The sequence below is a fragment of the Scyliorhinus canicula genome, chromosome 11, assembly GCF_902713615.1.
Source record: "Scyliorhinus canicula chromosome 11, sScyCan1.1, whole genome shotgun sequence".
NCBI classification, from domain to species: Eukaryota; Metazoa; Chordata; class Chondrichthyes; order Carcharhiniformes; family Scyliorhinidae; genus Scyliorhinus; species Scyliorhinus canicula.
In genome coordinates, this window is record NC_052156.1 from 42,847,396 (window position 1) to 42,991,574 (window position 144,179).

Sequence of the window (144,179 nt, forward strand, 5' to 3'; positions counted from 1 at the left end):
AGCCCTGAGTGTAGAGACCTGGGTTAGTGACATGGCTGGGTTTCTCAGTCTCGAGAAAATAAAGTTTGCCTTGAGAGGGTCCATGGCGGGGTTCTCTCGGAGGTGGCAGCCGTTCCTCGACTTTCTAGGAAAGCAGTAAGGGTCAGCAGCAGCAGCAATCCGGGGGGGGGGGGGGGGGGGGGGGGGGGGGGGGGGAGGATTGTTACATAGTATTGTTCCTTTTTCTGTATATATGGTTAACATTTATTTTGTTATGTTAAATGTTGTTAATGGTTATGCAGAAAATTATGTTTTGATAAAAATTTGAATAAAAAATAATTTTTTTTAAAAATGCATGGTTTATTGAACCATAAGGTGTCATCCTAAGTTCAAACCATTGAACTCAATACTGTTAACTATTCTTTCAAGTGCAGCACGGCAGCGCAGTGGTTGGCACTATTGCCTCACGACACCGAGGACCTGAGTTTGATCCCATCCTGGGCCACTGAAGAGTTTGCACATTCTCCCCGTGTTGCATGAGTCTCATCCCCACACCCCAAAGATGTGCAGGGTAGGTGGATTGGCCATGCTAAATTGCCCCTTAATTAGAAAAATGTTTTTAAAAACAATTATTTCAAAGCGGAAAACTCTTTAAATTCAGACTTAGCAGCACCATTGAGGTCATAAATATATCAAGTATTGTTTCTCACAAGCAACTGCCCTCCTGTTCCCCAATTACCTTGATTGTTAAAGGTCTAATGGAAATTCAAACTAACCTATTTTAAAAGTGACTAACTTAAACGTTCGGAAACATTAGTTGATCCGAGACAAAAACCTCTAGAAATAAAATACTATTATCAAAATCTTACAGGAGGCACATTCAATCCAGGCATTCAATGGAATTAGACATCTGAAATATAAGAATGCATAGGATTATGCAGAGAAGGCTATGGAAGGGCACTAAGTGAATTGCTCATTCAGAGAGCCAGTGCAAATGTGATGGGCCAAATGGTCTCCTTCTGAAGAACAAAAAAACAGTACAGCACAGGAACAGGCCCTACGTCGATCATGATGCCTGTCTGAACTAAAACCTTCTGCGCTTCCGGAGTCCCTATTCCTCTATTCCCATCCTATTCATGTATTCGTCAAGACGGCTCTTAAACGTCGCTATTGTCTCTGCTTCAACCACCTGACCCGGCAGTGCATTCCAGACACTCACCACCCTCTGTGTAAAAAAAACTTGCCTCGCACATTTCTAAACCTTCCCCCTTGCACCTTAAACCTGTGTTGTAACAATTGTTCTTCTGTAAAAAAGTGAAAACAGTTCAAAAGAAGTGTAAAATGACTTACAGTTTTAGTTGCAGGAAGAAGCAAAGTAATGTTCAGGTGTTTTATTGATTTGAAGCTATTGAACATATATATCTTAATTGAGACATTCATTTTTGCATACGATTATATTACACAGGATATATGGTGTTGAAATGGACCAATCAGCCCCGACCAATCCACTCTGGTGTTTTTGCTTCAATCGTTTCCTCCCATTTTTCCTCAACTAAATCTATCACTGTAATCATCCAGTCCCTTCTCCCTTAAATGCTCGTCTAGCTTCCTCTTAAATGCATCTATATCATTTGCTTTAACAGCTCCCGCAGGAGCAGGTTCTGCATTCTCATCACTGTTTGGGTAAAAAAGTTTCTTCTGAATTCCTTATTGGATTTCTTAGTGACTATCTTATATTGAGGGCCCCTCGTTGTGCTCTTTGCCATCAAGAGGAAATATTTTCTTTATATCCACTCACTCAAAACATCAGAATTTTAAAGTCCTCTTAATAGGTTACCCCCTCAGCCTTCTTTTTTTGAGAGAAAAGTGACCTGGCCTATGAACCCTGACATGTATGCTCACGCATTTCTGATATCATCCTTGCAAATCTTCACTGCCCCCTCATCAGTGCTTTTTATAATATGGTGACCCAGAAATGCTGCAATACTCCAAGTCTGTTTATCATAACTTCCCCACTTTTCAATCCTATCCCCTTAGATATCAAGTCTAGTTCTTGGTTTGCCTTTTTATCGTCTTGTTAACCTATGGTACAACTTTTAGTGACTGATAAGTAAATATGGCAGATTTTGTTCCCAAAGGAGATTTGTGAATTATGTGTTTTTTTACAAGTCATGTTAGTCTCATGGTCACTATTACTGAAACTAGCTTTCGATTCAAGATTTTTATTTTATACCCATGTCCCTAGAGCTTATGGGTTATTAGTTTAGTGACATTACCATTACACCGTTGTAACCCCCAGCTTGCTACAGTCCTCCTAAAGATTGAGTATTCCGTCCTACAATTTGAGGCTATTTGCAAATTTAGAAATTGTGTTTTTGGTTCCAAATCATTGACATAAATTGTGAACAGCAGTGGTCCCAGTTCTAATCCTTGTGAAATACCACTTCCCATCTTCTGCCTCTCTAAATAATTACCCTTTACTTCCACCCTCTTCTTTCTGTCTTGAATCCATTTTGCTGCTTGCCCGGAATGCCACATTCTCTAACTTTATTCATTAGTCTATATGGCGTACCTTATCAAAGGCCTTTTGAAAATCTAGCTAAAGCAATCCTACAGCATTACCATCAACTACGCTCTCTGTTACCTCTTCAAAGTATTCAATAAAGTTGGTCAAGCAAGGTTTTCCTACTCTAAATCCATGCTGACTATTCATTATTATACTTCTAATTTCTAGAATATTCTGCTCTCCTACAGTAAGGATTCCATTATTTTTGTAATTGTTCTCCGCCTTAAATACAGAAATTACATTAGCTACCGTTCGGTCCTCTGGCACTAAACCTTATTCCAGCAAATTTTAACATGAATAATAATGCCTCTGCTTTCTCTCATCATAGAATCCCTATAGTGCAGAAGGAGGCCATTTGGCACATCAAGTCTGCACTGGCCGCTTAAAGTGCACCCTACCTAAGTCCACTCCCCCACAAACCCAAACCCCCACCTAATCTTTGGACACTAAGGGGCAAGTTAGCATGGCCAGTCCACCTAACTGGCACATATTTGGACTGTGGAAGGAAACAAGAGCACCTGGAGGAAACTCATGCAGACACAGGGAGAATGTGCAAACTCCACACAGTCATCCATATAGTCATCCAAGGCCGGATTTGAACCAGGATCCCTGGCAGTGTGAGGCAGCAGTGCGAACCTCCACCGTGCTGCCCCTCTAAATTATTTCAAAATATGTTACTCAATCCATCTGGATCAGGGGATTTCATCCTCTGAGTTTTATTTTATTCACTACATCCCCATTTGAATACACTGAACTCATTGCTCATCTCATCAGTCAATGTCATTTGAACCTGTTCTATTTCCCTGGTAAATACCAAAATGAAATAATTATTTTAATAATTCTGCCATCGCTCTGTTGTTACCTGTGGTATTATCCAGTCTACCCCTTAATGGTCGCATTCCATCACAGCCTTCCTTTTGTATTGATGTGTTTGCAAAATATTTTACTATTTTGTTTTATGTTCCTAGATAACTAATTTCGTGCTTCCTCTTTGCCTTTCTAATTCTTTCTTTTTTGCTTCTCTTCGACTGGTTTGGCATTCTCTCTTGTCATGCTCTCCACTGTTGTCTGTGTACTATACGTAAGCCTCTTTCTTCACCTTCAATTGTTCCCTTATGCTTTCATTCATCCATGGAGTCTCACTAGTGTATTTGTCATTTCATTTTGTTGCATTAGAATGCCTATTATGTCATCAGAATGAGTTACATTAAACATTGAAAAGATTAAAAGATTCCACATTCTACTGTTCTTAAACATGCTGTGCTTAATATGCATGAATGATGGTTCGATGTGTGGGAACAGCTTTCTTTGGTCCTGATCGTTCAGGTGATTTCTGCTTGTTTAGATTTTTTTTATTACTGTACGCTATTAAAATTAGCAGTACGCTGACAGTACATTGACAGTTCAGCAAGATGACACACGATCTTGGCGTAATTTCGGGTGTAACTTCCCAAGTACTTTCAAACACGTATTTTAATGATCTACGCAGAATTCTCCCTGGGTCATTGCGGCAACTCTGCAGCGTGACTTGGCAACTTTCCATTGTGTATCTGTCTGTTTCACAAGGCAACAGAGGTGCCCCGGCGGCTGGAAGGTGCCAGCAGCGCTAACCCGGCGGCTGGTAGGTGCCAGCAGCGCTACCCCGGCGGCTCGAAGGTGCCAGCAGCGGTGCCCCGGCGGCTGGAAGGTGCCAGCAGCGCTACCCCGGCGGCTGGAAGGTGCCAGCAGCGCTACCCCGGCGGCTGGAAGGTGCCAGCAGCGGTGCCCCGGCGGCTGGAAGGTGCCAGCAGCGCTACCCCGGCGGCTGGAAGGTGTCAGCAGCGGCGGCTGGAAGGTGTCAGCAGCGGCGGCTGGAAGGTGCCGGCAGCTGTCTCAGGGTTGCGAGTGGGTGGAGTGTAGGACCCCGCGGACTCTGCGCGCCGTGCCGGCTGGAGGCTCCGGTGAAGCAGCTCCCAGGCGGCGGTCGCTCTTCCCTCACATGCCCGCCGAGCACCCAGCCTCCCTGCCCCTGCAATGGCGTTCATGGAGAAGAAGAGCCCGGGCAAAGTGCTGCTGGACGACTCGGTGCCGCTGTCGTGTGTGATCGAAGCCAGTCAAAACCTGCAGTCGCACACGGTGAGTGGGGAGAGCCGGCCCGGCCCCGGCTCCGGGGGAGGTGGTTAGGCCGCGGCGCCGGGCTGGCAGCCTGGAGGTGATTGAGAAGGCAGTGGCGCAGGGACGGGGATTGTCCCCCTGGGCGGTTACCGGGCCCGCTTTCCCCCGGGTGAGCAGCCTGAGCCTGGGTTAATGGGCAATTCCTCTCAGTGGTCAGTAAGTGCTGTCTCACCGCGTTGCACAATCCCTGGACTGACACTGCCAAAGGGTTACAACATCCACTGGTACAATTTAACACACTCCGTTCATTATTATAGTCACGCCAATCGCGATGTGTTTATTCAGTGTTTATTTGTAGTTTTGCCATCGGTTTCTTACTGGCTAAAAACAGACATCGCAAAAGCTGTGGAGTAGTCATAGTAACTTCGGTTGTATAAGGAGTGTATAATTTCACATGCACAGGACTAAAAACACCACTGCTGAAGTATGGCATTGCTTGGGTATATATGTTTTTAAATCTCGACTCCACCAGGTTTCTGCCCTAATCAAAGTTAAAATGACATCTGATGTGGCTGTGTTGCACTATTGCTCTTCATTCTCTTTGCAATCTTTGATATAGTTGATCACACCATACTCCCCAAAACACTTCTCCTTCGTTGTCCAGTTCATCCAGTTTGACCTCTTCTGGTTCCAGTCCTGCCTATCCAAATCGTTTTGCTTTACCTGCTCTAGAATCATTACCTTTGGAGCCCGGAAATATCTTTTCACAGCCCCTTTCTTCTCTACGTTTTTCCTGACAACACTTCCAGAGATACGGGATCAGATTTCATGTGTGTGCTGACAAGAGGAGGAAGAGGAGGAGGAGGGGGGAGGAGGGAGGAGGGGGGGGAGGGGGGGTTGGTGTTATGTGTTTTGGAGGCTTGGCAAAATTAGCTTTACATCAATGCTTGGGTGCTGGAGTACTGAAATACCTTAAAAATAACTAAAAGGTTTATATACGGAATTAACAACCAGGTTGCATTACTTTGCAGTGAAAATTCAGTTTATCATGCCTTTCTTAAACCACAAAAATGGAATATTAAGCACTGCATCGCATGTATCGTGATATAGTTGCCCAATGCATTTCCTTTCTGTTCTGTTTCGATGTGAACTGCGGTGTTGCAGAATTGAAAGTGAAACAGGCATTTACCAATAAGACAGAATGAAAAACATAAAATAAGTGGTCAGAATGATTCTAACCAGTTAGTTCCATATAAGTACAGAGAATTCTTCTGAAATTTGAACTTCATTAACCTGAATGCTAAACTGCCTTTTCAAAACATTGTTTCTGTTTATCAATAAATTTGTATTTGGTGTACTTGTCTAAGGAAACAAAAATGATGTCAAGTATTTAATTTCTTCCTCCACCCTTTTCTTAACTATGAGTTAACCATGCTACCACACTGGTGGTAGTCAGTGTTTTCGTTAAGGTGATCTCTAGGAAACTTGTAAGAATGGCCTGGGTGACTTGGCAACTGTGTAGATAGTGACCTGTCCCAACTCTGAGACTGTTCGCTCACTGAAGTAAATTGCAAACATGAACCTGTGCCTACAATTAGCAAAGTGTTTTGGTGCTGAAATGCCATTAACTATTATTCCTATCTGAACAAGTGTGGATTATTCAAGGAAAACCATCACCGATTTGTTACGGGTAAAGTGCATTTATAGAGTCAGCACAGACACATGATTCTATGAAATATAGTCCATCTAAAGAGGGTTGAAGTTTGATGCCAAAAAATGGGTTTAAGTGAGACTAGGAACAGTATTTGACACTGAATCTGTGCTTGAACGATAAGGGCAAAGAATTAAGGTGAACAACCAACTTTAGCTTTTCTTACAGCAAACAAAGTTCCATTTTGGATGTGACTTAAGATTCTTCTATTACCATATTTGTTGGCTGGACTACTGGAATTCATGTGAATGATTCTCAGTTTCATGACACTCATGGCCACATTCTTTCCCTTGAGAAACATCCTGACTGCTTTTAATTATGCTACTGCAGAGCATGCTACGGTTGCCACCGAATATTTTTAACCTTGCTAGATATTAATCGCCACGTGGTTATTTTGGTTTCTAGATTATTCTGCCGATAAAGTTTTAAAAATGAACTTCCTCCTTTAAGATGTTATTTATAGTATGAAAAGGAGGCAGAATCGCAGAATGGTTACAGCATAGAAGGAGACCATTGTGTCCTGTTCTTCAACTGACTCGAGTCACTTTCAGTTTCCTATCTATTGTTGGATATGGACTAGAGGTTTCTGACTATGAAAGTGCCTGTTTTTCTCTAAAATTAAACTGGTTGGGCACACAGTCTGCACATTTCCTTTAGTGACCTCTTGACATGTGACTTGTCTTGTGTTCCTTTATCCCATGCCAGGTTGCAATTTTGCACCATCTAGGTGTTTTCGGAAATATTGGTCTCTGGAGCCAAAAGTTACTGAAGTAATAGAAAACATTACAAAAAGTTTCTTTGTGGGAATGTAATTTGAAATTTTTAATAAAAATCAATCAAGTTGTTCTATATGCACTATATCTTTGCCAAAAGAATCCCCAGGAACTCAGGGCAAGATTTATAAGTTCCTGTTTGAAAGTAGCCTTCAAAACCTGAAACATGCATAGGAGTATTTTGCTTCTACGTTCCACGTGAACACTCTTGCACCCTTTTTAAAATTTGTTTTGTATTTTTCAGTACATGTGTTTTGTCTTATTTTCTTGTGTCCAAATCTGTTAGGTCATAAGTTCTGAATTCCCTCCCTTAACCACTCTATCTCTTTCCCTCTTGTAGAATCCCAACAGTGCAGAAGGAGGCCATTCGGCCCATAAGGTCTGCACCGATCCTCCGAAAGAGCACACTACCCAGGTCCACCTCCCTTCCCTATCCCCGTAACCTAACCTGCACATCCCTGGACATCTAAGGGGCAACTTAGCGTGGCCAATTCTGCACATCCTTGGATTGTAGGAGGAAACCAGAGTGCCCAAAGAAAGCCCCGTAGACATGGGGAGAACGTGCAAACTCCACACAGTCACCCAAGACTGGAATTGAACCCGGGTCCCTGGAGCTGTGAGACAGCAGTGCTAACCACTATTCCACCGTGCTATCCCTCCTTGAAGACAGCCTTCCTAAAACCTACCCTGTCCTATTATTTCCTTATGTGGTTTGATGTCATATTTTGTTGATAGTGCATCCTGTGATGCACCCTAAAGTATTTGTTTAATGTAGACCAATTTTACCTCCCAGTCATCAGAGGAATATTCCATGTGATTTTGTTGTTGGGCATTATCATCTGTCAAGCTGCCAGTTGAATTTTGTTTCCTGTTTACCAACTTTCTATATTCATTGTGTTTTTCTTTTCTATTTCTCCTGCGTTGTTTACTCTCATTCGATATCTTTGTGTTTATGCTAAACTCAAAAAGAAAATTGGGAGAAAATGCCAAATGCGAGAGTAAAAAAGCCTTCTATTGAAATGTTTCCAGGATAACATTTTCATTTCAGGGGTTATCGTGTAAAATGTAACATGCCCTGTTTTTATCTTTAGTGAATTTCACTACCAAACTTAGCACCTGCTTTTAGCCGGTTATTAACTCATTAACACAAAAATATTTTAAAGCTGAGAAATTGCACAAATACATCAGAGGTAAAATAGAGTAATTGTAGATTGAATCTTGTACATTGTAAATATCATTCCCTTGTCCATGGGGTCATTCTCGTAAACCATTTCTGCACCCTCTCTATTGCCTTCACTTCCTCCTTAAAGTGTGGGGCCCAGAATTGGGTCCAGTGCTCCAGTTGAAACCAAGCCAAAGCTTTATAAAGGTTCAAAATAAGTTCCATGCATTTGTATCCTTTACCAATGTACAGCCCAGCGTCCAGTATGCTTTTTCAACCACTTCCTCAACCTACCCTGACATCTTCAATGATTTATATACCCCCAGATCTCTCTGTACCTACATCCACTTGAGAATTGTACCCTTTATATCTTGTCTTTTCTTCCTTTGTCCTTCCTGCAAGAATGTATCACTTAACACCTCTCTGATTAAATTTTTCGCTTGCCACGTGTCTGTCCATTCCGTCAGCATATCTAGGCCCTTTTGAAGTCTATGACTATTCTCCTCACCGCTCACAGTACTTCCAATTTTATGTTATTTACAAATTTTGAGATTGTACCTTGCTTACCCAAGTCTCAATCATTAAAAAAAAATATATAAATATATATCAAGAATATAATCTCTTTTTTACCTCCCTGATTTCCTTTTCGTTTTCCTTCTGAACTTTCTATATTCAATATTTTTGTTATCAACCTGAATTCTGTTTTTTTTTCTGCTTCATCTCACTCTCTAACTCCCTAGTGAACATCAAACGAGGACAAGACAAGTTGAAAGCGTAAATTGGCAAAAAGACAAAATAAAGCAGTGGTATACAGATGAACTACACTAAAATTGAATATTCTTAACTACTATATGTGGAGGAGGGACACATTTTCTCTGGCATATCCTGAAAGTAGAGTACCGCTGTTATGATTTTGGCATATTCATCCAGATTGCATTCCTACCATTTAGCGTATGGAACTGAAATATAGGAGATACATTTCACATGGAAGTCTAATTTTTAAATCTTACAATTTTCAGTGTATTTTGCAATCTCAGCAATTTTTGTAGCCCCATGCCTCATTGTGGGCTTAATTATTGTTTGGGAGTTTTCAAGATAGAGTTGTGTGGCAACACATCTAAGACTAGTTCATTGACATCGAGGAAGTTTAAAAGTTCCCTCCAAGTTCACAAGAATCTCCTTCATGCACAAAATAACCAAACTCTCCTATTGAATGCTTCATATTAACATCACCCACTCCACCGGATTATTCAACCTTTTCGTTTATTATTTTATCATCCTTCACCAGCGGTATTCTTTTTAGACTTATGGAACAGAATTATTTTATTTGAGATAAATTGATTCCTGAAGCATTGTATTTTAACACCTTTTTGACAATATATTTTCATAGGGAGTATTGACCTATTAAGTTCAATTTACTGTCTTAATTTTCTATGAATGCATTATATTTCTCTCCTTTGTCTCAGTCTTTGACAAAATGAACTTAGCTGTTGGATTACAGGGCAACATTGCACTATGCTTGATTGTTAACTATGCAGTAGGAAAAACGTTCTTCAGTGAGCTTGAAAAACAGTTACATTGGGGCCTGATGAAGGCCAGAGTGATGGGATGAGAGTCACAAATTTCTGCTGTTTGCAAGGATAATCTCCACCTGCTTCTTAAGAGATACATGTCCACAGTGCAGATCTCTTTTTACGATGTGGCTATGATCGCTGGTATGGAAAAATCATAGTGGGGCACAGAAGAATAATTTTAAACTTCATGTTGAATCAGTGTTGAGATATAACTAGACTTTATATCTGCTGTGAAATCAACTAAATTAGGATGCCCAATGCTGACAAACAACATAGTATTTAGACTTTTCAAAATTGAATGGCCTTGATTTTGCGGTCAGCAGCTAAGGACTGGTACCTTTTACTATGTTTTGAGCTTCACACAGACCTTTGTGGATTTTTGAATGGTAAGTTATGGTCCTACAGGTAGTCTAGAATCTGTTTGAACAGGGCATACAGCAGTGTGTCTGTTCCACCAGCTAGACTGAAGAATCCTCTGAGACATTTAGTCTAAATGAGGTATGGATTTGAATATTTAAATTTGAAAATAGAGAGGAAAAGAAAGCCAGGATCGAAAGAGACCGAAGAGACAAATAAAAAGTTAAAACGTTTTTAGGTGTCTAGAAATAATTAAATTCTGAAGGAATAAATCTCCACATATGCAAAATAATTTCAGGGCCAGAAAGATAGCAATAATTAAGATACATTACGCTGGTAAAAAATCACTTTTTCCCTAAATGTATCAGCCTCAAAGTCTTCTACCATACTGAGTAAGTACTACAACCTTGCATCCTTCATGGTTTTTAACACTGAACGTATCGGTGAGATACCTCTGTGATGAAGCTTGAGTAGGGAAAACTGTGCAGCAGCATCTTAATTTCTTTGATTGACTGTGCATGTGCAGATGCTGGAAGCTGATTTACACCATAATGTTGATGATGCAGTTGACCTTTGTTGTTATTCCTTCAGGAAAAATCCAGTCAAGTATCTTGCCTTGATAGTAATCAGAAGTTAAAAGCCTGGCTGATTTTTATTCTCTCCTTTTTCCGAGGTATAAAAGCCAGTTGTAGTGACCCAACTGCCAAAGCAAAGACTGGAATTGGAATTTGAACTTGTAACCTTCTTGTCAATATGGCTTAAATACTACACCAAACAGTGCCTTTAATCACCAGACCGATTTTGAAATAAATCTGCAGTTCTAACTGAAATTCTAATTGTTTCAGGCTATTGTGCTGAGTTGGTTAAAGGTATGAGGTATTCTGTTCCGATGTTGCTCTAATTCAAGTGTCTTTACTTTTATAGGAATATATTATTCGTGTACAACGTGGAGTTTCAGCAGAAAACAGTTGGCAGGTATACCATTTCAGTGTAATTGTTTTCTAACCTATTATGTTTTATCAGTTAACTCTGTGCAGGACTTAAAAGGCAACTAATTGGGCGGCATGGTGGCACAGTGGTTAGCACTGCTATCTCAAGGAGTCGAAGACACGGATTTGATCGCGGCCCCGGGTCAGTGTCTGTGTGGAGTTTGCACATTCTCCCCGTGTCTGCTAAATTACCCCTTAATTGGTAAAATTAAATAAAAAGGCAACTAATCATCTGTTGTCTCCTTGTGAAGAACAGTCACCCAAGAACAATAATTGCTCTTTATTTATGTCAGCCGTACAAGATGAATACAAGGACAGTACTGAGTTGATATATTAATATATGTGTACTTGGCAACAAGAGGATAAATGATCTAATGTGCTAATTGTTGTAAAAAAAAATTGCACTGATGGAATGTTTGTTGGGTTTTTCTATACAGCAGGTATTGAAATGCAGCTGAATTCTGAACTGATTTATTTTCTCTGATCCCAAGTGGGTTGCTTCACATAGAGGAACAAAAAAAACAAGTAAAGACAGTCTTGTCACTTATGAATGATAAAGCCCATAGAATCCCTATAGTGCAGAAGGAGACCATTCGGCTCATCAGGTCTGCACCAACCCTCCTAAGCAGCACTCTGTCTAGGCCCACTCCCCTGCTCTATCCCCGTAACCCCCGGCATAGATTATGGCCAATCCACCTAACCTACACATCTTTGGACTATGGGAGGAAACCTTAGACCTGAGGAAACTCATGCAGACATGGGAAGAATGTGCTTACTCCACACCTGTCACCCAAGGATGGAATTGAACCTGGGTTCCTGGCAATGTTGAGGAAGCCGTGCCGCCCTTTAAATGACAATCTAGTCAACCATAAATCTAGATTCGATTTAACTAATTTAATTTAAATGACTCAATTACCATAGTGGGATTTGAACTCATGCCCTTAATCATTGGTCTAGGTCTCTGCACTGCTAATCCAGTAATATAAGCACTGTACTACCATGCCTCATTAGCCACCTTGCTTCTAGAAATTAAGTTAAAATCATGTGAAGGATTTTATGAATGAAATTTTCTTTCAATAGAAACATTCTATGTGAAGTTTTCTTTTTGCCCAGGGTTGAATTATATCTGCATTTTTGCTATTGGCACTGCAAAGCATTTGGCAAACATTTATTTTACATTAAAGGTGTTTCATGTGCTGCATTCTGAGGATGCCTTTTCTGCACAGTGGGGGTGGTAGCAGAGTATTATTGTCACTGGATTAGTAGACCAGAGACCTAGACTAATTGTCATTTAAAAACCCATTTGGTTTAACCAATGTTTTTCAGGGAGAAAATCTGCCATTCTTGTCTGGTCTGGATTACATGTGCCTCCACACCGCCAGCAATGCGGTTGACCCTTGACAGTCCTCTGAAGTAGCCAGTTGTATCAACCCACTACAGAAAGACACACTGTAGGGTACCTATACCATGTGGATTGCAGTGCTCAAGAAGGTGGCTCACCACAACTTTCTCAAGGGCAATTGAGCCAGCAGCGCTCACATCCCACAAACATATTTAAAAATATTAACCATTGTAATTTTGATGTGGGCATTTGAGAATTTATGGTCTTGATATATGTGCAAAATTGAGCAGCTTACATAAATTGATCAATTTATGATCAATTTTATCGTGGCATTGGAGGTGGCTCAGTGTAGCACATCCATCTCTCGATGCAGAAGGTAATGGATCCGAATCTGAGCCTCTTGAGACTTGAGTTCAAAATCTAGGCTGACGTTTTAGTGCAGTACTGAGGCAGTGATGTACAGATCGGCCCCTCCACCCTCAGGTGGATGTAGAAGATGCTATATCTGTAGGTCAGATCGGCCCCACGGTCGGCTATTGCAGAAAATACGGAGGCTGGGGATTGAGGGTGATTTAGAGATGTGGATCAGAAATTGGCTAGTTGAAAGAAGACAGAGGGTGGTGGTTGACGGCAAATGTTCAGAATGGAGTTCAGTTACGAGTGGCGTACCACAAGGATCTGTTCTGGGGCCGTTGCTGTTTGTCATTTTTATAAATGACCTAGAGGAGGGCACAGAAGGTTGGGTGAGTAAATTTGCAGACGACACTAAAGTCGGTGGAGTTGTAGACAGTGTGGAAGGATGTTGCAGGTTACAGAGGGACATAGATAAGCTGCAGAGCTGGACTGACAGGTGGCAAATGGAGTTCAATGTAGAGAAGTGTGAGGTGATTCACTTTGGAAAGAAAAACAGGAATGCGGAATATTTGGCTAATGGTAAAATTCTTGGCAGTGTGGATGAGCAGAGGGATCTCTGTGTCCATGTACATAGATCCCTGAAAGTTGCCACCCAGGTTGATAGGGTTGTGAAGAAGGCCCATGGTGTGTTGGCCTTTATTGGTAGAGGGATTGAGTTCCGGAGCCATGAGGTCATGTTGCAGCTGTACAAAACTCTGGTACGGCCGCATTTGGAGTATTGCGTACAGTTCTGGTCGCCTCATTATAGGAAGGACGTGGAAGCTTTGGAACGGGTGCAGAGGAGATTTACAAGAATGTTGCCTGGTATGGAGGGAAAATCTTATGAGGAAAGGCTGATGGACTTGAGGCTGTTTTCGTTAGAGAGAAGAAGGTTAAGAGGTGACTTAATAGAGGCATACAAAATGATCAGAGGGTTAGATAGGGTGGACAGTGAGAGCCTTCTCCCGCGGATGGAGGTGGCTAGCACGAGGGGACATAGCCTTAAATTGAGGGGTAATAGATATAGGACAGACGTCAGAGGTAGGTTTTTTACGCAAAGAGTGGTGAGGCCGTGGAATGCCCTACCTGCAACAGTAGTGAACTCGCCAACATTGAGGGCATTTAAAAGTTTATTGGATAAGCATATGGATGATAATGGCATAGTGTAGGTTAGATGGCCTTTAGTTTTTGACTTCCCATGTCGGTGCAACATCGTGGGCCGAAGGGCCTGTACTGCGCTGTATCGTTCTATGTTCTATAACAGGGAGTTATCCTTGATATCCTGACTGATATTTATCCCTCAATAAATGTCACTAGAATCAGATTCTGGTTATGTTATTGCTGTTTTGGGGATTTTATTGAGCTAATTGGCTGCATTTCAACAGTGATTGTACTTAATTGGCTATAAAGCCCTTTCTTCCTTTATTCTATTGAGGGGCTGGGTTAGCACAGTGGGCTAAACAGCTGGCTTATAATGCAGAACAAGACCAGCAGCGCGGTTTCCATTCCCGTATCGGCCTCCCCGTACAGGCGCCGGAATGTGGCGACTAGGGGCTTTTCACAGTAACCTCATTGAAGCCTACTTGTGACAATAAATTATTATTATGATATATACCTTTTAGCCCCTTGAACAATAATTAATTAAAGAATAACATAGCTTGGTCTAATAACACTCTAAGCCATTTTCATCCATCCCTTTCTAGCTGCTGCTCTAAAAATCCCTTAAAGAGAAATGAGTAAAAGAGGTTGGAATTTTTGTTCATTCATGGGGTATTGTTGGAAAGACCAGCATTTATTGCAACTCCTTGAGACAGCTGTGAGCTGCCATCCTGAACTGCTGCAGATCTTGTGATCATACTGTATCATAACAGTTTGGTACAACTGAGTTGGAAATTTCTGAAGGCACTTGAGAGTTAAGAGAGGTATGTGGACCTGGAGCCACATGTGGACCAGGCAGGGTAAAGATGGCAGATTTCCTTCTCTCAATCACATTGATGATGCAAATGGGTTTTTATGACACTCTTGTAGTTACATGGTCACCAATGTTCGCACTATGAGGCTTTTACAGACGCGCGCAGTTTGAAAAAACAAATGATTGTGTTTCTGCATGTGAGAATAATGTTTCTTTACAGGCTCAAATAATTTTATTGACTTTGCTGGTAGTTTATATCTTTGTCCATGGAATGTAGGCATCACTGGCAAGGCCAGCATTTGTTGCCCATCCTTAATTCCTTGAACTGAGTGGTTTGCTGGGCAGATAAGAGTGCTGTAGATCTGGAGTCATATGTAGGCCGAACTAGGGAAGGACGGCAGATTTCCTTCCCTAAAGGACATGAGTGAACTAGATGGGTATTTATTTTATTATTTTTTTTAATTTAGAGTGCCCAATTCATTTTTCCAATTAAGGGGCAATTTAGTGTGGCCAATCCACCTAGCCTGCACATCTTTGGGATGTGGGGGCGAAACCCACGCAAACGCGGGGAGAATGTGCAAACTCCACACGGACAGTGACCTAGAGCCGGGATCGAACCTGGGACCTCTGCGCCATGAGGCAGCAGGGCTAACCCACTGCACCATCGTACTGCCCTTGATGGGTATTTATGACAATGTTAATAGTTTTATAGTCACCAGCTTTCATTTCGAAATTTAAAAAACAATTGTGCCGGGCAGCACGGTAGCATGGTGGTTAGCATAAATGCTTCACAGCTCCAGGGTCCCAGGTTCGATTCCCGGCTGGGTCACTGTCTGTGCGGAGTCTGCACGTCCTCCCCGTGTGTGCGTGGGTTTCCTCCGGGTGCTCCGGTTTCCTCCCACAGTCCAAAGATGTGCGGGTTAGGTGGATTGGCCATGCTAAATTGCCCGTAGTGTCCTAAAAAGGTACGGTTAAAGGTGGGGGGGAGGTTGTTGGGTTACGGGTATAGGGTGGATATGTGGGTTTGAGTAGGGTGATCATTGCTCGGCACAACATCGAGGGCCGAATGGCCTGTTCTGTGCTGTACTGTTCTATGTTCTATTTAAATTTCACGAGCTAGAGTGGTGTCCCCAGAGCAATAGTCTGGGCCTCTGGATTGCTAGCCCGGTGACACCACTACACCACCACCTCCACTAAATATAAAATGCATATAATGAAATTAGACTTATTTGGTCCATAGTTAATAATCAATTGGTCTGTGTTTTAATTAAAGTTATTCAATTTTGTCCGTGAACAAAGCAACCCACTGCACATATATTCACAAAAATAATTTCGACAGACTCTTGTAGAGCTCTGCTAGTTTTCATAGCTCTGCCATTTGTGGATATCTGTTAGTTGTCGTACACTATCAGCTTTACTTATTACAAGTGGAAAGTGACTAAAAAATAGTACCTTTTCAGTAACCATTTTTACTTCCTGCCCCACTATAAATTTGAAGTGTAAGAGATTTTACACATTACTGTTACTATCATTTTGAGTTGTGCAGGAAATAGTTTTGGGAATTTCAGACATGCTGCCAGAGACAGATGTAACTGTCTCGATACATGTATACGTTCGTTTATATAACCCAGAATGTTTTGCATTATAAAACTAGCACTGTTAACTAACCATTGATGATTAATTTTTTTTAAATTGTGATCAAAATGAGGGATGTTAATGCTGGGAATGGAACACTTTCCATTTAAGACAATCATTTTCAGAATCAAACACTGCTCATACTCTTCTGTAACAATATGCCTTTGTCCCATAAACACCTCCTGTTGTGTCAGTGTGCTGTAGTATTTGAATATCAATTAGTGCCAAATTGAGGGCAGTTTGGTCCTGGCATGTCTACTGGGCAGAGATAGATTTTTGCCCCATCAGCCCACTGCACCACCCATTTCCTCGGCAGATATTACATTTGGTGATATTTTCACCCCTGGGAATATCATCACCAGCATAGTAGTTTATCATTGAGGTAAAATATAGATTTTCCTTTCAAAAAAGCAGAAAAACAATCATTTATTGAACCTAACAATTTTTATCTTAATTATGATGGGCGACATGGTAGCACAGTGGTTAGCACTGTTGCTTCACAGCTCCAGGGACCCAGGTTCGATTCCTGGCTTGGGTCACTGTCTGTGCAGAGTCTGCACGTTTTCCCTGTGTCTGTGTGGGTTTCCTCCGGGTGTTCCCACAAGTCCCGAAAGATGTGCTATTAGGTGAATTGGACATTCTGATTTCTCCCTCAGTGCACAGGTGCCAGAATGTGACAGCAAGGGGATTTTCACAGTAACTTCATTGCAGTGTTAATGTCAGGCTCGTTGTGATAATAATAAAGATTATTATTAAATATCTCTGCAATCTAGTTGTAGAACTTTAGAAGCTACAAATTACTGACGTATAGTGAAGAACATTGTTTTATATTTTGTGATTACTTGCAGATTATCAGAAGATACAGTGACTTTGATGTCCTGAATGCTAGTTTACAGGTATCTCAAGTATTGCTTTTGCCTCTCTTTCCAATGTGTTGTAGGAGCAAAACTGTTTGATGGAATTTGAAAAAATGGAGACCTGTTCAGAAAAGACATTGAAATGAAATCTTAATACTCCCGAGATTATGGAAATAAAATGCTTGTAAAATTTCAAATGTGACTCCCAAAAGGAGTTATTGCAGTTTATTGGACAGAGATCCAAATTGTCATAAGTTTTACACTAATTTCATATCTTGAAACTGCAGAATAAATATTGTTACAAAGGTGCATATTTGAAGTCATATTTTGTCAAAAGGATTTAATTGCTTACAAATATTTTGAATTCTGATTCCGTACAAGCTTAAAGGGTGTCATTATAATATGGCAAGTCAAATAAATCTATCTGCTACTGTGTAAGGTCAGCCTTTTGGTGTTCCAGCCATATTTGAAATGTTTAGTTTTCAAATAAATAAGTTGCTAGCTTGCTGCAATGGATTTAAAAACAATCTTTTTTACTTTCGGTGGCAGCCATGATCTGATTGGTCGCACACAGGGTGGCTCTTGCTTGGAGGTGTTAGCTTTGGACCTTTCTGCCCATTTAATGGGTGACTGTTGTGGATAAAGTGTGAAATGAGAGGAGGGGTGTCCCCCCCCCCGGGGAGTGGAAAGTCGGCAGGGTTCCAGATCTGGCAAAAGTCGGTGAGAGCCTTAGTTCAGGAGTTGGAGGACGATGGTGGTGCAGGACCTGAGGGAAAAATGGCGGAGGGGGAGGGTCGTTGTTGTCTGCCACGTTGCTAGTGGAGCAGTTGGTGGACTTTATTAAGGGGGAATTTTGTTAACCGCGTAAGGAGATGCTGGTCTAGTGCGATTGAAGGAGCAGTAGCCCCTCTTCGCAGGACTTTGGATCGTGGAGAGAAGCGTTTGGAAACATCGGGTGCGATGATCCAATGGTGGAAAGGGCAGTGTCAGATCATAGTGATCAAATTGTTTTGTTGGAGGCGGAGATAGCGATGCTGGGGGAGACCTGCAAGGTGCTGCGTGTGAGGGTGTACAACCAGGAGAATCGGTCCAGGCAGCAGAACTCGCAAATTGTGGGTTTGACGGAGGGCATGGAGGGGACAAGTGTCACAGGCTATGACTTGAGGATGTTTGAGAAGTTGGTGAAGGAGAGAAGTTCTTCGAAAGGCCTCGAGGTGGAGCGTGCCATCGGTCCTTGAGGCTGTGGAGCTGTCTCGGGCGACGATTGTGCATATGCACAAATTCTAGGACAAAGAAAAGATTCTGAGCTGTGCCAAAGTGACTTAAGATTGTAGCTGGGAGGGGAATCGGATCCGTATTTACCAAGACATTGGGGCTGACCTGGGCAAGCGACGGGCTTTCGGAGCAAGGTTTGGTTTGGGGTGCTGTACCCGGCCAAACTTTGGGTGACTTTCCATGGCAGGGAACATTAATTTTTGACACCGGAGGCCTTTTACTGTTGTTTTGTTATTATTGGTACTTTTAAAAGATTTGCTATGTACGTGTCATATTTGGTTTGCGGTCGGTAAACAGAGTGGTGGGGGGGAGGGGGGGGCGGGGGAGGTGCAGTAGGTTTGTGATGGTGCATGGGGTTTTAGTGGGGACATCAGAGGTTCTAGTGAATATATACGCAATCAACTGGGACAACACGGACTTTATTTTAAGAAGTCGTTTGTGTCCATCCCGTGACTTGGATTCCCGTCAGTTGATTATGGGGAGCAATTTTGATAGTGTATTAGACCCTAGGGTGGATCAAGTCCCAGGTCAATGGCTAAATCGGGGATGGCGAGAGTATTGGGAGTAATCAGGGGGTAGAGGTGGGGGGGGGGGGGGGGGGTGTTACTTGAACCTTTTGGAGGTTTAGGCACTCGAGGGAGAGGGAATGCTCCTTGCAATTGCGTCGGGTATACTCCCACATCGATTTGTTTGTGGTGAGAAAGGTGACCATGAGCCGAATTGGGTGGACGTAAGGTTTGAGATGGGCCGGGCGCAGAGATCAGGGTAGAATTTTGATTCAATGCTTTTGGAAGATAAAAAGTTTTGTCATAAGGTGGCATTGGCGATAAAGTATTACGTGGAGGTTTCTGTGGCCTCGGAGGGCCTGAAGACAGTGGTTCGGGGGAGGTTATTTCTTATAAGGCCTACAGAGATAAAGTTGAAAGGGAGGAGAGACAGAGGTTGTTGGAAGTTACATGGATGTGGATCTTGGGTATATGGTGCCCCTAACTAGGGAGTTGTTGGTGGAAAGAAAGAAATTGCAGGGACAGTTTGATTGATTGACAAATGGGAAGGCGGTGGGTCAGCTTTTCTGGTTAAGTGGGGTTCAGTATGAGTATGCGGAAAAGGCTAGTCGCCTGCTCGCCCACCAGCTGAGGCAGCAGGCAGTAGTACAGGAAATTGTGCAAGTGAGGGCGGTGGGAGGGCAGGGAGGGAGGTTGGTAACAGCACCAGAGAAAATCAATGAGGCGTTTGAGGCCGTTTACCAGGGGCTGTATAGATCTGAACCCAGGAGGGAGGGCGCGAATATGGAGCACTTCCAGTGATGAAGGAGGAGAAGCATCAGGCATTGGAGGCGCCATTGGGACTGCAGGGCAGAATGGAATGTGTGGGCCTGGTGCAATCGGGGAAGGCGCCGGGACCGATGGCTTCTCGGTTGAATTTTATAAGCAGTTTTTAGTCCAGTTGGCACCTCATCTTTGACTGTGTTTAATGAATCACAGACATAGGCTTCTATCTCTTTCATCCTCAAGAAGGATGAGGACCCGACTGCGTGTGGGTCCTACGTTTTTCTTTCATAAATTTAGAGTACCCAATTATCTTTTTTCCAATTAAGAGGCAATTTAGTGTGGCCAATCCACCTAACCTACACATCTTTGGGTTGTGGGGGTGCAGACATGGGGACAATGTGCAAATTCCACACGGACAGTGACCCAGGGCCAGGATTCGAACCTGGGTCCTCAGCGTCGCAGTCTCAGTGCTATCCACTGCGCCACATGCCGCCCTGTGTGTGGGTCCTACATGCCCGTTTGTTATTGAAGACGAACACTAAGGTTCTGGCCATGCTGTTGGCGAGGCAGTTGGAGGGATGTGTGTTGGATGTGGTCCTAGAAATCAGACAGGGTTTGTAAAGGGCCGGCAGTTGGTCCAGTAATATCAGGAGACTATTGAATATGGTTATGATCCTGTCGCGGAGTAAAATACCGGAGGTGATCGTTTCAATGGATGGGGAGAAAGGTCTTTGATCGAGTTGAATGGTGGTACTTTTTTGAGATTCTTAGGATGTTTGGGTTTGGGTTGACATTCATTGAATGGATAAGGTTATTATATGTATCCCCCATGGCAAGTGTGAAGACAAATGCAATAAATTTTGGGGTAATTTAGGGTGCATAGGGGGACAAGGCAGGATGCCCGTTGTCTCTGTTGTTTGTGTTAGCTGTTGAGCTTTTGGTGATTGCACTCGGAGCCTCGAATGAGTGGCAGGGGATTGTGAGGGGGGACCGAGAGCATGGGGTCTCGTTGTACGCTGATGATTTAATGTTGTATGTTGCGAATCAACTGGAGAGTATGAGAGAATTCTGGACTTGCTGGAAATTTGGAACATTTTCTGGGTAAAAATTAAATGTGGGAAAAAGCGAGGTCTTTCCATGAATGCCCAGTGGAGAAGTGTGAATCTTTTATCTTTCAATCTCTTCCAATTTTCCTTCCCAAGGCGTTTTTCCGGAGGGTGAATAAATTGATCTCTGAATTTGTTTGGGCTGGCAAGACGCCGAGGATTCATAGAATCATAGAATTTACAGTGCAGAAGGAGGGCATTCGGTCCATTGAGTCTGCACCGATCAGTAGGGCTTTTTTGTAGAGGGAGGGCAGGTGGCCGGGGGTGGGGGGGGGGGGGGGGAGAGAGGAGGCTGGCACTCCTAAACCTGTTGCATTATTATTGGATGGCAAGCACCGAGAAGGTGAGTCGGAATGGATGCAGATGGCGGGTGCTTTGTGCAGAGGGATGGGTTTGAGGGTCCTGGCAATGCCTTCGCTCCCGTTTTCTCTGAGGAAATGTACTAGTAATCCCGTGGTGGTGTCATTGATCAAAATTTAGAAACAGTTGAGGAGGCATTTTAAGCGAAGATATATGTCAGTATTGGCCCCACCTATGCGGGAACCGCAGATTTATACCTGGAAGGATAGATGCGCAGTATGGGAGATGGCATGGTGAAGATATAGAGTGGGTAAGGGACCTGCTTGTAGAGGGTACGTTTGTATGGTTGGATACACTGCGGGAGAGGTTTGAGTTGCCGAGGGGGAGCAGTTTAGATATTTGCAGGTATGGGACTTTGCATGGAAGGAGTTACCTTTGTTTCCGCAGTTACTGGAGTATAAGTTGTTGGAGAAGTTGTTGGCTTCGGATGAGTGGGCGGAACGGATGATCGGGAATATCTCTGGGTGGTTGGGGGGAAGGAGAAGATACTAGTTGAAGGGATTAAGCGGAAGTGGGAGGATGAGCTTCGGGGCCTTGTGTGAAATAATGCATCGGGTCAACTCGGCCTCCTCCTCTTGTGCGAGGATGAGCTTTCTACAATGCAAGGTGGTGCACAGAGTCCATATAACACTAACCTGGATGAATAGGTTTTTTCCTGGGAGTGGAGGATGCCTGAGAGAGGTGGGAGGGGGCCGGCGAACCATGCCCATATGTTCTGGGGGTGTGGAAAGCTGTAAATGTTCTGGGAGGCAATATTTTAGACTATGTCGAAAATAGAGGTTAAGATGATGCCGGGGCAGCACGGTGGCACAGTGGTTAGCATTGCTGCCTACGGCGCTGAGGACCCGGGTTCGAATCCCGGCCCTGGGTCACTGTCTGTGTGGAGTTTGCACATTCTCCCCGTGTCTGCGTGGGTTTCGCCCCCACAACCCAAAAGATGTGCAGGTTAGGTGAATTGGCCATGCTAAAATTGCCCCTTAATTGGAAAAAATAATTGGGTACTCTAAAATTTAAAAAAAAAAAGAAAAAGATGATGCCGTGCCCTTTTGGTGGGGATTTTTGGGGTGTTGAAATTGCCAGGGCTGCTGGAGAGGAAAGGGACCGATGTTGTGGCCATCGCCTCTCTGATTGCCCGGCGACAGGTATTACTGAGTTGGAGGTCGGCAGTGCCGCCAAAGGTCGTGGCGAGGTTGGGGGATCTGTATGAATTCTTGAGGTTGGAAAAGTTTGCCTTTCGGGGGTTGGAAGAGGGGTTTTACGCACAGTGGAGACCATTTCTGTCCGTGTTTGAAGATCTGTTCATCAGCTGGGGGGTATTTGGCAAACTGTGACATGTTTATTTTGATGTGTTATTTGTTGTCTGTATTTGACTGTGTTTGGAATAAAATATATTTTAAAAACTTTTTAAGAGCTCACAATTGTCCTGGTCTTTGACCCATGCTGCAGTTCTCTAATGTTGCTACATTTCAGGGTTTTGTTTCAAGTCATTGATCAGATGTTTGTCATTTGCTTTGGTAGACATAAAGCACTTTAATAAAATATAAAGTTGAGAATGTTGTTCATTTACAGCCGTGACAATGGTTAGAAATTAACAAGGAGTTCAATCAAAATGTAAATGATATGACAAGGTGAACATTTGATGATTCCGATGTATAAAACCCTTCTAATTAAAACTCCAAGGTGCGAATTTGTAATTTCTAGTGCTAGGGTTCTCAGCTGTGCTTGACCTAACAAGGTATGGACAACTAGTATTTGAGTTAAGCAGAATTTATTAAATAACATATAAATATACTTAACAAGAAGCAGTGAAGACGGCCTGTAAATACCTTACCTGACAGCACAGCCAAGGTCTGTTTTCTTCTATCTCAGAGGTAATGATGATCTATGCGGCACGGTAGTACAGTTGCTTCACAGCGCCAGGGTCCCAGGTTCGATTCCCGCTTGGGTCACTGTCTGTGTGGAGTCTGCATGTTCTCCACGTGTCTGCGTGAAATTCCTCAGGGTGCTCCAGTTTCCTCCCACAAGTCCTGAAAGAAGTACTGATGGGTAATTTGGACATTCTGAATTCTCCCTCAGTACCCGAACAGGTGCTGGAGTTTGGCGAATAGGGGATTTTCATGTTACTTCACTGCAGTGTTAATGTAAGCCTACTTGCGATAATAATAAAGATTATTATTATGTCTCGGAATAAATATACCATTGAAGTGATGGTATAAACTATGCCAACAAGGACAGTAATTCTCCAACTTTTATCCCCACAACTCATTATTCTGGGATTTAGTTTAGAAATAGTCTAGTTCACTTCTATTGGCCATTGGGTTCAAGACATTTTGTGATACCCTACCTTTGCAACCCCTGCTTTGTGAGTCATAAACTGAGGCACAGCTGTATCTCTTCCTTAGACCCCAGAAGTTTACATTCATTGCAAATAAATGATGCATTTCCTTTAGACACACAGCAGTCATAAATAAAGTCATTTTGTCTTGTCAACATATCTTAACCTAAACCCAACTGATACTAAAGGCATTAAGATCAAAAGTTAAGAACACTTCCTACCATAATACCAGAAAATAAAGGCCTGCTTCTGGTACAGGTCAGTTAAAATAATGCATGGTTTGTTTAAACATAAGGTGTCATCCTAAGTTCAAACCATAAACTCAATACTGTTGACTTTTCTTTCAAAGCAGGAAACTACTTGAATTCAGACTTAGCGGCACCATTGAGGTCATAAATTCATTAAGTATAGTCTCTCACAAGCAGCTGCTTTCCTATTCCCCAATTATCTTGTTTGTTAATTGTCTAAAGGAAATTAAAATTAACTTATTTTAAAAGTGGCTAACTCAAGTTCATAACTATTAGTCCCCCGATACAAAACCTCATGAAATATATTCAAATTTCAAAATCTCACAACGGTGAGTTTTTAAAGACTATTGAGTTATGAGCTGTTGAAAAGCATACAACAAAGTCAAATTTGTTTCAAACTTGTTTTTAAAAATCATAAATATAGAATAAAGTAAGTATGCCAAGTGATCAATATGCTTACAGTTACACTAAATTTGAGTTTATTACAGATCTCAGGTCTGGCCCTACCTCTACCTCCCAAAAAACTAATTGGAAATATGGATCGTGAGTTCATAGCAGAAAGACAACGAGGACTTCAGAATTACCTGAATTTCATCACAACACAGCATATGCTATCCAACTGTGAACTGGTTAAAAAATTTCTTGATCCCATCAACTACTCATCTAACTATACTGGTCAGTACCATAGAAACATACTTTTGTGCTTTACAAATATATGGTTTAATAAGTTTGTTTACTGCAAATTGCATCTTCTACAAAATAGTATGTACTCTAGTTTCTTGTTGTAGCAAAGCTCTCAAAATGTAAGTACGGTTCAAAAATATTAGTAACTAATTAACCTGCACACAGCAACATCACCGTCTGTCATGTTTAAAATTAAGGTGAAAACAGTAAAAGGTTTCATTTTTTAGTTCTTTTTTCCTTCTTTCAATTTAAGTTTCTCTGTTCAAAGGTTCCTCTGGTAACGACGATGATTCATTCCGGACTTTGATCTTGCAAATGGCAACAGCCATCCAGTACAAGTTACAGTTATTTGTATTTGAACTGGAGAACTTTAATGTCTGTGAAGCAGTCACCACTGACTGAGCTTTGGGCAATGCTGTCATATCGTCTGTTCACATCTGCCACCAACAGATTTCTAGAGGGCAATCAGAAGCTCAAAAACTTTGGCTCGTAACTAGATTGGGAACCCAAGTCCAATTGTAGCCCCGTGCCTCCTCTGTTATCCTAGCTGAGATTGGTCAATCCAGTACACACAAGGATCAAATTTGAAATTATTAAATATGTTCTATCTGAGCAGTACAGGTTCCAAAAGTTATTTTCGTTGATCCGATCAAAATTTCCCTTTCCAAGGGGTGCTCTTTCCAAGGGTGGGTGCAGACTTGATGGGCCAAATGGCCACCTCCTGTACTGTAAATTCTATGATTCTATTGTTGGGCAACCACTGCTTACAATTGAGTGGAATTAAGAGAAAGTATTTTAGGCTCTTGCAGCTGAATCAACGATCATAAGACCATAAGACATAGGAGTGGAAGTAAGGCCATTCGGCCCATCGAGTCCACTCCGCCATTCAATCATGGCTGATGGGCATTTCAACTCCACCTCCCAGCATTCTCCCCATAGCCCTTAATTCCTCGCGACATCAAGAATTTATCTATCTCTGCCTTGAAGCCATTTAGCGTCCCGGCCTCCACTGCACTCTGCGGCAATGAATTCCACAGGCCCACCACTCTCTGGCTGAAGAAATGTCTCCGCATTTCTGTTTTGAATTTACCCCCTCTAATTCTAAGGCTGTGCCCACGGGTCCTCGACTCCTCGCCTAACGGAAACAGTTTCTTTGCGTCCATCCTTTCTAAGCCATGTATTATCTTGTAAGTCAAAACAAGAAGTTTGCAAAAATGTTTCCATAAATAGTAACCATGACATCAAAGTTATTCATTACTACATGTCCCAAATTCCTGTCCAGTATGGCAGACTAATTACTGGAAGACATTAAAAAAAGTTATTGTTTGTTAATTTATCTGTTTTATATGAATTTCTTATTTTTCAATGTTCCGAATTGAACATTTATATGCAATAGTTTACAGTCCATTTTTCCCTCTCTTTAACTTACTAAACAGAAATAGCCTTACAGCAGGTGTCGATGTTCTTCCGTTCGGAACCTAACTGGGAGGTGGTAGAACCACTAAAGGAAATAGGTGAGTAAAATCTGCAGTGTAGTCTATGCATCTATTTTGTGAATAGTTCTGCTTGTTGAGGAGAGATGTGTCACAGTTAAGTTTCTCTTGTCTCTAGTATATCCAGATAGCTCTGCAGATTTAGTGTCAGCATCTCTGTTCTTTCCTGGCAATATTCTTATCCCCAGCTGCAATTACATTTTTATTTTACTTGTAGCCTTTCTGATTAGTACGAAATTGAAAGTAGTTTTTTTAATTATAGGTGTAGGCCGAGACTTCCCCAATTTGTTTACATAGGGCCTTAACAGCTGCAAAAATAAAACTTTTATCTCATCACTCAGGCAGATGAGCCCTGGTGGTGGTAAATATCCCCATTTATAATTTTTTAAATCGTGTTTTGTGCGTATCGTATCCCGTGCATCAGCTTAATGTTAATTGTGAATTTCGTCAGTTGTTTATTTTTAAAAATAAATTTAGAGTACCCAATTTTTTTTTTCCAATTAAGGGGCAATTTAGCGTGGCCAACTCGCCTATCCTGCACATCTTTGGGTTGTGGGGGTAAGACTCACACAAGCAGCAATGCTAACACTGCGCCACCGTGCTGCCCTCATTAAATGCACAATCTGAGGTGAATGGATTTATATGCACTTTGGTATAAACTAGAAAAAAACACAACCTGAAAAGACCTGCAAATCTTCGCAAACACACTGTGTACATTTGCTTGGGCTTCTTCTACATGTATTGGAATTGACTAGAGTCCACACTCATACCCTTCTCTGCTGTGTTCCATTCTCAAATTTAATGTTATTGAATTAAGTTTACTTGTAGCAACTTTGCCCATAAAACCTGGCCCCATTACTCATAGAGTGCAAATCTCTGCATCTTCTATTTTTACTCTTAACTTTCATTCTGCTAGCTGCATAAGACATGTGGGCCAACTTGATTTTCAGCTTGTGGAAATGCAGCAGAACCAATATTAATATTTAGAGGGTTTTTGAATTACCACCTGAGCTCAATAATTAGGGATGTCGTTTAAGAATGTATTTAAGATTAATAGGAGTTCTATTTTCTTATTGTAAATATCCTAAGAGAATTTTAACAAGATTTCAAAAAATTCCCTGGTTCAGAGAAGTGCTTCGTCCTATCTTTACTGTATGACATGTACTGATGATTGCTAGAAATAAATTTTTGACTGGTGTTGACCAATTTTTGAGTGAATATATAAAGAGTTATGCTTGGATTTGAAACTCGGGGTTTGCAGATAATCTCTCCATCATTTTATATCAAAGAGCACACATTGATCTTTGTGAAAACATATTTAATTAAGGGCACTCGGTTTGAACCTTATAATAATCATCTTTATTGTCACAAGTAGGCTTACATTAACACTGCAATGAAGTTATTGTGAAAATCCCCTAGTTGCCACATTCCAGCACCTGTTTGTATAAACAGGAAGAATTCAGAATGTCCAATTCACCTAACAGCACGTCTTTCGGGACTTATGGGGGGGAAACCCACCTGGAGGAAACCCACGCAAACACTGGGAGAAAGTGCAGACAGACTCTGCATAGAGAGTGACCCAAGCCGGGAATCGAACCTGGGTCCCTGGCATTGTAAAGCAACAGTGCTAATCATCGTGCTACCATGCCAAATGTTTTGTTAGATATACTTTTCCATTTTTGTCCATAATGTGATTGAATGGAATTAATTTCGGTGGAATGTAATTCTGGAAAATACTGTAGTTCTGAAGAAAGGTTTAAAATGTGATACTTTCCCATTATGACTGCAGTTTTAAAAAATGTATTGTACTGTAAACAAGATGATAACACCAACCTTTTGTAGCTGATTTATTGCAAATCTAGAGCATTAATTGTTTTTTCCCTCCAAGGTTGGAGATTAAGAAAACGGCATCTTTTAATTAAAAGTAAGGATCAGCCCAAAGAGCGTCAAGTATTAAGTTGGGTAAGTCTGATTTAAAATTACTGAGATATCTAACTCATATTAACTTTATTAATTTCACTCCATTTTGGCCTATTTGGGATAATGGAACACAACATGCAAATGGAGTTTAAGCAGAATGCTCATATAGGATTCATCAGCAAAATTCCTCTGTTTGAGACCGCTAAAGTGTTGCAAGTTGTGGATTGATATTCCCTGGCTTTTTCACCTTTAAAGTCTTTCGTTGAATAATTAGCCAATAATTAAAAAAGCCTCTTCATGCTGTACAATACCTGGTATTGTACAACGGGATGGGAGTAATTAATGATCACTCATAGTGAAGGCACTCCTTGGTAGCAGTGACCGTAATGTAATTGGATTTTCTATTTAGTTTGAGGGAGAGAGGAGTCGATCTGAGACTATGTTTTTAGACTTAAATAAGGGCAGTTATGAGGACATATAGCTGAACTGGCTAAAGTGAATTGGCAAATTAAGTTAAGGGGCGGGGCAATAAGGATACAGTGGCAAATGTTTAAGGAGGTATTTCAGAAAGCATGGAATTGATGCTTTCCAATGAGTAAGAAATAGTCCCAAGGGATGGATCCACCATCCATGGTTAACTAGTAAGGTTAAAGATGGTATCAAAGTTAGAGAAAAAGCATATAACTGTGCAAAGATAGGTGATGGGTCAGAAGGTTGGACCGAGTCTAAGGAAGAGCAAATGATGACTAAAACATTAATAATGAGAGAACAATTAAAGCCCGAGAGAAAGCTAGTCAGAAATATAAAACAGCAAGTAGGAGTTTTTATCAATATTTTTAGAAAAGAGTCAACAAAGTGAGCATTGGCCCTATGCAAAATGAGTCTGGAGATTTGATAATGGAAGGAACAAGGTGATGGCAGATGAATTGAACGGGGATTTTGCATCTGTATACAGTATAGAGTATACAAGTAGCATTCCAGAAGCAGCTAAAAAGGAAGGTAGGAAGAAACTCAGGAAACTTATAATCACCAGAGATGTAGTACTGCGTAAATTGTTGGATCTGCGGACTGATAAGAGCCTGGGTCCTGATGGACTTCATCCTAGGACCTTAATCAAAATGTTTTGTGAGATATTTGATGCATTGGTTTTAATTTTCCAAAATTCCCTAGATTTGGGGAAATTCCCGTTAGATTGGAAAATAGCAAATGTAACTCCATTATTCAAAAAGGGAAGGAGACAGAAAGCGGGAAACTATAGACCAGTTGCTTTAACATTTGTCATAGGGAAAATGTTAGAAGCTATAATAAGTTCTGGCAGGGCATTTGGATAAAGCAAAGATAATCAGGCGAGTAAACATGGTTTTCTGAAAGAGAAATCATGTTGTACAACTTATTGGAGTTCTTTGAGAAAGTAACCTGAACTATGGATAAAGGGGAACCAGTGAATTTTCAGAAGGCATTGGATAAAGTGCAACGTCAAAGGATATTGTGAAAAATAAAAGCTCATATTACAGGTGGTAAGATATTGGCATGGATAGAAGATTAGTTGGCTGACAGGAAACAAAGAGTTGGATAAATGGGTCTTTTTCAGGTTGGTGAAATGTAATGAGTGGTGTGCCACAGGGATCAGTCCTGGAATGTCAGGTTTTTACAATTTATATAAATGACTTGGATGAAGGGATTGATGAGATGGTTGCCAAATTTGCTGATGACACAAAGATAGGTAAGAAAGGAAGTTGTGAAGAGGACATTGGAGGCTTCAAAAATATACAGTTGGTAAGTGAATGGGCAAAGACCTAGCAGATGGAGTATAATGTCGGAAAATGTGTGATTGTCCATTTTGGAGGAAGAATTTTTAAAAAGCATTATCTAAATGGTGAGAGATTGCAAAGCTTGGAGGTGCAGAGGAATCTACGTCTCCTTGTGCGTGAATCACAAAAAGCTAGTATACATGTAAAGCAAGTAATTAAGAAAGTTAATAGAATTATATCATTTATTGTGAGGGGAATTGAATACAAGAGTAGGGAAGTTGTGCTTCAATTGTACAGGGCACTCGTGAGACCGCATTTGGAGCACTGTGTCCAGTATTTATCACCTTATTTAAGGAAAGACATAAATGCATTGGAAGCAATTCACGGAAGCATTAGCAGACTAATATCTGGAATGGATTGTTTGTCTTATTAGGGAAAGTTGGACAGGCCAGGCTTGTATCCGCTGGAGTTTAGAAGAGTAAGAGGCGACTTGATTGTAACATATAAGATCCCCAGGGGTCTTGACAGGGTGGATGTGGAGAGAATGTTTCCTCTTGTGGGAGAATCTAGAGTTAGGGGTCACTGTTCATAAATAAGCTATTGCCCAATTGAAACTGAGATGAGGTGAATTTCTTTCATGGAGAAGATCGTGAGTCTTTGCCACTCTCTTGCTGTAAAGATTGTGGAAGTGGAGTCTTTGAATATAATTAAGACAGAGGTAGATCGATTCTTGGAAAGAAAGTGGGTGATAGGGTATCGGGAGTAAATGGATTTCAGAATTGAGGCTGCTATCAGATAAGTCATGATCTTATTGAATGGCGAAGCAGGGTCGAAGACTGAATGGTCTACTGCTCTTTATTTGTATGTAAGTTCACCCTGATTTAAACATAAGGTATAAAGGGCTTACAGTGTGAAAATTGCACTGCTGAGCTTAACTTTCTGTTGTCTGGTCAAGTAAAGGCTTTTAGAAAATAATTGTAATAATTCCAGGAGGCGCAGGTTAACAGGCAAAGCAGGTTTATTCTCGAATACACACAAATCTGAAGCATGCAGTCCTAGTGCGGAACTAATGCGCACTGTTAGTCTGGGAATGGGGGGGTCAATATTTAAGGCCCCATTGGTGAGCCCCCATTGGACAGGCCTTGGCCCACTCAACATATGAACTCATATTCTTTGAAGCCCATGGGGAGATCAATCAGTGATTTCCCCTGTGGTTTTTGTGAGGGTTATATCATCCCTCTCTCCTCAAATTCTTTTCACCCCCATCACTCCCATGGCGATGGGGCCTCTTCTGCCTTTTGGCACTAAGCCTAGAGTGTGAGCAGGTGGACACGGATCAGAGGGGTGAAGTGGACTGGGGATCTCCGCTTCCTCAATGGGCACCTAGGGGTTACAGAAGGGGGCTCATCCTTAGTGTTTGCCTCCGGAGGCAAAACAGTCTCCTCAGCCTTCATCTCGGATCCCGTGTCTTCACTGTCCGGGTGACCGACTCTAGAGTCGCCCATGGACTGAAACCTTGTGCCGGAGGTGGCTACGACTGGTGTTGGGGGCGTCGTTTCCACTAGAGAGGGCTCCCTACTCCTCGGGTGGTCCATGTGTTTTTTCATGGCCTTTCCTAGAACCTTGACTTTATAGAAGACCGGCCCCATCTTCTACAACCCGACTCCAGGGATCCACCAAGAGCCATCCCCAACCATCGTAGGTATATATCATCTCCTGTTCTCTCGGGCCTCCTGGTGTCATAATTCCTCTGTTGGCTCTGCTGCTTGGATTCCATCTTCCATACCAAATTTGAAAATAGCAGGCTCAGCCTGGTGTGCAGTTGCCATACCATCAGTAATTCGCTGGAGTGACTGCCATAGTGATGTGACATGTGATTCAGTGGTCAAACAGGAATCGAGCCAATCTTGGTCCACAGAACCCACTGGCTGTTTCTTCATTCCATTCTTGAATGTCTACCATCCGCTCTGCCAGACCATTGGACGAGGGGTGGTGCATCGCTATCCGGTTGTGCTTGAGCCTTTCGACTTCAAGAATGCCTGGAACTCCCCACTGGTAAAGGTAGTACAATTATTGGATACAAGGACTCCTGGCATGCCTTGGGCACAAAAGCCTTGAGTTTTTCTGTTGTGGTATGAGAAGTCATGAAGGCCATGTGATGCACTTCCAGCCATTTAGAATGGGTGTTGACCATAATGAGAAGCATTGACCTTAAAAACGTACCAGGGAAGTCTACGTGCACCCGTACCCGTGGTCTTCCTGGCCATTCACATGGGTGTAAGGAGGCTGAAGGTTGGAGGCTCTGGTTCTTATGGCACAAGGAACATTGCTTCATCAGGCCCTCTATCTACATGGGCCTGGGCCACCAAACGTAGCTCCTCATGAGCATCTTCATCTTGGATACCCCGGGGTGACTGTTCTGTAATTCCATCAGAATTAGACGCTGACCTAGGCAGGGGCAAGCCATCCACCCAGGATCCCCACAGGATAATATCATCTTCAACACATAGTTCTTGTCTTTTCAGGCAGAAAGGCTTAATGCGGTCCATGGAGTGTCCTCTGGTTCCATCACTGAGGATCATGTGCCATAACTTGGTCAAGGTGGGTCCTTCTGGGTTCAAGCTCTGATCTGTTTCATAGATACTAGCAAGGTATCTAAAATGTTTAAAGACATAACAAACTCTTCCAGCTCTGGCTCAGGGGCAGCAGGAGGTGACTCGGGAGCAATATTGTTGGCAATACGTGCTCCAGGGCAGTGCTTGAGGGAGTATTCATAGGTCACCAGTAACAAGGCTCAATATTGGATCCGAACCGACGGGGGGGAATTGCTTTAACTTCATTGAAAAGGCCCAGCAAAGGCTTATGGTCTGCTATGATTACAAAACGTTGGCATGAGACATACAGGTGGACCTTTTTCACACCAAAATTAACAGTTATATCTTCCTTGTCAATCTGTGAATAATACTGCTCAGCTCTCACCAGGGTCTTGGACATGTATGCAATGGGCTTCTTCCTGCCATCGCCCTATCGCTGTGAGAGGACTGAACCCACTCCAAATGGAGAGACATCAGAAAATCAGTATTAGTTATTTTCTGGGGTCATAATGGGCCAGTACATTCAAGGACCGCGTTGCTGTTTTACATTCGCGAAAGCTTCATCCTGTGCTACCTGCCATGACCACCTTTGATGTTTTTTCAGTAACATGGACCAGGGTGACGACAAAGTGGCCAAATTTTGGATGAACTTCCCATAGTAATTTATCAGGCCTAAAAAAGATTTCAACCCTGTATTTCATGGGGTCGAAGCCTCCTTGGTGGCCTTGACTTTATCCTCCACTGGGTGTATCTTATCTGCCCGGTGCCCGAGGTAGATCACTTTGCCTGTCTGGAATACCCAGTTCAGTCACCTCAAGTCCTCCTCCAAGTTTGCTGGGTGCTCTTGTTCAGTGACCCTTGTGATTAATACGTTATCGAGATACACTGCCACACTCGACAGTCCTTGGAGAATATTTTCCTGACATGCTGAAAGATGAAACACGCTGATGAGACTCCGAAGAGCAGGCATATTTATATAGGCCTTTATGAGTGTTGTGACATACTTTCTGGATGTTTCATCTAGTTCGAGCTGGGTGTAGGCATGGCTCATATCCAATTTTATGAAGGTTTGACCACCTGCCAATTTGGCTACAAATCCTCTATCCGTGGCATGGTGCACTGATCCAGTTTGAGGCTTTGCTGACTTTAAGTTTGTAATCTCCACAAAGGTGGACTGACTTGTTAGGCTTGAGGACGGGGACCACTAGCACTGCCCACTCTGTGAACTGTACTGGCTGTGTTATCCCGCGGCGCTCCAACCACTCGATTTTTCACCTCTACCGTTGCAAGCAATGGGTATGTGACTGAATGGGCCCTGAAATATTTTGGTAAGGCATTGGCATTTACATACGTCTTGGCCTTCGCTTCTTTTATTCTACCGAGTCCCTTTTGGAATACCTTGGGGTTTTTGTTAACCTCATACAATCCACCAATCCCTAATTAAAAAATTTCCAGCCAGTCCAGTCAGATCTTCTGGAGCCATTCTCTGCCCATGAAGCTAGGTCCTGATCCTCGTATAACTATAAGTGGGAGTCGTGCTGACTGCTGTCCATAAGCTCCCAGGGTCGTAGTGGTCCCCATAATCTTCAAAGGTGCTCCCGTGTATGTGGCTAGTCTGGCCTGGTGTCCCTTTAGTTTAAGGGTAGAGTACCTGTTTGACGATGCTGGAATGTATGTTCCCCAGTGATGAAGAAGATAGCTCCCGTATCCACCTCCGTCTCGAAGGAATGACCGTTGACAAGCAGCCTTATCCTTATCAGGGTACCTTGGTCGTGACGAAGCAGTTTAACTTCATAGTTTTGTCCTCTGAGGGTTGGCATACTTGCAAAGCATGGGCCTCAGGTGGCTTTGGCTTCTGCCTGGGCGGCACGCACACCGCTGATTCTGGCCATTTGCCTGCCCTTTGACGGCACCTATAGCAGCCCTGTGGTTGACACTTGTGATCCCCCCGGGAGGTACCTCAGGTACTTCTGGGATTACCTGGCCGTTTTTTTTAAAGGACCAGAATGCCCTTTCGGAATGTTGGGTTGATGGTGGGGGAGGCATGTAGCTGCCTTCACTGGATACGCTGGCTTCTCTATGCAAGGACCCTCCGTCCAATCTGAGGAAACTACAATCCGTCATCCCTTGACATTCACGTGTCCCTTTTCCAGGGACAAAGATATTTCTTAGCCTTTTTGCGGTCTAGATTGGGTTCCGCTAGTAATTTTTTCTGGGTTGTAACGTTGTTAATCCCACACACTAGCCTATCGCATAGCATCTCCGATAGGGACGGACCAAAATCGCAATACGCTGCCAACTTCTGCAATTTAGCAAGATTGCAACTGGTTCCCCAGGGTCCTCCCAGCTGTGTTAAACCGTTAGCTTTGGAGGATTATGGACTGCTTTGGTTCGCACCGGGTCCACAAGCTCATTGAATGTTTTTGGGGCCATGGATATGTTAAGCTTCTGATCATACTAAATGTCGGGGCCCTGCATGCTGTTTGGAATATTACCTTTTGTCTCTCACCTCCTTCAATGCCGTTGGCATAAAAAAAGCACATGCGCTCAGGGGCTGGTTTAGCTCACCGAGCTAAATCGCTGGCTTTTAAAGCAGACCAAGCAGGCCAGCAGCACGGTTCGATTCCCGTACCAGCCTCCCCGGACAGGCGCCGGAATGTGGCGACTAGGGGCTTTTCACAGTAACTTAATTGAAGCCTACTCGTGACAATAAGCGATTTTCATTTTCATTTTCATTTTCATACTGACCCCAGTCCTCTACGTTTGCATCATATGGTTCAAGTCTTCCAAAGAAAGGCATTTTGGGTTGTTTTTTTTATATTGGAGTTGTCTTCTGAAGTTATAAAAAGCTGCTCAGAATCCCCTGCTTGTTCCTCATCGACAATATAATAATTCTAGGAGGCACGAGCTTAACGACAAAGCGTGTTTATTCTCCAACACAAAGTTGCAGCTACGGCATACAAAACATATGTCCCAGCCCAGGACTATCGGGAACTGCCAGTCCAGGTCACTCTTTAAGGCCCTGCTGGTGAGCCCCTACTGGGCAGGTCGCTCGCTCAACGTGGGAACATATTCTACGAAGCTCACAGGGAGATCAATCCGCGATCCCCTGTGGTTTGTGTGAGGGTTATAACAATAATTTAAAATTGCTCAGACATTTTGCTATTTTCTTGGCAATCTCTGCACTGTCTTTAAAAGATTTCAAAACAACAATTAAAATTCATTTTTTAATTATAAATTTAGAGTACCCAATTATTTATTTTTCCAATTAAGGGGCAATTTAGCATGGCCCATCCGCCCTACCTGCACATCTTTGGGTTGTGGGGGTGAAACCCATGCAGACATGGGGAGAATGTGCAAACTCCAATTGGACAGTGACCCAGGGCCGGGATTCGAACCTGGGTCCTCGGCGTCACAGACCCAATGCTAACCACTGCGTCACATGCTGCTCTTTCAAATTCATTTTTGACACTTTAATTAAAGCATGGCAAGTTGGCATAGTCCATTTCTAGTGACAATGTGGACATCACTGTCCATGTGGAGTTTGCACATTCTCCCCATGTCTCACCCCCAAAACCCAAAAAGATGTGCAAGGTAGGTGAATTGGCCACGCCAAATTGCCCCTTAATTGGGGAAAAATAAATTGGATACACTAATTTTATTTTTTTTAAAGAGTGTATTTTAGAAATGTTGACGTTAAAGTGCACTCCAGACTTATGGGGCGGGATTCTCCGTGGCCTAATGCCAAAATCGTGATCGCTGATCGGGCAGAGAATAGATTCCGATGCCAGAATCTGGGCCCGTGCCGGTTTGACACCAGTCCGCCCCCCTCCAAACTGGCATAATCGTGCCACGTGCCATTTCAACGCTGTTGCCGTGTCATCGGCCGGCCCACCCGCGACGCTGGTCATCAGCCGTGCACATGCGTGGCCCGGGATCCAGCCATTCTCCAGATATTTTTGTTGCGATCCGCGGATGTTCCACTCGTTGCTGGTGCTAGCCCCTCACCGGTACTGGAATCGGTGAGGGGTTCGTGCCGATTTTCCTGTCGCAAGCCTCCTGCGGATTGTCCGTTCGCACCGGCACTTAGCCTCAGAAACGGAGAATCCAGCCCATGGTTTGCAATGCTAATACATATTAAAATATTGACATACTTATGGGTCTATTCAGTATGTTGATTTTTATATTGGAATTTAATGTAGAGTATTCAAGTGTGAACTTATTGGTTACAATTGGAGGAATAATGGAAACATTTGAGAGCTAGTCGAATGTCATGGCTAATGACTAGGGACCCGTTGGGTCTTTCTAGGTGGATGAGCTAACATAGATTCAATGGTCTTTACTTTTATTTGTTTTATGATCTGTTTTACAGGCTGACCTTGGCCCTGATATGTTTCTCTCTGATAAAGATCTTCAATCAGCGATGAAGCTTCTACCTTCTTGGTCTGTAAGTAATCATTTAGAATGAATTCAATGCAAAACAGAGTCCGCAAGGTTTAGGGATTTACTGAACATTTGCAGTTAATGTATGATAGTGTAACTAGTGTTGTACCTAACCAGCAAACATTAAAATCAAAATGTCATACATGCATCTCCTCAGTGAGGAGATTTTATTACTGCATTCAGTGGTTCAAATTCTACCATAACTTGGCTGCAGTGCTAAATGGAAAACGTGTGAATTTTAAATGAAATACTTGTTAACAAACTGGGTACATGGGGAAAAAGGAAAACTATGAGGCTTGAGAACAAATTTCACTTGAAGATTGGGCTAATTCAAACAAAATCTCCCTGTTCCTTCCGAGAAATTGATGGAGAAGTAAAGGAAAGAGCAAAGTTCTTCCAGCTAAAGGAAATCAGTCCGGCAGAAGAGAATTCCCTATGGTTTATAAGATTTTTAAAAGAGTGTGACCATTGATTTATAAATGTGTTTTACTGAATAATTTGATCAATTAATACCAAAGCCTACAAGTTGCAATGTTTAATATTGTGCAATTCCTTTTGGCAAGCAAGGTATGGATAAAGTAAAGATACACATTTACAAAATTAATGCTGTTCCCAGTGGCCCCACCATATCATGTTTTTTTTGATGAAAATTTACTTGTCTGAAGGAGAAAGATATATTATTTAAGCTATTAGTTAAATTCGATCCTGATTTCAATTTCTCCCGATCTTGGCTACCCATTTTATTACCAAATTAAAATAATGCAGTTCTGAGGCCATCTTTCCTGACATTTTAAGGGAATACTGCTTCTTCTACGCTGAAGAGCCTGGGCGTGAATGGTCATCATCTTTATCCTCACAACCACCAACACTTTCCAGACAGTCTTTTTTGTTTTGTATACACACAGATGTGAATTTGATCAGTGCCTCGTTTAATATTGCCCTTTTGGAAATTCTTTGGATGAACTATTTGAGACAAAAAGGTTTCACTTCTTCAAAACCAAAAAGTGAAGCTCTGGTTTAAATTTCTAAATTCTCCCAGGTGATGTTCTCCTCATCAGGCGTGAATCTAGTTGAATACCCATTGAAACATTGAAAAACTTGGAGCAGGAGGAGACCATTCATTCTGATCATGGCTGATCATCCAACTCAATAGCCTAATCCCGCTTTTCCCTATATCCTTTAATCCCCTTTGCCCTAAATGCTATATCTAACTGCTTCTTGAAATCTTACAATGTTTTGGGCTCAACTACTTCCTGTACTAACTCATTCCACAGGCTCACCACTCTGGGTGAAGACATTTCTTCTCATCTCTGTCCTAAATGGTCTACCCTGTATCGTCATTGGTAGAATATTCAATTTTGAGGAAAGTGAAGGCTAATTCTCATCTGGCATCCATGAATAGGGCTTCCAAGGTTGCTAGATCAGAGGTGAAAACTCTGATGATTTCCACTAAACCTCACCCTTCCACCAAAGGACAATTTTGTGCCTCTTGCTCGCCCTATTCCCACTTCTCACCATTTTTCTGGCTAAGGTAATTGTAGGATAAAGTAGCATCAGATTGGTGATATTTATTCTGTATAGTCCAGCACGGATTTGACCCTTAAACCATTGTGGGCAGGCGTCAGTAGTGGATATTTTTATTACTACACAGCTGCTGGTGAACTTTAAGTGTAAGTTGAATTCTTGACTGAGAAAGACTGTTTTGTTTTAACCTCTAGCATCCATACATCTATCCTGTCACCTTTGCCACAGCTAGTGAATCTTCAGGACTTGTAATTCGAATGTATAATGAAAAAGGAACACTAAGAGATTATATCTGCAAGGTACACCCTATCAAATACAAATATTAAATTAGACAAGCTGTTTTGCAGTTTCTAAAATCTTTTCTGGTAGAATTTTCAAACAGGATTTGATCTTGTCTCAATGTTGATAGTTCTAACTTGTCTCTGCCAGGCTACGGATATCAAATATTGCAGGGTATTGGCATATAAATTGCTTTCAGTCTGTTTTGTTTCTTCAGAAAACTATGATCAAGCTCACATTTGAAGTTCTGCTCAACTGTAAAGGCAATCAATAACTGAGCTGGTGTGTCAACCAGATATTTTCATATTAATCAACTATGGGGGCGATTCTCCGATATGGAGCCCAAGTGTTTGCGCCGTCATGAACGCCGTCGTGTTTCACGACATCGCGAACCGAGCCCTGGTATGACCGATTCTGGCCCCCACAGGGGCAGTGCTGGCTGTGGGTGGGAGCACTGGTAGTGCTGGCTGTAGGTGGGAGCACTGGTAGTGCTGGCTGTGGGTGGGAGCACTGGCAGTGCTGGCCGCGCCAACCCGCGCATGCGCAGTTGGGCCGCGCCAACCTGCGCATGCACGGGGGACTTCTTCTGCGCGCCGGCCCCGACTCAACATGGAGTCGGTGTTCAGGGGCCAGCCGCGCCAGAAAGTAGGCCCGGGGGGCAGAGGCCGGCCCGCCGATTGGTGGGTAGCAGCAATTCTCCGGTCCGGCGCGGGGCTCGGAAAATCACCCCCTATATGTAGTTGAAAGTAAAGCCACATTAATCCGTTAACCACTGGAGAGCCAGAAGATTGATGAGGACATTTTTAGAAACAAGAAATGTCATGCTGAAAATAATGTACATAATTATGTAAATAATTTACCATTCTAAGTTGAGGACCTCACTATCAGATTAGTGCAAGCTAAAATCCATGAATCATATAGTTCTTCAAATGTTACCCATTGGTTGGTTTATAGGTATTTGAATGTTCTGAAGTACGCATATTGCATACTCTTATAAATTAATAGCTTAACAAATTTATTTGGAAATGTATTCACACAAAAAATTTAGTTGGGATTTTAGATAATTGTGAATGTAGACTGAAGCTTTTTTTTTTGCATCTTCCGTCTTGCTAGACCAAACCTTTTGAAGTAGTTGCAATCTAATTCAATTTATATATGGTTACAAAGAATATCCAATATTAACTGTTTTGACCCTTGTGGCAAGTCTGTCCTTAACCGCTACCTTGCTAAGACTGCTGCCAAATACAAACTAGTAATGTGTCTGTTCTGTGGATCACTTACAGAACATTCCAAAATGTGATAATTAATCACCAAGAAATAGTAATTTTGCTAAAATTGGTGATTTATTTTGCATAAAGGCTAAACCAAAAGATCCTTTTATGAAGAAATACTGCAGCCCAAAGAAAATTCAAGGGCTTGACCTTCAACAGATAAAAACCTTTGGAAGACAAATACTTGAGGTAAATTGCCTTTGCTCTTGCTCTCCAAAACTTGTTTTCTTTTTTAAAATATTCTAGTTGACTTTTGTGTACATATTTTGTTCTGTTTTGGTAAGTGCACACCATAATGATCAGTTTGATTTTAATTCCAGGTATTGAAGTTTCTTCACGAGAAAAGAATTCCATATGGCCATCTTCACCCTTCAAATGTGATGCTTGATGGAGATACATGTAAATTACTGGATTTAGAAAATGCATTGCTAGGATTGCCCAGCTATTATAGATCTTATTATACCCAATCCAGGAAAATCAATGTAAATAATGTTTTGATTCTTTCAAAGTTGTTATCTTTTATTGTTTTTGCTTCATGTCATCTTTCATTAGTTTGTGTTGCATCACTTTTGCTTGCAGTTGAAGAGCTATGATAACCTGCTTCATGCTATTTAGATTATTTAAAGAATGAACTTTTATAGCCTTAGTTATTCCTCTCTTAGGAAAGGAAGTACGTTATCTAGCAGTCCGTAGTTAGAACAGGTGCAATTCACTCAGGCCAGGTTAATTGAATGCCAGTTAAGGCTGAGATTTTGTTTTAACCCTTTGGTTTGTCTACATAGAAATTACTATGTTTGCGGAATAGAAATTAGAATAAATTTAATGTTCAGTGTTCATATGGTAGTTAAACCTACAAATACTACTACTGTTGTGAAGACTGGATTATTTTATGTTCACGCACACAAGTATCCAATCCAAGCTCACAAGCTCAGCTCAGAGAGACACGATAGCACAGTGGTTAGCACAGTTGCTTCACAGCTCCAGGGTCCGTGGTTCAATTCCCGGCTTGGGCCACTGTCTGTGCGGAGTCTGTACGTTTGCCCCGTGTCTGTGTAGGTTTCCTCCGGGTGCACCGGTTTCCTCCCACAGCCCAAAGATGTGCAGGTTAGATAGATTGGCCTTAGATTAGATGGGGTTACGGGGATAGGGAAGTGTGGGCTTAAGTGGGATGCTCTTTCCAAGAGCCAGTGCAGACTTGATGGGCGGAGTGGCCTCCTTCTGCCCTGTAAATTCTATGATTCTATGAAGTGCAATACAGTTAACTATTCTGAGACTCATTAAGATGGTTTCCCAAGTAATTTGTTGAAACATTATTACTTCTGGAGGATATGGGGTAAAATGTAACTTCAGGAGGTGCGTAAATTGGGCAGTAACAAGTTAGCTACACATCCCATCATTCCATTAACAAATAGGAGAACTGGGTGGGTGTGTAATGGGTGGCTGATTTGCCACTACCCATTTTCATCAAGGTGGAATTTTGCCTCTGTAATTTGTCATATTGAATAACAATTGCAAATTATTTAGTTGGTTTCACAGTTGATGTTTGAAAAAGCGAAGTAATCACTTAGGGCGCGATTCTCCGCTCCCCACGCCGGGTGGGAGAATCGCGGGAGGGCCCCCCGACTAATTTCACGACCCCCTGGCGCCCCCCGCAATTCTCCCACCCCCCGCTCGGAAGACCCGGATGGGCCGAGCGGCCTGCCGTTCGCGACCGTTTCACGACGGCGGCAACCACACCTGGTCGCTGCCGTCGTGAAATTGCCGTGAGATGCCCGTTTTGGGGCTTGTAGGGGGCCTGGTGGGGAATGAGCACCACGACTGTGCTTGGGAGGGGACAGGCCCGCGATCGGTGCCCACCGATCGTCGGGCCGGCGTCTCAATCGGACGCACTATTTCCCCTCTGCCGCCCCGCAATATCAAGCCGCCACGTCTTGCGGGGCGGCTGAGGGGAAAGATGGGCACCGCGCATGCGCGGGTTCGAGCTGTCAGCCGTCGTGATGTCAGCTGCGCATGTGCGGGTTGGAGCCGGCAAACATGCGCATGCGCGGCTTACATCACGTAGGCGCCGCCGTCGCGTCACTCTCGGCGCGCCACCCGGCGGCCCGAGAGTTACGGAGCGCCGCTCCTAGCCCCGCCGGGAGGGGAGAATAGGGGGTGAGGAGCGGCCTCCAAGGTCGTCCTGAAACTCAGCCGAGTTCACGACGGCCCTCCCGATTTTTCCCAGGAGCGGAGAATTCCGCCCTTAATCTTTCATATTTGTGGAAATAATTCTCAAACACATCTAAGAATTCCTGTGTGTAGGTGGGATGGTGGTTGATTCCCATAGAGCAGCAGGATTTGCTTTCAGGTTTTAGTGTTCTACATCTGAAGCTCTTGTTTTCTGGTGAAGATGTTGGTCCATGGAACAGTGGTGGGTAGGGTTTTGGGAAAGAAAGAGAGGTGAAGTTGTTTCCCGAGAAATAAGGAAAAAGGGGAAACAGAAGGGGCCAATCGACTGATGCATCTTTGTTCCGTCCTTGGCACAAAACTTTCAGAAAGTAGAAAAACGTTTAGTTTTCATATTGCAATATTGTATTATGTATAATAAATTTGTTTTGTATTGTTTAATTTATAGACTACAGAAGCTATTGATGTATATTCCTTTGGCCATTTACTCTATGAAATTACATATGGGAGGCCTCCAGATTCTGTGCCAGTGGACAGCTTTCCATCTGCTCCCTCGTCAGATATAGGTTAGAATTTTAAAATATCTCACCGTTATTTATTGACTATTACTGGCATGTTTACAAACCTGGTTAATATGGTTATGTTGATGTGCCTGTGCATATTCCTCTCTTACAATCTTGAATTTTGATTCTTTCCGAGTTCAATTATACCATGAGCGTTTGTGATTTTATTGACCTTGTCACTGTTCTCGGGCATATGCATGTGGAGAAGAAAGGCTGCTGCTCAAGGTTCTGCATCCATTTGTCTTGCTTCCATTATCCTAGTACAAGGAGTCTTTTGACCATGACAGGATACAGATCGCTTGTTTGAATTATCAAAGAACTTGAATATTGCTTTTTGCTGATGACCGTGGGATTAATTAATTAAATTCAGTTCTTAACTTGCAAAACTTACAAGCTGATGAGGTTGTAACATGAGTAGTTCAAGATTTGTATATATCTCATAAGACTACTGCCGCCAGGCAACCTGACTCTAGTGCAATACCATTTGACAAATCAGGTAGTATTATTGCCCCAGAGGAATCTAAATCCTCCTAAAATGAATTTTCCACTTTTGCTAGTGGCAGTCCAGCCTGAGGAGCAATGCAAACTGCATACAGGCTATTTTTACATATTTATGTAATAATCATTTTCCGTAAGTTTGGCACGAAGGAGACCCAGTGAAACTGAAGTCAGTAGATAGTGGGGATGGTGAGGGTGTGATTTGCAAACTCTTTCCAGTTATAAATTCCGCCCCTTTAACCATTAATACATCATGACTGTCGTGTGTACTATCTACAAGATGCACTGTGGTAACTTGCTAATGCTTCTTTGACTACTTTTCCCAATCCTGCAGCTGCCATTGCCCTGAAAGATCAGGGCAGACGATGCATGGGAGTTCCGCTCCAAGTAAAGACCTTCATGACTTAGGCATATATTGCCATTATAGAATTTACATAGAATTTACAGTGCAGAAGGAGGCCATTCGGCCCATCGAGTCTGCACTGGCCCCTACAAAGAGCAACCCACTCAAGCCCACGTATCTACCCTATCCCCGCAACCCAGCAGCCCCCAGTTAACCTTTTTGGACACTAAGGGCAATTTATCATGGCCAATCCACCTAACCTGCACATCTTTGGACTGTGGGAGGAAACCGGAGTACCCGGAGGAAACCCACGCTGACACTGGGAGAACGTGCAGACTCCGCACAGACAGTGACCCAGTCGGGAATCGAACCTGGGACCCTGGAGCTGTGAAGCAATTGCGCTAACCACTATGCTACCGTGCTGCCCATTACTTTATAGTTGCCAGGTCAAAATCCAATTTTGCTGTTTCATAGAATTTACAGTGGGGAAGGAGGCCATTTGGCCCATCAAGTCTGCACCGGCTCTTGGAAGAGCACGCTACCTAAGCCCACACCTCCACCTTATAGGGCTGAGTACATTTTGTATTTACATAGGATGCCAGATATCTGCCACCTGGTATTCTGTGTTTATTTGTTGGGGTGTGGCAACTGGGACAATTTCCCATTCTAAATGTTATTAACTAGTTGTAGTCTGAATAATGAACTAAATGAGATTTAATTTTGGAACATTTCATATTTGTTTTCTGCCGGGATAGCTTGATTTCGCAATTTTGCTATTTTAAAGCAGGGTTTTGGGGGGAAGGCAACTACAAATAACACTTATTTTGGATTCACTTCTGCATGTAGGCAGTCATTGTGAACTCAAAGGCCAGGATTCTCTGATCCTCCGCGGCGAAATGGGGCCTCAGACCCGTGATCGGGTCCGACGCCGGGATGCGGTTCTCTGCGTCACGGCTGCGGTGGCCGTCCTGGTGGGGGGCGGGGGATCAGTCTCGCTGAAGGCCAGGCCCCGCAATTGGGGGCCATCGATTGACGGGCACGCGCCATCTGGGGGGGTGAGGGGGCCTTACCTTCTTCAGCTCCGGCCCGCTGTGTGGATGTGCGGCGAACAGTGCAGGGCCGCGTACGGCAGCTGGAGCAGCACGGAGCACTCTGGCGCTGTGCTGGCCCCCTGTGAGCTACAGAATCGCTGGGCCAAGAGGCCCGTTGACGCCGCCGTGAAACACTCCGGTATTTACGCCGGCGTCAACACTTAGCCTCGTTTAGTTTGTAGCTGCAGTCAGATACAGATTTTAATGGCAAGGTTTAAATTTTCTAAAAGCTTTAGAGACACGCTATTACTGTAATTTGGGAGTTTTCATAAATATTTGAATTAAATATTTTTTCCTTGGGGGCAGCATGGTGACGCAGTGGGTTAGCCCTGCAGTCTCACGGCGCCGAGGTCCCAGTTTCGATCCCGGTTCTGGGTCACTGTCTGTGTGGAGTTTGCACGTTCTCCCCGTGTTTGTGTGGGTTTCGCCCCCACAACCCAAAGATGTGCAGGCTAGGTGGAATGGCCACGCTAAATTGCCCCTTCATTGGAAAAAAATAATTGGGTACTCTAAAATTTATATTAAAAAAAAAATATATTTTTTCCTTGTCCTTTTCCCCCATACTGCCACATTCCTCGAGCTTGTGACTTATTCAGGGGCACAGCCTGTGTTCATTTGTGTCATTATACAGTGAATATCAGCAAGTTATTTAACTGTTGATTCTGATCTTGTATTCATCTGATATTCACAGCCAATTTGATCTGGAGAATCCTTTGGTGATCAGCAAAACCAAAGTCACTATCAATTACTTCCTCCTCCCCGGCTTGGGAAAACTGTAGTGTATTGTGCCAGTTTAGCTACTACTCCAGTAGCTATCTAACACAACTCTACTCGGGGATTATTGGCTTTAGGGCCCAGGGCTGTGCAATGCATTTATCCACTGAGCAATTGTTCAAATGTTTGTGTTAGTTCAATACTGGATCAATGTATGTAAGGGTGTTATACATTTGGGTCTGCTGTTGAAACCATATTGCGTACGGTTGTGTCTTTTCATGCATGCCAGAGTAGATTTTTATTGCCCAGTATCTGCTTATACCCCTTGAGCTGGATAATTCTTTTTTTAAATAAATTTAGAGTGTCCAATTCTTTTTTTCCAATTAAGGAGCAATTTAGCGTGGCCAATTCACCTACCCTGCACAAAGCTGGATAATCATACCTTTCCAGCAAGCGCCTCTAATCCTTCTGAAGGCAGGATAAGAAACAGCATTTGATAAGTGAGCTCCAACACAGATGTGATGGGCGAAATGGCTTTTTCTTTCTGTACTGTGATTTCTACAATTCTGTATTAGTTAGATGCAAGTTACTGAATTATCAGCTTTTGCTGATTATTTTTTCAATTTCCTCTTTCTTTTATTGATTTACATGATGTACAGTTTTTCAGTTGCATACTCCAGTTTTGTGGTTGCTTTGACTAAATAAAAAGTATGCCGGAAGTAGGATGATTCTTAACAATGGGACCTGAATTTTCTTTTCTTTTTTTTACAGTATCTGTGTTGCAGTCTATCCTTTCTGCAGATGCCTGGAAAACAAGCATGCCAACAGTTGCCCAGCTGCTGGAGACACCGTAAGTGGAAAACCACTTGATTTAGTCTTCCTGCTTTAGGAGATTTCATAGAAATGCGGCAATTATTTTTATAAGTGCATGATAAAATGAGAGTTGTTAGGGCAAGGATTTGTTTTGTTGGTTAATGTTGTTTTGGAAGATTTAAGCATTGTACTGTTCTGAACTTGGGGATTGTTTTTTTACAGAAGTAGCCATTATGCAGAGATGCCGCGGGGATGAGCACAGTAAGAAGTCTTACAACATCAGGTTAAAGTTCAACAGATTTGTTTCGAGCCACTAGCTTTCGGAGCACTGCTCCTTCCTCAGGCGAATCATTCACCTGAGGAAGGAGCTGTGCTCCGAAAGCTAGTGATTCGAAATAAACCTGTTGGACTTTAACCTGGTGTTATAAAACTTCTTGCTGTATTTACAAAAGAAGCAAATACAAACCATGTGTAGATCAGTATGATGGGCAGCACGGTAGCACAAGTGGCTAATACTGTGGCTTCACAGCGCCAGGGTCCCAGGTTTGATTCCCCACTGAGTCACTGTGCGGAGTCTGCACGTTCTCCCTGTGTCTGCGTGGGTTTCCTCCAGGTGCTCCGGTTTCCCCTCTCAGTCCAAAGATGTGCAGGTCAGGTGGATTGGCCATGCTAAATTGCCCTTAGTGTCCAAAAAGGGTAGGATAGGGTGGAAGTGAGGGCTTATGTGGGTCGGTGCAGACTCGATGGGCCGAATGGCCTCCTTCTGCGCTGTAGGTTCTATGATGATCTCAGCGCAAAATGATAACGGAAATATATGCTGTACTGCTCTTAAACCAAAATGCACACTCTCAAACATACTCAAATGCACATACTCAAATGCACAATCTATTGCATCAATATGCTGTCACACCACTGCCTTTGACAGACACCTGATCAATATGCCCCTGGACCTTAATTCATAGCCTTCCCAGCTGTCAAGTTGAGAGTCAGTATTGCTGTCCAACCGAATTCAAAGGACTGCAGTGAAGTGGTTGCACATGATCAGAGGGGGGAACTCACAATATGATAAATTATGGACATGGTTCTACCCTGTACTCTTGTGTGTTTGGCCCTGGGCCAAACTGCTTGGGATTAATTGCAAGTGTTAATTCATCCATGGGCCCGGCCAGTATTTGTTGCCCATCTCTAATTGCTCTTGAAAAGGTGGTGTGAACTGCCTTCTTGCACTGCTGCAGTCCTCTTGATGAAGGAACACCCACAGTGCTATTGGGAAGTGAGTTCTAGGAGTTTGATCGAAGGACAGTGAAGGAACAATGATGTAATGTGTGGCTTGGAGAGGAACGTGCAGGTGATGGTGTTCCCATACATCTGCTGCCCTTGTCTTTCTAGGTGATGAGGTCGCAGGTTTGCAAGGTGCTGTTGAAGGAGCCTTGGTGAGTTGATGCAGTGCATCTTGTAGATGGTGTACACTGCTGATACTGTACTTTGGTGGAGGGAGTGAAGGTGCCAATCAAGCAGGCTGCTTTGTTCTGGATGGTGCTGAGGCTCTTGAGTGTTGTTGGAGCTGCACTCATCCAGACAAGTGGAGAGTATTCCATCATGCTCCAGACTTTTGCCTTTTAGATGGTGGACAGGATTTGGGGAGTCAGGATGTGTTAGTCTCTGCAGAATTTCTAGCCTCTGACCTGCTCTTATAGTCAAACGCATTTAAACGGCTGGTCTAGTTCAGTTTCTGGTCAATGGTAACCCCCAGGATGTTGTTAGTGAGGACAATTCAGCAATGGTAATGCCATTGAATGTCAAGGAGCATTGCGGTTAGATTCTCTTATGTTGGAGATGGTCATTGCCTGGCACTTGTGTGGTGCAAATGTTTTTTGTCACTAATAAGCCCAAGCCTGGATATTGTCCAGGTCCTGCTGCATATGGTCGTGGACTGCTTTAGTGTCTGAGGAGTTGTGAATGGTGCTGAAACTTTGTGCAGTATATGCGAACATCCCCACTTCTGATGGAAGGAAGGTCATTGATGAGGCAGCTAAAGATGGCTAGGCTTAGTACACAACCCAGAGGGACTCCTGCAGCAATGACCCGGGGCTGAGATGATTGACCTCCAACAGCCGCAATCATCTACCTTTGTGCGAGGTATGTTTTCAACCAGCAGAGAGTTTCTCCCCGAATTCCATTGACTCCAGTTTTGCTCAGGCCCTTGATGCCACACTTAGTCAAATGCTGCCTTCATGTCAAGGGCAGCATTTGACTCTCACTTCTCCTCGAGTTCAGCTCTACAGCCTTGCCAAAACGTGGACAAGTAAAGAGTTATGGAGCTGAGTGGCCCTAGTGGAACCTAAACTAGGTGTCAGAGAGCAGGTTGTTGCTGAATAAGTGCCGCTTGTTAGCAGTGTCGACGACACGTTCCATCACTTACTGATGATCGCGGGTAGACTGATGAGGTGGTAATTGGATGGGTTGGATTGGTCCTGCTTTTTGTGGAGAAGTAATTTTCTATTGTAGCTGTACTGGAAAAGCATGACTAAGGGTGCAGCTAATTGTGGAGTACAAGTTACTGGAATGTTGTCAGGGTCCATAGCCTTTGCAGTAACCAGTGCCTTCAGCTGTTTCCTGATGTTGTGTGAAATGAATCAAATTGGGTGAACACGGGCATCTATGATTCTGAGGACCTTGTGAGGAGGCCGAGATGGATCATCCACGCAACATTCTGGCTGAAGATTGTTGCAAATGCTTCTTCAGCCTCGTGCTGGATTCCTGATGGATATATTTGTAGAGCCTACTCCTCCAGTTGTTTAATTGTCCACCACCATTAATGAGTGGATGTAGCAGGACTGCAGAGCTTAGATCTCTTCTGTTGGTTGTGATCACTTTGCTCTGTCAATCACATGCTGCTTCTGCTACATGGAAGTCGTCCTGTGTTGTGGGTTCACAAGGTTGACACAGCATTTTTAAGTATGTTTCGTGTTGCTCCTGGCATGCCCTCCTGCACTTTTCATTGAACCAGGGTTGATCTCCCAGCTGTAAGGTAATGGTAGAGTGTGCGATACATCTGGCCATGAAGTTACAGGTTGTGGTTGTATGCAATTCTGCTGCTGCTGATGGCCCATGGCACCTCATGGATCACCCGTTTTAGGTTGCTAGATCTATTTGAAACCTTTCTCATTTAACATGATGGTAGTGCTACACAACACGATGGAGAGTATTTTAAGACAGGACTTGGATCTCCACAAGTTCTGTGCGGTTGTACTAAAGATTCAATTTATTTTCATTGACATTTGACATGCGTTTGTTTAAAGAAAAGCAATCAAACAATGTAATTAGAAAAGGCAAACAAATTTGGTATTATCTCTTCAACTTAATATTAAGTTGCACTAATTATGTTGCTTTTTCATATTTCACTCTGTTCTTTTGATTTTAATATTTTTGTGGTGGAGTTGATTTCCAAAAACTATTAGTGTGAGTTACTATTTGTATGCAACCAAGATACTTTTTTAAAAAATAAACATTTTATTAAGGTATTTTTTGGTACAACAACAATACAATAAACAATGTACATGAAACTATAAACATAGTGCAAAGGCCGTCTCCCTCCCCACCTTTGTCAACCCCCTACTCTAAGCTAAACTAATGGCCCCCCCTCCCCCCCCCTTCTGCTGACGATTAATTTTCTGCAAAGAAGTCGACGAACGGCTGCCACCTCTGGGTGAACCCTAACAGTGACCCTCTCAAGGCGAACTTGATTTTCTCCAAACAGAGAAAGCTAACCATGTCCGATAGCCAGGTCTCCCACTCTTTGAGTCTTTGAGGCTTTGAGTCCCTCCAAGCTAATAGTATCCGTCTCCGGGCTACAGGAAAGCAAAGGCCAGAACGTCTGCCTCTCTCCTCCTGGATTCCCGGATCTTCCGACACCCCGAAAATCACCACCTCTGGACTCAGCGCCACTTTGTTTTTAACACCGTGGACATGACATCTGCAAACCCCTGCCAAAATCCCCTAAGTTTCGGACATGCCCAGAACACTTGGACATGGTTCGCTGGTCCCCCCGCACATTTTGCACACCTGTCTTCCACCCCAAAGAATCTGCTCATCCGGGCCACTGTCATGTGAGCCCGGTGAACGACCTTGAATTGTATCGGGCAGAGCCTGGCACATGTTGCAGATGTGTTGACTCTACTCAACGTGTCCGCCCATAGACCAACCTCTATCCTCCCAGCTCCTCCTCCCACTTGTGCTTAAGCTCCTCGGTCTGCGTCTCCTCTGACCCCATAAGTTCCTTGTAAATGGCTGAGACGCTCGCTTCTCCTACCCACCCTCTGGAAACTACCCTGTCCTGAATCCCCCTTAGCGGTAGGAGCGGGAAGGTTGACACCTGTTTACATAGGAAGTCTCGCACCTGCAGATACCTGAATTTGTTTCCCCTTGCCAATCCAAACTTCTCCTCCGGCGCCCTCATACTCGGAAAGCTCCCCTCTATAAATATATCCGCCATCCTCTCAATCCCTGCTCTCCGCCATATCCATACTTCCCAGGGCAAATCGGTGATTATTACAGAGTGGGGACCAGACCAATGCTCCCTCTGCTCCCACATGTCTCCTCCATTGCCCCCAGACGCTCACGGCCGCCACCACCACGGGGCTGGTGGAGTACCGTGACGGCGGGAACGGCAGAGGTGCAGTTACCAACGACCCCAGACTGGTGCCCTTGCATGAAGCCGCCTCCATACGCTCCCATGATCGACCCCTCCTCCACCACCCACTTCCTGATCATGGCTATATTCGCCGCCCAGTAATAGTTACTAAAATTTGACAACGCCAGCCCGCCCTCTCCCTGACTACGCTCAAGCATTACCTTCCTTAACCACGGGGTCTTGCCCGCCCAAAAGAAGCCAGAGAGAGATCATTTTGTTGACCCTTTTAAAAAAGGACCGCAGAATAAAGATGGGGAGACGTTGAAACATGAACAGGAATCTCGGGAGGACTGTCATCTTCACCGTCTGCACCCTCCCAGCTAATGACAACGGGAGCGTGTCCCATCTCCGAAAATCGTCCTTCATTTGGTCTACTAGCCGGGCCAGATTTAATTTATGCAGCCGGTCCCATTCCCGCGCCACTTGAATGCCGAGGTACCTAAAGCTTCCCCCTACTAATCTAAACGGCGGATCCCCCAATCGCCTCTTCAGTCCCCTCGCCTGGACCGCAAACATCTCACTTTTCCCCATATTTAGCTTATACCCCGAAAACCGGAGCCACCCCCCCCTGCCCCCCCCGGAACACAATCGTCCATCCTGGAGGACAAAATTTTGGCCAGCAGTTTGGCGTCCACATTCAACAGGGATATCACCCTGTAGGACCCACATCACTCCGGGTTCTTGTTCCGCTTCAGAATCAGCGAAATCGTGGCCTGTGACATCGTCGGGGGCAGCACCCCTCTCTCCCTTGCCTCATTGAACATCTTCACCAACACCGGCCCCAATATCCCAGAGAAGTTTTTATAAAACTCCACTGGGTACTCGTCAGGCCCCAGGGCTTTACCCGCCTGCATGGCCTTCAGACCCTCCACTATCTCTTCCAACCCCAATCAGGGCCCCAGCCCTTCTCCCAGCTCCCCATCCACCTTTGGGAAATTCAGCCCCCCCAAGAAGTGCCTCATCCCCTCTGGCCCCGTAGGTGGTTCCAACCTGTACAGCCTACTGTAGAAATCCCTAAACGCCTTATTCACCCCTACTGAATCTCGAACCAGGTTCCCATCTCCGTCATTTACTTTCCTGATCTCCCTGGCTGCCTCCCTCTTTCTAAGCTGCTGTGCAAGCATTCTGCTGGCCTTCTGTCCATACTCATAGATTTCCCCCCCCTCGCCTTTCTCAACTGCTCCACCGCCCTCCTTGTGGTTAACAAACCGAACTCTGCCAGTAGCCTCCACTGTTCCCTTAAAAGCCCTGCCTCTGGGGTCTCCGCATACCTCCTATCGATCTGTAGTATCTCCTTAACCAGTCGGTCCGTCTCTGCCCTGTCCACCTTCTCCCTATGGGCCCATATCAAGATCAACTCCCTTCTGACCACAGCCTGCAGTGCTTCTCAGACCATCGCTGCTGAAATTTCCACTGTGTCGTTGACCTGCATGTAGTTCTGAATACATTTCCTCAGCCACTCGCACACCCCTTCGTCAGCGAAAAGTCACCATCTAACCTCCAGTGCGGGCGCTGGTTACTTTCTTTACTAACCTGCAGGTCAACCCAGTGTGGGGCATGGTCTGAGATTGTGATCACCGAGTACCCCGTGTCCACCACCCCTGCCAGTAAGGCCCTGCTCAAAATAAAGAAATTAATCCGGGAGTAAACTTTATGCACATATGTGTAGAAGGAGAACTCCTTCACCCTCAGCAGTCCTGAGTGAAAGACCTGACTGACCCAGCCTTTCCTCAATCTAATCTGGTCAGTCACTCTAAGGTGCGTCTCCTGCAACATTATCACGTCCGCCTTAAGTCCCCTAAGATGTGCAAACACACGTGCCCTCTTGACCGGCCCATTTAAGCCTCGAACATTCCAGGTGATCACCCTAGTTGGAGGGGCTCATTGCCCCCCCCCAATCGCCGATCAGCTATCCCCTTTTTTTGGCTTGCCTCCACTGCCCCTTGGCCTAAGTCCCTCCCTCATCAGCAGAACACTCTGTAACCCAACCCCTGTGATAAACCGAACATATGCACACCCCCCACTGCGCTTCGTGAGCTAGCCCGCCCAGCTAGCTTGGTGACAACCAAGATACTTAACTGTGCAATGAATTTGGCTTTTGGATACTGAGCATAGAAAGCAGTAAAAGAGCAGTTGACTCGACACTGGTTCAGAGAGTGAGAGGACAAAGCAAAACCATACATAGCTGAGAGGGCACCATCCCTGTCCTAGAATTAACTCGTTTTCTGAGAGAGGGAAAACATTTTCATGGTGAATGGAATTTCTGGAATCTGCAGAAAATGACAGCTCTAAAGAGATTGACCAAAGCTTGGCTAAAGGATTGCTATCTATGCTCAGCATTTATCACGAGCATGAGTAAAAGTGATCCAGCCCAGCCTTTTACCGTTTGCTGCTCAGCCATGCAGTAATGTACATTGACTTTAACCATTGCAGTGCTGATATTAACATTGGGACACTGCCGGAATTCCTTGAATGCAGCGAGCAGTGTTTCAGAAAGAAGCAACTTATAAGTACACTTGAAATACTCTATGTAACCAGGCACTTTCCAGTTAGACACTTTATCAAGCATTCGGATCATTCGGGAGGCAGAGGGGGTCATAGATAGAAGCTTCAGGGAGGTAGTTACGCCAAAGAATAAAGATAGATGGGTGACGGTGAGAGGGGCTGGGGGTAAGCAGTCAGTACTGTGGTCGTTCCCCTTAGTAACAGGTATACCGCTTTGGATACTGTGGGGGGACGACGACTTACCAGGGGTCAGCCATGGGGTACAGGTCTCTGGCACAGAGTCTGTCCCTGTTGCTCAGAAGGGAAGGGGGGAAAGGAGTAGAACATTAGTCATTGGAGACTCCATAGATAGGGGGATAGATAGGAGATTCTGTGGGAACGAGAGAGACTTGCGGTTGGTGTGTTGCCTCCCAGCTGCCAGGGTCCGCGATGTCTCAGATCGTGTTTTCCGGATCCTTAAGGGGGAGGGGGAGCAGCCCCAAGTCATGGTCCACATAGGGACCAACGACATAGGTAGGAAAAGGGATAGGGATGTAAGGCAGGAATTCAGGGAGCTAGGGTGGAAACTTAGAGCTAGAACAAACAGAGTTATTATCTCTGGGTTGTTACCCGTGCCACGTGCTAGCGAGTCGAGGAATAGGGAGAGAGAGCAGTTGAACACGTGGCTGCAGGGATGGTGCAGGAGGGAGGGTTTCAGATTCCTGGACAATTGGGGCTCATTCTGGGGTAGGTGGGACCTCTACAAACGGGATGGTCTACACCTGGACCAGAGGGGTACTAATATCCTCGGGGGGAGGTTTGCTAATGCTCTTCGGGAGGGTTTAAACTAGTTCAGCAGGGGATTGGGAACCTGAATTGTAGCTCCAGTACACAAGAAGCTGAGAGTAGTGAGGTCATGAGTAAGGTTTCAAAGTTGCAGGAGTGTACCGGCAGGAAGGAAGGTGGTCTAATGTGCGTCTACTTCAATGCCAGGAGCATCCGGAATAAGGTGGGTGAGCTTACGGCATGGGTTAGTACCTGGGACTTCGATGTTGTGGCCATTTCGGAGACATGGATGGAGCAGGGAAAGGAATGGTTGTTGCAGGTGCCGGGGTTTAGATATTTCATTAAGTTCAGGGAAGGTGGAAAGAGAGGGGGAGGGGTGGCATTGTTAGTCAAGGACAGTATTACGGTGGCTGAGAGGACATTTGATGAGGACTCGAATACTGAGGTAGTATGGGCTGAGTTAAGAAACAGGAAAGGAGAGGTCACCCTGTTAGGGCTTTTCTATAGGCCTCCGAAAAGTTCCAGAGATGTAGAGGAAAGGATTGCAAAGATGATTCTGGATAGGAGCGAAAATAACAGGGTAGTTGTTATGGGGGACTTTAACTTTCCAATTATTGACTGGAAACACTATAGTTCGAGTACTTTAGATGGATCCGTTTTTGTCCAATGTGTGCAGGAGGGTTTCCTGATGCAGTATGTAGATAGGCCAACAAGAGGCGAGGCCGTATTGGATTTGGTACTGGGTAATGAACCAGGACAGGCGTTAGATTTGGAGGTAGGTGAGCATTTTGGTGATAGTGACCACAATTCGATTACGTTTACTTTAGCGATGGAAAGGGATAGGTATAAACCGCAGGGCAAGAGTTATTGCTGGAGGAAAGGCAATTATGATGCGATGAGGCAAGACTTAGGATGCATCGCCTGGAGAGGAAAACTGCAGGGGATGGACACAATGGAAATGTGGAGCATGTTCAAGGAACAGCTACTGTGTCCTTGATAAGTATGTACCTGTTAGGCAGGGAGGAAGTGGTCGAGTGAGGGAACCATGGGTTACTAAAGCAGTTGAAACACTTGTCAAGAGGAAGAAGGAGGCTTATGTGAAGATGAGATGTGATGGTTCAGTTGGGTCGCTTGAGAGTTACAAGTTAGCTAGGAAGGCTCTAAAGAGAGAGCGCTAAGAAGAGCCAAGCGAGGACATGAGAAGTCTTTGGCAGGTAGGATCAAGGATAACCCTAAAGCTTTCTATAGGTATGTCAGGAATAAAAGAATGACTAAGGTAAGAGTAGGGCCAGTCAAGGACCGTAGTGGGAAGGTGTGCGTAGAGTCCGAGGAGATAGGAGAGGTGCTAAATGAGTATTTTTCATCAGTATTCACACAGGAAAAAGACAAAGTTGTCGAGGAGACTACTGAGATACAGGCTACTAGACTAGAAGGGCTTGAGGTTCATAAGGAGGAGGTGTTAGCGATTCTGGAAAGTGTGAAAATAGATAAGTCCCCTGGGCCGGATGGGATTTATCCTAGGATTCTCTGGGAAGCTAGGGAGGAGATTGCTGAGCCTTTGGTTTTGATCTTTAAGTCATCTTTGTCTACAGGAATAGTGCCAGAGGACTGGAGGATAGCAAATGTTGTCCCCTTGTACAAGAAGGGGAGTAGCGTTAACCCCGGTAACTATAGACCAGTGAGCCTTACTTCTGTTGTGGGAAAAGTCTTGGAAAGGTTTATAAGAGATAGGATGTATAATCATCTGGAAAGGAATAATTTGATTAGAGATAGTCAACATGGTTTTGTGAAGGGTAGGTCGTGCCTCACAAACCTCATTGAGTTCTTCGAGAAGGTGACCAAACAGGTGGATGAGGGTAAAGCAGTTGATGTGGTGTATATGGATTTCAATAAAGCGTTTGATAAGGTTCTCCACGGTAGGCTATTGCAGAAAATACAGAGGCATGGGATTCAGGGTGATTTAACAGTTTGGATCAGAAATTGGCTAGCTGATAGAAGACAAAGAGTGGTGGTTGATGGGAAATGCTCTGACTGGTGTCCAGTTACTAGTAGTGTGCCACAAGGATCTGTTTTGGGGCCGTTGCTGTTTGTCATTTTTATAAATGACCTGGAGGAGGGCATAGTAGGATGGGTGAGTAAATTTGCAGATGACACTAAAGTCGGTGGAGTTGTGGACAATGCAGAAGGATGTTACAAGTTACAGAGGGACATAGATAAGCTGCAGAGCTGGGCTGACAGGTGGCAAATGGAGTTTAATGCAGAAAAGTGTGAGGTGATTCATTTTGGAAGGAATAACAGGAAGGCAGAGTACTGGGCTAATGGTAAGATTCTTGGTAGTGTGGACGAGCAGAGAGATCTCGGTGTCCATGTCCATAGATCCCTGAAAGTTGCCACCCAGGTTGAGAGGGTTGTTAAGAAGGCGTACAGTGTGTTGGCTTTTATAGGTAGAGGAATTGAGTTTCGGAGCCATGAGGTCATGTTGCAGTTGTACAAAACTCTGGTGCGGCCGCATTTGGAGTATTGTTGCAGTTCTGGTCGCCACATTATAGGAAGGATGTGGAAGCATTGGAAAGGGTACAGAGGAGATTTACAAGAATGTTGCCTAGTATGGAGGGAAGATCATATGAGGAAAGGCGGAAAGGCTGAAAGACTTGAGGCTGTTTTCGTTAGAGAGAAGAAGGTTAAGAGGGGACTTAATTGAGGCATACAATATGATCAGAGGATTAGATAGGGTGGACATCGAGAGCCTTTTTCCTCGGATGGTGATGTCCAGCACGAGGGGACATAGCTTTAAATTGAGGGGAGATAGATATAGGACAGATGTCAGAGGTAGGTTCTTTACTCAGAGAGTAGTAAGGGCGTGGAATGCCCTGCCTGCAACAGTAGTGGACTCGCCAACACTAAACACATTCAAATGGTCATTGGATAGGCATATGGACGATAAGGGAATAGTGTAGAGGGACTTTAGAAGGGTTTCACAGGACGGTGCAACATCGTGGGCCGAAGGGCCTGTACTGCGCTGTAATGTTCTATGTTCTATTGTATTGGCCATTCAAACACTCAAATAGTGACTGTGGCAGACTATTACCAATACATGAGAGGTCGACTGCTGGTGGCAAAGGAACCATTGCAACTTGCGACAGTTGAAGTCGTTGAATGGATTGTTAACCTTGACTTTGAACTGTAACTGCTTCCCCAGCCATATGAGGGAGTACTACACCAATTATGCACCTTCCTGAAATGATGAATTATTTATGTTCTTTGAACCCTTTCTTGAATGTCATCTTATTAAACATATCGGGACTACATTCAGTAGAGGGAAAGAAACCTTTGCAGGGGGGTGACCAATAGAATATCAACCCCTTAAAGGAGTTCATTTTAAATGAGAATATCTAAGAAATGGTGAAATAGTAGGCGACTGAAGATTTAATGGCTCGGACCTTCATACTTTACATTTAATGTAAGGTATTGTAGCACATCTTGGTGACAGACTAGCCTGTTATATGACAAACACTATGCAGTGACTCCAGCATGCCACCATAATTTTAAGCACTAATACTTTCCTGCACAAATAAAGAAACTGGGTGAAGCCACTGCAATTGCCTCCTAGACTGCCACAGCCCAGAACCAACATGGTGATAGCCAGATATGAACAGCCAAGGTAGTGAATTAGATGAAGAAGTACAGGTGAAAACTATGTGTAAGGGCAAAGACCATAAATTTGTACCAGGCAGAGGTTCAACATAAAACCTGCCCTACAGGACCTGTAGATTCATATTCTGGGGCTTTTCTTATATTACCTCAATAATACATAAAAGAAATCTAAGCTGTGGACAACAGGCTTTTCTGTTGTTGCTATTTATAAAATGGACTTTCTGCTGTACCCAACAAGGTGGCTGCTACAAATCACATGACCACAGGATTTGCCCTTTATTCTGGAAACTATCAACAGGAGTTACTGGAACAAAATAATCCTCCTTTTAAAAAAAATATAGAGCACCCAATTATTTTTTTCCCATTAAGGGGTAATTTAGTGTGGCCAATCCACCTAACCACATCTTTGGGTTCTGGGGGTAAATCGACGCAGACACGGGGAGAATGTGCAAACTCCACATGGACAGTGATCCAGTGCCGGGATCTGAACCCGGGTCCTCAGTGCCGTAGGCAGCAGTGCTAACCACTGCTCCACCGTGCGCCCCTCAAAAGAATCTCATGGAATCTCACACTCTATTTAAGGATATTATAATCATGAAACCAGAGCACTCGGCAGACTGAATCACGTTGTTCCTGCGGTGGCTTTTAACAGACCAATCTAATTATTTGGGACTGTCTGGATCCATTTCAAAAGGGGACAATTGTGGGGGCATTGGATGTCATTTGCATCTTGATAAACGTACCCATCTCGCAGAGGCAGTGGGTCTGCCCAGACATGGCACCCCGACACAAGATCCTCAATATGAATAGTAATTCTTTCAAAAGCTACTGGCTGGGGCATTCTCAGTCCTGAAACCAAAGCCAGTCCCAGACTAAATAAACGCCCCCTTAAAATAATTGTGGAGAAAGGTCATGTGAGACGTGGGACCATTTTGTAATCTTTATATTCCTTTTGAGAACTTAGAAACCTTCAGTCTGAGGAACTAATCAAACAGACCTATAGCAGGACTCGCAGCTGGTCAACGTGTCTCAACTCTTCATAGCCTGTTTGATTTTAAAGGTCTTTGGCTATCGCCCGCTAAGCACAGAAATCCTATCGTGCTGCATCGCATTCATTTCAAGGATATCCATGCTGGTGTCTCCAACAGGGAACTCATCTGGACTGAACTCCGCCATGAAGGAAACCCCTTCTGGACTTTGACTTTTCAAATTCTGGAAATCACATGAGCTAATATTGATTACTGTGGTTCTTCTGTTGTATTTCCTATTCTCTATCCCTCATGGTGTGGGTGGGTGCCTGTCCATCTGCATACAACAGTTTATGAGTGGATAAGGAAAGTGCCATGTGCCTCCCTTCTTATACAGGTCAAATGCCACCTGAAGGAGGACTTCTCTTTGCAAAAACACAACCCGTATAAGGTCTTGCCAGTGTGCTCACTGCATCTGTGAAGTTATGGAACTACTGTAGTCTAATGTATGACAGATCAATGCTTCACAGCTCCAGGGTCCCAGGTTCGGTTCCCGGCTGGGTCACTGTCTGTGCGGAGTCTGCACGTCCTCCCCGTGTGTGCGTGGGTTTCCTCCGGGTGCTCCGGTTTCCTCCCACAGTCCAAAGATGTGCGGGGTTAGGTGGATTGGCCATGCTAAATTGCCCGTAGTGTCCTAAAAAGTAAGTTTAAGGGGGAGTTGTTGGGTTACGGGTATAGGGTAGATACGTGAGTTTGAGTAGGGTGATCATTGCTCGGCACAACATCGAGGGCTGAAGGGCCTGTTCTGTGCTGTACTGTACTGTTCTAAATTCTAGATGGGAACATTCACCGTGAATACTAAACTGTTGCTTTGGAGGTTGCAGCACCAATCTCCAAATTATCTCTTTATACAACTTCAACATACTTGGAAGAGCTTTGAACAAGGATCTCCTTCCAGATGCCCTTTATTTTCTCAGTGTGTAATTGGAAGGGAGGCCTCACAACTGGGTTATGCATGCCCTTGCCATGAATACGGTGATTGGCTGTCCCCATCAGCATCACCTCTAGGTCATCAATCGTTGGCTACAGGACAGTTGGGGTCGCAGCACAGTAGGTGGCAACACTGCAGCATTGCATTGAATGCTCTCCTGTGCCCATAACTGAAGTGATTTCATCCATCAGTATCCCAGCATGATTGTAGTAAACTCTGCAGCCAAGCTGTGAGGATAACTATCTTCCCATTGGGGAAATCATAAAGGAGTACTAGGTGTTTAAGATTAAACATGTGTTGGAAGTAAGCTTACTCCTTTACATTTTAAAAGAAACCATTGCAATATTTGTCTTTAAATACTTGCATACTTTAGGTATGTTTAGTCTTATTGAGCCAAGGAATAGCAGCAATCACTTAATGCAGAACTGATGTAAATCTTCGAAATGAAACTCATTACCTATTTGCTGTCGTTTAATAACTGATGTTATTCCCATCTTTCAGGTTATTTGCTGATGTTCTGCTGCTTAATGCTGAGAAGCCCCAATTTAAGGTAGGGCCATTATACACTTTACAATGTTTGTTTGAGAATATAGGAAAATAGAAAAAAAATCGATACAAGGTTAATAAAGGAACTGTTTCAATGTTGTTAAATACTACAATGTGACAGCAGTTGCTGAATGCAACATTTTTAGGTAGAATTGAATCAAATCTAAGTGCCCCCTCTTAAACACTTTGATGGATTGTTTTCCAATCAGTTTTGACAAGTGAAATGAAAAAATGAAAATCGCTTATTGTCACAAGTAGGCTTCAAATGAAGTTACTGTAAAAAGCCCCTAGTCGCCACATTCTGGCGCCTGTTCGGAAGGCTGTTACGGGAATCGAACCGTGCTGCTGGCCTGCCTTGGTCTGCTTCAAAGACCAGCGATTTAGCCCTGTGCTAAACAGCCCCAAGGTTACATCAAGTCTGCAATCCTGAAGCAGGGCCTTTTGGCCCAACATCTCTATACCAGTTATTATGCTTCACACGAGGCTCCTGTAGTCCCTCTTATTCAAATCCTATAATCATAACCGTCTATTCCTTTTTCCCTTGTGCTTACCTTATTTCCCCTTAAAAATGTTTATTATTCATGGGATGTGGGCATCTCGGGTTGTGCCAACATTTATTTCAATCTATACTATTTGCCTCAGCTATTCCTTGTGGCAGTATATTCCACTTTCTTTATTCTATACATTCCAGGTTCTTTACAAGTTTAAAATTATCTGCGAGGATATTGGGAAAGACGTGCTCGCTGTGTCTTTTTAAATGTAAATATATAATCCTAACGATTGATCAGTGTAAAGGCATTAGAAATCTTTGTCCCTTCCTTCCTTAATACTAAGAACCCCGCTGATGTTACCTACGAGGGTATCTCAAAACCCCGAAGGATAACTTGAAGAAGAACACTGGTTCTTAGTGGTGTATATTTATTTGGAATAATGTGAGGAACCATGTACAACCCAGTGAGGAATCAGACCTGTCATTGTGTAAACAATTAAAGAATATTTATTAAAGTAGAAGAAAAGGAAAACACACACGACAAAAGACTAATTTGTACTTAAGTAAATGAATAACTAAGTCAGGCATTTTCAAAGTCGGGGTCGCGGCCCGTGGGTGGGTCGTGGGCATGTGTCAGGAGGGTCGCGGAGCCATCTGTCACGACGCTCCCGATTGGGCAACAGCCACAGCAGCCGGCTTTTAACAATGCTGGCTTCGAGCGGCCTTCAAAAAGGCCGAGACCATATTTGATTTTGGCACAACCTCTCATCGGTGCGCATGCGCAGATTTTGCAACGGTGGGCCGCAAAGGTCGGCCAGTTCGTAAAAATGGGTCCCCGGAAAACAAGTTTGAAAAACACTGAACTAACTGAACTAAATACACCATTTTATCTGAAGTTACCCTCTTGTTCCCACGATATACCCACACTCTCTGAACTCACTGGGGCAGCCCCATACCCAAGCAACATCCAATTTTAGTAGCTCCATAGGGTCAAATCCAGCTAATAGTTGCCACACTTAGGTGACCAAGTCTGGGAAAATGTCTCTTCCTGATTCAGCGAAGGCACAAAACTGCATCTTTTCAAGAGATTATCTGCAATGTGCCATGGCTCTAAATGTTAGATGGAATATGTCTCGTGGTTCGGATAATAAGGTAAACTGACTGTTGCATGAAGACTACCACCTTCCCCAACTAAGGGTGCTAGAGAGATAACTGTTCAGCTCTCTTGATATGCCATCCTGTGGATTCGACTGACTACCTCTCTCAAATTCCTTGGCGTTAAAGTTGCCATTTATATAACCCCCCATTGATCTCTGGTAAACAATTGTTCTGATATGGCCATTTATAACTCAGTGTCTCAAGACTCTAGTTACTGGCCATTTTGTGTATCGTATTTTGTCTGGACGCCGGCTAGTCTTGTTACTAGTCTGTTATTTTGTTTGCATCTCACGTTCACTGCTAACCTTATCCCCTCTTTTTAAAAATAAAACGTTTAATTTGGAAGATGCTTTCATTTCTCAATTATTTCTTAGCCGTTCTATCTCATAATCATTACAAAGATTTAAGAGCATGAGTTAACAATAAAATTATACTGCAGAGAATATTTTCCCCAGTGTTCCCAAAAGTCTCTCTTATCATTGTGATAAAGTGTCTGCAGTGATGTTCGTTCTGCCAGCCACATTAATGATTTTGAAATGAAATTGTTTAAACAACAGGTTCCAATCTTGTATTCCGATTTCAAAGTTTTTCCAGAAACTTTAGGGTGTTATGATCTGTATATATGATTGTTTCTGCAGGATTACTGGCAACGTTAATCTCAATGTTGTAATGCCAGTACCCACCTTTTTTTTTTTTTTTATAAATTTAGTGTACCCAATCATTTTTCCAATTAAGGGGCAATTTAGAGTGGCCAATCCACCTAGCTTGCACCTTTTTTTTGGGTTGTGGGGGCGAAACCCACGCAAACACGGGGAGAATGTGCAAACTCCACACGGACAGTGACCCAGAGCCGGGATCGAACCTGGGACCTCGGCGCCGTGAGGCAGCAGTGCTACTCACTGCGCCACCGTGCTGCCTCCAGTACCCACCTTAAAGTCTCCTTTTCAATGGTGGAATATTTTTGTTGGTGACAATTTAATTTCCTCGAAAATTGGCCAACAGATTTCTCAATATCTCTCAATTAGCCTTTATAAGGCTCTGGTTAGGCCCCATTTGGAGTACTGTGTCCAGTTTTGGGCCCCACATCTCAGGAAGGACATACTGGCACTGGAGCGTGTCCAGCGGAGATTCACACGGATGATCCCTGGAATGGCGGGTCTAACATATGATGAACGGCTGAGGATCCTGGGATTGTATTCATTGGAGTTTAGAAGGTTAAGGGGAGATCTAATAGAAACTTACAAGATAATACATGGCTTAGAAAGGGTGGATGCAAAGAAACTGTTTCCGTAAGGCGAGGAGACGAGGACCCGTGGGCACAGCCTTAGAATTAGAGGGGGTAAATTCAGAACAGAAATGCGGAGACATTTCTTCAGCCAGAGAGTGGTGGGCCTGTGGAATTCATTGCCGCGGAGTGCAGTGGAGGCCGGGACGCTAAATGGCTCCAAGGCAGAGATAGATAAATTCTTGATGTCGCGAGGAATTAAGGGCTACGGGGAGAATGCTGGTAGGTGGAGTTGAAATGCCCATCAGCCATGATTGAATGGCGGAGTGGACTCGATGGGCCGAATGGCCTTACTTCCACTCCTATGTCTTATGGTCTTAATACCAAGTTCGCCTTCTGCTACAATACAGCTCCCACACCAATGTCACTAGCATCCACAGCCATTTTAATTGCTTGTTGTAATTTGGTACAGCAACTTGTTTTGTTAAATGTTTGAATGCTGTTTTGCAGTCCTCTGCCCAGTTAGAGAGCTTGTTCCTCTTTAAGAGCTCTGAGTGGTGCTACCACATTGTTAAGGTTCGGCAGGAATCCAATCCACAGACCATAATATTTCTTTTCTTGTGGCGGGTTCCATAAAATTCCAAACGGCCAGTATTTTTGCATCTTGTGTGGTAATTTGACCGTGTCCCAGATTTGAAATTTAGACTCCAAAAATTGTTACATTTCTATTTTTCGTCAGTTCCAATATAAGGTCATCTCGAGCTGAAATGTTAACACTCTTTTTCCACAGATGCTGCCTGACCTGCTGAGTATTTCCAGCATTTTTATTTTTATTTCCTGCCTTTTAGTTCCCTTGTTCTCCCCATAGAAATAAAGGCCGGTTAGAAATTATTAAAGAGGTAGATGCATGTATGGTGAATTCTCTGTTACTCTTGCTGTGCTGTTACCTGCTGAAATAGTAGCCCAAGTATTATGAAGTCAAGGTCAGATGTATAAGTGCTTGAAGGTGAGCCTGTAAGTTTGAGGCATCATTACTTTTAATAATTGCTAGCTGTTGTTTTGTTTGAATCATTTCTATGTTGGTACAATTGTTGCTTTTAATTCTTTATGAGATTTAATATGTTTCTGGTATACTCTAGTAAAATAATTTAACTTAAAGGCAATTTGAGCTCTCACTATGTTCTAGGAATGCCTTTTTCTTGGCAATTGCTCATATTTTGCAGAAAATAAATTCGGTGGATCTCCTCTAATTTTCTTTATTCTAATAATACTTTCAGTAAAATTAAAGCACTAATTTTGAATGGCTATCCATGTAGTATATAACATTCAATGATTGTTTCAGTTTCCAATATTTCCTTGCATGCAGTAAAACTTATTGAGTGGTTATCCTTTTTAATATTGCTCATAATTATCGCATAGAGCCATGTTCCTCATATTGGTTGCAGGGTTCCGTATAAATCTTATGAAGCCGCTACTAAACATTCAATTTACATTATGAATGGAGTTTATGTATAGATCTACCATTGCTTAATTGAAGCTCGAAGGAAAGAATGGCATGTTCCTGTTCCTATGCTTTTTGCTTTTTTAAAAAAAAGCATGTGGATGTGAAACAATTCAATTTCAGTTAATGAGTTACAAAAATGGTAAAAAGAGTAAATTAATTTTTATTTTTTTATTTTTGGGGAAATAGGTTTTTTTCCCCAGGAAAGCAGCTTAAATTGATGCCATTTATCTATGTAAAGGCTGATAAAGGAACCAGACCATTTATTTAGAAATGTTATTTTTTGTGGTAGATGCCTACTAAGCTGAAGGAGGCATTAAAAACAGCAAAAGAGTGCATGGAGAAAAGGCTAAACGAAGAACAGAAAGCTGTGAGTTACGCAAACCCATACTTTGAATAAAACAAAGTATCATTTTGCACCATTGAATTTGTCTGTACATGTGTTTATGGAACCCACCTCTTCATTCACCTGAGGAAGGAGCTGCACTCCGAAAGCTGGTAACTCAAAACAAGCCTGTTGGACTTTAACCTGGTGTTATAAGACTTCTTCCTGTGCCCACCCCAGTCCAATGCCGGCATCTCCACATTTTGAATAAAGCAACACAAACTATAATGTTACAAGTCAATAATATGTCCAGAAATGTCAATTATGCCACAACTGCAAGAGCAATTATCATTTCAAACCTAAAGTACATGTCTACCTTGGATCCTACTGTCGAAAGTTACTCATAATATTAGAAATATAATTTTGATTGTATCTGCACGTTTCTTTCCGTTTTTAGATTTTGTTTTTGGGAGGAATGTTAAAGGGCATCAAGTTATCAATGATGTGCTTGGTCTTTGCCCGAGTACCATATGACTTGGTCAAATTATATTTGCATCATGCTGTGTGTAACAGCCTCATCTAAATCTCTGATATTACAATCCATATCTAAAGTGATAAAGTATCAAGGCAAGCATTCCTTTAACACTGCAACAAAGCCACTGTGAAAAGCCCCGAGTCACCACATTCCGGCGCCTGTTCGGGCACACAGAGAGAAAATTCAGAATGCCCAAATGACCTAACAGCATGTCTTTCGGGACTTGTGGAAAGAAATCAGAGCACTCAGAGGAAACCCACGCAGACACAGGGAGAACGTGCAGACTCCGCACAGACAGTGACCCAGGCCGGGAATTGAACCTGGGACCCTGGGGCTGTGAAGCAACAGTTCTGCCCACTGTGCTGCCGTGCTGCCCTTTAATGCTACCAAGAGCTAATTTTTCCATTTGTCTTTATTCCAAAAGATTCATCGGCATAAAAGGCTGGCACGGGCACAGTCTCATCATGGATCAGAGGAAGAGAAGAAGAGGAGGAAGATTTTAGCACGAAAGGTAAATTATATTTTGTGAGGTTTTGATTACTGTCCCTGTTACAGAATTGTACATATCTAAAATACATGTGTATGTTTTAGTAAAAATACTAGAACTTACTAGAATTATAAATAAGGCAATGTCATTCTTCAATTATGATTATATTTAATATTTTGTTTGTACTTGTATATAATTAAATAATTATATCAGTCTTAGTCCTATGAAGCTATGGCTTTGTCTATTAAATAATGAAACTCTTCTGTTCTTTTATTGTAGCAAGCCAAGGTAACAAAAATTGGTTCAATAGAGGTCCAGTTACATTGCTTTTCTTGTTCTTTGAAAGCTTTTTGAATTAAGTTGCAGCTATTTGTACTTTATATTTTCATCTGCTTTACTGCATGTTCATTTTTAATGAGCATTGCACGATACATTGAAGCTTGTTGTTTCTCTGGTTGCATGAATGAAGTATAGTATAGTTCTACATAGGTGTTTTGCATTTGTTTTAAATAAATGCTTTTCTTACAAGCAGAAGTCAAAGCAGTCTGTAACTGAGACTGAAGTGGATATCTCAGCTAAAAGCAGCAACTCAAACAATGTAAACTCTGGTAAGATTTCTTTTAATTGAAATAACTTTTTTTTAACTCTTTTAAAATTTAGAATATCCAATTATAATTTTTTTCCCACGCACCTTCACATGGCCAATTCACCTACCCTACACATCTTTGGGTTGTGAAGGTGAGACTCACGCAAACTCCACATGGACAGTGACGTAGGGCCGGATCAAACCCGGGTCCTCAGCGCCGTGATGCAGCAGTGCTAGCCACTGTGCCGCCTTAACTGAAATTACACCTGGTAATCAATTCAAGTTCAGTCTAGAAAGATCTCAGTTAAGGAGTTATTTTCAACAGTTAAAACACTGAAGAATTCTTCAACCTCTTAGTATAATTTTCAAATGCGCTTACTGACCATATTGGCTTTAATTAAATGCAAAAACATTTTACAGAACAGATCATTCTCAATGCATATTGTCTACTAACCCAAATGAGAATCTTGTCTCAAAAGATAGAGATTGGCAATGCAGTATAACATCCCCAAGTGAAATAATGTGCCAGAATTTTAGTGAATGGTGAAATTTTATTTACCAAAAGAAGAAATAGGTTTCCCAGACTGGTGACTTGTTGAATAGAGTTAAGGGAATGATGCCAGGTTATATGGGCCATGTAGGCAAGGTGTGTTGGGGTTCGTCTGAGATCTTAAGCACCAGTATATTCATTCTATGTTACATGACAATTGTCAGATGGCCCCATTTGGTGCCTTGGGCAGTATAGGTAAATAGAAAATTAACATAAAATTTTGCAAGAAGCAGCCCAAAGGTGTAAGTGAGGAAGAACATGGATGCTCACATTAAAATTGTAGCTATGTGGGGTTGGGAGGGCGGCAGGGGGCTTTCTTGGGCGTCAACTTAAAGGATAACGGTGTGAACCATGGAAAACTTTCCCATTTTAAGCATTCCAAGTCAGTTATAGCCTGGCCAGCAGCATAATAAAGCTGTCCTTATTTTCCTCATAATATGCATTAGTTGTGCACTCAATAACAAGCCATATATCAATGTCAAGTTTCCATTACTTTTGTCAATTTAAGGGAAATTTTGTGCTATGACCACATCCACAAGGAATTTAGATGAGACAACACAATTTCACGTTGTGTTGGTTCCCTCATTCTCAAGCAGACAGAGGAAGTCTTCATGTCATCAATCTCGGCTAGTTTCTAACTTGGATCATAAGAGGTGCAGGGATTTGAATGATGGGTCAATGTAACACTCACATTCTGCTGATTTGGTCAATGTAATACTCATATTCTGCTGATTTGGTCTCCTCCTCCCTGACTGGGTAGACTTTTTTTTTGTCATGGCTTTTGATGTGTAATACATCATTGAAATGCTCCATCCCAGGAAGGAGAAAATATTGTTAGTGCCAGTCCTGACCTTTTGCCAGTCATTTCTGAATGGAAAGGATAAATTGTTGTGAGCCAATTTTTCCCACTGTCCTGACTTTAAGGGGAAGCAACATTGGCAGAAAGAAATCTCGAAGAACTGAATATTTCTTGCTGCAAATTTGTTTGAATAAATTTTAGCTCCATGTGAGAATCCCACTTTCAAGTTCAAATATCAAATGTGTTGTGTAAGTATTGAAGTGACCAGTTATTAAAATACAGTTGCCCTGTTTCGTGTTGTGTGCTTCTTGTATTGGACTTAAAATCTTTCATCGAATCATAGAATTTACAGTGCAGGAAGAAGCCATGTGGCCCATCGAGTCTGCACCGGCCCTTGGAAAGAGCAGCACAATTAAGCCCACTGCTACCGTGCTGCTCCTTTCATGTTTAATGGATTGAGGATTAGTTTACGGATAGAAAACAGACACTGAGCATAAATGGGGATTTTTCATTGGCAGGCAGTGAATAGTGGAGTGTCACACATATCAGTGCTAGGACATCACCCATTTATAATCTCCATTGATGACTTGGATGAAGAAACAGAGTAATGTATCTATATTTGATGATACAGGTTGAGTAGCCCTTATTCGAAATTCAAAAAGCTCTGAAACCCACACTTTTTCTCGAGCGCTGAAATCGTATTTTGAGTGCTTAGTTTTCCTAGCACTGTGTACGAACACACATGCGTGTGTGTATCCTTCCAATTGACGGCCCAAGTTTGTTGCACCACAAGAGTTGAATCCGGCATCTGATTTCCTGTCGGGAGGGAAGACGCGGACTCCCACCCCACACTTCAAACACAGCACCGACTGGTGTCTCTGAGCAGTGTACGAGGGTCTTTGCAGCTTCGGATTCCAAAATTCAAAAAATTTCAGACTCTGAGACAATCTCGGCCCCAAGCATTTTGAATAAGGGATGCTCAACCTGTAGTACCAAGCTAGGTGGAAAGGTAAGCTGCAGGGAAGGGCACAGAGGTTGCAGAGAGATGGAGACAAGTGGGTGAGTGGGCAACAAGATGGTAGATGGAATATATACTATAGGTAAGTGTGAAGTTATTCACTTTGGCCTTAAGAATAGGAAAGCAGAATATTATGTACAAGGTGAGAAACTTAGACGTGTCCATGTTCAAAGGGATTTGGATGTGTTTTACAAGGAACACAATCATAGAATCTCTACAGTGTAGAAGCAGGCCATTCAACCCATTGAGTCTGCACCAACCCTCCGTAGGAACACTCTACCCAGGTCCACTCTGCTGCCCACCCGACCCCACCCTATCCCTATAACCTAAACTGCACATCCCTGAACACCAAGGGGTAAATTTAGCATGGCTAATCCACCTAACCTGCTCATCTTTGGACTGTGGGAGGAAGCCAAAGCACCCGGGGGAAACCCACACTGACGCTGGGAGTAGGTGCAAACTCCACGCAGTCACCCAAGACCAGAATTGAACCGGGTCCCTGGTGCTGTGAGGCAGCAGTGTTAATCACTGTGCCACCATGCGGCATGCAGACGCAGCAAGCAATTAGGAAGGCAAATAGCATTTTGGTCTTTGCAAAGGGATTGGAATACAAGAACAAAGAGGTCTTGTTGCCGTTGTGCAGGGCTTCGGTGAGACCGTATCTGGAGTAGTATGTGCAATTTTGGTCTCCACATTTAAGAAAGGGTATACCTGCATTGGAGGCAGTGATTTGTCACCAAAATCGTCCCTGGGGTGAGGGGTTTGTCCTATGATCAGAGGCTGAATAAATTGGGCTTATTTTCTTTGGTGTTTAGAAGAGTAAGAGGTGATCTCATTGAAACATACAAAGTTCTGAAGGGACTTTATAGGGTTGGGCACAGAGATTGTTTACATTGGTCAGAAAACCTCAAACACGTGCACTGTCTCAGAATAAGGGGCAAAACATTTAGGACTGAGATGCAGATAATTACTTCGCTCAATGAGATATGAATCCTAGGATTGGTCTACGCCGGAGGTTTGTAGATGCTTCATGAGGATTAATTTTAAGGCTGGGGTACACAGATTTTGGTGACTCAGAATTAAGGAATCTGGGAGCAGCGGAAAAATGAGTTTGAGGCCCAAGATCACCATGATTGTATTGAATGGTGCAGGCATGTTTGTGGGCCATGTGGTCCTACTCCTCTCCTAACATTCTTATATTGGTAGCTTTATTGTAACGGGGGTACGCTGGGGCGGAATTCTCCACTCCCCACGTGGCGTGGGTGAATCGTGGGAGGGCCTCCCAACATTTTTTAACGCCCCTCCTGGCAACCCCCACAATTCTCCTCCCCGCCCCCCCCTCGGAAAAATCGTCGCTCGCCGTTTTTCACGGCGAACGGCGATTCTCCGAGCTGATGGGCCGGTGGCCGGCCCTTCACTGCCCGTTTCACCACGGCAGCAACCACACATGGTCGCTGCATTCGTAACGTGCGCGCGGATGCCCGTTTGGGACGGGAGCACCGCGACTGTGCTCCAGAGGGGACAGGCCCGCGATCGGTGCCCACCGATCGTCGGGCCTGCGTCCAAACGGACGCAACTCTTTCCCCTCCGCCGCCTGGCAAGATCAAGCCGCCACGTCTTTGCCGGGCGGCGGTGGAGAAAAGACAGACACCGGCATGCGTGGGTTTCGTGTCGTCTGCGCGCTGATGTCATCCGCGCATGCGCGGGTTCCTGCGCATGCGCGGATGACATCCGCGAAGCGCCGTTCGGGCATCATTTCCGGCGGCCGAGGTCGCGGCAGGGAACGACGGGGGTCCGCTCCTAGCCCCCCGGGTGGGGGTGAATTAGGTGCGGGGAGCGGGCCCCGAGGCCGTCGTGAACCTCGGCCGAGTTCACAATGGCCTCCGCGATTTTTGGAGCCGGCGGAGAATACCGCCCTCTAGTTTAGACAAAGATTATCGGACTTGAAACGTTAGCTCTTTTCTCTCCCTACAGATGCTGCCAGACGTGCTGAGATTTCCAGCATGTTCTCTTTCATTTCTTATATTGTCTTTGATTTGCCTAGTAATAGCAGGAACACAAATTTAACAAGAGATAATAGGTTGCAACCTGCCCAGCAACCAGTAGGAATCTACCTAGCAAGAGCGGTAGCCATTACTCAAAAGTCAGGATGAGATACATCTCTCCCAGTAATGGGATTAAAAGGCATTTAGATAGAATCAGATGTGAATAGCTTATTAGTAGAAACCTTGACAATTGGGAGATCGATGAGGTTGTGTTAAATGTCTAGAGTCAAGGAACTTGATAGGGGCAGACAGGCAAATACACAGAAGGCAGAATCAAAGTGGAACAAAGGTATGCCTAGTAATATTCCGAGGGACAGGATATATGCACATTTGGAGGAAATTGGACGAGTTAGTGACAGGCAGTATGGTTTTGTATGGGGAAGGTCATATCTTTGAAGAGGTGACAAAGAAAACTGATGAGGGAAAGACTGTGGATGTAGTTTATATGGACCTTGGTAAGGCATTTGTCAAGGTCCCACATGGCAGACTGGTACAAAAATTCAAATCACGTGGGATTTGGGGTGGCTGACTAATGATACAAAACTTGCTTGGCTATAAAGACAGAGTAGCGGTGGAGAGTGTTTTCAGAATGGAGATCTGTACAAGTGGTGTTGCACAGCGATCAGTGCTGGACCTCTTGTTTGTAGTATATATAAATGATCTGGAGGAAAACGGGATTGATCTGATTAGTAAGTTGTGGATGATACAAAGATTGGTAGAGTTAACTGATAGCGCCGACGATTGTCAGAGTATACAATAGGATATAGATAGATTGGAGATTTGGGCACAGAAATGGCACATGGAGTTTATCTGGCAAATACGAGGTGATGCATTTTGGAGGATCAAATCTAGGTTTGAATATATTGTAATGGCAGAACCCTTGGGAACATTAACATGCAGAGGAGTCTAGGCATGCAGGTCATTGTGGGTTTGCACATTCTCGCCGTGTCTGCGTGGGTCTCAACCCCCATAACGCAAAGATGTGGCAGGGTATGGTGGATGGGCCATGCTAAATTGCCCTTAATTGAAAAAAAATAATTGGGTACCCTAAATTTTAAAAAAATTGTGACACGATGACTGGGCTGTTTATTCTCACTGGAGTTTCACTTGAATCCTCACACCATTCCGAAAGCAAAACTATACACCTCATTGACAGATGTTACAAGTTGGGGGTACCCGTGGCAATAATATCAGCATAGTTTGTGCCAATGTTAATAGTTGTTAACATTCCTTCGTTAACCAACTTGTGTGAACAGTGCTAAAGTTTAATTCAGTAAAATTGAAGAAAGTATTTCAAATGCTTCATTAATTTAAAGAAGGACTTGCAATTCTATACTGCCTTTCATGACCTCCGGGTTTCCTGAATGCTGTTCAGCACTTTGGGAGGGCACACGGAAGCACAGTGGGTAGCACTGTTGCTTCACAGTTTCAGGGTCCCAGGTTCGATTCCTGGCTTGGGGCACGGTCTGTGGAGTCTGTACGTTCTCCCCTTGTCTGCGTGGGTTTCCTCCAGGTGCTCCGGTTTCCTCCCACAAGTCCCAAAAGACGTGCTGTTCGATAATTTGGATATTCTGAATTCTCCCTCTGTGTACCCGAACAGGCACCGGAATGTGGCGACAAGGACTTTTCACAGTAACCTCACTGCAGTGTTAATGTAAGCCTACTTGTGACAATAAAGATTATCATTAAGAAGTGTAGTCGCTGTTGTGAATGTAGGAGCAGCCAATTTGCGCACACCAACCCAGCCCAAACAGAAATGTGATCATGACCAGATAAACCTATGTTAGTGATTTTAATTGAAGGATGGATAGTGCCCTGGACACCGTGGCACACACTGCTCTTCAAAATAGTTCTCTTTTTTTTTATAAATGTTTTTTATTCAGTTTTCATGTTTTATATTGAACAAATTACAAATTGTTAGAGAGAGAGAAAAAAAAGAAGAACAAGCAAAAAATTAACATATATATTTTACAGGTGAGCATCTTCGTAGTAATAACTGGTGGCCTCCCCCTTTTCCGCCGCATACATATTTTACATTCCCCAACATGTTTATTGGCATTTATTAGTTTGGTTTTGGGCCTTAGCTAGCCATCAAACCCCCGTAACGAGCCCGTAGCCCCCCCCCTCCCCCCCCCCCGCCCCGCCGGCTACCTTCCCACCGACTATTCGTCCTCTTGTACGTTGGCCACAAACAGGTCCCGGAACAATTGCACGAATGGCTCCCACGTTCTGTGGAAGCCGTCGTCCGACCCTCGATGGCGAATTTGATTTCTCTCCATTTGGAGAGATTCCGAGAGGTCGGACAGCCAGTCTGCAGCTCTGGGCGGTGCTTGCTGACCGCCAGCCAAACAGGATTCTACGGCGGGCGATCAGGGAGGCAAAGGCAAGGGCGTCCGCCCTCCTCCCCAGGAATAGATCTGGCTGGTCTGAAACCCCGAAGACCGCCACTATCGGGCATGGCTCCACCCTCACCCCACCACTTTGGACATAGCCTCGAAGAAGGCTGTCCAGTACTCCACAAGTCTGGGGCAAGACCAGAACATGTGGGCGTGGTTGGCCGGGCCTCTTTGGCACCGCTCACATCTGTCCTCCACCTCCGGGAAGAACCTACTCATACGGTTTCTCGTTAAGTGGGCTCTATGTACCACTTTTAGTTGCGTCAGGCTGAGCCTTGCGCACGGTGAGGTGGAGTTGACCCTATGCAGTGCTTCGCTCCAGAGTCCCCACCCTATCTCCATCCCCAGGTCGTCCTCCCATTTCCTCCTTGTTGCGTCCAGTACGGTGTCGTCCCTATCTACCAGTTGGCCATACATGTCACTACAGTTCCCTTTCTCTAGGATACTTGCGTCCAGTAGGTCTTCCAGTAGTGTCTGTCGTGGCGGTTGTGGGGTACGTCCTTGTCCTCCTTTCGTAGAAGTTTTGAGCTGCAGGTACCGTAGCTCGTTCCCCCCAGCTAGCCGAAATTTCTCTGTCAGTTCGTCCAGTGTTGCGATCCTGTCGTCCGTGTATAGGTCCCTGACTGTCAGTGTCCCCCCCTCCTGTCTCCACCTTTTGAAGGTGGCGTCAGTCAGTGCTGGTTTGAACCTATGGTTGTTGCAGATGGGAGCCTTGTCCGACATTTTGTTCAGGCCAAATTGCTGCCGCAGTTGGTTCCAGGATTGGAGGGTAGCTGTCACCACTGGGCTGCTGGAGTGTTTTTTGGGTGGGGATGGGAGTGCTGCCGTGGCGAGGGCCCGGAGGGAGGTCCCCATGCAGGAGGCCTCCTCCGCACGCACCCACTCGGGCTTCTGGCTCCTGGAGCCATCCCCTTACCTCGCATCGGGCTGTTGCCGCCCAGTGGTAGAATTGTAGATTCGGGAGGGCTAGCCCCCCCCCCTGGATTTTGTCTTCTGTAGGACCTTCTTTGGGATCCTAGCATTTTTACCCCCCCATACGAACTCCATGATAAGTTTGTCCAGCGCTATGAAGAAGGCCTTGGGGATGTAGATCGGAATGGATCTAAACAGGAAGAGTAACCTGGGCAATATGTTCATTTCGATCGTCTGGACTCTTCCTGCGAGGGAGAGTGGGAGTGTGTATAGTTCTCTTTTTTAACCAACATTTTATTAAGACATTTATGGTTTTATAACAACAAAAGATACCAATACAAATGTAAACATAATTCAGTGCGTAGCACCCCCCCCCCCCCCCAACCAACAACCATACCCCGCCAACATAGATTATATACACAATTCCCAAGTCCCTTCATCTCCTCTCGCTGATCTCGCCTAAACTAAATTAACTCCCCCTACCCCCCTCATTCACTAACCCCCCCCGCCCTTATTGTATCTGCCAATAGTTTAGTTATCCCCGAAGAAGTCGATAAACGGCTGCCACCTCCGGATGAACCCTAACATTGATCCTCTCAGGGCGAACTTAATTTTCTCAAGCCTAAGAAACCGATTTCGGGGCTCCGAGTCCCTCCACGCTAATAAGATCCGTCTCCTGGCTGCTAAGGAGGCAAAGGCCAAAATAACAGCCTCTCTTCAAAATAATCCTGAGGGATCTTTATGTCCACCTGTGACATAGTCAGGGCCATGGTATAACATCTAATCTGAGAAGGTGACACCAAACTCTGTCAGTTCAGCACTCCCTCAGTAATGCTCAGTCAACATTTAATTTTGTGCTCAAATCCCAGAGTGGGATTTGATCTGGCCATCCTCTGAGGTGGGAATGCTAGCAAGTGAGCCACAGCTGACAATTGAGGTATTGACATTTAAAGTATTCTTTGAGGGTTTCTTCAAAAAAAATTTCTTCAGTACACCTTTAAAAATGATTTATTTTAAGGAGGAGCAAAAAAAATAAAAACATTCCATATGAAAATTCCAGGAATGAGTTTTAGTTCTAATTTGAAGTCCATACTTTTACTTATGAAACCAAAGCTTTGACTTCTAAATATTTTTGTGAAAGGCAAAGAGTAAAAAAAACAATTAATGGTCATCTTTATTTTTGTAGATTAATTATTGTCTAGAGGTTAATATGTGCAGCACATGGTGGCATAGGAAGAGTGCATGATGCTGATCCAAAGAAGGTCATTTGATGACAATAGAGGCACCGACCATTGAAAAAAGCTTTTGTTCTGCTTTCTTTTGGTAATGAATTAAACTTTTTTGTGGTAATTTTTCATTACCAATCACACAGATTTTTACAAACATCAGCCAGTATATAGTCAAGTGTTTTATGTGTACAGAAATTCAGCCTTGCACATGCTATGAAACAAGATGCAATGAACTGCAAGGGGCACAACATAGAAATAGTACCTCCTCAGACAAAATTCACCATTATACTGAATTGTGGCATTGTGAAGTATGGGGAGAAATGTGGGCAGTTCCTTCAGCATGTTTGGAAATTTATGACAGATCAAAATATTCACTTTATCAACGTGCTTTGTAAACAAAACCGTTTTACTCACCCCTTTACAACATGATTTTCCCTTCAGGGTCTGGCGCTAGTTCTCCTTTAACATCACCATCTTCGCCTACTCCTCCATCAACTGGTAAGTAAAAGTGTTTCTTAACATGAAAGTGACAAGTATAATCGTGTTATTAATAGTTGCTGTCAGCTACAGCCATGCATTTAACAAGATAATTAACTTTTTAATTAAAAACCGAAGCTCAATATCATCACTTCAATATTATGACTTGGAAGACATTGAAATGTTTCAATGTTTGCAGTTATAAAATTATAGTAGAATTTCTCCACCCAGAGCATAAACATGTTACATAAATTATTTTTCTTTTTGTTGTATAAATAATTATGAATAATCAGCATAGTAATCTTTGCGAATATTTAATATTGACATTACTAAGATGAAAGGAAGTTGTTTTTGGATCATAATTGCCTTCAAGGGTAGCTCAGAAGCATCTGCCAATTTACCGTGCCAGCTTAGAGAATGCATCCAGTCTAAATAGTGAACTTATTGAAGCTCAATCTATTATGCAATGATTGTCTCACTGGACACTAAGAGTTTATTGGAAGGTGAACCTGTGGAATTGGGAGCTGGGTTCTGGTACTCATTCATGCTCTCTTTCTCACCCATTCTTTCTCATCTTTCTGTATATATGGTTTTATTCAGGATTAATCAGTATTGAATGGAAACTGATATAATGCAGATTTACCAGAATGAAATCAGGGTTTAAAGGATGAGAATAGGTTTGTTAGGATACCAGCACAGACACCAACTTTGTTCGGACACCAGACGAGAACTTCAACAATTTTTTAATTGTGAAACTGTGAGGAAAGGATACTTCACCCGAGGAGTAATGACTCTGACCAATAGGTATCTTTTATGTTTAAACAAAATGAAATTTAAGCACCAACTTAACCACATTAACGTCAAATAAATAGTTTTGCAATGAACAGTTAAACAGTTCTTAAATAAAGGGGAAAACTTTTTTTAATAAACTATTTTATTGAGGTATTTTTGGCATTGTAAACAGTTACAGTATACAGTAATGTGCATATATCAACCCAAAACAGAAACATAGTGCAAAAGACCAATCCTCTCTCATAAACAGTACCTGCCTATTTATCGCTCCTATTCTACTCTACTCCCTCTCCTCCTGGACCCCGGGTCTTCCGAGACCCCATAAATTGCCACCACTGGACTCATCATCACCCTAGTTTTCAGTACCTGGGACATGACGTCCGCAAATCCCTCCCAGTATCTCCTAAGTTTTGGACATGCCCAGAACATGTGGACGTGATTCGCTGGCCCTCCTTCCCACCCCCACCCGCTGCCACGCTCGAAATCCACCGTCCATACTCCCAGGGGTGAATCGGTGGTTGTCGCATATTGGAGACCAGACCGATGCTCCCACCTGCCCTACATGTCTCCTCCGCTGGCCCCAGATCTGGAGGCTGCCACCACTACCGGGCTGGTGGAGTACCTGGCTGGCGGGGCGGCAGGGGGGCCGTGACCAGGGCTGCCAAACTGGTGCCCCTGCACGAAGCCGCCTCCACTCGTACCCAAGTAGACGACGTACCCACCATCCAACTCCTTGCCATGGCTATGTTGGCCGCCCAGTAGTAGTTACTGAGGTTCGGCAGCGCCAGCCCCCTTCGCTACGGTTCCTCTCAAGCATCACTTTCTTCACCCGTGGGGACTTCCCCGCCCAGACAAAGCCCATAATAATCTTGTTGACCCTTTTGAAGAAGGACCATGGGATGAAAATCGGGAGGCACTGAAAAATAAACAGGAATCTTGGGAGGATTGTCATCTTACCATCTGCACTCTCCCCGCAAGTGAGAGCGGGAGTGCATCCCATCCCTAAACTCGGTGCTTCATTTGCTCAACCACTCTAGTCAAATTTAGTTTATGCAGCCTGCCCCAGTCTCGTGCCACCTGTATCCCTAAGTATCGGAAAATCTTTCTCCGACCATCCTAAAGGGCAGCCCTTCAAACCTGGTTGTCCTGGGCCCCTCGCCTGCACTACAAAACATCGCAGTCTTACTCTGTTCAGTTTGTACCCTGAAAACCGCCAAATTCTCTCAATATTCCGAGTATACTGTCCATCCCAGCCAACGGGTCCGCTACGTACAGGAGCAGGTCGTCCGCGTACAGCGATACCCTGTTCTCCACCCCTCCCCTGATCATTCCCTTCCACCCCCTCGCAGCTCTCCGGGCAATCGCCAGAGGTTCTATGGCCAGTGCAAACAGTGGAGAGTGGACATCCCTGTCTGGTCCCCCGGTGTAGTCTAAAGTACTCTGATGTTGTCCTATTCATCCTCATGCTAGCTTTTGGGGCCTGGTACAATAGTCTAACCCAGCCAACAAAGCCCTCCCTGAACCCACAAATAGTCCCACTCCACCCGGTCAAAGGCCTTCTCGGCATCCTTTGTCACCACTGCCTCTACCTCTCTGCCCTCCGGGGGCATCATGATCACTGAGTAGTCTTCTCAGTTGGCTACCAGCTGTCTGTCTTTAACAAACCCTGTTTTGGTCTTCCCCGATCACCTCCGGACACGTCCTCAATTCTAAGGCGCCAAGACCTTAGCCAGAGCTTGGCGCCGACGTTGATCAGGAGATTGGGCTGTATGACCCCACGCTTCCGGGTCTTTATCCCGTTTCAATATCAGCAAAATGGTAGCCTGTGACATCGTCGGGGTAGAGTCCCTCTGTCCCCCGCCTCGTTAAATACCCTAGTCAGCACCGGCCCCACTATCTCCGAGAACTTTTTATAGAACTCCACTGGGTATCCATCCGGCCCCAGGGATTTACCCGACTGCATGGCCTTCAAGCCCCCCAGTACTTCCTCAGCTCTGATCGGGGCCCCCAGTCCGTCTACCAGCCCCCTACCCACTTTTGGGAAGATCAGTCCGTCTAAGAAACGCTTCATCTCCTCCGGCTCCCCAGGGGGTTCCGAGGTATAGAGTTGCTGTAAAACCCCAAAACACCTTGTTCAGTCCTGACTGATCATCCACTCTGTTCCCCATATCGTCCACTACCCTGCCTATTTCTCTGGCCTCCTCCTTCCTCCTGAGTTGCTGCGCAAGCATTCTACTAGCTTTCTCCCCATGCTCATAGACCACACCCTTTGCCTTCCTGAGTTCCACTGCTTTGCTTGTGGACAACACTCCCAGCTCGGCCTGCAGTCTCTGTCTATCTCTAAATAGTAAGAAGTCTTACAACACCAGGTTAAAGTCCAACAGGTTTGTTTCAAACACGAGCTTTCGGAGCACGGCTCCTTCTTCAGGTGAAGGAGCCGTGCTCCGAAAGCTCGTGTTTGAAACAAACCTGTTGGACTTTAACCTGGTGTTGTAAGACTTCTTACTGTGCTCACCCCAGTCCAACGCCGGCATCTCCACATCATATCTCTAAATAGGTCCTCCCTCGGTGCCTATGCGTATTCCCTATCTGTCGGGTGGATCTCCTTGACCAGTCTGTCCGTTTTCGCTCTGTCTGTTCTATCTCTGTGGGCCCGAATTGAAATCAGCTCCCCCCGTACCTCCGCCTTCAGCGTCTCCCACAGGGTCGCTGCTGAGACTTCCTCTGTGTCATTCACCTGCAGGTAGTCCTGCGTGCACTTCCGCAGTCTCTCGCACACCCCATCCTCCGCTAGCAATCCTACGTCCAACCTCCATTGCGGGCGCTGGTAGCTCCCTTTGCAGACCTGCAGGTCAACCCAGTGTGAGGCATGATCCGAGTTGGTGATCGCCGAGTACTCCATGTTTTTTACCCCGCCTACACAGTCCCTGCTCATGATGAAAAAATCTATTCTAGAGCATACTTTATGAACATGCGAGTAAAACGAATATTCCCTCCCCGTCAGCCGTCTGGTTCACCATGGGTCTACCCCCCCCCATCTGCTTCATCAACCCCCTCAGTTCCCTTGCCATCGCTGGGAGCCTACCCGTTCTGGAGCATGACCTGTCTAGTCCGGAGTCGAGGACCGTGTTGAAGTCCCCACCCATGATCAGCTTGCGTAAACCTAAGTCTGGGATTTTCCTCAGCACCCTTTTAATGAAATCAGCGTCGTCCCAATTTGGAGCATATACATTCACCAGGACTACCCTCACCCCCTCAAGAGTATCACGGACCATAAGAAAACTAACCCCTCTGCCTTAAATTGAACCCATTTTTTGATCGTGATTGCCACCCCCGCTGGACTTAGAGTCCAAGCCCGAGTGGAATACCTGGCTAATCCAGCCCTTCCTTAGTCTGGTCTGGTCAGTCACTTTCAGATGTGTCTCCTGCAGTAAGATTACGTCCGCCTTTAGAGCCCGCAAATGCACGAGAACACGCGCCCTCTTGACTGGCCCGTTTAGTCCCCTGACATTCCAGGTGATCAGCCTGGTTGGAGGCCACCTGCCACCCCCCCTTGCCGATCAACCATCCCCCTTCTTGGGCCAGCCCATGTGCTGCGTCCCTCCCAGTTCGCCTCCTGGTAGTTCCCACCCCCGACCTCCGCTCTGTTACCTACTTTAGATCCCTCCCATGTTAGCAGAATACCCCCACCCCCCCCCCCCCCCCCCCCCGCAACAACAACCCCTCTGTAACCCGACCCTTGCCATATACTGGCTGTATGCATCCCCCCACCTGACTCCCTTGACTAGCTTCCCGCTAGCCCGGTGACTCATCCCTCCGGCGCCCACTTGTCTCGCTCCCATTGTTCCCCCAAGCTCATGAAATGAAAAAATGAAAATCGCTTATTGTCATGAGTAGGCTTCAATGAAATTACTGTGAAAAGCCCCTAGTCGCCACATTCCGGTGCCTGTCCGGGGAGGCTGATACGGGAATCGAACCGTGCTGCTGGCCTGCTTGGTCTGCTTTAAAAGTCAGCGATTTCGCCCAGTGAGCTAAATCAGCCCCCCACCGATCCACACCCATTCCCCTGATGTTTCCTGCTTGAGCAGTCTCTCTCTCTGCAGTACAGGAGATCAAACAACAAACAAGAGCAATCAAACAAAGACCCGAGACCGCTCCAGCTGCAATGCTGTTCCATTTGTGTAAACAGATGAGTGATACCGATCACCCCTTTCTGCGCATTAGTAATAGAAACACACAGCAACACAGTACCCCCGTCACCACCCCTACATCCAATACCTTTAACCCCCATTGCTTCCCGGCCACATTCTGTCCCGTTGGAAGCTCCAAAAAGAAAAAAACACAAAGAAAAGCAAAAAGAAAACCCAAAAGAGAGCGAGGGGCACCCGTCTCCTCCCCCCCCCCCCCCCCCCCAACCTCGCCCATTGTACACATAGGCAGCGAAACAGAAATAGAAACTACAAAGTACCTGTGAAGCAGCAAAAAATAGAAAGTCAATCCAAGAAAACTAGAAGTCCCACAAACAATAATACTCTGACTTTGGTCCGTGGGCCCTCAGTTCGGCACCAGTCCCTAATTCTTTGCGAATTCCATCACCTCATCAGGGTCCATAAAGTAGTAATGCTGGCTCTGCTGCATGACCCACAGCCACGCTGGGAGAAGCAGACTGAACTTTGCGTGCTTTTTGAACAAAATCTCTTTAATTCTTTTAAAGGCTGCTCGCCGCCTGGCTACCTCCTGATTCGGGTCTTGATAGATGCGTAGGACATTGTTGTTCCATGTACAGCTCTTTGTACTCTTTGCCCACTGAATGACCCGCTCCTTGTCTGAGAACCTGTGGAACCTGACCACCACTGGTCGGGGGGGGGTGGGGCCTGTTGCGGCTGCCTCACCTCCACTGTGTGTGCCCCAGCCAGCTCCAGCGGCCGAAGAAAGGAGTTAGCCCCCATCAGCTGCTGCAACAGGTCTGCCACAAACGTTGTGGCGTCAGCACCTTCGGCCCCCTCTGGGAGGCCAATAACTCTCAAATTTTGTCTGCGGGCTCTGTTTTCTAGGTCTTCAAGCCTGTCAAAGCAGCCTTCTCTGTCACTCCTTCAACCCATCTATCTCTATTGTAGCGATCGTTTGTGTGTCCGCCTGTACCTCCACCACTTGCTCCAGCTCCTTGACCTTTTTGTCCTGGGTCACTAGCCTTTGGTTCACTTGCTCCACCACTTTCTAAAGTGGTTCTAAGTTATCCTGCTTCGTATCTTCAAAACTTCCTTTTATGACCTGCAGCATATTGTCCAGCGCTGCTTGGATCGTCTGGTCCGCAGTCCGTATGTCAGCCATCTTTGGTCCCGGTTCAGCTCCCAAACCACTTTGTCTCTGCCCCTTTTCCTGCTTTCGCTCTTTCTTTTCTGCTCTTTGTTTTCATACAGCTCCGCACACTTCAATCAGCAACTTTGTGGCCGTCTTTTCTAGCGCTCAAAAGTTCCGAAAAGTCGGGAAACCAGGTCCAAAAAGCCAGCCGGAGTGAGAGCCACCGAATGTGCGACCTCGTAGCCGCCACCGGAAGTTAATAAAAAGAAAAATTTGAACTTGTTAACTACACCTGCCACAAATTCCAATTAAGCAACCCAATGCAGTTCATATGCTTCTTATAAATAAAGTTAAGAAAACATGTAACTTACTCATCTGCATAGAGGACTTTGGAGAGAGATCCTTTCAAAAACAAATCCAACACACTTCTGCTCAACTTAGCAGCGTTTGGCCAAACTGCTGTTCAACTTAAAATCCTGGAACAGACTACAAAGCTACAAACAGACCTGGCTCCTCCCACTAATTACATCATTTATATCCCACTAAGTTCCATGGCCTGCTCGGACTAATTACAATCGCTCATAAATTATTTACATCTCCTGGGAATCTCCAGCAATATATAATTTCTATATTCATCACTGGTTGCTTAAACTTTGTTTGCACGCCCTTTAGTTTAGAAGGTTTGAGGAGTGACCTAATCAAAGTGTTGGAATTATAATGATGTTCAGTTGAGAGAATCTGCTTTTTCTGGTAAAGATTTTGGGACAAAAGGAGTGAATTTATGAGTTAAGTGATGAAGCGTTTACTCACGCAAGGAGTGAAACTCTGGAACTCCTTCTTTAAAAGGCTGGGTAAATTGAATTTTTCAAGACTGAGATTGATTTTTTTGTTCAGCAAGTGTATTCAGGGAGATATGACAAAGATGGATATATTAAGTTAAAGTACAGATCAGGTATGATCTAACTGAATGGTGCGACATTCTTGTGAGGCTTGTCATACGAGAGTCCTTTTAAGAAAAGTGTGTTTTATCAAATGGCTGCAGTGATGTCATTGTGTGGATGGAGCTGGAATGTGATTCTGCTTTTTACTTTCATTTTTGAGCTGGAAGCTCTCTTTGACTCTGCGTTTTAGTTTTGCTTTCAGTTGGAGAGCTGTATTCAAGAAAGAGGTGTATATGTCTCTCTCTCTAAAGAATGTCTCCAGATCACTTGATGGTTTCAAAGTAATACCTGTTTCTGTAGAGAATCCAAACCTCCCGTCTTTGTTAAAAAGTATTTTGGCTTATATGTTGTTAGGAAAGTTACTAAGGGTTACTTATAGAGTACTGTATCTTTTTGTGGGGTTCCTCAGGGTTACTTATAAAGTACAGTATCTGTTCGGGGGTTATCAGGGTTGGTAGTTGATAAGATGTTTTACTGTGTGTTTATAAAATGTTAACTGGATTCATAGAATAAAAAATTGTTTTTGTTTAAAATACTTTTAGTTCTCTGTTGCATCACACCTGTAAAGTGGGACCTGGTGGTCCCCATAACCAAAATATATTCAAAGTTGTGGGTTAGGTGAACTCCATGATTTACTTTGGTGTTCTCTAAACCCTGGCCCATTATATGCTGAATAGCCTACTTCTGTTCCTATATTAGGTGGGAAGGGGCAGTTTTTTTCTGCAAAGGCCTAATTTCAATATATCCTAAGTTCACCATTGATGAACAATCTTAAGGACACCACTTCTGCCAATCAAACATACCAACTTTGCAGAATTCTGCACTTTCAGCTTAGTTGAGTAAATCTGCGTAATTGTTTTTCTGTTGACAGGTTTTTAACTAAACTGGAGCTCTTCAGACTGTGGAAGCAGTTTAAAAAATCATTGCTTCTTCATTGCTGTAGACATTCTGTTGAACCAGAACTACACATTTATGTCAGGAACATAAAAAGCTGCCATACTTCCTATACTAATAGGGCAGCACGGTGGTTAGCACAGGTGCCTCATGGCGTCGAGGTCCCAGGTTCAATCCCGGCTCTGGGTCACTGTCCATGTGGAGTTTGCACATTCTCCCCCTGTTTCCGTGGGTTTCGCCCCCACAACCCAAAGGTGTGCAGGGTAGGTGGATTGGCCACACCAAATTGCCCCTTAATTGGGAAAAATAAATTGGGTACACTAAATTTTTTTAAAAATACTTCCTATACTAATGGAAGACCAGCAACAACATTTTGCACTGCTTCTCTCGTCGCTAAAACTTTAGTACCTTGGACACAGAAGTGATGTCGCGTTAACAAGTAGTTACTGAATTAGTTGTTACAACTTGTATTCTGTCATGATAAAAAAATCACTATGCCTGATGGGAACCTGGGGCTGGATTCTCCGATTTTGGGGCTACATTGTGCCGGCTGCTTGCGTGTCCGGCCTGTGAAATTGTACCCCCCTTGCCAGCTCACGTGCCCCGAACAAACCCCCACAGTGCCCCCAGTCCTGAATAATGAAATGAAATGAAAATCGCTTATTGTAGGCTTCCAATGAAGTTACTGTGAAAAGCCCCTAGTCGCCACATTCCGGCGCCTGTTCGGGGAGACTGGTACGGGAATTGAACCGTGCTGCTGGCCTGCCTTGGTCTGCTTTCAAAACCAGCGATTTAGCCCTGTGCTAAACCAGCCCCTTTGCCCGCGGATCGGCCCTCCGCTGACTGTGGCAGCGCTGGACTGAGTCCGCAGCCACCACGCCGACTTTTCAACAGGTAAGACCACACGTGTCCCACGCCGTCGGGAACTCGGCTGGTCGGGGCAGAGTATCGGGGGACGGGCCTCAGGCAACGTCCTGAGGCCGTCAATACGTGGCGCGGCGTACTCCTAGTCGGTTTGGAGGGGACGTGAACTCTAGATACTCCGTCCGTTCGCCGAATGCGATTTCGGAGCCAGCGACCAGAGAATCCAGCCCCTGATACAAATTCTCTAAGTCATCATGAGCTTACTGTAGTCACTAGAGGTCAATTTGTTACAATTGCACAAATCATGCTTACTGGTTAGGCAGTACTGTGTACAAATATAAACAATATCAGGACCTCTGAACTTTAAAATAAATTATGACTACTTAATTGCTAACAAACCATCTGCTATTACAGTGACAGTCAGAGAAATAAATGTCATTGCTTGGGTTGGACTGACAAAGATAAGTATGATATGTTTAACGAAATTCAGAAACAGTTTCTCCAAGTTCACCTTTCTTTCAAGTCCTTTAACATGTTGCAACTCCTGTGTTCATTTCTAAGTGTTCAGAAGTGTGAACACTTAGAAGCATTTCTAAATGTGGTAGCGAGCGGGAATTGCCATAAGCTTCCCGGCGCTTGGCCCAGCGAGGCCGGCAACTCAATTCAACATTAAATGTCCTCTTAACGAGGCCTCACAGGCTACTCGCTGCAAATGAAGCCTTGGCAGCTGATGCTGGGGACCGCACACCGCCCGCTAACAAGGTCGAGCAGCCTTAAGCCTGCACTTGGTCAGCCAACCCAGCCATTTCGCACCAATGGCGTCCTTTCACGCCCCACTCCCCAAGGGAACATCCAACCCCAACTCTCCATGCGACCCCTAACCCTCCCTTCAGCTCCTCCCCTTTCAAACCTCTCCCCGCAACACCACTGTGAACCACGTGTGTGGCTAACAATGCCCTCTCTGTGTCTCCTCCGGAAAAGCTGTCCCATAATGTCGGAAGAAGGCCCAGTCTGGCGGAGGGGTGCCGGACTAAAAAATCCTCACCTCCTTTGAGGAGCAGGCCCTGGAGATGACTGGGATGGCTGAGGACAGATCGCTCACACCAAGCGGAGACTGGCAGACACCAATGAGGTGAGGAACCACCCAGGAGACCTATCGAACATCAGTTCTTATTGCCTTACTGACTGACCCACTCCTCTCACTAGCCACATGTCCATTCCCCCGCAGATTCTCCAGCCGACGGCTCCGGCCCATCCCGGGCGGCCCCCTCTCCTGACTCTGAGAATATCACCTCAGAGGAGAGCTCCAATGATGCAACTGTGGTCGCGGCCCAGCTGTCATCCTCACCGTCCACCAGCACAGATACACACACCTCAGTGGGCAATGTTAGTGGACAGGCTTCGGGGGCACAATCTGGTGAGCACCACACTGCTGATCATAGTCATCAGGTGGAGGCAGGAACCCCCAGGTGAGTCAGCAGTCCGAAGGCTGTTGGATCCCTGGATCAGCTGCTAAATCTGTGGTACAGAGGTACTCTGAGCTGGTTGGGACGATAGGGAGTAAGCCGGGACATTCAGAGGAAAATGTCAGCGTCACTCCAGCAGATCCATAGGCACTTGGAGGAATCCCAGAGGCTATGGGGTGCGGGAGATGGTGTTGGCAATGCATGGCACCGAGGCCACGTGGTTCCGCCACTCTGCTAGGGTGGCGGACCACAGTGGAAAGCTTGGTACACAATGCCTGCACCATGAGTGAAGTGTCCAAGGCGTCGCACAGCCGATGACAGCCATGGCTGAGAGCCCGGTCAGAATGACCGTCTCGCTGGGGATGTCACCCAGTACCAGGCTGACCTTGATAGAGGTTCTGCGGGACTGTCCCGCTCTCAGATGGGCATGATCAAGGCGCAGTGGAGCTTGTCCCAGTCTCAGCTGGGCATTGCTGAGCCGCTGCAGAGCATTATGGACACCGACCGGGAGGAGGGGATACTGGGTGCCAACCCAGACCCGTCCCATGGAGTGGCATCGGTGGCCACCAGCTTCCCCGAGTTCCACCCCTCTGATAAGGCTGCACCATCGGAGAGTGAGGGATTGTATAACACATTAAACACCTTTCTGCACAACCATTATTATGCCTCTGCCACAATCTTTCACAATGCGAGCTGACCGCCGAACATTTGGCCCATCTCGCCAAGTATCTCCCCTCCCCGTGGCATCGACCCACCCTCCGACATGTCCTCGGAGCTGTGTCCCAGCCCCTGTGTGTTCGGATGTTGGCTGCTGTGTGTGTGGTGTTGCCTCCTGCAGTGTTCAAGCACAGTGTCCAGGCAACACGGTGTGATTGGGATTCTAGGCAATGACTCCCACGTGCTACATGGCCTGCCCACCCACAGGAATCCACTTGAGATGTGTGAAGTTCTCACTTAACTACACTTGCCAATTCCCTATCAGCAATAGCTTTCAGCCGCACAGCCAGAGGCCTCAGCAGTCGATGGGGGTTATGGGTGGTAGGTGGGGCAGACGGGCAGGGACAATGGTTGCACCCAGAATGGGTAAACAATCCAAGGGTTGGCATGGTGGTGCCGTGAGTGGTTGTCCGCCAGTTGCCCACCAGGGCCCTCCCCACCCCCGACTGAGCACTGGGACGGCAATCCCAGCACCCCTGGGCACTTTGCCTGTGAGCAAAGATGGCTGCTCATCTTCTCGGCTGCCCACAGCAGCACTTCTGTCAAATTCACGTTTTTCAAAAGGTGTACTAATCTCTGCCAGCGTGAGCACTTGGAGGTCGCTGAATGAAAGGAGGCTGTTGGATAAGGGGTGGCTCTTGTTAATTGTATGGAAATTGGTCTTAGTGGTGATAATTGGTTTCTCGCCTCGCTATGGTGAGATTCCGATTTTGGCCTACGGGAGCGGGCCAGTTGCATCGCAAACTGTTTGGTGCCTGGCCCCTACCGCTGTTCACCGGCCTCATTTCGCTCGAGCGTGAGTGTAACGAGACCGGAAGACTCCGCCCATTATGTTTGAATCTCTCCGATCAGGTTCTGTCTCTTGCTATTACACTGAAATGGTCCTAATCGAATGATATACTATTTGACTGTGATGCAGTCTAAGATATAATTAAACACCGGTTCTGCAATGGCTCTCCTCCATTGTCATGCTTAGTTGATCTGCCTTTGCTTGGTTTCATTGTTAGCGGCTGCTTATCTCACTTCCATGACTTTTACTTTTAACCTTCTCATTACCTTGCACCGCTCTTTTTCTCATTGGCATGCTCCCCGGCAACATCATCTGAAAACCTGGGTCAGCTTCCATGTACATTCTGACGACACACAGTTTTACCTTTCCACCACCCCTCTTGACCCCTCCACTGCCTCTAAGCTGCAAGATTGCTTGTTTAACATTCAATATTGGATGAGCTGCGACTTTCTCAAATTAAACATTGGGAACACTGGGGCTGTAGTCTTTAGCTCTTGGCGCAAATACAATATTTTTGCCACTGATTCCTCCCCAGCTAATTTTGAACCATGCTTTGCAATCTTTGCATTTTATTCAACCTTGAATACCTCCACCTCTCATTTCTCTATTTAAAATCTGCCTTTTTGACTAAGCTTTTGTCATCCCTGCTCCTCTGGTTTGGCATCACAATTTGTGACTATGCCTTCTTGAAGAACCTTGTGATGTTTTTCTATAATAAAGGACGTGGCTATTGAGAATAGCCCAGGGTGAGTATGTCTCTTCTGTGTCTGTCTTATGACCAAGCTTGATGAGGGAACATATTTTGTGCAGAATATGGTGTGAACACATGCATTATCCCACCATTTCACAAAATATGTTACTGCACAAATCCACCACACATTGCCCCTCTGAAAACACAGTTTATCAATTATTTATTTTTGCTGATACTTTGTTTTCAAGTAACATAGAACATAGAACAGTACAGCACAGAACAGGCCCTTCGGCCCTCGATGTTGTGCCGAGCAATGATCACCCTACTCAAACCCACGTATCCACCCTATACCCGTAACCCAACAACTCTCCCCCCTTAACCTTACTATTAGGACACTACGGGCAATTTAGCATGGCCAATCCACCTAACCAGCACATCTTTGGACTGTGGGAGGAAACCGGAGCACCCGGAGGAAACCCACGCACACACGGGGAGGACGTGCAGACTCCACACAGACAGTGACCCAGCCGGAATCGAACCTGGGACCCTGGAGCTGTGAAGCATTTATGCTAACCACCATGCTACCGTGCTGCCCCCATCTATCAGGAATATAAGGCCTATTTTAATGTCATGTCATGAGAGTTTGTGTTGGTGCTCAAATGGTTAATTTTATCTTTCACTCTCCTATAATACTCGTGTTAAAGCATTGATATAGTCCTTAGGGTTTACTGTAATTTTCAAAGTCATGTTGGAATCACCATAATTGCAATTACTGCAGTTGCATTTTATGACCTTCATTGTTAATGGGAAACGATAAGATTTGGCTTCATGAAACCCTGATGGCATAATTCCTTCAGCAAACCGAATACTTCCGAAAATCTGACCGTAGCAAATTTAAACAATGCATTTGCTTCCTTTTTCCCCCACTTCCATTGATTTTCCTTTCTAGTGGCTCTTTGATCACTTAGGCTTGGCAGAAATCTCTACAAGCAATATTAAAAATGAGAAAACTAAAGTGTTCTATAATTAAATAACCATGCAACTTATTGTTCGTGTTTCTTCAACCTAATTATATTTTACATTAGTTCTGTAATGTGTAAATGGACTATGAATAGAGAATTAGAAATTGATGGAAATTTATATTGGAGAAAGTTGTATTGGAAAAATTAATGGGACTAAATGTTGCCAAGTACCCAGGACCTGATGGCCTACATCCCAGAACATTGAAAGAGGTAGCTATGGTGATGGTGGATGCATTGGCGATCATCTTCCAAAATTCTATAGATTCTGAAATGGTATCTGCAGATTGGAAGTTGACAAATGTCACTGCACTATTTAAAAAGGGAGAGAGAAAAATCAGGGAACTACAGACCTGTTAGCCGTACATCAGTAGTAGGGAAAATGTTTAAACCTATTCTGAAGGATGTGATAAATGGGAACTTGGATAATAATGTTCTTTTTTTTAAATTTAGAGTACCAATTCATTTTTTCCAATAAGGGGCAATTTAGTGTGTTCAATCCACCTACCCTGCACATCTTTGGGTTGTGGGGGCGAAAACCATGCAAGCACAGGGAAAATGTGCAAACTCCACACAGACTGTGACCCAGAGCCAGGATCGAACCTGGGACCTCGGCATCGTGAGGCAGCAGAGCTAACACACTGCGCCACCGTGCTGCCCGGATTATAATGTTCTGATTGGGCATAGTCAACATGGATTTATGAATGGGAAATCCTGTTTGATGGACCTGTTGGGGCTTTTGGGGGGGATGTTAATAACAGAATTGGGCTTTTGATAAGTCCCCCTCAGAAGCTTGGTTTGCAGAATTAAAGCGTATCGGATGGGAGATAAAATACTGGCATGGATTAAAGATTGGTTAACAGGCAGAAAACAAAGAATAGGAATAAAGAGGTTATTCTTGCTTTGGCAGATTGCGACTAGTGGGATACCGTATGGATCAGTCATCGGGCTGTTCACAAAATATATTAATGATTTAAATATGGGGTCCAAATGTAATATTTCCAAGTTTGCGAAGGACACAAAACTAGGCGGGAATGCGTGGTCTGAGGAAGATGGAAAACGGCTTCAAGAAGATTTGGACAGACTTAGTGATTGGGAAAGAACATGTCAGTAGAATATAATGTGGAAAAATGTGAGATTATCCACTTTGGTAGGAGGAATAGATGCGCAGAGTATTTCTTAAATGATAAGAGATTAAAGTTTAGGTGTACCAAAAGATCTGGGTGTCCTCATCAATAAGTCAATGAAGGATAACAGGCAGGTGCAGCAGACATTTGGGAAGGCTGACGGTACGCTAGCCTTTATTGTAAGAGGATTTGAGTACAGGAGATAGTGAAGTCTTACTTCAATTGTATAGAACCTTGGTTAGACTGCACTTGACTACTGTATGCAGTTTTGGTCGTCTTATTGTCATCGAGGTTGTTCCCGGATGGCAGGACTGTCCTACGAAGGGCGATTGGGAAAACTGGGCCTGCGTTCTCTAGAGTTTCGAAGAATGGGCGGCATGGTGGCACAGTGGTTAGATCTGCTGCCTCAGCGCTAAGGACCTGGGTTCGATTATGGCCCTGAGTGACTTTGTTGTGTTTGCACGTTCTTCCGGTTGCCAAAGATATGCAGATTTGGTGGATTGGCCATTATCAATGCGAGGGGTTACGGGGATAGAGCAGCTGAGTGGGACTAGGTAGGGGTGCTCTTTTGGAGGGTCGGTGCAGACTTGATGGGCCGAATGACCTCCTTCAGTAGGGATTCTGTGGAGAGGTGATCTCATTTAAACCTACAAAATACTTAAAGGGGTGAATAGGATAGTTGCAGGGAAGAAGTTTGGGGAAGCTAGAACCACAGGACACAATTTCAAAATAAGGGGCAAACCACTTAGGACCAAGGTGAAGGGAATTTCTATAACTTTTGAGAATTGTGAAGCTTTATAATTTCTATCCCAGAGTGCTGTGGAAGATCAGTCATTGAGTATGTTTAAAATAGGGATTGGCATTTAGAAATCAGTCAATGACGGATAGAGATTTAGGGATAGTGTGGGGGGAGAAAGGCATTGAAGTGGATGGTCTGCTTTGATCATTTTGAATGGCGGAGTAGGTTCAATGGCATGAATTGCCTACTCCTGCCCCTAGGTTCCCATATTTCTATTCTAGTTGATGCAGTTTTTATGTACCCATTGAAATTAAACATAATGAATGGTTGCCGGTAGGCCAAGATGTTCCATATCCAAGCCCACTGTGTTTTGAGGGAAGCATCTTCAATATCCATCATCTCAAACATTTTGGGAGAAAAAGATTGCCAGAAGGATTTTTGCAGGGGGGAGTGAAAGTTTTGCAAATTTAAAGTTCTACATGGAGCATCATAGCACAGAGATACCGGAGCCGATGGGGCTGGGGGAGAGCAGTTTTGTTAGTATGTTCTCCGCTTTTAATCTTGATGCTCTGGAGTTGAGATTATGGTAGTGTTGTGAGGAATTGTATATGACAGCCTATTGCATCATTACGAGAACTTGTGTTTGTTTTTGTGTGTGTGTGGAAATGTTTTGTATGTCCTTTTTCTTCTGGTTTTCTTCATTTCTTTCCTAAAAGTGCTGGGATAAAAACAAAATAGTGGTAATACTCGGCAGGTCTGGTAGTATGTGTGGAGAGAGAAATAAAGTTAACGTTTCAGGTAAAAATAACTTTAATCAGAACAAAAGGTTATCGACCTAAAATGTTAACTCAACTTGCTGAATGTTTCCAATATCCACTATTTTTATTTCAGAATTCCACCATTCATAATGTCTTGCTTCAAATTATGTTGTCTGCCTTTAAGAACACTTAAATGTTTTTAATGTTGTGGTAAAATGTGATAGGAAGAGACATCAGAACTGTATGACATTTCATTTAATAAGTAACTGTGTATCTTTTATCTTTTATCTTTAATGTGTCTATCAGTTGTCTGAAAGTCATGACTTTTATTTTGTACTTTGTCCAGAATGCCTTTTGGTAATGACTTATTGCTTCTTTCTTCCTATGCTGTCTTTGCTGTAGAGCACACACCATTTTGAGCCTGACTTTGGGGTAATGTAGACCACCCTAAAACTTAAGGTTGCAGAAAGAGGTCACAGTCGTCAAGGTGAATCAGTTTGCTCTTAACAATTGCAATCACTTTTGGTGGGGGGAGGAAAAGAATGGGGTGTGTGGGAGTGATTCTTTTCTCAGCAGATAATTTATACAATTGGAATTCCTGGCTATGAGATTCTTTGTATATCTGTTCTATTTTTCCAGTTGATTTTCTTGCCTTTACCCATTCTTTTGAAAGCAATAACCCATGCTCAGATACACTTGCAAGGGTTTCTCAACCTTCCTGAGGCACTTCCTGAGTAGCAGTACTTAGTTTGAGATTACACAGTGAGTACTAACAACAGTAACGTGCAATAATGTGGCAGCTTTAACAGAGAGAATGTCCCAGGATTCATCAGATGTGTAAGTGGAAAAAATGGGTGGTTGCCGATAAAGGATTGGAGTGGTGACCAGAAGATGGGGCTTAAGGAAGTGAGTGGGGTAGAGAAATTAATGGGGACTAGAAAGGGAATTCCATAATGTGATGCCTAGGTGTCTGAAACCATAGTCACCATGCTGTGATGGAGGGTAGGAAACTGCATAGGAGGTTGGATTCAAAGGAACAGTGGATTGGAGAGGTTTGTAGGCCGGGGGTGTAATAGCAAAGATAGGAGAGAGCGAGGCCATGGAAAGATTTAAGCATAAGATTTAAACTTTGTGGGTTAGGAGCCAGATCGAAGAAGGTAGCAAGTAAATCTATGAGCTCCTTGCATTTGGCAGAGGGGACAGGGAAGTGGGAATTTATAAAAGGGTTGGCACTGAAGTGTAACCCAGGGTTAACTTTACATTCCAGCATAATTTTTGAATAGTGTGAGATTTTGACAGGGAATAATGTGGCTTGGTAAAGATTGATGTCCAACCAATCTAAGGGTAGATGGTTGTGTGCCTTGAAATAAGATCAGGACCATACCGGGGGAACATCTGAAATGAGAAGTAAGGATTTTGCTGGGGATTTGGATGGTGAAGTTGGAGAAGTGATTGAGCAAACCAAAAACTGCTGTAGTATTGTATCGAATAGAAGGCCAAAAGCAGTTGACGGTTAAGTGAATTGGAGATGAATGTTTTTCAATAGGCAAATCACAAATAATTTTGAAATCGAGTGGGAGACGTGAATAGTGAAGGATATAAGGAAGTGATCTGATGTGGCCTTGTTGATCAAGATCACGGGAATTGACAGAACATAACTAATCTGAGCTTCAAGGTGGTAGCTGTGACTATGGGTAGAAGTGGAGAGGGCAAGGAGAGCTGAGGTGAAGACAAGTCATCAAAGATTAGTCTATTTTGCAGAATTTAATGGAGGACAGGAAGAATATCTTGAAGAAATTTGAGAATGGGGCAGTAGACAACCAGGATTTTAACGGCACGGTGAGAGGATGAAATAGGGTGAATGATCAAAAAAATATGCGCAATGGCAAGAGCTGACTTGCCACTGCAGCAATTTGGTTTGTTTGATAATGGCTCTTGAATTAACCATGGGTACTCTGTACTCGTGTGGGAAAATTCCTGCAGAGAAGGAAGGCAGAGGAGTAATTAAAAATATGTTTGGGTGGCATTTGAGGGAGGAAAGATAAATGGGGAAAAAAAAGAGAAGGCATGAACTTGGTTCACAACCTGATCTCATTTTCAGCCAACATCCACTTGAGTACTTCCAGTAGTGACTGAATGGTGGCAATTTCTGGCTGGCTCTAGGATCATTGCAACATCCCACATGGCTAATTCAACACAGACCCTACTTCAAATTTGGGACTTTTGTCTACATGGCTGAATGCTACAATGCAGTATATTTACCCACTGATCTATTCTAAGATCCTCTGCAGGTTAGGTGGATTGGCTATGCTAAATTGCCCCTTAGTGTCCAAAAGGTTAACTGGGGTTACTGGATTATGGGGGTAGGGTGGAGGCGTGGGCTTAAGTAGGGTGCTCTTTCCAAGGGCCGATGCAGACTCGATGAGCCAAATAGCCTCCGACTGCAGTGTTAATTCTATGATGATAGGTAAGAATGAGACGTGGTCTGGAAAGACCATCCTGTGACAGCATCCAACTGAGGAGCATTATATTTCCTGTTTTTCTGTATAGTCATTTCTGTTGTTTTTGCTTGAATGCTTCAAACATTGTTTACATAATGGATAATATGTTATCTAAAGAAAATTTACAATATTACTAATTGGATGTTTTATAGCTGTGAACACAGCTTCGAAATCACTGATAGCATAATCGATTATTAGGACTTCTATGAGAATAGACTGGAGTGGATTCTGAAATGTTTATTTCTCTGGGAGTTGAGTTGATAAGAGAGGGCAAGAGAGGTGAAGACAAGTCATCAAAGATTAGTCTATTCTACAAGCTATAGCTGGGATTTTAATAACCTTTATTAGTGTTACAAGTAGGCTTACACTAACACTGCAATGAAGTTACTGTGAAACGCCTCTAGTCGCCACACTATGGTGCCTGTTCGGGTACACAGAGGGAGAAATCAGAATGTCAAAATTACCTAACAGCATGTCTTTCGGGCCGTGTGGGAGGAAACCGGAGCACCCGGAGGAAACGCACGCAGACACAGGGAGAACGTGCAGACTCCACAGAGTGACCCAAGCTGGGAATCGAACCCGGGTCCTTGGCGCTGTGAAGCAATAGTGCTCACCACTATGCTGGCACACTGCCCTCTGGACCTGCGCGGTTGGGGGAGGGACTGTGGCAGCCCAGCCAAAAGTCCACTGACTTTCGGCATGACCAGATATCCTGTCAGCTAGCAGTGCTGGAAAATCTCACCCTCTGTGTTTAATTATGATCTGTTTGCATCTTTGCTTTCATTATATTTTGCAAATGACTGTTTCTAGTTGAACATTGCGCAAACAGTAATACCACATATCAAAATAAGTGTAAATGTTTCAGTACTATTACTGCAATTAGGATCATTGGTTTTCTGAAATAAATTTATTTTAAATGCCGAGACTAAATTGTAAAAATAGTCAAATATCCCCATGACCTTCGTACTGAGTAGGATGAAATTCATTGATTTAAAAAACTCTTTACAAGTCTATGAAACATTTTGTGAAATGTGTTGGTACAATAGTTTTAACATAAAATAAAGCATTCTCATCAGGTTTTCTCTTGCTTATTAAAATGTTGATACCTAATGGGGTGGGTAAAATTATTTCTAATCTTAAAACTAAAATTATCCTCTTATGTGGGGATAGAGTTTCTTATTTACCTTGTTCAGGCTGTGACCACTAAATCTGTTTTCTTGTATAGCAATGGTGCATGAATGAACACAGTCATGTTTTAGTGTGAAACCTGTTTCAGGCTGTACCATAAGCATTCTTTTATTGGTTACTATGATGGATGTTAGGCACACAAACAGCCATTACTCATATAAAGAACACAGCCTTTGCTGACAAAGATTATACTTTTTCTTCATGTCTGCTTCTGGTTGTATCTGATGCTCCCTTCTGCATAGACCAATTAAAAATTGATTTGTATCACAAAATGGAAAGGGCAGCTATGGGAAACAAAGAACTGCTTTTTGCTTTGTGAATTTTCATCATCATTCAAGTGAGATGCCACCAATAGGGAATTGAACGTTTTCCCACTTTTGCAACCTGTGTATTATTCTGTGGTTCCATATTGCACTGTGCCAATAATTTATCCTAGGCAAAACCTCCGAAGCACAACCAATTGCACTATTTTCATTTCTTGTACTAGCCATATCCATGTCTTCTGACTGAAAATGGTAGTGCAAAAACAGGTGTGGTTTTATACTGTAGACCCATATAAGTTCAAAGAGCAATGTCCTTTAAATGAATTAAAGATCTCCAAGGTAAAAAGTGTAATTGGAATCCTTGTTCAACTCCACTTGTCTGGCTTGCAAACCAAATCCAAGGTCCTCTACTGTAAACTAGAATACCAAACAGTGCCGTCACTGAATGGTATGGAACTTTGTACGATTGTGAATGCCCATCAAGCTTGGCCTTGTCAAATTGCAGTTATAACATGTTATTAAACTTAAAATATAGTTACTTAGTATGCATACTGATAGGTCAGGAGTGGGAGCAGGCAGCAATCCATTTAAAGGCATTGGATTAAAGGGTGTGCAGAAATGCTTTCTGATCAGTTGAACATATTGGAGCTGAGAGTAGTTACTAAGAACATGTGAATATTGAAGTTTGTGAAAATTTTGTCAAATGTAAAACAAAAATACAGAATGCTGGAAGAAAGTTAGTATCAACAAAAAAAAAATCAGCAATACTTCATACAGTTCTGGTGAAGTGACACCTGGCATGTTAACTATTTTTCTTTATAGAGACTGGCTCGTGTATATTTTCAACATTGCATAAGTTGGGAGGGTGCAGGGGAGGAAAGAGAAAGAGATCACTTCATTAAAGTTTTTTTCCTTTCTTACTTGCAGGGGTTTCACCAGTTCCTCTACCACCTGCACCCCCACCTCCAAAGTCAGAGATTGATGTTCCATCACAATCCATTGCTATTGCCAATGGGGCAGGTAGAGGAGCCTTACTCAGCTCAATTCAAAGCTTTAAAAAAGGACATTTGAAGCCTGCACTTACAAATGACTGCAGCACCCCTACAATCAAATAATACAAAATGTTTACTGAACAGTTTTGAATACCAAACATGAAATACTGACGAGTAAAGAAAATTGTACGTCATCTGTGTATTTTTTGTGGAGCTCTTGTACAGGACAATCATTCCTTTTTTTTTTGGAAGCATTTGCTTTTCACAAATCTACCATGTGTTGCAGCCAATGTGTATATATTTACTTGTAGGCATGCTGTGCCCCTCAAGGACATGGCTGATTCTGAAGTAGATTTATTTTCATTTAGCATTTGTCTGTAAACTTACCTGTGGAGCCAATGTTCTGCAATAATTTTATATTTGAGGCAGTACAAAGTGGCAAATGTCTGTTTGCAATAATGTATCTTAAAAGAACTAGATATAGTTTGACCATAATCCCCTAATAATCTTGGAATTCTGAAGAAAGTGCACTTTAAAGATACCATTGTGTTTTACCTTAAGAAACAGCGGTTTCTATGCAGAAGAAATTTCATGTAATATCTGTACAAATTTTCTTGTAAACAATTACTAGATATTGTTTTAATATTTTTATTAAAATAATTGTTCTGTTTACCATTTTGGGTATCTCTGAAAATGCAATCTCAAAATCTTGTGTATCTACTTTAATTTCATTCAGAATGCTGAACAATGCCCAAGAATCACTTATTTACTTTTACTGTGAATGCACGAGATCTACTTATTGTTGCACACATTTATTTCAAGTTTCTATTCCTCCCACCTCAAAGCAAATTGAGGTTTATTCCTCTAGAGTGTCACAGATCTTGATGCAGAGCAAAATGTTTTTTAAAATTCCAATTAAGGGGCAATATAGCATGGCCAATCCATCTACCCTGCACATCTTTGGGTTGTGGGGTGAGACACTGAGAATGGGGAAACTCCACATGGATAGTGACCCGGTGCAGAATAAAAAATAACAATGGGTTTCACCACACCGGGACATCTTAGTAACAATTCTCCAACCTCCCAATTTAAGCCAAGCCTTTTAAAAGTTTCAACGCCCTCTTTTAAATATTCCTCTTTGGAATAAGTCAGACAATTGAAATTTGTAATACGGGCTGAGTATTTTGCTTAAAAACTTGCGTTTATGGTACTGAACTGCTACTGCTCATTTTTTTAAATGTGAAAATACTTCTAATGACTGTAGCCATTGAAATTTTGATAGCCAGAGGTACTCAATGCTAGTATGATCCATATCTGATTTCTGCCCAGTGTCGGAAGCTCTACTAATTAAAATGCACACTAATTTAGTGACACTTCCTATTGAATATTAATAATGGTCACTTGCACTGAATCAATAACTAGGCAACAAAAGTAGATCATGTGATGTAAGACTTCAACTGGAGTACTGCATCAAGCTCTTGGCCCCATACCTGAAGGTATTGGAAAGGACAGAGGAGATTCACAAGAATGATTCCAGAAATAAATTGAGGAAAGCCAGCTGAGAGGTGATGTGCTAGAATTCAAGATTTTGATGGGTAGGGCCAGGGGTAAATAGTGAGAAACAGTTCCCTTTGAAGAGTACACCAAGAACTAGAAGGCACAGATTCAAAAATGGCAAAAGGAAAAAAAGTGATTGTGGAAATATTGTTTCACCCAAAAAGGTGGTTGGAGTCAGAAACAAACATCCCAAGAGAGAGTAGTGGAGGCAGTTTCGATAGAGAGACTCATTGCTATCTGAAAGTGTGCATGGTTATGGGACTACATAGAATGATCTTTCAAAGTGCCAGTTCAGACACAATGTGGGCAAAATAGCCTCCTTCAGCATTGTAAAGATTGTGATTTGAACTATCTTTGTCTCAAGTCAAACTACAAGTCCTTTATGTTTAGGTCCTGCTCTACAGGGCAGCAAGAATTGTCAAGTAGTAGTTGCTAAAAGGCAGGAAGAGTCACTTCCAAGTAGACTTGGGTTTGTTTAAACTTTAATTTCATTCAACTAGTTTCACTGGTTGTACACATAACTAAATCAGCCCACAAACAGGCATAATCTTTCAAAGAATGCCTTAAGGAAAGTTTACTGTAATTGAGACTGGAATACAAAAAAAAACATAGCATGAGGTTAATCTATTTTAAAATAACCAAAATAAAAGTTTATAAATAGTTGAGAGCATTAATGCTGTAACATTTCCATAAAACTCTCAAGTGACCAGTTACAGAAATTTGAATGTTTCAAAACTCAGCAGGACCCATCAACTGAGCATCAAATAATATACAAGTTTTATAACAATCACTTTACTGATGGGCATAATATTGCTTAAATACAAGATGCTGGTTCAGACTGTCTGCATTCCTAGCTAGACCTGCCCATCAAGAATCATGCAGCCGATTTGGAAAGTAACTGAAAGCATGATCTATTTTTTTTTTAAAACATTGAACATGGCATTAAATGAGATATTCTTATTATTTGCAGCACTGAGTCTCCTGATGAGCAGTAATTTACATTAACTATGGTACAAGAGAAATTTCCACTCAAAATAAGCTTTCCCACAGATTATTTTGACCGTAGGACAATTTCCCCAATGTTTATGCTACAAAACATTTTGGATGTTCTGCCCTTCCTGTAGGATGATACAGCAGCTATTAAGCATATATATATACCATCAGTAAAAGGATTTAAATGACGTGGTGTAGGAAAAACAGCAGCAAATGCAATTTTACACATTGAGCACCTTCTTGACTGAAAAAATTACATCTTTAATCTGAGGTACGCAGTTGTCTTCCAAGATCTTCGCATAAGGCATAGGGATATCAGCACCAGTGACACGGACAGCTGGGGCATCTAGGTAGTTAAATGCAGGTCCTGTAAGGAAATCTTATATTTTAGCAAGACTGTAAGCAAGTATTTCATCATATAATTCATTAAATGTTGCAAATTGTCTTCACTAACATTGAAACAATTTCAACGGTCTACAAAAATAAACTTTGCTTGGGTCACACCCTCACAACCCAAAAAGATGTGCAGGGTAAGTTGCATGCTAAATTGCCCCTTAATTGGGAGGGAGGGGGGGGGGAAGAGAAAGAGAAAAATTGGGTACTCTTAAAACTTATTAACGGATGTGAAAAAAGTTAAACAACTAATATCTTGCACATTATTACTTTTCCAGTTGTTTACCTTCCATAATTCTGGCACAGATTTCAGCACCTACTCCAAACTGGGGCCAACCACCCTCAACTGTTACCAGGTGATTGGTCTTCATCACACTAGCTTCAATTGTTTCAATATCCAGGGGTCTGATGGTACGCATATTTATGACCTGAAATAACACGAATTGTGGCACTTATTATCTTCTGAAAATTAGCACCCGAAATTCAAAAGTACTCTTACACAAAGCAACTTGCATCCTTGGGTGAAAAACTCGAGACTCAATGTTCTAAAAAATGGAATTATAGCTATTCAATATAAAATAAATCTGGGCAAGCTGCTGAGGAATAAATTTAATTTAATAATAGGATGCGCTCAATAGCTTGGACAACTGTTTGGTGGAATATTACCAGCCATGAAGCTGACCTGCAAATTTAAATTCAAACTGTACTTAGATGGGAACACTGTTCAAACAAATTTTAATCTGCATTTCCTAAAGTATGTATGCCAGGTCCTGTTGAGTTAATTTATTTAGTCAAACGTCTTGAGTTTTATTGAGATGTTAGCACCTTGATGCAAATTCCTCAAAATATTTGTGAAACCACTTTGAACAATATCTCTTCCCTTTATCATCCTAATTTGGATTTGAATATTTGCAAGCCTCATTTTAATTACTAGTGATACCAGTATAGACACTTGAGGGAGCTGATCATTAATACAGGTAATCATTTGATTAGGATGTTCCAGTTACTTTGTATCTCCACTCTTCACACTGCCACACAATAATTTCCAAGTTAGTTCACCCATCCATCTGCACAACACTAGTTAGTATTTAATTTAGGTCATTTGAAGTAAGCACTTAAAAGAAAAATCAAATCCTTGAAAAGTATTGTACTACGATTATTCCTCCAGATCTGTGACCAGAGTTGAGAGACAGATGTGTCATTTAATAGAATGCCCAAAACATAAATAGACAAAAATATCTTTGAGTATTGTCTCCTAAGGAATGTACAAGAATTGGCTGTGCAGAGGAATTTGTTTTAAAACTAGACTGTTCTTGGCTTTTGATTATTTAATCAACAGAAGAGACTGGAATGTGTACTAAAAAATCAGCTGAAACAAATGTTTAAATGATTATTCAATATTTTAATAATTTACATTCACATTTTATGTTTGCTATAAATACTTCCTTTCATTTCAGTTTTTGTATACTAGTCTTATTTTTCCCCCAGTCACCTACCTCACAATCAATGCCTTCCTTTGCAAGAGCAACAGCTGCATCCAGGCAATGCCCTACACTTTTGGAGTGTGCAACTAAAGTAATATTCATTCCTACAAAAGTAAAATTAACTATGATTATTCTATAAAAACAATATAGATCAAGTTAGTTTCAAAATCAGGTGCAATAAACAGGAGCCAAATAGGTGAGAGAAAGTTGAAGTCTTTGAAACTAAAATTACAAAGCACGAGCTTAGCAATGGATACATGGATTCATCAAAAATTCCGTTGTCATGCCAGTCACATTAATAAGTAGGTAGCAAATAAAAAGCTGCTGAGTTTTATTAAAAATAATTCTAGTGTACTGTTATGTAGTGCACTACTAAAGTTAATTGGAATACCCATCAAGTGGTTTATTTGAATTCATAAACAATTACAGAAAAGGAGACCATGCGTCACTGCATGTTCAAATGGAACCATCATTCCCTGGTGGGAATGAAATCTGTTTCATTTTGGTGGCAAGATTGCATGATGGTGTAAGAGCAGAGGGGAAAAAAAGAATAAAGAGGTATGTATTAACCAATTTTCTCAAAATGCCAATTGACAATTATGTTCAGATGATCTGTTTTGTTGTCTATTTATAGTTACTGCTTGGAAACAGTGCAGAAAATATTGAAGAAGATGGCTTCATGAATATCCCCTAAATTATTCCACTTCTCGATAGTGTACCTACGTTGCACCAATCCCTTTTCCAGCATACTAAAATTAGTGACAAAAGTGAATGTAACATTCTCAAACTAACAATAGCAAGCCACTAAAGAGGGTTATAATAAAAAATATCAACGTCCTAATCTTCTACTTTAGGTGGGATCGTTGGGAGTACCCCAGGATTTCTATAGGAATGGAGTGATACCAGAAATATTCATTTCCTGCATTCACATTTCAAAATAACCCTCTGAAGGCTCATATTGGTAAGCGTTTTTAAAATATGATAAGCACTGAAATCATTCACACAAACGTCAAAATTTATCTGGCTGAAAGTTTCCACTCTTTTTAGCTGTTGTATTTTCTCAAAGCTGCCAGGCATCTGGCATACTCCAGCTCAAATACCATTTGTCCTTTTATAATTATGATAATTTGTTCTTTTGAATTTTCTTCACTGGTTCCTCCTAAACTTCCAATAGTCCATTTAACATAGTTTCCTTTGAGCTCCTTACCATGCGGATATCACGTTGCACAACAAGCTTCAAAAACAATGGAATTCTCCAGCTCTTAAATGGGCTATTTAGTAAATGCAGCATATCAGAATGCCAAATAGCAATTTCTGCTTTCTGCTGAATTAATCTCAATGTGGGTGGCAGGAGAAGCACTATAACAGAGCTCAATGATTCAATGACCATTGCCGGAAAGTAAAATTTCTAAATTCAAGTGAGGACAAGGTCAGGCTCAGCTGTGATACCAGTCAAAAACCCAAGCTCATACATGAAGCCACATAACTCGGCACCAGAAGGCAACCAGCACTTAGTGTAATTCCATCACCCGAATTAACATAAGAAATAGAAGCAGGCCATTCAGCCCCTTGAGCCTGCTCTGCCATTCAATAAGATAATGCTCACAAGTGCAGTGGCATCACAGTGGCTAGCACTGCCGCCGAAACCACCCGAGTTCAATTCCGGCCTTGGGGTCACTGCGTGGATTTGCACGATCTCCCAGTTTCTGCATGGGTTTCCTGTGTGCTCCTGTTTCTTCCCACAGTTCAAAGATGTGCAGGTTAGGTGAATTGGCCTTGATAAATTACCCCTTTCCAGGAATGCACCAATTAGGTTTAAGGGGTTACAGGGATGATGGGGGAAAGTGGACATTGCGAGTGCTCATTCAAAGGATCGGTGCAGACTTGATGGCCAAATGGCTTCCTTCTGACTGTAGGGATTCTATGCTGCTCTTTTTCAATACCATTTTCCTGCACTATCCCCATATCCTTTCATATTTTCAATATGTAGAAATCTATCAATCTCAGTCTTGAATATACTCAATGACTGAACCTCCACAGCCCTCTGGAACATAGAATTCCAAAGAATCCCCATTCCTCCTCATCAGTCCCAAATGGCCTGCCTCTCAATTCTACAGACAATAAACATCCTTCCTGCATTTGCCCCGTCAAGCCCTGTCAGAATTTTGTATGTTTGAATCCAGAGAATAAAGGTCCAGTCTACGTAATATTTCTTCATCGGACAATCGCTCCATCTCAGGATGGTGAACCTTTATTTGTACTCCCCTAAGACAAGTATATCTTTCCTCAGGTAAAAGAGGTGCAGTCTCATCAAGGCTCTATAATTGCAGTAAGACATCTTTACTTTTGTACGTAAAGTCTTGAAATAAAAGGTCAACAGAACATTTACTTTCTTAACTGCTTGCTGTACCTGCATGTTAGCTTTGAGTGACTCACGAACAAGTACACCCAAGTCCCTTTGAACATCAATGCTTCCCAGCCTTCACCACTTAATAACTTATTGTCACAAGTAGGCTTCAAATGAAGTTACCCTGAAAAGCCCCTAGTCGCCACATTCCGGCATGTTTGGGGAGGCCGGTACGGGAATTGAACCCGTACTGCTGGCATTGTTCTGCATTGCAAGCCAGCTATTTAGCCCACCGTGCTAAACCAGCTCCTTATTAAGAAATACTTTGTACTTCTGTACCAAAGAGGATTCACCTCACATTTCTCCACATTGAATTATTCCATCTGCCAAATTTTTGCCCACCTCATTAATCATCTCTAAACCCCCTGAAGCATTTTTGCATCCTGCTCACAACTCACACTTCCATCTATTTTTGTCATCTGCAAACTTGGAAATTACTGGAAGCTACAGATATTAACACACAAGGCCCTGTTTTTTGCAAGCAGAAAACAACATGCACACACATTGCACCAGTTTCAGCCAAACAAAGCAAGTGACAGCCATTTGCTGATTCATTCCTCAGGACAATGCCTTGACCAGATTCAAGCTGCCTGGTTTAAATTGTCAAACTAGCCTTGGCAGTTAACTGCCAGTCACCATTAACTGGTGCATTCTCCATGACAACATCTCTACCAGAATCCACTCTCTTCAAAGTGTTGTTTTCCCCGGACAATGATATTCTTGTGATTATCCTGACGCATGCAGGCTGAAAAGCTTCAACACTCAAATTCTGTACTAACAACTAAAAACTTAGAAATATTACATTTAATCCCCACATCCAAATCATTGATATAGATTGTGAATAGCTGGGGCCCAAACACTAAATTGTTGGAGTCCCCTACTAGTCACAGTATGCCAACCTGAAAATGCCTGATTTATTCCTACTCGTTTTCTATCCATTAATCAGCTCTCACTCTATATCTCTCTCAACCCCACATGCTCTAAATTTTGCTTATTAACCTCTTATGTGGGACCTTCTCAAAACCTCTGAAAATCTAAACATATCATATCCATTGGTTCCTCCTTACCGATTTTGCTAGTTACAATCTCAAAAACTCACAGGTTAAACATTATTTCCCTTTTATAAATTCATATCGACTCTGCTCAATCCTACAATTATTTTTCAAGTATCCTGTTATCACAGCCTTTATTACAGACTCTAGCATTGAAAGATGATCACTAATACATCTGCTATCTCAGCAGCTACCTCTTTCAACATTCTGGGACGTAGATGATCAAGTCGAGGGATTCAGTTACCTTTAAGCTCCATTAATTTCTTTAGTACTATTTTTTTTAAAACTCGTATTAATATCTTGTACTTCCTCATTTACACTAGTCCATTGATTCTCCATTATTTCTGGGAGGTTTCCTCTAAGCAGACAGATTTAGTTGTTTAGTGCCTCTACCATTCCATTGTTTCTCATTATAAATTATCATGTCTCCATTTGTAATGGACCCACATTTGTTTTTGCTCATTTTTAAATTTTTACTCTTCTAGTTTCTTATTTTCTACGGTGTAGTAGATGGCGTTTCTACTTTTTCTAGCGAAGTGATTCACCTCATATTTACCTATCGAAATTCCCTTTTAGGGAGGTTTCCATCTTAGAGACTTTCAGTCATAATCCCACAAGTGCCACCTCTGGCTCCTCAACCAAACACATCGCCAAATGTCAACCTGCAGTTCCTCTCGTACTGAGCAGGATTACTACTGCAACAACACACAAGTTTGCAAATGTTTTTCTTGCATCGTGATCAGTGTTAGTTATACTAACAATTTGGTAACTGCAAATTGTGACATTGGTCAAGTCCAGATCATTCCTCTTGCACCATGGGCACTTACAGAACAGATTGGCTTTAACCTAGTCATTATGTTATGGGAGAGGTGTTTTCAGAACCCCAAAATGTATCATGGGGTTCAACCAACCCCCACCTTTAATGGATTGTTGCTTTTGAAGCACGCGGCTTGTTCCCCAGGTGTAGTATTACAATTATGGACACGTGGTTTTTAAAACAAAACAATGTTTATTCCATGAACTCCCCCATCTTACACTCCTAGGAATCTCTCTCCACACGCCCCCCCCCCCACCCCCCCCCAACCCATCATACATCCTTGCATATACTTTCCACTTCTTTTAATATCAGATTTCTCATCTCCTCTGCTGTGGTAGTTAACCATCCAGCCAGTCCATTCCCATCCTTGCAATCCTCTAATAATTCTCTTCCTACTTTGAGCCTCCTCAAATCTTCCCCTTTATTTCTCCAGCTGGTGTTCATCATTTATTTTTTGCTACTAACAGGAGCCCTATACAAGTTGCACTTGCAAATTGAAAATAGTTGACCAAAATTTTCATTCAATAAGCTTCCTAATATTATAGATGTAATACATTATCACTTGAAGCAAAAATATAAATGGACACCACGCAGAAGTTGAGAAGCCACTCGGAGGAGTTATTATGATCAGAAAAGTAAAACAATACTTCTTTTGTACCATTACTACACAAGTCATAAAAGTAAAACAAGTTACAGTAATTAGCTTATACATCAACATTCAGAATTAACGCGTGGTAAATGTGAATTGATAGATGAACTGTGATCAAAACACACCACAGCACACATGACAGATGTGGCAAGACACATCCCACAGATTTTTCAGGAACCAACCCAGTGTCAGTGACCAGTCACAAATTTTTGTTGAAATGCTAGTCTTCAAGGGATTTCAAACTCGCTTTCAAAGAGTGATCCCTTCAAGTCCCTAGAAAGTCTGGACTGTATCAGTGACTGCACAACTCTGATGGTTCATCTGTTCAGAGTCTGCATTCCGTGTGATTTACAAAGCCGCAGTCACCTCCATTTACCAACACAATTCCAGTTATTTTGCAGGCTGCTAGCTTCACTAAGCTGGCACTGCCCCCAAGGTTTTTTCAACTCAGTCTCTAGGCTGAACTGAACTATAAATGGCTTCTGCTGAACCCTAACCGCCTCCAGCATGGACCCAGGGACCTTTTGCCACCTGCTCAGGTCTTCTCTGAACCTTAACTATTGGGAGCCTGTTAACAGCAGCACCTTTTCAGCATCTAACCTCTTGCCCTGCTGGAGAACATTCACTCTCCCAGGAAACACAGATAAATGGAAACCAGAGAAACTTAAGCTCCACCCAATTCCATGACAAAGCATTCAGTGAACCCTGAAAGGCTGTGTTAGCTCTAACTTCCAAAACCACTTTTTGGACTGCACTTCTTTGCAAGCAGTGTAGACACCTCATCCCCAGCCAAGTCAGCCCATCTGCTGTTTTATGGCTCTTAACTTTCTAGCTGTTAACTCCTTAAGTCAACTTGGGCCCAACCTTTTTAGTGTAATACACCCCAAGCTGCTATTAATTGCATTTATCTCATTTTCTACAGTGAAAGGTTAATTGTCCCAGAAATAATCACCTCCAAAATATAAACATCTACTAAACCATGAAGTCAGAGATGACTGAAGACATGGAGGGAGAATTATTTTGACGGTGGGGAAGAGCGGTATTAAGCCAGAAGCATTTTGAAAGTATATCAGAGTATAGATGTGATGGCTGAAGGAAAGAACAGGATTCTATCCTGCAGCGAGAGAAAGCTTTCATTGTTAGAATACAAACTGATTTAGAATGGAAATATAAAAGCAAGTTTATATTAATGTTAACATTCAAAGAGATGCTTTTTATCAATTTCTTACCTTCTTTTTCTACTTTGGCTTTTCCTATTGGGATTACAAAGTCCTTTGACTGGACTTCCTCAGAGACTTCAAAAGGCACACCATACATCAGTTCATTTTCCAAAACAATAACTGCAGGATTAATGGATATTGTGATTTATTTACATGTACAAAATAAAAAGGTGCACCTTAAACTGTTTTGCAACATGGTTACAGGTTAAAAATCATATTTATCAAATTCCAAAGGGGAGGGGAGCAAGAAATTAAAACAAGTTTGAGAGAAAATCAAATTATAAAGCTACTGGGTCTCTTGGTTGAAAAAAAAATGAAGCACATCCATGAACTACTTACAGGCCTCAAGTGGAGTAAAATAACAGTGACTACTGCTGCGTATTAAGTCAGTATTGATCAGAAAGTGTCCAACCTTGGTCTAATCAACAGGACTGTAGAGGATAACAAATCTAGGTGGGCTCTGACAGGTTAGTTAGTGGAGATCAGATAAAAATTTCTACCCCCATTTTGAATTTCTCTTTTAACATTCAAAATATTTGCATCTAATATTTCCATTTAAAAAAAAGAAATAAAAGGCAATAAATCAGATCGGATAGTGCCATATTAGAAGTAGAGTCTGTTCATTGACCAACAGAATGGCAATTGCAGGTAATTTAATCTATGTCAACAACATATCTGAAAAACTACCTGCTTTTAAAATATATTTTTATTTGAAACTTACCGGGGTTATCATCTCGGATAGCAGATTTCAGCAACCCTTTAGCATCTTCAGCACTCCAAGGACTAAGCACTTTTAGCCCAGGACAGTGGCTATACCATGCTGCGAAGCACTGGGAATGCTGAGCTGCCACGCCAGCTGAAGAACCATTTGGACCTCTGAAGACAATAGGAACAGGAACTGCACCTGCCGACATGTAGCATGTTTTGGCAGCAGAATTTATAACTTGGTCAATGGCTTGCAGTGAGAAATTGAAGGTCATGAATTCACAGATGGGCCTCAAGCCAGCCTAAGAAGTTAGTGAAGAATTATTAAGAATCTGACCTTATTTTCCCACAGTTTTGACATCTACGGAATATGCAATATTTTGAATTTTAAATCTTGTACTCTAACATGCCTGGTAATGTTACAATCTTTTATGTTTACAGCATTATTTTATTGATGATCAATTTATAATTTTTTCCTTTATCATAATGATGAAGCTCTAATAATGTTCTTGCTGTGCGAGAATGAATGCATCTGTTATCATTTTAATGGTAAACAAATCTGTTTAAGAAGAACATTCACTGTTCCATTTAACAATTCCATACACTTGACATAGCAAGTTACACAAAGAAATCCAAAGTACATACCATGGCAGCACCAACTGCAATTCCTGCAAAACCTATCTGAAAGAAAGGCAAAGTGATTTTAACATTTGAAGTTATGAATCACAAATTAAACATGGAGTGTTGCCTAATGAAACATACCTCTGAAATAGGAGTGTCTATGATTCTCTTGTCTCCCCATTTCTTCCACAATCCACGGCTCACCTGCAATAAAACAAAACCATGAATATGTACAGCTAATTTCAATGCTAAAGTTTTGAAGAGCTATGGATTCATCACCCACGGCAACAGGAGAGGATGATGCAGTCGACAGGAGGATATAGACAAGTTGAGTGGGCAAAACGTGGCAGATGGAATATAATGGAGGAAAATGTGAAGTGATGCACTTTGGTTGAGACGAATAAAGGAACCGAATGTTATTTAAATGGAAAAAGGTTGCAGAAATCTGCAGCACAAGAGGGATTTGGGGGTCCTCATGCATAAATCATAAAAAGCTAGCATGCAAGTTCAGCAGATAATTGAGAAGGCAAATGGAATGGAGTATAAAAATAATAAAAGGTCATGCAAAAACTATACAAAGCACTAGTTAGACCGCATTTGGAATACCGTGAACAGGTTTGGTCCCCTTATCTACTGAAAGATATAGTGGCATTGGAGGCAGTCCTGGATATAGAGCGATTTCCTTATGAGGAGAGGTGGAGTAAATTGGGCCTCCACTCATTGGAGTTCAGAAGAATGGGAGATGACCTTATCGAGACTTATAGGATTCACTGGGGACTTGACAAGACTGAATGCTGAGAGATTGTTTCCTTTTGTGGGAAAGTCTATGACCAGAGGGCATAAGGGGCCGCCCATTTAGGACATGAAGAGGAAAAATCTCTCTGCTCAGAGGGTGGTGAAGCAGCAGAATTCTTTTCTGCAGAGGTCTTTAGAGACTCGGACGAAGCGGAGCAAGACAGATTTTTAATCAGTTAAGGGAATCAAGGGTTAAGGCGGGAATGTGGAGTTTGGATTATATCAGATCAGTCATGATCACATTGAATGGCGGAGCAGACTCGAAGAGACGAATGACCTACTTCTGCTCCTATGCCTATGGTCTAGGTCTCACCTTGTATGCACCATCATACTGTGCGACCTCTTCTCCCAGAAGAAACACAGTTTCATCTCTTTCAATCTCTTCGTCCATGGCCTGGGTCAGAGCATCTCGATAGGTCAGCTAGAACGGGATGAAAAATGATTCTTTCTGGTCACAAGAAAGTAGAATTTTGAACTTGTTTAGTCATCAATGGACAGAGTACCCAAGGAGTCTAAAAATACAGCAACACAGGATAGGAAAAGAAAACTGCTTTTCATCTGTCTGGTGTCAGGTCGAGGAAACATATCCCTTGGTACATCTCATATTTGTTCAAATTTTGGATCAAGTACTTAAAAGTGATCGTGCTTTTTAGCTAGCTACTCTTCCCTTTCCATGTTTAGTCCCTCCCACACCTTCCCAAATACAAGTGTTTATTTGAACAGTACATCAAAAATCTGCCTCTCTCATGGGTAAAACAGTTTTATGGAACTTTGCAGACTGAAATACAGACCAACAGCACTGGACAAATGCAAATTCTCTCTTCAGGCTAGAAATGACACAAGAAGATTCATTGTTTTAGATGCTGCCATTAAATCTCTGCATTTTTGAACTCCTGCCCATCCCTGGAAAATTGGAATTGAAAGCAAACAATTGCAAAAAAAAAACATATAGGAAGAGTGCAGGGAAATCAAATTGGCACAGACACCTGGGACAAACTGTCTATATCTATGTGCTAAATCCCACACCAAAAATGCTATTGACTCCGACATGAAGGAGGCTTCGCAAAATTTAGAGTGGCAGTATATACTTCACACCAAGGCAAACTTCTCAATTCGTTATTTTTTAAATAATTATTTTTATAATTAGCAGTTTTTAAAACATGGACTCCACTAACAGTCAACATAAAGTTACTTCGATTACATGAAAAATTGCAACATTACTGGAAGGGAAATGGTTTTAAATTATCCTCAAATGGGAGAATCTACAGCACGGAGACAGGCCCTTCAGCCCAAATTGGTCCATGCCAACCAAAAAGCCCATCTAAGCTAACCCCATTTGCCTGCATTTGGCCCATTCCCCTCTAAACCTTTCCTATCCATGTACCTGTTCAAATGCCTTTTAAATGTTGTCAATGTCCCTGCCTCAACCACTTCCTCCGGCAGCTCATTCAACATACATAAAATGTAAATATGTTAAAATGTTGCTCTTCAGGTTCCCATTAATTCTTTCCCCTCTTAACTTAAACCTATGCCCTCAAGGTGGCACAGTGGTTGGTGCCAAGAACCTGGCTTAAACCACGACCCCGGGTCGCTGTCTGTATGGAGTTTCCACATTCTCCCAGTGTCTGCGTGGGTTTCACCCCCACAACAAAAAGGTGCAGGTTAGGTGGATTGGCCACTCTAAAATTACCCATTAATTGGAAAAAAGTAATTGGGTACTAAATTTAATTTTAAAAAAACAATGCCCCCTACTTCTCGATTCCCCTACTTCTCGATTCCCCAACCCTTGGAAAAAGACTGAGTGCATTCACCCTATCCATGCCTCTCGTGATCTTATACATCTCTATAAGAACCCCCTCAGTTTTCTACGCTCCTTAAAAAAAAAGTCCTAGCCTGTCCAATCTCTCCCTATAATTCAGTCCCTCGAGTCCTGGCAACATCCAACATCCTTGTAAATCTCTTCTGCACTCTCTCCAGTTTAATAACATCTTTCCTACAGCAAAGGGACCAAAACTGAACACAATACTCCAGGTGCAGCCTCACCAATGCCCTACACAACTGCAACATAACTTCCCAACTTCTATACACAATTCCCTGACTGATGAAGGCCAGCATGCCAAAAGCCTTCTTCACTACCCTATCTACCTGTGACTCCACCTTTACAGAACCGTGCTCCCCAAGGTCCTTCCGTTCACCGTGAAAGTCATACCTTGATTTGACTTTCCAAAATGCAGCACCTCACAATTAACATTTGCCATTTCTCAGCCCACTCCCAGCTGATCAAGATACTGCTGCAATTTTTGATAACCTTACTCACTGTCTACCATACCACCTATTTTAGTGTCATCTGCAAACTTACTGATCATGCCTTGTACATTCTCATCCAAATCATTGACAAAGATAACATAGAACATAGAACAGTACAGCACAGAACAGGCCCTTCCGCCCTCGATGTTGTGCCGAGCAATGATCACCCTACTCAAACCCACGTATCCACCCTATACCCGTAACCCAACAACCCCCCCCTTAACCTTACTTTTTAGGACACTACGGGCAATTTAGCATGGCCAATCCACCTAACCCGCACATCTTTGGACTGTGGGAGGAAACCGGAGCACCCAGAGGAAACCCACGCACACATGGGGGAGGACGTGCAGACTCCGCACAGTGACCCAAGCCGGGAATCGAACCTGGGACCCTGGAGCTGTGACGCATTTATGCTAACCACCATGCTACCCCCAACAAACAACAATGGCTACGGGGCTGGTTTAGTACAGGGCTAAATTGCTGGCTTTGAAAGCAGACCAAGGCAGGCCAGCAGCACGGTTCAATTCCCGGACTAGCCTCCCCAAACAGGCGCTAGAATGTGGCAACTAGGGGCTTTTCACAGTAACTTCATTTGAAGCCTACTTGTGACAATAAGCAATTTTCATTTTCACAATGGGCCCAGCACACCACTAGTCACAGGTCTCCAGTCCGACAAGCATCCTTCCACCTTTATCCTCTGCTTACGACCATCAAGCCAATTGTATATCCATTTTGACAGCTGTTATCCACACCGAGTCCTAGAAAAAGACAACCGCTTTCTGATACCTTGCCAAAATAACGTCCTTGGTGATGTTTGCAGACTTCCGCCGACGCCGGTCTCAGACGTGGCTTTTGTGGAGGCCTAGATTATAATTAAAATTCGGTGCAAAAGCTAAAGCAGCAACAAGCCTGCCCGAGAGTTATCGTAGCAGTTATGTGACTACTTTTCCATCAGGACAGAATTGGGTTGCAAAAAGCAGAAGGACAACCACAATACTACAACAAATTGCTTCCGATTCCAATTTTCCGGCGGAGGGCAAGAGTTCCGAATGCCCAGATTGATGGCAGTGTCTGTAAACATGCGAATGTTTATATTGAATAAAGATATCCTACAATTCCTAACTAAAGAGCAGCAGTAGTGGCAGAACCCGCCTGTGGAAAGGCAGTGACCGAAGGTGACCCTGTTTTACCTTGACAGCAGCAGGGACCGTTCGATGGAACTCCCTCCGTGACACCACACCGAAAACATTCTGCATAAACAAAGACAACTCAGAGTTACTGCCCGGACAAAACCCCCGCTGACCGCCGCCCCGAATCAATCCTGTTTCCCTCCTACCTTCCCACCACGGTAAAGATTCCTCCACGCCGCCATTTTCCTTGTGCCCTTCACGAAGACCAGCTAATTACATTTTCTGTCCAATCAGCGGGTTCGACACTAACTCCGTCCATCTCAATTTCTAGCCAATAATCGAGCTCAATATAGAGGCGTTTTTGGAGAGGGTGGGAACATTGTCACCAGACCCCGACCCTGGCTACAAGACCCCGCCCTCTGCCTGCCGGACCCCGCCCCCTGTTCCCCCAAACCCCGCCCACTGCTCACCAGACCCCGCCCACTGCCTGCCAGCCACCGCCCCCAGCAACAGACCGCCCCTGGTCCCCAGACCCCGCCCACTGCCTGCTAGACCCCGCCTCTGGCTACAAGACCCCGCCCCCTGCCTACCGGGCAGCGCCCCTTGGCTACCAGACCCCGTCACTGGCTACCAGGTCCAACCCCGTGGCCTGCCAGACCTCGCCCCCTGGTCACCAGACCCTGCCCCGCCCATCTGACCCCGCCCTAGTTACCATACCACGCCCCCTTACTACAGACCCCGCCCACTGGCCACCAGACCCGCCCATTCATCGCAGGCCGCGTCCTGTGTCCCGGGCAGGGTTGGCTGTGCAATCTGAGTCAGAAGTTTCATTCAAACGAGAGGTGGAGGCGCCCTGTATTGAGCTTTATTTCCGCCACAAGACGGGGTCTGGATGCTGAAGCCCACCCCCTATCTCACACCCCATCCCCCCGCCCCTCACACACCCATCCCGCCACCCTCATCCCTCACACCCCATCCCCCCGCCCCTCACACACCCATCCCCCCACCCTCATCCCCCTCACACCCTCATCCCCCCCCCCCACCCCATCCCCCCACCCCTCACACACCCCATTCCCCCACCCCCACACACCCCATTCCCCCACCCCTCACACACCCCATTCCCCCACCCCTCACACACCCCATTCCCCCACCCCTCACACACCCCATTCCCCCACCCCTCACACACCCCATTCCCCCACCCCTCACACACCCCATTCCCCCACCCCTCACACACCCCATGCCCCCACCCCTCACACACCCCATTCCCCCACCCCTCACACACCCCATTCCCCCACCCCTCACACACCCCATTCCCCCACCCCTCACACACCCCACTCCCCCACCCCTCACACACCCCATTCTCACACCCCATTCCCCCACCCCTCACACACCCCATTCCCCCACCCCTCACACACCCCATTCCCCCACCCCTCACACACCCCATTCCCCCACCCCTCACACACCCCATTCCCCCACCCCTCACACACCCCATTCCCCCACTCCTCACACACCCCATTCCCCCACCCCTCACACACCCTCCCCCACCCTCACACACCCCATTCCCCCACCCTCACACACCCCATTCCCCCACCCCTCCCACACCCCACTCCCACACCCCATTCCCACACCCCATTCCCACACCCCTCACACACCCCAATCCCCCACCCCTCACACACCCCATTCCCCCACCCCTCACACACCCCATTCCCCCACCCCTCACACACCCCATTCCCCCACCCCTCACACACCCCATTCCCCCCACCCCTCACACACCCCATTTCCCCACCCCTCACATACCCCATTCCCCCACCCCTCACACACCCCATTCCCCCACCCCTCACACACCCCATTCCCCCACCCCTCACACAACCCATTCCCCCACCCCTCACACACCCCATTCCCCCACCCCTCACACATCCCATTCCCCCACCCCTCACACACCCCATTCCCCCACCCCTCACACATCCCATTCCCCCACCCCTCACACATCCCATTCCCCCACCCCTCACACATCCCATTCCCCCACCCCTCACACAACCCATTCCCCCACCCCTCACACACCCCATTCCCCCACCCCTCTCACACCCCATTCCCCCACCCCTCACACACCCCATTCCCCCACCCCTCACACACCCCATTCCCCCACCCCTCACACACCCCATTCCCCCACCCCTCACACACTCCATTCCCCCACCCCTCACACACTCCATTCCCCCCACCCCTCACACACCCCATTCCCCCCACCCCTCACACACCCCATTCCCCCACCCCTCACACACCCCATTCCCCCACCGCTCACACACCCCATTCCCCCACCCCACACCCCATTCCCCCACCCCTCACACACCCCATTCCCCCACCCCTCACACACCCCATTCCCCCACCCCTCACACACCCCATTCCCCCACCCCTCACACACCCCATTCCCCCACCCCTCACACACCCCATTCCCCCACCCCTCACACACCCCATTCCCCCACCCCTCACACACCCCATTCCATCACGCACCCCATTCCCCCACCCCTCACACACCCTGTTCCACCCCTCACACACCCCGTTCCCCCACCCCTCACACACCCCATTCCCACCTCTCGTGCACATTCCCTCCCCCACACCTACAGAGACCCCGCCCCTCCCCTCACACACTCTCCCTTAAGGTAGCAGAGCAGGTGGATACAGTGGTTAAGAAGGCATGTGGTATACTTGCCTTTAATAGCCAAGGCACAGAGTTTAAGAGCAGGGAGGTTGGCCATAGCTTGAGTATTATGTTCAGCACACCCGAATCTCGATTTTTGAATCCTTTCTTTATACTAGAAAATTAAACACATTCTTACAGCAGGTGCAGCAAGTTGCCTGCAGAAATAAAAGCAGAAAATACTGGACAATCTCAGCACGTCTGACAGCATCTGTGGAGAGAGAAGGGACTAACGTTTTTTTGACTCTTTGTCAAAGCTTTGTTTGTGATGGATATCATGTTAGCCGCAGAATTCGGTTTAAAATAAGGCATTAATACAAACAGCATTCAAATTCAATTTGGAATAAAACCCCTTCAGCTAAAGGTCAGGTAGAGGTTACCACCTGATAGGATAAACTCAAGCTGGTTTCAAAGACTCATTAACACAACAAAATAAAGGCTGTTCTTTTTGACAAACCATAAATTCTTGACAACTCCCTACACCTAGAAGTATTCAAAACCTAAGAACATGGAATCCTTCAGATAAACAGTGGTGGGCCTGTGGAATTCATTGCCGCCGAGTGCAGTGGAGGCCGGGACGCTAAATGGCTTCAAGGCAGAGATAGATAAATTCTTGATGTCGCGAGGAATTAAGGGCTACGGGGAGAATGCTGGTAGGTGGAGTTGAAATGCCCATCAGCCATGATTGAATGGCGGAGTGGACTCGATGGGCCGAATGGCCTTACTTCCACTCCTATGTCTTATGGTCTTAAACAGATACACAAATCTTTCCCTAACTATACCTCTTGACACTTAGAATAACACCCTCACAAAAGTGTCTGTTTTGATATCTAAAGAATATGACAACAGTGAAAAAAGACAGGTCTCGATACGAGCCCCCTTTGCAAATATATCTCAAGACACCTGACATTTACACAGACCCTACGACCATTAAAAGATCTATTAATGATAATACATCCAATTAGCCATTTGGCTATAGGTAATTAACCAACCATAAATGACAAAATAACAGATGCCGTCCTTGACCGATAAGGGGATTTTCATGTATATAATGAGGAGGCATTTTAACAGAAACACCACATTTCTTCTGACCCCCCCCTTCGGGGTGAGAGTGAGTTCTGTTCTTAAAAGCTTGTCTCGTCAGACAAAACCACAGGTGTTGTAAGTATGGCTTTGTTTAACTTCTTAGAAATGTATTAAGCAATTGATAGGAGATACTTTAGGATTTTCCATGTTTCAGATATCTCATTCTATTGAGAGAAGTTAGTGTATTAACAGATAACTAAAGACTGATATTCGATTTATATTTTTAACTCTACAATTCTGTATGTATCGGGAATATTTTTTATAATAAAAATACTTTGATTAAAATTATACTGTTTAGACTCTCTCTCAAAGTCTAAACTCCTAAACACTAATTTAGGAAGTCTTAAATTACTAAGGACCCACGATGTTAGAGGTAAAGATTTAGTTATGAGTGACGTATCTGAACTTTCCCCATAGAAAGTAACTGAAATCCTGTTTGACTGAGACCCGGAAAATCATTCTCCCTTTGTGAGATCTATTCCGAGTCTTGGCAGGAAAACAGGTTTGGTGGGTTAACCTAGAGCATAGGTTACTAATGAAGTATTATCAGGTCTGGAATAACCTAAATTTTTCACATGTTTTTCTGTTTTTGTTTCAGATTTACATGTGTCTGCAGCAATAATGTTTTCAACCAAATTAAGTATGACTATTGATATGAATTAAGGGGTTGTCAGGATATGGAATGTTACCAGAAACAGTGGCATGTATAGACTCCACCACACATTTCATATCAGAATTTTAAAAAAAGAGTATGGGAAATAGGATGATGTGGATAGTTCTTACTGAGTGCTGTGCAGTGACACTGGTGTGCCAAATAGCTTCCATCTGTTCTGTGCAATTCTATAGTTCCCACATGGAAATTAGATATCATCTCCAGAGCATTGCTACTGATTAAATCCATTACTTCCCAACATGTTGAGTTAGAAAGGAAATTCTTGCCTGCACCCCCAGATATATTTTCCCACCATACTATCTATTGAATATGGTAACAGACCCTCATTTCTGACCAAGTATCATTGTTCCTTTCTGTGGTGAATGTATTCACCATAATATAAGTTGTCTGTATAATACTGAGGCCTATGGCCAGAGAATGGTAATATGATCTCCTTCCATGTATTGTACTGGGACCCTGGTGGGCTCCGCCCCCCCCCCCCCCCCCCCCTGCCCCCGGGACGGTATATGGACCTGCCGCCTGAGGGCAGCGCTCATTGTTACAGCAGTCACAGGCTGGCAAGTTCTTGGATAATAAAGCTTATGTTCATTCGTTCTCATTGTTTTGTAGTGAATTGATGGTACATTACTTTCATTATCATATCATTAGCTACGATAAGATATGACCAGAGATATTCAGGAAACAATGAGAAGGAAGAGAGAGGTTTTTAACAAGTACAAGGGAAGCAAATCTATAGAGGCATTAGTGGAGTGCAGAAAGTGCAGGATGGAGGTTAAGAAAGCAATTAGGAGAGCAAAGAGGGGATATGAGAAATCTCTAGCTGGTAAAAGTAGGGAAAATCCCAAAATATTCAATAAGTATATCAATGGATTGGATTTGTTTATGGGCACGTGTACCAAGGTACAGAGGAAAGTATTTTTCTGCGAGCAGCTCAAACATATCATTAAGTACATGAAAAGAAAAGAAAAGAAAAAGAAAATACATAATAGGGCAACATAAGGTACACAATGTAAATACGTAGATGTAACGTAATATACGTAATGTACCATCAATTCACTACAATACGTAGACACCGGCATAGGGTGAAGCACACAGGAGTGTAGTATTAATCCGGTCAGTCCATAAGAGAGTCGTTTAGGAGTCTGGTAACAGTGGGGGAAAAGCTGTTTTTGAATCTGTTCATGTGTGTTCTCAGACTTTTGTATCTCCTGCCCGATGGAAGAAGTTGGAAGAGTGAGTAAGTCGGGTGGGAGGGGTCTTTGATTATGCTGCCCGCTTTCCCCAGGCAGCGGGAGGTGTAGATGGAGTCAATGGATGGGAGGCAGGTTTGTGTGATGGACTGGGCTGTGTTCACGACTCTCGGAAGTTTCTTGAGGTCTTGGGCTGAGCAGTTGCCATACCAGGGTGTGATGCAGCCAGATCGGATGCTTTCTATGGTATATCTGTAAAAGTTGGTAAGAGTTAATGTGGACGTGCCGAATTACCTTAGTTTCCTGAGGAAGTATAGGCGCTGTTGTGCTTTGTTGGTGGTAGTGTCGACGTGGGTGGACCAGGACAGATTTTTGGTGATGTGCACCTCTAGGAATTTGAAGCAGTTAACTATCTCCAACTCGGCCCCATTGATGCTGACAGTGTGTTCAGTACTTTGATTGTTGTCAGTGCACCACTTCATTAGGTTCTCTATCTCCCTCCTGTATTCTTTTTTAAAAAATGTTTTTATTCTCCATTTTCACATTTTCCTCCAAATTTCACACCCCACTCCCAAACAGTAAACGGTAACAAATACAAAATGAATCCCATTAACAATAACAACAATCCCATCCTCCCACCACCCCAAACAACGGCCCACCTGTCAATATATGCATCCAATAAAACAAACCCTCCCACGGTGGAAACAAAAGAGAAAAAGAGAAAGGAGTCCATGACCGCTCATGGTCACCCTAGAGTCCACTCCCCCCCCTCCCCCTGCCCATGGTCACCCTAGAATCCACTCAGCCCCCCCCCCCCCCCAACGCCGTCCAACCTCTGAAAGAGTACCGTATGAGATACCCAAGAGTTGTAAAACCCCCTTCTCCTCCCCTCCAACTCCTCCCGCCCACTGCCTCTTGTAAAACTCCTCCCCCCAACCTCGGTTCCTTCCCCCCAACTTTCCACTCCGGCTAGGCCACTCGGACCCTGTTCTGCCAGGCTCCGATGACCGCAGTCCCTCCCACCACCTCACTCCCGTTCACTAGCCGGTTTAAACGGGCCAGCGCAGAGGCCCCAGACCGGGTCCCTTTCCCCCTTGCCCGGCTCTAGGAAAGCCCAGAAATCCCCTTTTAGTACACACACCCCGCATCTCCACCTACACCCCAAAGAGCCCTCACTTCGAGTGCAAGCCCCATCACTTCCCTTGTCCAAATATATACACTATTGGCTCCTTTAGCTCCCTCCTGTATTCTGACTCATCATTATTCGAGATCCGGCCCACTATGGTCGTGTCGTTAGCAAACGTAGATGGAGTTGGAACCAAATTTTGCCACGCAGTCATGTGTGTACAGGGAGTAGAGTAGGGGGCTAAGTACGCAGCCTTGCGGGGCCCCGGTATTGAGGACTATTGTGGAGGAGGTGTTGTTGTTTATCTTTACTGATTGTGGTCTGTGGGTCAGAAAGTCGAGGATCCAGTTGCAGAAGGAGGAGCCAAGTCCTAGGTTTTGGAGCTTTGATATTAGCTTGGCTGGGAAGAAGATAACTAGGGAAAAGTTGGGCCCATTAGGGAACCAAGGGGGGATCTGTGGGTGGAGCCAGAGGACATTGGTAGGGTGTTAAATGAATATTTCACATCTATCTTCACTCAAGAGAATGAGGAGGCAGATATGGAACTCGGGGAGAGAGACTGTGAGGTTACTGAGCTATAGGAAACAGAGGGTGATGACAGATGGCTGCTCTAATGACTGGAAGCCAGTGCCCAGTGGCATACCTCAGGGATCTGTGCTGGGTACCCTATTATTCATCATTTATATAAATAACTTAGATGATTATGTGGGGGGTAGGATCAGTAAGCTTGTGGATGACACAAAGATAGGCCGGGTGGTTAACAGTGAGACAGAGTCTTGGATTACAAAAGCAAGGAAGTCATGTTGGGAATTATATAGAACATTGGTGATGCCACAGCTGGAGTACTGTGTGCAATTCTGGTCGCCACATTATAGGAAGGATGTGATTGCACTGGAGAGGGTGCAGAGGAGATTCACCAGCATGTTGCCTGGGATGGAGCATTTTAGTTACGCAGAGATTGGATAGGATTGGATTGTTTTCTCTGGAGCAGAGAAGACTTGGTTGGGGGTGGTGACCCGATCAACGTGTACAAGATTATGAGGGGCATAGACAGGATGGATAAGGAACAGCTGTTCCCCTTAGTTGGAGAGTCAGTTACGAGGGAATGCAAGTTCAAGGTGAAGGTTGGGAGGTTCAGGGGGGATTTGAGGAAAAACTTTTTTACCCAGAGGTTGGTGATGGTCTGGAACGCAGTGCCTGGGACGGTGGTTGAAGTGGGTTGCCTCACATCCTTCAAAATGTACCTGGATGAGCACATCGCACATCTTAATATTCAAGCCCACGGGCTATGTGCTGAGATCAGATGCCTTTCATGCAGCGGTGCAGACTCAATGGGCCAAAGGGCCCTTTCACTGTATTTTTCTGTGATTCTGTGATAATATCATACCTAATTTTAGATATTGTGGCTATGCTTCAAATAAGAAAACTGTAGTGATTGACAAAACCTCTGGGACCTAAAAATCCTCTATATTCTTATTCTTGAGCCATATAAAATATTAATTCGGCTGGGAAGCCTAAAAAGGTCACAGCCCTGGTGCTGAGGTTCTATAATAGAGGCCATTGCCTTGATTCGCTCCAGGTTGTGGTAACACTAAGGAAATAAGGACATTAATCAGAAAGCAGAATACATTGATCTTTCTGAGTGAATGCAGGTTTAAAGTGGACTGACTTGGCCTCGCCTCAGTGCTAGGGTGAGGGATTTACCTGCAGGAGCTAGTGAGCTAGTGGTGCACTCCTTTGAGCCACATCCAACCGCGATGGCAGCTGTCCATGAACACTTGCCGACTCTATCATAATGCCAGGTGGCACCTCCCTGGGTGGAGGCTGTTGTCAAGATCAACTCACTGTTGCAGGAGCCTAGACAAAATCAGTCTCCCATACACACACACTCTCACACAGTCAACATTTTCCTACTAGGGGATCGGGGGGAGAAGGATGGTGAAGAAGGGGATGCAGGGTGAAAAATGGTGATGGTTACGAGTGAGGGAGGGAGGGATGGGGTGAGGGGTGGAGCATGGGGTACAGGGAATTAAAAGGCCGATCCTGGTTCCAGCCACTAAGGGCTAGAATTTACACGTGCGCCTCCAATTCTAGCCCTTCCCACATGACAATCTGCCGACATTCAGGACCCACGCAGGCCAGCCTTCATGACCTACGCTGGTTGACCTTCACATCCGTTCCACGTTTGCTTACTGTTATGGACGCCTGGTCAGACCTCAACAATGGCTAAGATACTGAACCAGGTATGTCATTGTTTTTAAGTTTTAAGATTGTGCAGAAAGATAGATTCATTCCGGGAGTGATAATATATGAAATAAGACTTGGTTATTTTATAAACAAAACTTTATTCAAACAAAATAAAAGAAAATTATATTTAAACTTTCAAACTTCACAGTTCTAACAATACCAGATTACATGTAGTTTTTTAACAACTCCCATCAAACAACACTGCATAGAAAATAGCTCTCGTTCCACTTACACATACAGGCAAAGGCAGCGCTTTCATTTTGGACACAATCTTTCTTCTGTTCGGAATCTCTTTCAGACTCTTTTTTCAAAGGTTTCTCTCTCTGGCAGTTTTCATGACGTGTTGAATGGCTGCTCACCTCCTTCTGTTAGCAGGTTTCATGTCTGGTCACCTGGCTGCTCACATACTTCTGCCTTTGTTCTCAAAAGGCTCTCTCTCTCCCTAAGCTCCGCCCAGCCCTTCAAACAAAGCCTCTCTGCTCGGTGTCTAGACTAGACTAACCTATACATTTGGCTGCTTGATTTCCATTCCTGTTTGCACAAAGAAACCAGAGCTATGCCATCATATGCTCATAGCTTTCCATTGACAGACCATAAGGCCATCAGACTCTGTTAATAGAATAATGGCTGGTCATGCAGGAATGTCCTGAAAGACAATGGATCGTGTGTGCATCACATTATGTATTCTCCAACTAGTTTAAATCTGAATGGGAGCATGTGACTCAGCCAGGTGTGGGTGTATCCTTTGAGTCTGCTGCTAGCAGTCTTATTTATTTATTTATTTCTTCATTCTGTTCAATCCTTTAAATTGTCTGCTTTATCTTCGACCTCATTTCTGCACCCAAATTCCTAATATCTCCCCATCATGACATTACCTTTAATGTGAAAGGGGAGCCTGCTTGGTCCTCGCAATCTCACTCCAATTGGGTTCACAGGGGGAGAGGGCAATGTGCATATCAGGTGCAGACTTCAGCCAGTTCCTTTGTGCCATCTTCACCTTTGTGAGAATGTAAAATCAAACCTCGCACATGTAGGTAGTCATGAAGGGCAATAGCAACAAAATGCTTCTTTACTCAGCAGCGGATACTTCTGGAAGATGCTACTCCAGAACTTTGACAGCCTCATGGACATTTGGCATGTTTTTAATGTGCTATTACAGGTCAGGTACGGCAGCATAGTTTTTTCACTTAGAGTCAGCTGTAAGTTAATAACAGACTCTGGAATCTCGACCATAAAAGGAATTTTTCACCCACCGCTTCTCTTTCAGAATCTGAAATTTCTCCCATTTGCCAGTACTTCCCTGCAAATAACACGCACGGGCTTTGCATTCTTATTTGCATTGACACAATTGACAAACCATACCTCAAGAAATCATCTTCATACTGCTTTGTTCCCAAGCTTTGTTTCTTCAGTGTAGGCTGTTAACCATAAGTCCTGGAGCTCTGTACGGAGCTAACAAAAGCATTGCTTTGTCTTGCCCTGGACTCTCATGAACAGCTCTCTCCAGCAAATTCAGTTGTGAGATGCTGGCCAGTAGGTTCACTGCCTATTTTTGTCCCTGGCCATCTCTTACTTGTTAGAAAACAATTAATCTTCACAGTCCTCTTGCCTTGCTTGCCAGCAGGTATAAAATGGAAGAAGCTCTACTCCATGATTTTGCGTCAAAAGCATGTAAAGCAGGACATGAAAGCTTGACGTCAAGTGTATGTGCAGGGTGCATGACCTGCTCACTGCTGCTGCTTCTGGCCAGAGTACTGCACTCAGCCCCATTTCCTTCTCATTTAAAAGGCAGTAACAGTGCACTCTCAATAGAAATGACAGTAGCTGCCATTTCATCTTGGGGGTGCCATGACCAATTGCACCGTGGCCCTCCTGACACCTGACCATGACTCTGTCTTAGAGCAGTACATTCTAGAATCAATCGGGAAGCAGGCTATTTTAGACCTGTTAATGAACAATGAAACCAGATTAATCAATAACCTCATGGTAAAAGCCTTTAGGTAATAACGATCACAACATGATAGAATTTCATGTTCAGTTTGAAGGGGTGAAGTGTGGGTCTAAGACTAGTGTTTTAAACATGAATAAAGGTAATTATAAGTTTATGAAAGTAGAGATGCAGCAGCAGACTATAAAGAGATACTTAATAACTCTCAGCAAAGATTTATACCAGTTAGAAAGAAAGGCTCTGTGAGAAAATGCTTTATTTGTGGCTGAATAAAGAAGTTAAGAATTTTATCAAATATAAAGAAACACTACAAAACTGCAAAGATTAGTGGTAGGTCAGAAGATTGGTCAGATTTTAAGAACCAGAAAAGAATGACTAAAGACATCATAAAATGGGAGAAAGAAGAGTAGGCAAGAAAGTTACCCACTAATATAAAAACATACAGTAAGAGTTTAAATGGGAAAAGAGAAACTAACGCTGGTGTTAGTCCTGTAGAGGGTGAGTCTGAGAAATTGATAATGGAAAACAAGGAAATGGTGGAGGCATTGGATGGGTATTTTGAGTCAGTCTTCACTGTAGAAGACTTAGAAAACTTTGCAAAGATACTTGAAAAACAAGAGGTGAATGGGAGGGAAGAACTTAAAACAATCACAATAGCTGGGAAAAGATGTCAAGAAAACTATTAGACTGAAAGGTTGACAAGTCCCCAGGACCTGAGGTCCCGCATGCTCGGATCTTCAAAGAAGTGGCTGCAGAGATAGTAGGTGCATTGGTTATAATATTCCAAAATTTCTTAGATTCTGGAAGGTATTGGAAAATAATGTAACAAATTTATTCAAGTAAGGAAGGAGTTAGCTTAACATCTATCATAGGATAATCGTTAAAATCCATTATTAAGTAAGTTATAGCAGGATATTTAGAAAATTATAATTTGATCAGGCGAGTCAACATGGCTTTGGGAAAGGTAAAATTATATTTAACTAATTTTAATTAGTTAATTATGAGGGAAATATTTTTCTTATTTTGAGGGAATAACAAGCAAGGTGGATAAAACAGAATCTGTAGAAATGGCGTATTTGGATATCCAGAATGCATTTGATAAGGTGCCACAGCAAAGGTCACTCTGCAAACTAAGGTGGTAACATATCAGTGCTGAGCCTCAACTATTGACAATCTACATCAATGTTTTGGATGAAGGGAACCAAATATATGTGGCAGCTAAATTTGCCGATGACATCAACATAGGTAGGAAAGTAAATTGTCAAGATGAGGCGGAGATTCTGCAAAAGGATATTGACAGGTTAAGTGAATGGGCAGAAATTTGGCAGATGGAGTATAATTTGAGAAAATAGGAACTTGCCCACTTTGGCTGAAAGATGTACAGTCTAAGTGGAGAGAGATTGCAGAACTCAGGATCTGGGAACCTAGTACATGAGTCACAAAGTATTAGTATGCAGGTACAGCAAGTGATTAGGAAGGCAAATGGAGTGTTGGTATTTATTGCAAGAAGAATGTAAAATAAAAGTAGTGAAGTTTTACTTCACCTGTAGAGGGCATTGGTGAGACCACATCTGGAGTACTGTTTTCAGCTTTGGTCTCATTTGAAAAAGGATATAATTGTGTTAGAAGCAGTACAGAGAAGGTTCACGTGATGCTTTCCTGGGATGAAGGGCATACCCTTAGAAGAATGGTTGGTTTAGTTGGTTCTGTTTACACCTCCCGCTGCCTTGGGAAAGCGTGCAGCATAATCAAAGACCCCTCCTACCCAACTTCTTGCATCGGGCTGGAGATACAAAAGTCTGAGAACACGCACCAACAGATTCAAAAACAGCTTCTTCCCCACTGTTACCAGATGCCAGAATGACCCTCTTATGGACTGATCTGATCTCTTCACACATCGTCTCTACTGAGTAATACTCCACTCCTTATTGCTTCACCTGATGCCTGTGTCTATGTATTTACATTGTATATTTATGTTTGCCCTATGCTTTTTTTTTCATGTATGGAATGATCTGTCTGAACTTTACGCAGAAAGATACTTTTCATGGTACCTCGGTACACGTGACAATAAATAAATCCAATCCAAACCAGAAGAATGAAACATGACTGAAACATTTAAGATCCTGAGGGGACTTGACAAGGCAGATATTGGGAGGATGTTAGTGGGGGAGAGTAGAACTAGGCACCACAGCTTAAGAATGATGTGTCTCTTTTAAGACTGAGATGACGAGCATTCTTTTCAGTTACTTTGTGGAATTCTGTTCCCCAGAGAGCAATGGAGGCTGGGACATTAATTTTATTCAGGTCAGAGTTAAACAACATTTTAATAGACAGGGAAGCCAAGGGTTGTGAGAGGAAGGATGCGGGGGTGGTGGCAGATGGCAAAGTATGTTAAGATGACAACCAGATCAGCCATGACCTTACTGGATGGTGGCCAGGCTCGAAGGACCAAATGGCCTAACCCTGCTCCTAAACCCTATGTAACAGCAATATATTAAAATCTATTCTTGAAATCATAGTTTATAATTAATTTCAATGCACTTAATATTTATCTTGTTTCTAAATTATATGCCTAGGTTTGAAACCAAAGAAAATAATATATTATAATTTATTCAGGTTTCGAAGCACTCGAGTTTGTTTTTCGTTTGAATGAGTGGATTACCAAAGCAACAGGATGAAATCATCTGGTAGATGTAAAACTGATACACTGTGCAAAGCTGCTTGTCTGATACCAGATAACTACAGATAACGGTATGGCATTGTATTTTGGATCACTCATCCATTCTTTCTGTCGCCTGTTATACTTTTAATTGCAAATTGTCTAATATAGATTATTTTATTTTAATAAATGCAAATGTTTTAGAAGATATGTTCTGAGCAGCTGTACGTACCTGCAGTATTAAGTTTTATTCTTCAGTGATTAGAATTCTCAATGCAGCCATCCATTGGTGCATTATTACAATGTAGCCAAATTAATGTCGTTTTTAAAAATTGCTGGGATATCTAGAAACGATATTGTTGCAGTTTGCCCGGAAGAGATGTGCTATCCGCTACTTGTTACATGTAAGATGGCCAGCTTTTAAATCAGTTTCCAAATGCTTTTTGAGCCAAAATACCTTTTAGACGATTGTACTGGTTCCTTGATGTGTTTGGAAGGCATCTGAGCCATTCAGGCATTGCTACGGTGCTGTAATTTAAACTTGGGTCTGAATAATATATTTTGAAATCTGAAATTCTCGAGTATCTCTGAAATTTCCTCCTTAAATCGCCCACTTCCCCTCCCGCGAATTGCAGCTTTTGTTTTTCTCTGTTTAGTGAGCGAGTCCTCATTTTTTATCAGAAGCCATACTTTTATCAAAGATGTGGAGATGCCGAGCTTTCGGAGCACAGCTCCTTCCTCATGTGAATGAAGAGGTAGGTTCCAGAAACATATATAAAGACAAAGTCAATGATACAAGACATCCCACGTACTCCCCGCATTGAAGATCTCTGTGGCCTTCTGAAAATACAAGAGGCCGTCCTATCGTATCAGGCAATGGGATCCTGTATGAGAACCTCTCTGGCTACATCGAAGGCATCTTGAAACCCATCGTAAAAGGAACGCCCAGCTTCTGTCGCCATACGACGGACTTCTTACAGAAACTCAGCACCCATGGACCAGTTGAACCAGGAACATTCCTCGTCACAATGGATGTCTCGGCACTCTACACCAGCATCCCCCATGACGGTGGCATTGCTGCAATAACCTCAGTACTCAACACTGACAACTACCAATCTCTAGACACAATTCTGCAACTCATCAGCTTCATTCTGGATCACAACGTCTTCACCGTCGACAACAAGTTCTTCATCCAGACACACGGAACAGCCATGGGGACCAGATTCACACCTCAATATGCCCACATCTTCATGCACAAGTGTGAACAAGACCTCCTCATCGCACAAGACCTTCAACCGACGTTATACACCAGATACATCAATGACATTTTTTCCTTTGGACCCACGGCGAAGAATCACTGGAATGACTACACAATGACATCAATAAGTTCCATCCCACCATCAGACTCACCATGGACTACTCACCAGAATCGGATGCATTCTTGGACACACTCATCTTCATCAAAGATGGTCACCTCAGCACTTTGCTTTACCGCAAGCCCACGGATAACCTCACAATGCTCCACTTCTTCAGCTTCCACCCTAAACACATTATAGAAGCCATCCCCTATGGGCAAACCCTCTGTATACACAGGATCTGCTCAGACGAGGAGGAGCGTAACAGGAATCTACAGACGCTGAAAGACGCCCTCGTACGAACGGGATATGGCACTCAACTCCTTGATCGACAGTTCCAATGCGCCACAGCAAAAAAACGCCCCAACTCCTCAGAAGACAAGCAGGGGGCACAACCGACAGAGTACCCTTCATTGTCCAGTACTTCTCCAGAGTGGATAAACTACGACATCTTCTTCGCAGCTTTATCACGTCATCGATGAAGACGAACATCTTGCCAAGGTCATCCCCACACCCCACTACTTGCCTTCAAACAACCGCGCAACCTCAAACAGACCATTGTTTGCAGCAAACTACCCTGCCTTCAGAACAGCGACCACGACACCACACAAGCCTGCCATGGCAATCTGTGCAAGACGTGTCAGATCATCAACATGGGTACCACCATTACACGTGAGCACACCACCCACCAGGTACACAGTACATACTCGTGCGACTCAGCCAACGTTGTCTACCTCATATGCTGCAGGAAAGGATGTCCTGAAGCGTGGTACATTGGCAAGACCATGCAGACGCTGTAACAACGGGTGAACGGACATCGCGTGGCAATCGCTAGGCAGGAATGTTCCCTTCCAGTCGGGAAACACTTCAGCAGTCAAGGGCATTCAGCCTCATTACCTTCGGGTAAGCGTTTTCCAAGGCGGCCTTCAGGACGCGCGACAATGCAGAATCACCGAGCAGAACCTTCTAGCCAAGTTCCACACACGAGTACGGCCTCAACCGGGACCTTGGATTCATGTCGCATTACATTCACCTCCCACCATCTGGCCTGGGTTTGTGAAATCCTACCAACTGTCCTGGCTTGAGACAAATGACACCTCTTTAACCTGTGATTATCCCTCTCTCCAGTTGCTCCATCTGGACCTATAAAGACTTAATTACCTGAAAATTCAGGTAGCACGGTAGCACAAGTGGATAGCACTGTAGCTTCACAGTGCCACAGTCCCAGGTTCGATTCCTCGCTGGGTCACTGTCTGTGCGGAGTTTGCACGTTCTCCGTGTCTGCGTGGGTTTCCTCCGGGTGCTCCGGTTTCCTCCCACAGTCCAAAGACGGGCAGGTTAGGTGGATTGACCATGATAAATTGCCCTCAGTGACCAAAAAAGGTTTGGAGGGGTTATTGGGTTACAGGGATAGGGTGGAAGTGAGGGCTTAAATGGGTCGGTGCAGATTCGATGGGCCGAATGGCCTCCTTCTGCACTGTATGTTCTATGTTCAAAGACTCGCATTCAAAGTATCATCTCGCATCATTGACTTTGTCCTTATATATATGTTTCTGGAACCCACCTCTTCATTCACCTGAGGAAGGAACTGTGCTGAAAGTTAGTGATTCGAAACAAACTTGTTGGACTTTAAACTGGTGTTGTAAGTCTTCTTACTGTGCCTTTATCAAAGATGGCGGTGCTCAGCTCAAAGTGGCACACATTGATTGTGCCCCTGCGCGCATGCCCGCCCGCCCACGCACTGAGCTGGCTGCGCAAGAGATCGTTCTCCTCCCGGGGAGGGCGCTGAGCTGCGATCGAACCGACCGGAGTGGATGGATAATGGAGACTGGGGCCAGGCGGTAAGGCCCGGGTGGGGAGAGAGAGCTGCCCTTAAGTCTGGCTTCGAGGCGTGCCTCTGACTGTGGGCCGAGCCGGAACGACCCGGGGCTTAATTTGGGGACTGAGCCGGAGGTGCTGCGTGGCGCCCGGCCGGCCGTGAACATTGACCTGTCTGAGGCTGCGGCTGGTGCCGGGGCGAGCGCCAAGCCTTGGGTCTGAGCTAACGGCAGGAGGGGAAGCGGAGGCTGGGTTCACATCTCCTCTGTCGTCCCTCCCCGCCCGCCCGCCAGGCAGGCCACTGACCCCCCAGCGCCTGAACCAGGGGCTCTTTTGGCAAATGGATTAATTTTGCATCGTGTACTAATGTGAATTTGGCCTCGACTCCATTGCACGCCCCCAACCACAATAATGTTTAATAATGAGATAAAGTGAGGGAAAGAACACACGATTTGTATTGGAGAATTTGCCTGAACATTGTTTTTATTTCAGATTTTTAGCATCCACAGCATTTTGCTTTTATGAACATTGTGTCCGTGTCCTGGTACACAATTATTTTTTGCATGTGACTTCGTGTATGAGAGTTAAGCAAATATAGTGTATTGCAATGATCTGATTGTTGAAAAAATATAGTATATTGCAATAATCTGAGCGTGTATAACAATCTTGAGAACAATACTACATACTAATGAGTTTGGGTGTGGAAAAATAAACGTTAAAACTTGAGTCCTATTCGGCGTTTGGGTCCAGAGAATGATTAATTTAATTAAATTGAATGCGCCCCGTGGGTATGGAGTTTCAACATTAGGCGGTCTTTGTTCTTGGGACGTCGGTTTGAACAACAGTCTACCTAATTCTTGCGGGGCTTGAGATTTTTATTCCAGTAAAATACCACTGGGAGTTTTAACAACTTCAAACAAAATAAGAGGTTTCAGTTTTAAATAAATTAGGTACCACAGTTGAGTTTGACTGTCAGAATGTGGTCATCGGGGACAATGCAGTTTGTGGGATAACTATTCATGTCCTAGTTTTAATTTTTTTTTCCCATTTCAGATGGCAAATCCAGTCACCCTTAATGTAGGAGGACACTTGTATTCAACATCAATATCCACACTAACTAGATACCCAGACTCCATGTTAGGAGTAATGTTTAGGGGAGATTTCCCCACTGCCAAAGACTCTCAAGGAAACTACTTCATAGATAGAGATGGACCGCTCTTCAGATATATCTTGAATTTTTTAAGGACTGCTGCTCTGACATTACCTCATGGTTTCAAAGAAATTGACCTCCTGAGAAAAGAGGCTGATTTTTATCAGATTGAGCCTTTGATTCATTATTTGAATGACCCCAAGCCCCTTTACTCCTTGGATACCTTTGAGGAGGTGGTGGAACTGTCCAGCACCCGCAAACTTTCCAAATATTCAAATCCAGTAGCTGTTATAATCACACAACTGACTATCACGACTAAAGTTCACTTGCTGCTGGAGGGCATCTCAAACTATTTCACAAAATGGAATAAACACATGATGGATACCAGAGATTTTCAGGTGTCCTTCACCTTTGGACCCTGTGATTACCACCAAGAGGTGTCTCTTCGTGTTCATCTGATGGAGTACATTGCAAAGCAAGGCTTTACCATCAGAATGACAAGAGTACATCACATGAGTGAGAGAGCAAATGAGAACACTGTAGAACACAACTGGACATTTTGTAGATTGGCACGAAAAACTGAAGATTGACCATATTTTCAATGCTTAAATGATGTAACTGATGGACTGCAGTGGATCACTGTATGGCACAAATTAATTGAATACCCAGGTAACCATGTAATGATTTTTAAAGTTCCACAACTCTTATTGTAAAATTACATTTTGTAAAATAGTAAAGTATTCCTAAGTGTACTGTAACCAAATGATGCTGTTGAAATAAAGTATTAAATGTGTAAGATGTATATTCCTTAAGTTTTATGATTAACTTTTTAACAGCACCTAATAGATTGAAGTTTAAGGATAATCCGTAAAATTGATGTAGTTTTTCCTTGTTTGTTCTCCCCATGTACTTATGAAATAAATATTAGAATGTCAAAATCTAGTCTTTGTGCACGTTTCTTATGGTATAATAAAGGTTTTGATATATAAAATTTACCTTCTCGATGTAGCTTTAAGCTGATCAGTAAAATGTATTCTAATTAATACAACATGAGCTGACTTTTCAATTTGGGAGATTTCAGATGATATTTCATGCAAATTAAATTCTCAAGTTTACAACAAGTGAACTGTTCACCTTTAGCTCCAGTACAAGATCATATGCCCCATTTTCTTGAACTAAAACTGAGACTTTAAGAATCGAAAAATACGATCAGAAACAGGATCACCATTAAATTTTATGCAATGTGGCACTATTTCTTTTAATTTTGAGTTGATGTTTCTGAAGAAATGTTTACTTGTATATTATTTTTTGCATTGCATGACTTAACCTTTGTAGCATTGACGTTTAATGAGTATTTTGTCTTTACCTGCACTGCATAGCTGAGCAGGATAGTCTGAACCAGTTTGGATATAACCATAGCAATTGGCCAATATAATGTCAAGTTGGTGTAAACACATTGTCATTTTAGGTCGGATGATGCTGAATGAAGACTTATCATCAGCAATTCTACCTAGCATAATGTGCTGTAAACTGCCATTTTATTACTTTTTAAATTGAGGTGTGGGTGAAGCCGTATAATTCAAACTAATTTACTTGATAAGGTGATTCACATGAAGAAACATTAATTCTGAAAATACATTTGAAACTGAGTACTCACCTATATAGAGTTCAATTGACATTTTACCTTCAATAGTTCTAAAAGTTTGTCTTTATTATTAAATCATGAACCTCATTTATTGCATCTTTGATTTTAGGTTGTGCTATTTGAATTGAGTATGCGATCCAGGTAGTCTGTTGTGCAGTTATTTCGTGCCTGAGGAATCAACTCTCCCAAGTGTTGCCAGGGCATTTTGATCAGCAATCTGACATACATTTTCAGGATATTAGAATTTCAACTGAAGTGAAATTTAGTTGCATTAAATTCACTGGAGATGTTGAGTTCTATCTTTCCAATCTGCAAATCTATATATACTTCAAAAAGACAAGCACATCTGCAACTATAACCCAGCATAAATTGCAGGTGGAGAAGGAGGAGAGATGAAACCATCTGTTGTATTTCATTCAAAAATGTTGGAAATGAAATATACTTCAAAAGCATCTTCCCTGGGTTTATTTAATAGCTGGTAACATATACACTGAAATAAGGCTGACATTAACAAAATGTCTAGATACAGAAAATGTATTATAAAACATAAGCACAATCTGTAATTTACTGAAAACATAAGTGCAATGGTCAAGGCACAGAGGTTTAATTCAGTTAAAATTAAGTTCAATTACTCTGAAAAAGACATTCCTTAGAAATTGAAAAAAAAATCAATTAAAGCTGATCTGACTTCATTGTACTTTTTTGAGAATAAATCTGGCTATTAATAGTCGCTATGGCCATTTCTAACTAATTTATGATCATCAGCATTGCATGCTATTAGCATAGCTTCCAAAACCAGCAGAATTAATCCAGCGTACAGTGTTACAGCTTGGACTGTGCTAATTGAAAACGAGGCTTCAGATATTTCTCATATGCGAGATTTACCTGTGGAAACAAAAATCCAGTAAACTATTTACTTTCAAATATTGACTACTGCTAGCTACATGTTTGAAATCTCTGCAAATAAACAAAATTACATAAATAACAAATCTTTGTCTAGAAAGTACAGTATGCACATGAGTGAAAGCATGTCATGTTCCGGTGAATCTGCAGGAGTAACTCAGCCAGGCCCACTCCTCCACCTTTCCCAGTAGCCCAGAAAATCCTCTCTTTAGGTACTTATCCAATTCCCTTTTGGATGTCATGATTGAATTTGCTTCGAACCCCATCAGGTAGTGTTTTCCAGGTCCTCACCACTCGCTGTGTAAAAAAAGTTTGTGTTGCTTCTTTTGCCAATCACCTTACATTAGTGTCCTCTGTTTCTGGATCCTTCCACCAATGGCAACAGTTTTTCTCTTATCCTCGCTGTCCAGACCCTTCATAATTTTGAGAACCACCATCAAATCTCCGTCTTACTGATTCTATCTACTGTTCAATATAATTTTCATTTATGTTTGTGTGAAAATCAAATGTCATTTTCTTTGGCTGACAAGAACCCAAGAAATTACAAAAGGAAAAGGATGTGGGAATGTAAGTCAATGGAACTCAGTGCAAAACCTTACTGAATCATAGACTGATGCAACACAGGAGCTGCCGATTCAGCCCACTGTGCCTGATCTAAGAAAGAGCTGCTTAATCAATTCCACTTACTGACTCTTTCCCATTAGCCCCGTGAATTCTTTCCCACTTTGTTCATGTGTTAATATATGTCATGATGTGGAGATACTGGTGTTGGACTGGGGTGAGCACAGTAAGAAGTCTTACAACGCCAGGTTAAAGTCCAACAGGTTTGTTTCAAACACTAGCTTTCGGAGCATAGCTCCTTCCTCAGGTGAATGAAGAGGTATGTTCCAGAAACATATATAGACAACTTCGACAATGCTTGGAATACGAGCATTTGCAGGTAATTAAGTCTTTACAGATCCAGAGATAGGGGTAACCCCAGGTTAAAGAGGTGTGAATTGTCTCAAGCCAGGACAGTTGGTAGGATTTTGCAAGCCCAGGCCAGATGTGGGGGATGAATGTAATGCGACATGAATCCCAGGTCCCGGTTGAGGCCGTACTCCTGTGTGCGGAACTTCACTATAAGTTTATGCTCGGCGATTCTGCGTTGTCGTGTGTCCTGAAGGCCGCCTTGGAGAACGCTTACCCGGAGATCAGAGGCTGAATGCCCTTGACTGCTGAAGTGTTCCCCAACTGGAAGGGAACATTCCTGCCTGGTGATTGTCGCACAATGCCCGTTCATTCATTGTCGCAGCGTCTGCATGGTCTCGCCAATGTACCACACTTCGGGACAACCTTTCCTGCAGCGTATGAGGTAGACAACGGCTGAGTCGCACGAGTATGTACCGTGTACCTGGTGGGTGGTGTTCTCACGTGTAATGATGATGATATCCATGTCGATGATCTGGCACGTCTTGCAGAGATTGCCATGGCATGTGTGGTGTTGTGGTCGCTTCTTAATATATGTCAGTCATGGCTCAGTGGTAGTACTTCAAATTAGCCAGGACCTGATGAACTGCACGTTAGGGTTTTAATGGAAGTGGCTGTAGAGATAGTGGACCCATTGGTTGAAATTTTCGGGAGGGTACGAGAAGATTGGAAAACAGCCAATATGACCCTTGTTCAAAAAGGGAGAAAGGCAGGGAACTACAGGCCAGTTAGTTTAACATCTATTATTGGCAAGATTCTGGAGTCAATAATGAAAGAGGAAATAGCAAATCAATTTAGAAAAGCTGAATATCAAACATATGAAAGGTAAATAATGTTTCACAAATTTTCTCAAATTCTTTGAGGGTGTAACAGGAGAGTAGAGGGGAACCTGTAGATGCATTTAAATTTTGGGCATTTGACAAGGTGCTGCATAAGAGGCTGGTGCATAAAGTAAAAGTCCATGGAATTGGAGGAAGTGTTAGCATGGAAAGAAAACAGTTGTAGGAAATGGACCCTATTCAGAGTTGAAAGAAGTAACTAGGAGGTCTTGGCTCGCAATTGTTTACTGACCTGGAGGAAGTAACAGAATGTAAGGTTTCCAATTTTGCCGATGATACTGGAAGGGCGTGTTATGATGAGGATTTTGAGATTCTGTAAACGGGATACAGATTGGGTGACTGGGCAAAAAACCTGGCAAATGGAATTTAATGTGGGGAAGTGTCAGTTCATGCACTTAAGTAGGAGGAATCAAAAGGCAGATTATTATCTAAATGTAGAGAGACTGCAGGTGAGTGAAGTACAGAGGGAACGAGGTGTTCTTGTGTATGAATCACAAAAAGCTAGGCAGATCCAACAAGTAGTTAGGGCAAGTGGCATTTTGGCCTTTATTGCAAAGGGGTTGGAGTTTAAAAATAGGGAGGTTTTGTTGCATTTATACAGGGTGAGCCTCACCTGGAGTACTGCACATAGTTTTGACCCCCTTACCCAGTAAAGGATAGAGTAACATTGATGGTAGTTCAAAGGAGATTCACCAGGCTAATTCCTGGGATGTGAGGATTGTCTTATGAAGAGAGACTAAATTGAATGGGTCTGTATTCCTTGGAGTTTAGAAGAGTGAGGGGTAGACCTGAGGTGGCTTGACAGAATAGATGGTGAGATGTTTTCACTAGTGGGAGAATCTCGAACAAGGAGACATAGCTACAAGATAAAGGGAATGTCATTTTAAACTGAGGTGCGTAGAAATTTCTTCTCGCAGAGGGTGGTGAATCTCTGAAACTCTCTGCTCTGGAGGCTGGATCATTTGAAGTATTTAAAGTGGAGGTGGATAAATATTTGATAGATCGAGGAATAGAGGGCTATGGGGAAATGGCACAGAAAAGGAATTTTGGCTGGCATAGATCAGCCATGATCGTGTTGAATGGCGGGGCAGGCTTGAAGGGCCTGGTGACCTACTCCTGCTTCTTATTCTTGTGTGTGCGCGAGTCAGAATGTCTTCGGCTCAAGCCTGACTTCAAGTCTCGAGTACATAATCTAGGGTGACACTAGTGCAGTAATGAGGAAGTGCGGCACTGTCCGGTGCTACAATTCAAATGAGACATAAAACCAATGCTCAGTGGATACAACAAATACCGAAATACTATTTCAGGAGGCGTTGGAGAATTCGGCTAATATCCCAGTCACTATATATTCAATCAGAACAAACTAACTGGTCATTTATTCCTGTGCTGTTGTTCATGGGACTTGTAGGCACAACGTGGCTTCTGCATATGCCTAGAAAACTGCTCTGACTGTTCTTCAAAAATATTTAATCAGTTGTAAAGCACCGTTAATACATCCCAAGCATGAGACATTAGTTCTTCCTCTTTCATGATGACTTTGAAACTACAAATTCAGCATGTATAGTGTTAGTTGCAAATGGATATGATCAGATAAGTGGAGATGAGGAAATGTCTATTCAAACTTATAATTACATAATATGCAGTACAACAATATGGATGGATAAGAGTTCACCAGCAGTATAAACTGGGTATTTAGATATGTACTTGCCAAAAATGAAAGGGGGAATTGCAAGAAGAATGCGCCTGGATTTCAAATTTGCCATGTTGATGGTCAATGTTGACAAGAGTATGCATTTATAAAATTAGCTTAATTTATGTCATACCTATACAAACATGGACGTAGAAAACAAAGTAAATGTCACTATTTGGACACGGCAATGTAAATTTTAAAGTAGAGCTTTATCAGATTTGTCTCAGGCCAATTTGATTTTATCCATTACTCCTTTTTTAGGGGTGGGGCAAAGTGTAAACAGCGGTTAACCTTTGTATTTGTATTCAATAACTGAAGTTAATGTTGATTATTAGTTAATGTTGGTTATTAGTTTCATAAGTCCCAAGTTACCAGATTATAAAGATCCTGCCTCCAGTAATTGTACCAGTTTATACTTTCAATTTTATATTCTCAGAACCCAGAGAATTAAAGGTCTTTTTCATTCTTGGGATTTGGGAATCACTGGCTAGGCCAGCAGTGTGGGGGGCGAGATTGGGAAGAGAAGCAGATTTCTCAGATTTCACTAGAATTACTGCTCAAAGGAAATCTTCCCAGGCAACATCACTGGGAATGCTATATGTGATCCAGCAAATGAAGCTAGGGGTACCTTTGCATTTGTGGGGGCTTTCTGAGCCCATTGGAAGAGGCGTTGGTAAGCATAGCCATCATAGTTACCAATAGCAGAATTCAGCTGTTCGTCAGGATAATCAAACGCATCTGTTATTGAGATAGCATTCTTCCTAAAGACAGTATAATATAATTAATAATCTTTATTGTCACAAGTAGACTTACATTTACACTGCAATGAAGTTACTGTGAAAAGCCCCTAGTCTCCACATTCCGACGCTTGTTGGGGTACATAGAGGGAGAATTCAGAATGTCCAATCCACCTAACAGCATGTCTTTCGGGACTTGTGGGAGGAAACCGGAGCACCCAGAGGAAACCCACCCAGACACGGGGAGAACATGCAGACTCCGCACAGACAGTGACCCAAGCCGGGAATCAAACCTGCGACCCTGGAGCTGTGAAGCAACAGTGCTACGAACTGTTTCAAACAAAAAAAAACGGAGATACTAGTATTTATCATGAATACTGATACATGCCAATTGGTATTACTGAACAACTTGCTCTAATTTTTACTTTCTGAAATGAGTTTGCTGACATTTTGCTTTTCTGATCCAGAGATCTGTCCCAGAAAGTGTCACCTTCAGTGTTAGACATGAAGTTGGGAATTTTTAACTCGTATACTGGACTGATTTTATAACAGAAGCCTATATATCTAATTTTTTGCATTTTATGAGAACAATCATTAAACATTCTCATAAACACTCAATAATTGATTAAATATAAAGCATGCATCAGAACAAAATCACTGATCCTATTTGCAGCAATACTAAATCTATACTTGGTTAATGTTGTAGTCCTGGCTACACATGAACCAGCATGCTCTAAGACAGGAGGTGATTCAAAAGGTATATTCTGCATACTGTTTTGAAAAATAGATTTGGTCACTCTTACATTCAAAAACAGGTAATTGCTCGCAGTTTACGATAAAACAAAATCTGCTCTGCAACGGTGTTAGCAGAATTTCCATTCATCCATTTATTAACTGATGACTGCACAATGCGGCACATGCATACAAATATTTTTCCTCATTTAAATTCCATGTGTACAAGAAATCATTTTACCGGACAACAGCTAGAAGATCCAGTTGACAGGTGGTAACCAGGTCCAGTTGCTTTCCAGTCATAAAACCATCATATAGGAAATCCCCAGCATTGTCCAAAATTCCAGTCAATGCGTAAAGGTCACACAACATTTTGATCACTTGCTGAATTTCAGGCTCAAACTTCAATCCTTCCATTGTCTCAACAAAGTTCTTCACAACTACATAATGGCAGTGAGCCTGAGAAACAAAGAAAACACATAGATAAAAATGAACCCTGAACCCAAAATTTTACATTTATCACCTCCCTACAAATGATATGGGGAACTAGTCTATCACAGTTCACACGCTGGCAATTGCATTGATCGGGGGGATTTGCATACAAAAGAATCATTTTACCAGACCAGTGCTCGCTATCCAATTGAGAAGCAGGGGATTCCTGTAAAGGAATACAAGATTTGACAAAGACAAAATACACTTTGAATGGATCCTGTGCCAGACAAGTTAGATGAGCTGAATTAATTTCTAGTTCCAAACTACATGTTTTTCTGCAATGTCTCCTCCTCATACTGACATACAGGGGCAGCAGGGTAGCATGGTGGTTAGCATAAATGCTTCACAGCTCCAGGTTCCCAGGTTCGATTCCCGGCTGGGTCACTGTCTGTGTGGAGTCTGCACGTCCTCCCCCTGTGTGCGTGGGTTTCCTCCGGGTGCTCCGGTTTCCTCCCACAGTCCAAAGATGTGCGGGTTAGGTGGATTGGCCATGCTAAATTGCCCGTAGTGTCCTACAAAAAAAGTAAGGTTAAGGGGGGGTTGTTGGGTTACGGGTATAGGGTGGATACGTGGGTTTGAGTAGGGTGATCATGGCTCGGCACAACATTGAGGGCCGAAGGGCCTGTTCTGTGCTGTACTGTTCTATGTTCTATGATATAAACTCAATGCAAAGTGTAAAAACAAATGAGAAGACACCGATGTGGAATCTGAAGTTGAAAAAATTATGTTGCTATGTGGCAAAATGGCACTGATTTGGACATTTGAGGTCCACATCAAAACTACCTGTTATCGGGGAGTAAACCATTTACACATATTGTTGAAACTTCACGCATCAATTAACCAGCTTATGAAACTCCCTAACTGTGTTATCAACGGGAACTCCATTCCATGCATTAAATCTAAATGTACATTTATTTATTTTTTGCTGAACAAATCAAAGCTTTGATATTGGTGATTTTCCCCTAGCAGAACAAGACGAGTTGAAATCAATTTGTGATACAAGTATCATAAATGAAGCAGTTGTTGGTAGTGGCGTAGTGGTACTGGCATAGGACTCGCTATTCAGAAACCTAGGGTAATGTTCTCAGACCCAGGTTCAAATTCCACCCCAGCAGGTGGTGAAATTCGAATTCAACAAAGAATATCTGGAATTATAACTTTATAATAATTTTTACTGTTACAAGTAGGCTTACATTAACACAGCAATGAAGTTACTGTGAAAAGCCCCTAGTCACCACATTCTGGCACTTGTTCGGGTACACTGAGGAAATATTTAAAATGTCTAATTCACCCACGCAGACACAGGGAGAATGTGCAGACTCCGCACAGACAGTGACCCAAGCAGAGAATTGAACCTGGAACTCTGGCGCTGTGAAGCAACAGTGCCAACCACCATGCTACCGTGCCACCCTATAGCTAAAAGTCTAAAGATGGAAACTATTGCCGGAAAGACCCATCTGGTTCACTAATATCCTTTTAGGGAACAAAATTTGGCATCTTTACCTGGTCTGGCCTACAAGGTGGTTGACTCTTAAAAATGTCCACTAAAATGCACTCGGTTCAAGGGCAATTAGGGATGGGCAATAAATCTTGGTTCAGCCAGCAACACCCACATCCCATGAATGAATAGAAAAAATAAGTTTGTTATTCCATCATTAGTGCAAGAAAAATCAGTGATTTGAAGATAATTTCAAGATAATTTCAAGATAATTATGGATGAATTAATGTCTACTTTTTGACCAAGGAAATAAGAACATATACACTATAATCTTAGAACATGTGTTTTGTAAATGTTAGAATGTTAAAAACGTGAATAAAAATATTTTTATTAAAAAAAATATATAAAATCTTACAACAGCAGCCTTTGCAAGTTGTACAGAAGTGCTATTCCAGGCAACATATTGCTCAACTCCAGACTGTCGGAGAGACTGCAACTTGATCCCAGCATCTTTAATCAACCTAAAAGAGATGGAACATCACATAAGTAAGCTTAAAAGACAACTTAATCAAACACAAAATGGCTCTTCATGTGCGTTATTATTTAAAGTGAATTTAGGGGGTATGGTATCATTACATCAAAAAGTTTATTCTACTACTAAATTCTACTATACTGACATTTAAGTTATTGCATTTATTTAATTATTTAGGAAAGAACTCAGTGGCAAGCACACTGAATAATATTAAATAGATGTGTCTTATTAGATCTAATAATCACAATTACAGCAGCAGCCAGAGCAGTGACACCACGGCTGGCTCTGATGTTCAAAAGGGAGGGTCAAAGCGCAGAAGAGCAATAGTCATTTGGGACTCTATAGTCAGGGGCACAGATAGGCGCTTCTGTGGACGTGAAAGAGACTCCTAGGATGGTATGTTGCCTCCCTGGTGCCAGGGTCCAGGATGTCTCCGAACGGGTAGCGGGTATCCTGAAGGGGGAGGGCAAACAGGCAGAGGTTGTTGTACATATTGGTACTAACGACATAGGCAGGAAGGGGCATGAGGTCCTGCAGCAGGAGTTCAGGGAGCTAGGCTGAAAGTTAAAAGACAGGACCTCTTGGGTTGTAATCTCGGGATTACTCCTGTGCCACGTGCCAGTGAGGCTAGAAATAGGAAGATAGAGCAGTTAAACATGGGGCTAAACAGCTGGTGTAGGAGGGAGGGTTTCCGTTATCTGGACCACTGCGAGCTCTTCTGGGGCAAGTGTGATCTATACAAGGAGGACGGGTTGCATCTAAACTGGAGAGGCATAAATATCCTGGCCGCGAGGTTTGCTAGTGTCACACGGGAGGGTTTAAACTAGTATGGCAGGGGAGTGGGCACCGGAGCAATAGGTCAGAAGGTGAAAGCATTGAGGGAGAACTAGGGAATAGGGCCAGTATGGCTCTGAGGCAGAGCAGACAGGGAGAAGTATGATTTAATGCAAGTATTACGGGTAAGGCAGATGAACTTAGAGCTTGGATTAGTACTTCGAAATATGATGTTGTTGCCATTTCAGAGACCTGGTTGAGGGAAGGACAGGATTGGGTGCTAAACGTTCCAGGATTTAGATGTTTCAGGCAGGAGAGAGGGGGATGTAAAAGGGGTGGCGGAGTTGCACTACTGGTTAGGGAGAATATCATAGCTGTACTATGGGAGGACACCTCAGAGGGCAGTGAGGCTACATGGGTAGAGATCAGGAATAAGAAGGGTGCAGTCACAATGTTAGGGGTTTACTACAGGCCTCCCAACAGCCAGCGGGAGATAGAGGAGCAGATAGGTAGGCATATTTTGGAAAAGAGTAAAAACAACAGGGTTGTTGTGATGGGAGACTTTAACTTCCCCAATATTGACTGGGACTCACTTAGTGCTAGGGGCTTAGACGGGGCAGAGTTTTGTAAGGAGAATCCAGGAGGGCTTCTTAAAACAATATGTAGACAGTCCAACTAGGGAAGGGGCTGTACTGGACCTGGTATTGGGGAATGAGCCCGAACAGGTGGTAGAAGTTTCAGTAGGGGAGCATTTCGGGAATAGTGACCACAATTCAGTAAGTTTTAAAATGCTGGTGGACAAGGATAAGAGTGGTCCTAGGGTGAATGTGCTAAATTGGGGGAAGGCTAATTATAACAAAATTAGGCGGGAACTGAAGAACCTAGATTGGGGCGGATGTTTGAGGGTAACTCAACATCTGACATGTGGGAGGCTTTCAAGTGTCAGTTGAAAGGAATTCAGGACCGGCATGTTCCTGTGAGGAAGAAGGATAAATATGGCAAATTTCAGGAACCTTGGATAACGAGAGATATTGTAGGCCTCGTCAAAAAGAAAAAGGAGGCATTTGTCAGGGCTAGAATGCTGGGAACAGACGAAGCCTGTGTGGAATATAAGGAAAGTAGGAAGGAAATTAAGCAAGGAGTCAGGAGGGCTAGAAGGGGTCACGAAAAGTCATTGGCAAATAGGGAAAGGGTTGGCCCACTGAAGGATAGGCAAGGGAATCTATGTGTGGAGCCAGAGGAAATGGGCGAGGTACTAAATGAATACTTTGCATCAGTATTCACCAAAGAGAAGGAATTGGTGGATGTTGAGTCTGGAGAAGGGTGTGTAGATAGCCTGGGTCACATTGAGATTCAAAAAGACGAGGTGTTGGGCATCTTGAAAAATATTAAGGTAGATAAGTTCCCAGGATGTAAAATGTAAATGTATTACAATCTTTGGATCCTCACTGTCTTCAGGTGATGTCCCGGAGGACTGGATAATAGCCAATGTTGTTCCTTTGTTTAAGAAGGGTAGCAAGGATAATCCAGGGAACTACCGGCCGGTGAGCCTTACGTCAGTGGTAGGGAAATTACTGGAGAGAATTCTTCGAGACAGGATCTACTCCCATTTGGAAGCAAATGGACGTATTAGTGAGAGGCAGCATGGTTTTGTGAAGGGGAGGTCGTGTCTCACTAACTTGATAAGAGTTTTTCGAAGAGGTCACAAAGATGATTGATGCAGGTAGGGCAGTGGATGTTGTCTATATTGACTTCAGTAAGGCCTTTGACAAGGTCCCTCATGGTAGACTGGTACAAAAGGTGAAGTCACACGGGATCAGGGGTGAGCTGGCAAGGTGGATACAGAACTGGCTAGGTCATAGAAGGCAGAGAGTAGCAATGGAAGGGTGCTTTTCTAATTGGAGGGCTGTGACTAGTGGTGTTCCGCAGGGATCAGTGCTGGGACCTTTGCTGTTTTAGTATATTAAATGATTTGGAGGAAAATGTAACTGGTCTGATTAGTAAGTTTGCAGAGGCCACAAAGGTTGGTGGAATTGCGGATAGCAATGAGGACTGTCAGAGGATACAGCAGGATTTCAATCGTTTGGAGACTTGGGTGGAGAGATGGCAGATGGAGTTTAATCCGGACAAATGTGAGATAATGCATTTTGGAAGGTCTAATGCAGGTAGGGAATATACAGTGAATGGTAGAACCCTCAAAAGTATTGAAAGTCAGAGAGATCTAGGTGTACAGGTCCACAGGTCACTGAAGGGGGCAACACAGATGGAGAAGGTAGTCAAGAAGGCATACGGCATGCTTGCCTTCATTGGCCGGGGCATTGAGTATAAGAATTGGCAAGTCATGTTGCAGCTGTATAGAACCATAGT

The 144,179-nt window shown here is 43.5% G+C and overlaps 4 protein-coding genes across 9 annotated transcripts in view; 2 read left to right on the plus strand and 2 right to left on the minus strand.

Moving 5' to 3' along the window:
- The first annotated feature begins 4,112 nt into the window (after positions 1-4,112).
- Positions 4,113-97,678, plus strand: pxk (PX domain containing serine/threonine kinase). Of its 6 annotated transcripts, none has more exons than XR_005462221.1 (20): positions 4,113-4,660; positions 11,141-11,191; positions 17,336-17,383; positions 24,428-24,614; positions 26,060-26,137; positions 28,005-28,078; positions 36,754-36,828; positions 38,543-38,647; positions 39,986-40,087; positions 40,219-40,380; positions 42,513-42,630; positions 46,045-46,123; positions 60,164-60,212; positions 64,875-64,952; positions 65,867-65,953; positions 66,209-66,217; positions 66,462-66,537; positions 75,906-75,962; positions 92,443-92,527; positions 96,920-97,055. XR_005462221.1 is itself a non-coding variant. In XM_038810509.1 (20 exons), exons 1-19 carry the CDS (start codon positions 4,559-4,561, stop codon positions 92,457-92,459), a joined length of 1,554 nt encoding a protein of 517 aa, XP_038666437.1. In that variant the 5' UTR covers positions 4,113-4,558; the 3' UTR covers positions 92,460-92,472; positions 96,920-97,057. The 6 variants fall into 6 exon arrangements, 5 of the variants coding, with proteins under 5 accessions (XP_038666437.1, XP_038666440.1, XP_038666434.1 ...); XM_038810509.1 differs by having other exon boundaries at positions 92,443-92,472; positions 96,920-97,057; XM_038810512.1 differs by lacking the exon at positions 92,443-92,527 and having other exon boundaries at positions 4,116-4,660; positions 24,418-24,614; positions 96,920-97,678.
- A 1,330-nt stretch (positions 97,679-99,008) lies between these two features.
- Positions 99,009-113,500, minus strand: pdhb (pyruvate dehydrogenase E1 subunit beta). The gene is made up of 10 exons (XM_038810513.1): positions 113,321-113,500; positions 113,175-113,234; positions 109,991-110,098; positions 109,024-109,086; positions 108,907-108,942; positions 108,278-108,563; positions 107,566-107,676; positions 101,424-101,515; positions 100,214-100,355; positions 99,009-99,901 (listed from the first exon to the last, which is right to left on the minus strand). The coding sequence occupies exons 1-10, from the start codon at positions 113,354-113,356 to the stop codon at positions 99,756-99,758; spliced, it is 1,080 nt and encodes a 359-aa protein (XP_038666441.1). The 5' UTR covers positions 113,357-113,500; the 3' UTR covers positions 99,009-99,755.
- Positions 113,501-129,787: 16,287 nt separating this feature from the next.
- kctd6a (potassium channel tetramerization domain containing 6a) lies at positions 129,788-131,999 on the plus strand. The gene is made up of 2 exons (XM_038810515.1): positions 129,788-129,934; positions 130,965-131,999. The coding sequence occupies exons 1-2, from the start codon at positions 129,908-129,910 to the stop codon at positions 131,649-131,651; spliced, it is 714 nt and encodes a 237-aa protein (XP_038666443.1). The 5' UTR covers positions 129,788-129,907; the 3' UTR covers positions 131,652-131,999.
- A 1,146-nt stretch (positions 132,000-133,145) lies between these two features.
- Positions 133,146-144,179, minus strand: part of LOC119973059 (peroxisomal acyl-coenzyme A oxidase 2-like) — a 56,441-nt gene continuing 45,407 nt past the window's right edge. The window contains exons 11-14 of the mRNA XM_038810514.1: positions 140,922-141,027; positions 138,818-139,035; positions 137,736-137,868; positions 133,146-133,591 (exon numbers count right to left, since the gene is read on the minus strand). Coding sequence (XP_038666442.1) covers positions 133,529-133,591; positions 137,736-137,868; positions 138,818-139,035; positions 140,922-141,027 — 520 coding nt within the window. The 3' untranslated portion in view covers positions 133,146-133,528. The remainder of the gene's footprint in view (positions 133,592-137,735; positions 137,869-138,817; positions 139,036-140,921; positions 141,028-144,179) is intronic.

Coding starts and splice junctions, on each gene's coding strand:
- kctd6a (XM_038810515.1), top strand. CDS start 129,908: ATGGATAATGGAGACTGGGGCCAGGCG. Junction 129,935..130,964: donor ATGGAGACTGGGGCCAGGCG/GTAAGGCCCGGG, acceptor TTCCCATTTCAG/ATGGCAAATCCAGTCACCCT.
- pxk (XM_038810506.1), top strand. CDS start 4,559: ATGGCGTTCATGGAGAAGAAGAGCCCGGGCAAAGTGCTGCTGGACGAC. Junction 17,384..24,427: donor TCCTGAATGCTAGTTTACAG/GTATCTCAAGTA, acceptor AGTTTATTACAG/ATCTCAGGTCTGGCCCTACC. Junction 24,615..26,059: donor CTACTCATCTAACTATACTG/GTCAGTACCATA, acceptor CTTACTAAACAG/AAATAGCCTTACAGCAGGTG.
- pdhb (XM_038810513.1), bottom strand. CDS start 113,356: ATGGCGGCGTGGAGGAATCTTTACCGTGGTGGGAAG. Junction 109,087..109,990: donor AGTATGATGGTGCATACAAG/GTGAGACCTAGA, acceptor GTTTTATTGCAG/GTGAGCCGTGGATTGTGGAA. Junction 101,516..107,565: donor AGCCAAAGTAGAAAAAGAAG/GTAAGAAATTGA, acceptor TTACTTTTGTAG/GAATGAATATTACTTTAGTT.